This window comes from Stegodyphus dumicola, chromosome 8 (assembly GCF_044657685.1).
Source record: "Stegodyphus dumicola isolate Sdum_Otavi_A_Nest chromosome 8, ASM4465768v1".
In the NCBI taxonomy this organism is placed as follows: Eukaryota; Metazoa; Arthropoda; class Arachnida; order Araneae; family Eresidae; genus Stegodyphus; species Stegodyphus dumicola.
The window spans coordinates 14,882,897-15,010,266 of NC_140775.1; the positions used below are offsets into that span (position 1 = coordinate 14,882,897).

The 127,370-nt window shown below is 33.3% G+C and overlaps 2 protein-coding genes across 6 annotated transcripts; both read left to right on the top strand.

The window, feature by feature from the left end:
• Nucleotides 1-33,188: 33,188 nt before the first annotated feature.
• Nucleotides 33,189-71,398, top strand: Gasp (Chitin binding Peritrophin-A domain-containing protein Gasp). Its single transcript, XM_085821595.1, has 5 exons — nucleotides 33,189-33,349; nucleotides 63,852-64,058; nucleotides 64,170-64,358; nucleotides 69,207-69,405; nucleotides 70,607-71,398. Exons 1-5 carry the CDS (start codon nucleotides 33,310-33,312, stop codon nucleotides 70,659-70,661), a joined length of 690 nt encoding a protein of 229 aa, XP_085677721.1. The 5' UTR covers nucleotides 33,189-33,309; the 3' UTR covers nucleotides 70,662-71,398.
• A 6,093-nt stretch (nucleotides 71,399-77,491) lies between these two features.
• On the top strand, nucleotides 77,492-119,973 carry LOC118193873 (dual specificity protein phosphatase MPK-4-like). Of its 5 annotated transcripts, none has more exons than XM_035365036.2 (8): nucleotides 77,493-77,880; nucleotides 83,136-83,249; nucleotides 89,312-89,433; nucleotides 96,604-96,691; nucleotides 98,413-98,587; nucleotides 99,650-99,812; nucleotides 111,436-111,484; nucleotides 119,787-119,973. In XM_035365036.2, exons 1-8 carry the CDS (start codon nucleotides 77,585-77,587, stop codon nucleotides 119,827-119,829), a joined length of 1,050 nt encoding a protein of 349 aa, XP_035220927.2. In that variant the 5' UTR covers nucleotides 77,493-77,584; the 3' UTR covers nucleotides 119,830-119,973. The 5 variants fall into 5 exon arrangements, with proteins under 5 accessions (XP_035220930.2, XP_035220927.2, XP_035220928.2 ...); XM_035365037.2 differs by having other exon boundaries at nucleotides 99,653-99,812; XM_085821596.1 differs by lacking the exon at nucleotides 99,650-99,812 and adding an exon at nucleotides 103,832-103,904.
• Nucleotides 119,974-127,370: the final 7,397 nt, after the last annotated feature.

Here is a 127,370-nt window from a genome sequence, read left to right on the forward strand (position 1 = left end):
ATATGATACCAAGAATTCTAAAACAATAAGGACTGAATCTGTAGGCATTTCTATATTGGCACCCAAGGAAGCAAAACTAAGTAAACAATTATAAGTACGTATGTTAGCAAAAAGTATTTTGAGAGAATTGGTGGTTCCTTTTCATTAAATTACGCCATTCTTCTTGACATCTTACAGTTTCTATAATTTTCCCATTGTAACAGCAGCGCACGTATCTTCCGTGTTCCTTTCTCCTGGAAAGAGTCCATTGCAGACATCGCAGCACAGCTTCCATTGAATCTACACTATATTGCTCAACGTAAACTTCGAATCCACATATTCCTGTATTATGAAAAGTGCTACGTGAATTTCCTGCTTTCTTCATATCGGACTTGTCTGTTATGTGAAGCGTCTTGCGTTCGTCGTTTAGTGACATCCTGTTCTAACTCTTCTACTCTAATTTAATGATGATGATGACTACTGATCTGCTTCAGTGTTTTTAGCATGAAACATTTCTTGAGTTTCTTCTTGTCTGCTGATTCGACTATTGGTTTCTTCATCAGTTTCTTGAGTGCGTAAGGTTTTTTTTTTTTTTTTTTTTTCGATGTGCTTGCTTGCTGAGTCTCCTAGCCGTTTCTTCTTCGAATTATTGAAGGATTTTTTTAAATAACTGCTCCTCTACCTTCTATTACCGGCTACACCAATCAGAAATTCTCGGTTTAAAATACATACTGAGCACGCGCGAACATGCTCCGAAATTCACGCTCCTCCAGAAAGCCAAAATCGGTTTGGATACCACAATTGGCGTGCTTATTAATCTCGTAAAAAGCGCCAAATAAGTAGCCGCTGCATCTGAACCGTTGCTAGCTGTGACCAAAGCAAAATTTATAAGTTCTATATACACCTGAAAACAAAACGCAGAAAAGCATTTTCAGTATGAATGAAACCAGTTTCTTCTTTCCAAGCAACAACCAATTCTTAAATAATTTTTTGTTGCCAAACCAGAGAACAAAAGCATTTCAGATCGTGATGATTTAAATATAATGGGATATAATAAAATATCAATTAATATCAATAAAAGAATTAAGATGGCAATAACATACCGTGTCAGAAAAGCATTTTCAGTATGAATGAAACCAGTTTCTTCTTTCCAAGCAACAACCAATTCTTAAATAATTTTTTTTGCTGCCAAACCAGAGAACAAAAGAATTTCAGATCGTGATAATTTAAATATAATGGGATATAATAAAATATCAATTAATATCAATAAAGGAATTAAGATGTAAAGGAATTAATCATTGTTATAACATAACATGTCAATTATCATAACCTGAAGCAAAAACGTTGCCCACAGTAGCTGTTTATTTAAAATACATTTCGGTAGATAATGACGTCACACGCAGACGCGTGCTCTCTTCAACGTCAGAATATAACCTTATATGATAATAATATACACTCTTTAGCAAAAGCAAATCGAAGCAGCATGAAGGAAGTGGTCGTTTTTGATGAAATTGAATGTGTGTATAGCTCATAGACAGATAATAAAATTATTAAAAAATCAAGGTCATAGTACCTTGAGGTACGTGCGAGTAACACGTGCCTACAGAAGAATTGATAACATTACTTAGCAAAATAGCAATCGTAATTGGGATAGGCATATAGAATTAATAATGAGATTTAATCAGGAAAAGTAACATACTCGTATTTAGATGTATTATCATGGCTTAAGATAGGGCACAGTCCCAACACAGACACGGATGCCGAAGTTTACATATTCCGGTGAAACACAAGACTGAAGTCGTTGCACAGACTGCCGGGGGAAAACTCGTCTCTTCCTGTCGGCCCGTAGGGTTACCTTTGTTTACTGTTTCGTCAGTTGGCAGTTTTCTCTAGAGTTTTTGGCTCACCAGCGGCCGAGCGGTAAAGACGCTGAACACTGGTAGTTCGAATCCCGCGAACGGGCTGGCTGCATGGGCGTTTTCGTGGTTTTCCCCATATGTAACGTGTATACGAGCCAGTTTCCTTTGGAAAGTCCTCCACGAAGGCATCCCTCCCTTTAGGCAGATAGCCCTCGTCTGCTTTGCCATAACTGAATAATCCTAATCCTCTAGAGTTATTTGACTTTGTATCGCCTGTTCCGCGCTGCCGCTGCATACTCCCTCCGCAGTGTCTACGAAATGTGACATACCGATGCGGGGGTCGAATTAATCGTCCAGAACGGATGGTACAAATGTCCGAAGGTTTTTTTTTTTTTCACGCTCTGGGAAGCAACTTGAGAAGAAAGATTACATGTTTATGAAAGCGTGTTTCAGTCTATTCATGGAGATCGTTTGCTTAATCCCTTTTATTTCGAGATCAAACGTTTTATCTCGTCTTTCTAACACTTTAACTCCTCAGGGACTCATTTTTGTGATTACGGGTGGGGCAATCCCGAGGTACCCTAGTTCTTCAAGGGATCACTTTCTAGGTGAGACGGGTGTCACGATCCTGTAGCCCTTAGTGGTATTTCCTCTCTTCCTTTTCATCTCTCCTTCTCTTTACAATTTTCATTTCTTCTGCTCATGTGGTTTTCCTTTTTGGAAGTTCGGGCTCAATGTGTGATTCTGTCACATCCCTTTGTTTGAGTTTCTCACGGAGAGAAAACCACCTGCGCGTCTGCCGTGCGTTGTGACCCGTAGGGCTGGAAAAAAGGGCTCTGGTAGTTGAGAGGCGAGGTACTGTCCCTAACACAGTGCTTTGGCCTCTGCTTCAGATTGAAACGGGAGGTACTTAGCTGTCCCCTCTAGTGTCAATCGGCTGGTCACTTGTCTTTAAAGACAGTGGCTTGGGGATAGGCTTTCGGGAGTTCTTGCTTTCGGGAGAGCTGACTGTGGGGGCTTCAGATTTCGTATACACCCGTATAACCCTGGCACGGATTTCTGCGTCCCCTTGTTGGGCTCCTTGGTGGGTGGGGCTGCCGGGTCCGAATCATTTCTCTCTTCAATATGGCTAATTCCAAAATATATTTGATTAAAGACTTTGAAGTCAGTCCCGTCGCTCAAAGCTTTAGTTCTGAAAAATCTGCTAAAAATTACGTACAGATGCAAATGCAAAAAATCCTAACAATAGTCCCCGCTTCCTTGTTGTCTCTAATCCTTCTGGCGAGCTGCAAAAGATGTCTCCTTTTGTAATAAATAAATACACTCATTCTTGTATTGGTGAACCGAGAAATATAAAGCGTCTCCGCTCTGGAGACTTATTAATACAATAAATAAGCAGAAGGAAGGTAACAGAACTAAATGTTCCAATTAATAAAAAATTATTCGTGTTTTTTAAATAGTAAGCAATTAAAAGTGCAATAATTATGAATTGCAGTATTTACTAATAATGCTGATGTTTTTAACACCATTTCTTTCGATCATATGTTAATGTACTTACTTACTTTTAGCTTCTACATTTTAAAATAGTTGTAGATTACAGCAGTCATATTAAGTACTACCAGTCCAATAATTTCTTTCTATTTTGAAACTCATAAACATACCATAACAGCTTGAACTGTTGTGCTTCTGCATGGATTGCATTTTCAGCAAAATCAGAAAATGCCTTAACGTTGTATATTGTTTTTGGCTTTATATGAATTAATTATGAGCACCAACACAAGATTCCATTAATATTAATGATATACGATATAGCACTTACGACGTTATAACCGAATCGCTAACCCGTGCATCCAAATATTGCACCGTTGGGGTCACTGAAGATTGGAAAAAACCACCATATAATTTTAATCACTGGTAACACATAAAACACCAAATTAGAACACTATTTCACTATATATGGACGATTTTATCATTTCAGTTGAGTAAAAACAGATCATTTAAAATTCTGGATAAGCAAATGAAGAAAGGTTGCTTACCTTTATGATCCGCGTTCTTCGATTCTGGTCCGCCGCTTTGGTAGACTATCCGATTTGGTTTCAAAAACTCATCTAAAATTGACACTATTTGCTCGAAATTTCAAACAAAAGAGGAACAATATCTAAATCATTACAACATAAAAAACACTTCTAACTGCTTAGCGTCATTGTTCTACATATCTAAAAGCGTCACTATTCTCAAAGCGTGCACTCATCGTTGCCAGTTCTCAAAAAACAAACTTTCTTTTTCGATTCTCGTCGGTCTGGAGGCTCAATCCATTCCCCAAGAGCGGAGCGTGTATCGTTCGTACCCCCCCCCACCACGATGTGACCAAGTTCGAAACTCAACCACAGTCTGGTTGAAATCCGCGAAGATTAATCGTTCAGAGGTTCGAATCACTTGTCCACATCTAGTTGTTTTGAGAGGATTCTGATTGAGTTCATCTGACTGATCTTTGTCAGTGGCACGAAAATCTGCAGATCAATAGAAGTTGTAGGCGTATCACAAATATTTTGATCAGAATGCTACTTTCTCAAACATTCTCCTATATTATCCGTTTGTAAATGGACTTCCAACGGATAAATTCGTTATTCGGCTGGAAGGATTTCGCCACTTTTGGTGCGTAATTTTACTAAACGAACTATACCATCATTTCCTGCGATGAGTGCTATAATTTTTCCTAGAGGCCACTTGATTCTTTTCTCAGGTGTTTCTATTAACACAATGTCTCCAACCGATAGTTTAACATGTTTCTTTGTTTTTAAAATATGGGTTTTCATTTGTCCTAAATATTCAGTTCTGAACCGTTTTCTTAGATCTTCTCTGACCTTCATCTGATATGCATACCTTTTTTTGTAAGTATTTCGCATCAATAATGCCTAGATCTGGAACGCCACTTTGTTTTAGATCACGAAAAACATTGCAGGTGTCAAGGGTTCTATTTCCAAGTCCTCGGAAGTATAAGTTAATGGTCTGTAATTTAAGATATTTTCGCAATCACACAGAATCGTAGAGAGTTCTTCATATTTCAGTGAGGCATTACCTAAAACTTTTCTGAGAATGTTTTCCATCAGGCCAATCTTTCTTTCCCAAAATCCACCCCACCAGGAAGAAGCTGGTGGGATAAATTTCCATTTAATTCGGTTGGCAACAATATTCTGAATAATTTTATCCCAGTCAATCATTTTAAAGAGCGAATTTGTACCAACAAAATTACTACCGTTATCAGCGTAGACAATTTCAAGTCTTCCTTGGCTAGCTATAAAACGCCGGAAAGCCAATAAAAAGGTATCTATTGACAAAGACGTTAAAAGTTCAAGATGAATTGCCCTGTGTACGGCACATGTAAATAAAACGATCCACGTTTTCGACCCATTTTTTAAAAACATAGGGCCAGCTAAGTCGATACCTGTCACTTTAAAAACAGAAGAATCTTTAGCACGGTCTTTTGGCAAAGGTGCGGATTGTACCGTGGTAGGCCTTGAATCAAATGTTTTACATTTAGTGCAGTTTTCAACACTTTACGAATAGTTTTACGACTTTTCAAAATCCAGAAATTTTCACGTAGTATTGTCTTTAAAGTCTAAGTTCCGCAATGCATTTGTTGTTTGTATTTTTCCATTATCAGTTTAGAGGCAACTGGATGCTCAGAAGGTAGGATTACAGGTGTTCTAAAATTTTCTAAATCTTGTCTCATTAATATTCTTGACTTTACTCTTAAAAGACCAGATGAAACAACAAATGGTTTTAAATATCGTAAGCGTTTATCTTTTTCTGTTTTAAAGGAAACCCTTTGCACAATTTTCCAAACAAGAACTTCAGCTGTATTCAATTCTTCGATTTCTAAGTTCTTTGACGTTGTTCTATTTTTATCTCTGCAGTTGTCAATATACCTTTTTATCCAGACTATAATTATTTTCTCAAAAGAAGAAATTCGTGAGAAATGCGAGAATTCTTCATCTACATTTGTTAACGAGGATACAACTGTTTTTCTTCTTTCTCGATCAATCATATCTTTGTCAGGAGAAATATCACAAGTAGGCCAACAGTCTGGATTCAACTTCAACCATGCTGGACCTTCATGCCATCTTTGGGCTTTAATAGTTTCAACAGAACATCCTCTTGACGAAATATCCGCAGGATTCAAGTTTCCAGGAACATAATTCCATGTATCAGGATTAGTAAGAGCTCGAATTTCTTCTACTCTATTCATAATAAATACATCTCAATTTTCTTCATTCTTAATCCAGTGTAATGTGTTCCTTGAATCTGTCCAATAAAAACGTAGGTATATTTTCTTCATTCAAATCTTGTTTTATAGATTTCATTAATCTTGCACCAATAACACAAGCTAATAATTCTAGTCTGCAAATTGACGTGGGTTTTAGAAGAGCAACTCTACATCGTGCTTGAACTAAATGACAAGAAACTTCAGTTTCATTTTCATTTCTTAAATAAACGCAGGTTGCATATGCCATTCGGGATGTATCACAAAATATATGAAAGCATAATTTCAATTCAGAATCAATACTAAGCATCATCTGTCCGGGAATTTTTATTTGTGTTAAACGATTTGCATCATTTTTCCATTTCATGTATTTCCTTTGAATTTCTTCAGGAAGAGCTTTATCCCAAGTTACTTTTAATTCCCAGCAGTTTTGTAACAGAATTTTAGGAATTAAAATTATAGGGCAGGTGAATCCAATAGGGTCAGAAATTTTATGAATTTCACACAAAATTGTTCTTTTAGTAACAGGCTTATTTTTCGATTAATTTAATCCCTTAATATCACAATGCAATCCCAAAGAAATCATGCAAATCCCAAAGAAGTCCCAAAATGTTGACCGTTGTAGCTTCGCAAGGGTCATCTAAAAACTCATTCTCATTTAATTTATCAAGCTTCAACTGTTCTAAAATGGTTTGAACAACAAAGGCATCCCTTTCATTTCGAGGATAGTTATATGCCCACTCTTGTAATTCAAATTTAGCACTTGCCAAAATTTCAGTGGCATCATTTTTTAACTTCTTTAATTCTGATTCATCATTCACACTTGTAACTAAATTATCAACGCACCAGGATTCTACTAATTTATTAACACTCGCATGATAATTTTCTGGTACTTCATTCATTAATTTCGTTAGTGTTACATTGAAGAGAAATGGACTGCTAGTTATTCCAAAGACCACTCTTCTATGCCTGTATATTTTCAAACCCTCATAATTTTCGTATTTCCACCATAAAAATCTTAAATAATCTCTGTCTTTAGGACTAAGTGCTATCTGCAGAAAGACCTTCTTAATATCAGCGCTCACGCCAATTTTTCCCAGTCGAAATGTATTTATTATACCTGGAACACTGTCAGTCAAATTTGCACCCTTTTCCAAACAGTCATTGATGGAAGGTGATGCTTTAGTTCTTACGGATCCATCGAAAACCGTTCTTATTTTTGCCGTGGTGGAATTCTTTCAAATAACAGCACGGTGAGGTAAATAATGAGAGGGGTTATTAACTTCTTCATCAGGAACAATCTCTATTACTTTATCATCTTCCCAAGATTTAAAAATTGCATCATAATCTTCTAAAAATCCCTCCCTCCTTTAAATTCTTCACAGTGCTCTTGAATCTTTTTTCTGCTATTTCCCGATAGTTTGGAAGTGGGGAATGACTTTCAATCCAAGGTAAACAAACTTGAAACCTTCCTTCTTCATTTCTTTTCACATTAGAAAGAAAATGTGTCATTGTTTTTTTTTTTTCTAATTCCCTTTTAGTTTGACTTTCTGAAGGATCTAATATCCCAAGAGTATCAAGTTTCCATAAATCAGAAAGTTTATTATCTGATACTAACATAGAAAATGCATAAGAACAATCATATATATTTTCCATTTCTATAGGAATTTTCTCTATGATACTCCAGCCTAAATAAGTTTCAATGCAAACTAATCCACATTCTAACTTCTTTTATTTTCCCTGTAAGCAATTTTCCCGCTGTTTCCGCGCCTATGAGGATCTGAATTTCAGAAGGAGAATGCTCGAACAACAATTTTTTATGCCTACCTTCAACATCATTCAAAAATATGTTATGGGTTTTTAACTCATTTAAATAAGACTTGATGTTCAATTGTGGAATATCAGAACAAATTTTCGCTTGATCAAAAGCATTAGACTGATAATCGTTCTTAATACTATTTAAGCGTACAATGAACTGTTTATGAGTTTCAACCACTTCGGTTCCTCCGAACAGACTATGAATCACACTGCTTTCGTTAATACATTCGTACTGCATAGCATTAGCTAAAAATTTAGATAGATAGCTTCGTTGACTCCCATAATCAATTAAACACCGGCAGTATTTTTCTGGACCATTTCCACGCACTTTCACTATTAAAGTTTGTAATAAAACTTTCTCTAAACATGTTTTGTTCGTTAAATTGAGATCCTTACTTGATTTTTCTCATCTAAACCATTTCTGTCACAGATTAAACTATTGTGTTTCCAACCACATGAATCACACTTTATCTTCGAAAAGCAATTTTTCGCCAAATGGTTACCCCTTTTAAGGCATAAATAACATATTCCGAGTTTTCGAAGTGATGTCTTTCTGTCTGCTACAGAAACTTCGGGCAAACATCGGAAGTATGTTTTTCATTTTCTGAATCCTCGCAAAATAAGCAGCTGTTGATTGAAACCTTTAACACAGCAGCTATTGGAATAGAAATTTTATTTATTCTTTTTTCTTTAGGAAAGTGGCTCGAATTCTGATTGTTTATTTTATCTTGAATTTGTAACAGAGATTCGCGGCATTCAGTTTCCGTTTTTAAGAACTCTAATAATTCGCTTACATCGAAATTATCTTTAGATTCCCTTTTTCTTTAGAAATCGAGATCCAATTCATTCGGAATTAATTTTAATAAAGCTGGTATCAATTACGTGCCATATGTGCCAGAAGTTACATTAAGTGATTTCAAACATCTTATCTGTATTTTGATATCATCATGCAACTAACGTAATGCAAATATATTGTTAGCATTCCTAACAGGTTCTAAATTTTACAGTTTTCCCGTATGTGCATTTATAATTAAATCTGTTAGACCAAAGCGTGTTTTAAGTAACTCGATTGCGGCAAAATAATTTTCACTTGATAATGCAAAACCACTTACAGCATTACAAGCAGCACCTGATAAAAATGAAATCAAATAATTAAATTTGTCTGTATCTGTTAAATCAGTAAAAACAGATCATTTAAAATTCTGGATAAGCAAATGAAGAAAGGTTGCATACTTTTATGATCCGCGTTCTTCGATTTTGGTCCGCCGCTTTGGTAGACTATCTGATTTGGTTTCAAAAACTCATCTAAAATTGACTCTATTTTGCTCGAATTACTTTATTTGACATTTCACACAAAAGAGGAACAATATCTAAATCATTACAACATCAAAAACACTTCTAACTGCTTAGCGTCATTGTTCTACATATCTAAAAGCGTCACTATTCTCAAAGCGTACACTCATCGTTGCCAGTTCTCAAAAAACAAACTTTCTTTTTCGATTCTCGTCGGTCTGGAGGCTCAATCCATTCCCCAAGAGCGGAGCGTGTATCGTTCGCACCCCCCCCCCACGATGTGACCAAGTTGAAACTCAACCACAGTCTGGTTGAAATCCGCGAAAATTAATCGTTCAGAGGTTCGAATCACTCGTCCACATCTAGTTGTTTTGAGAGGATTCTGATTGAGTTCATCTGACTGATCTTTGTCAGTGGCACGAAAATCTGCAGATCAATAGAAGTTGTAGGCGTATCACAAATATTTGATCAGAATGCTTCTTTCTCAAACAGTCTCCTATATTATCGGTTTGTAAATGGACTTCCAACGGATAAATTCGTTATACGGGTGGACGGATTTCGCCACTTTTGGTGCGTAATTTTACTAAACGAACTATACCATCATTTCCTGGGATGAGTGTTATAATTTTTCCTAGAGGCCACTTGATTCTTTTCTCAGGCCGACCCCTGTCTTAGATGAAGTTCGTTCCTCCAATAAACGTAATGTTATAACTCAGTCGTATTTCAAAATACCATTCTTTCTTTTAAGTTTAATTACGCATTTATCAACAGAAATCCTAAGGGCATTTTCTTACCCCACATCTGATAAAATGTAAATATCAATCCAACTTTAAAGCGTAAAAACAAAATTTATTGAAACTGCCCTCTAATGAAGTCACAAGAGCGAATGACGGGACCTTATGCATCGCAAGCTCGAATTCTGAAAGCATTACATCATTTGTAATTGCGCATTATAATATAAATATATAAAAATATAGCTCATGCTCTTAATTAGGTAAGTTTAAATAGTTTATATGTAATAACTGTAACTTTTCCCCCGATAGTGTGCTTTTATTAGCATTAATTTTGTTTTTTATTTTAAAATAAATACTTGCATATATCATAAGAACAGTTCTTATTCCTTACCAACATATCAATAGTTAAAATCACAAATACGCAGGCAACAATGGGTGGAGCAAGGAGGTGGGGAACATTGCATTCCAGGACAACAATGGGAGATTCTGAAGCTCTTTGTAATCCTCAGTAGGATATTATCAGTAGATAATTTTTTTTATTGTTCTCAAAAATACTAGTTCAGACAGAGACAGAAATAAATATTTTGTTATGACGATTACAAACAAATCAAACGAGAATAATGCAGAGTTTGATAAAATGAACATAGTTCTGGTTTAAATTTTGAAGGTGTTTGACCATGCTATTATCTGAATTTTCATAGTGTGTAGACGTAATAAAAATATATAAAATTCGTGAATGAGTATGTATCTTCATGTGTTAAAGATGCATTATTCTTATTTTGTGCGAAAACAAATCATCAAATTAATAGCCAATTCGTACTTTTCTAAAAGTTAAACAGAACTTGGTCCTAAAACTTAAACAGCGCTAGTGAGATTAAAATATATATGTATATAATTTATATCTAAAAAGATCGTTTGATATATTCACATCATGTAAGAAATCATTTCTAAATTTTTCATCCAAAAATTGTTACAACAAGAATCGACTTACGGCAAGGTCTACATTTCATTTCTCTTTACCTGTTTCAAATAAATTATTATCAATGAATAAAGGGTTCACAGTTACTTTGTTCGACAATAAAAAATTCAGATATTTTGAAGATGACTGGTTTTCTTCACTGATTTGTTCAATTACTTAGGAAACTGATGACACATCTGGAGAGGAAATAATCTGAATTTGATGCATAATTCAGCAAAAAAATGTTTTCAACTTATTTCGTTAGGTCTTCCTTGTTAAGTTATATGCGTTTTAAAATCTATTATTTTTATGGACTTTTACTTAGCTAATAAATCATTTAGGACTAGAGGAAAACTTTCATTATTTTCCTTAGTTTATGAATATAATTTAGAAAAGGAAAAATGAAAATTTACAACAGTAGGAACAGGAACTAGAAGAGAAGACATTTCAAGATAGATATGTTTCACGTATCATAAATAATTAACCGCTTGGAAGACGTTAAGATATAATTTCCGTTTAGTACATGAACATGAAGTAAGCGATTCATAAAAGACTTGGAAATCACAATTTTAGAAAAATGCATGTTTTTTCCACTGGATCTAATTTGTATATTTTACCTAAACAATATCCGTTTATTAGAGAATATTATATAAATATTCCTTCGTCTGTAATCTCTGAGACTATGATAATCTGCCTGAATTCTAAAGGCTAATGCGTCTAATTTAAAATACATTCTGGCGTCTAAATGTAAAAACATATTCTCTGTTGACCCAATGTATTAAAGCGAAACGATAGTTTCGGAAAAAAGAAAACTGGTGAAATTAATGAAAACTGGTGCTGGGGATATAGATATATTCATTCACAAAAATAATATGCTTAAAAGTAATTTTAAAATGTATGCACAATTTCTGTATTCAAGTGATACATACTGAAAATAATTAAAGTTGAGAAGGTTGTAAGGGAAAATGAATAATTTTGAAAAAGGATTTGGAATGGACGCCTTTACAACTGATAGAGATCAGTAAGCTTTCCGTATTTAAAAGGACGACTGGCTAGAGTTACGAGACAGAATCGGTTGGCTCGCTGGATATCGAGGTAAGAAGTCATATTTATTACAGCTCCTGACGAGATCACGTGTTCGTGATATGTAATCACTGTCTTCGTTATTGGATTTGTATTTACTCACTATGGCTAGCAATACTATTTGTGATTTAATTTCAGATATAAATAAGATGCTTCTTACAGTGATTATGAAATGGATTTTGCTGGCATGGGCAATATTCTTCAAGACTTGCTGAAGGAGGATTAAATTCGATCAGGTTGATTTTATTAACGCGATCAACTTCATGAAACCTTCTATGAATTACAACGAGGAAATGCATAGTGCAACTGACCAATGCTTAAAGAAAAACCAAAACATGGTTAAAAACTTTTCCTGCATGATAGTGGAAAATCAAATTACCCAAATGGAAGCAAGGCTGAATAATCTTGAAGATAACTGCAAATTTTTTAAGGCACGTAACAAATCTATTGTTTATGTATGTTATAGAATTAAATCTAATATTAAAGGGTTTGGTAGTACTTCTAGTAAAGTTTTTTTTTTTTCGATGTTGCTAAAAAGGTGTAGATGATACTAATATGGATAACCCTAATAATTCTGCTGGATGTTAATTATGAAACGAAGACTAAAAAACGCATCCAGTGTAAAACCACGTGTTCTCGGTAAGGATTTACTTTCCCACGGGAGACTGCAAATTCAGATACATTGCTAATAGTACTAAAAGTTATTTAAAAGAAATCGATTATCTCTTTTCTCAGAAATTTAAACAAGTTCTTGATGTCATTAATAATTTCCATTTTCATGATCAGCATTGCAACTGGATTATTAATAACAACGATAAAAGTACTCGAGACGTTAAATCTACTTAAAATAGAACACATTCAATGTTGCGACTTCGAAAACCTGTACACCACTTTAAACCTTTAGAAGAAATTTATAATAGCCTTCTTACTCTCCCTAATTTCTTTGCACAGCTACTTACAATAGTTACTAAAGAAGAATGGAAACTTTTCCTCAACAGTATACTATTTAACAATTATCTGCAATTTTATAACAAAATCTTTAAACAAGTACAAGGAATACTCATGGGAGTAAACTGCTCGATTGCAATCTCGAAGAGTCCACTCTTCCTTTTCACTCAAGAATTTAAATTTATACGTTCACTTAATGAAGAAGAACACAAGTATTACCAGCACGTATATCGATATATAGATGACATTATAGCCTTGAAAACTTCAACATACTTGATCATGCAAATATTTATCCCACTTGCCTTAAGCTTACTACTACTAATGCACTACAAGATGATATAGTTTACCCGGATCTTCAAATTGTTAATTACAATCTTATTAAAATTTTTGACAAACGCAGAGATTTCAAATTTCATACACTCAAACTCACTAACTGGAATTCTAATGTTTCAAAAAAAGTCTTAATTAATACTATCAATTCACAACTTCTAAGAATTAAAAAAATATGTAATAACACAGACCTTCTACAAGAAGAAATACTTTACTTCATTAACATCCTACAAAACAATCTTATTTCAAATCCAATTATTAAAAATTCCTTAAAAAACTGGCAATTACCTCTTATTTTGGATTATTTGTTTTAGAGGTATGAAATTTTTTACTCAAATCCAAAGGGAAGGTAGATGATGGATGGCTAAATCAAGTAGTCTAATGTAAAAATGTAACATAGCTTCTTAATACTACTTCAACTTTTTCTCTTTTGAATTGGCACAGAAAATGAGTAAAAAGTTTTAAGTTATTATTTAATATCACTATTTTTTGGCCAACCCTATTCTTTAATTAATTTTAAGGGCCATTTTCATTTCGAAGTCGCTTATTAGCCCTTTAACGTGAAAAATTACTACTTTAACTAACAAACTTCTGTGTTTTTTCCATTTCACTTGTTCTGGGCCAGATTAGAAAATTCTCTGCATTTCGCCATTTTGTTTGCGTATTCACTTTTAGAAACAACTAGTCTTGAACAAGGCGCCATTTTGAAAGAGGTGATTCCTTCTTCATCCTTTCTTCCCATTTTTGCCCCTAAGTTTTTTCCCCACCACCAATAGATACCATTGGCTACTGTGATATTACGTTCAGTTTCTTCTACGTCATCTCACCCAATTCGAGAATTTTAGGCCGCTTTTTTGTTCCGATAGCACTCCTTTTGATTTCAACTTTTTCCGGCAACATTTTTTCAAATTTTAGCTAGCTTTTATCTTAGAAGGCAGTCGCATCGGACGCAAGTATATCAATCTTTTTCTTTTTCTGCAACAATTCTTTGCCTTTAGTCTTAGTAGGACCGCCCTCAGGGGCTCACTTTTGTGAGTACGGGTGTGGCATTCCCGAAGTACCCTAGCCCTTCTGGGTATCATCTTCTTGGTGAGACGGGTGTCACGATTCTGGGGCCCCAGTGATCTATCCTCTTTTCCGTCTCCTCTCCTCTGAGTTGAAACTTTTTTCTTTGCATTCTCCCTTGTGGTTTTCCTCTTCAGAGGTTGGAGCTCATCACGAAAAACTGGAACAGCCATTGTTTCTAGTTTTCGAGTGGCGAGAAAACTGCCCACGTGTTTGCCGTGCGTGGAGACCCGTGTCGCTGGAAAGGAGGGTCCTGGTAGTTGAGGGGCGAGGTACTGTCCCCAACACACTGTTTTGGCCTCTGCTTCAGCTAAACGGGAGGCACCTTAGTCGTCCTCACGGGTGTCAATCGGCTGGTCACTAGTCCTTGTGTCAGTGGCTTGGGGTCAAGCTCTCGGGAGTACCTGCTTTCGGGAGAGCCGACTGTGGGGCTTCAGTTTGCGTATAGGTCCGGCTAGCCCTAACACAGGAATCTGTGTTCCCTTGTTGGGCTCCGTGGTGGGCGGGGCCGTCGGACCCGAATTTTTTCTCTTTCAAATATGGCTTCCCTTTTCATTCTTAAAAAACCCGATTCAAATGACACCAAACAAAATATAGAAATCGTTGACAAATCAATTAACAAAAAGATCCGGACCGATGAAAATGCCAAAGATACTGAAACTATTGACAAATCCATTACCAAGAAGATCCGCACCGATGCAAATTCCAAAGAATCTACTGATTGTCCGCGCTTTGTTGTTGTTTCCAGTGCCTCTGGAGAATTGCAAAAGATGTCTCCTTTCCTGGTCAGCAAATACATTCATTCCTGCGTAGGTGAGCCAAAGAACATAAAGCGTCTCCGTTCTGGAGACTTGCTTATTGATACCCTTTCGGCCACCCAGTCTGCTTCACTTTTACGTCAAGCCAAACTTGGAAAAGTAGCTATAACTGTATCAGCACACAAAAGACTTAATACCTGTAGAGGTGTGATCTCGGAGATCGACTTTCTGTGTGTTTCAGAAGAAGAGTTCGTCTCCGAGTTAGCTGAACAAAATGTCTGTGGTGCTAGGCGGATCAAGATGCGAAAGGAAGGTCAGTTGATTGACACGTAACACGTGATCCTGACCTTCAAATCGCCTAATCTGCCGAAGAATATAAAGGCTGGGTATCTTAACTGTCCCGTAAGACCATATATTCCCAACCCAATGCGATGCTTCCAATGCCAGCGGTTTGATCACTCTAAGACATCCTGTCGTGTCACCCTTACGTGCTCCAGATGCTCATTAGTTGGCCACGATAGTGAGAATTGCACCGCTGCGCCATTGTGTGTTAACTGCAAGAGTGATCACCCAGCATTTTCTCGCTCTTGTCCAAAATGGAAATCTGAAAAGGAAGTGCAGGCGACAAAAGTAACTCGAAATGTGTCTTATGCTGAAGCCCGAAAACAGTACAAACTGACAAGTGCGCCCAAATTTATCTTTTGCCAATGCCGTTAAGTCCACAAGATCAATTGCCATCCAAACATCTTTCATTTCAACAAAAAGCCAAGAGCCTCAAACTAATAACAAAAACAAGAAAGACCCACTTCACACAACCCAGAAGAAAGAAATAGTAATTCCGAAAAATCCAAAAACAGCTAACAAAAATCGAAACCTGAGCAGTAGTTCAATTGACGATTTAATATCTGACACCCCGGACTCGGATAATATGAAAATAGAAGAAGGAATGGAAATCCCAAAACACCTGCTCCCTCGAAAGACAAAAACGGAGCACCGAAAAAATAAACAGGAGATATAATGGCCACCCTTATCTCTTGGAATTGTCGCGGTTTCCACCGAAATTTGCTTGACATCAAAGCTATAATCAATACCTATAATCCTGTATGCTTAGCAATACAAGAAACAAATCTCAAACAGGAACAACAAGCAAAACTTCGGAGGTTTTCTATTGTCAGGAAAAATAACCTTGCAGGTGAGCGTGCCAGTGGGGCTGTAGGCCTTCTCACCTCACTGGATTATTCATCAAATGTACTTCCTTTGACGACATCCCTCCAAGTTGTCGCAACTCAAGCCAAATTTCATACTTTTGTCTCAGTGGTTTCTCTGTATTTGCCTCCAAATGAGCACATTGATCAGCAAGATTTAAATGATCTCATAGAGCAGCTGCCTCACTCCTTTATCATAATAGGAGACTTTAACGGCCATAGTCCGCTCTGGGGTAGTAAAGACACAAACTGCCGAGGAAGACAAATTGAGCAGATGATCGAAGATCATAGCCTTTGTCTCCTGAATAATGAGCAGGATACTTACTTCCATGAGCCTTCAAGGACATTCCACGTTCTCGACCTTGCCATCTGTTCACCATCTCTGTTGCCATTTTGCACTTTTAGTGTGGGAAATGATATTTACAACAGCAATCACTATCCCATTTTTATATCTCTAGCACAAAGAGGAGCAAACCCCATGTCAAGATCCCCTCGATTCATACACTCGATAGGGCAGACTGGGAACTCTTCTCTTCCACCGCAGAGCTCACAGAGAACATGGTAGAAGATGCGCATATGGATGATGCTGTTGAAGCTGTTACTAATACTATTATTGCGGCAGCTATGCTTTCCATTCCTAGAACATCAGGAAAAATACGAAAATATACGAAACCATGGTGGAATCGCGACTGTTATGAGGCACTGGAAAAACAGAAAAAAGCATGGAGAATTTTTCGTAGATATCCTACACTGCGAAACCTCATAGCATTTAAAAGAGCCAAAGCGAATGCGCGAAAAGTAAGAAGGCAGGGCCAGAGGGATTCCTGGATTTCATATGTGTCATCAATAACATCCTCTACGCCTAGTAAACGGGTTTGGGAAAGAATTAAAAAAGCATGTGGGATATATAAAAACCACTCACTTTCCTTTCTGGAAAAAGATGTCCGAGTGATTAGCTCCATAGAAGAAATTGCGAATACTATTGGTGAGACATTTGCTGCCATTTCTTCCAGCAGAAATTACTCACCTGCATTTCTTTCTATCAAGCTGCGCTCTGAGAGAAATCCCATCGCTTTTAACACTTCCAACCTTGAGCCTTATAATAGAGACTTTACTGTGCTAGAGCTAAAGAGAGCTGTGCTATAGACTCATAGGTCTTGTCCGGGTCTGGATGGCGTGTATTATGAAATGCTGAAGCATCTGCCTATAAGTCACTGAATGCCCTTCTCAGTCTTTACAATAGGGTGTGGAAGGAGCGTTCCTTTCCCAGTGCATGGAGGAGAGCTGTTGTCATTCCTATTGTGAAGCCAGGGAAAGACCCGAGGAATCCCTCAAACTATCGGGCAATACATATAATTTTACATAGGTCACTATTGCAATATATAGCAGGCATTACTACTTTATACAACGATAAGACATTATTCCATTGGGTGCGGAGTGCTTTACACAGATAAAAATGTCAGTAACATTATTTATGCACGTTGCTGGCTATTGGAAGCAAATGATTACATGAGGCTCGAAATTGAATGTGGCACTGACAGAATGTGTACGTACTGCGAATAGCTAATCGTTGAGTGCATTGTCTGCTGTACCATGCTATTGTGGCTGGCAAATATCTTGCCCTAGGGCGTTGATTTGCTGTACAACGGCGCAGATACTCCTTATAGCTGGCGGATGTTTGATTATGAAACGATAGTAAAGTGTTCTATCATTCGTTGGATGTGGTAGGTGGTGGTTTGTTGTTAGATCGTAGTCAATAGGTAGTGCTCGGGAGAACCTAGCATGCCACAGACGCAATTGTCAGATGTTGAGATGCCATGACGCATAAAGTAAGATAGAAATGGGCGATGACCGGTTATGTACTGTGGCAGTGGGGCTATTGATATAAGACGTTCCGTGTCTACTTTTGGTAGGAAGTTATACATCCTTCTCCCTGTGTCGCCACTATTACATTCTTCTGACCACTTTTCTTTACAGATATTACGCAGAGTTTTCTTGAGGTGAGGCAGTGTGGGTATGAGGTCTTGCACTGCTAGATACCCGGGCATGTAGGCATAAGAGGTAATGAGCTAGCAGACGCAAAAGCAAAGTCGGCTATCGATATGTACAGTTACGCTGCCCCTCCTAACGATATCAGGAAAGTCAACAAGAAGCAAATATTAGATAAATGGCAGAAACACTGGGATGGTCAAGTAGATAATAAGTTAAGAAGTGTGAAAACTAGAATTGAATACTGGGATACTACTAGGAACCGGAAAGAGGAAGTTCTGCTTACTCGACTTAGAATTGGTCACTCGCGAATTATCCACGACAATTTACTAAAAGCAGAGTGTGAACCAATTTGCTCCCACTGTAATGCAGTCATCTCAGTTCATCATCTTTTAGTTAAGTGTCTATATTTTAAAAGACTTCGGTTGAAACATTTTAACGAATATGATTTGCCTCTTGACCGTTTAATCGGGAAAGAGGTGAACACTAATTTATTATAATACCTGAAAGAGTCAGGTTTTTATTATTTAATTTGATTTTGTTTTGATGTTGTATCTTGTTATCTTAAGAATATCTATTTTAACATATTTAATGTTTTATGATTTTATACCTGTACAAATGACCTGCATTCTAAGAAAGTACATCTTAGCATCCATCATTTTTTAGCATCTTTGTATTTTATGTATTTCCATGGTTTTAATCTTGTCTATTCGTCTCTTTTCTCTAAGCTTCATTTGTATAAGGAAACAACTGACATGTATTCGGCGCAGATAGTTTTGATTTAGAGATAGATTTTAGAGTTTTGCGCTAGTAAAACTTACTACTACTACTTAGCAGGACCCTTTTAGTGTCATTTAATTTTCATTTATTTTCATTTAAACAAAGTATTTATTTTCATTTTTACAAAGTCTTTATTCTTCGATTTGATAGGGCCATCCCTTAAAATGATGTATATTTTTATGACTTGGCAGCTTTTACGCTGTTTTATTTAGTTGTACATTTGCCAGCACAGGCCATTTGTATAGGTTATTTTTACATCTGTTTTAAGATTAAAATATTTTTGTAAAGAAATTTTCCTTGATTTAATTTCAATTTTGTTCTTCAAGTGCTTTTTTGAATATAATTTCCAGGCACGTTGGGGAAAGGAGCGAATATATTGAGACTTAGCTAGAATAAGATAAATTAATTTAATAATTTTAATTATGAATTACCGCTTTCAGTCTCAATTGTTTTTTTCTACGAAATGCGCCTTTGTCATTAGCTAGACTGGATATTTCATGGCACTTTTTTCTTGATAAGTCTGTCTGAAACTTCGAATTGAGCTAATTGACCTTTCTTTACAATTTTTTGTAATTTCTTTGTTTTTAAATGTCTTTGATTTTTAAGCAAACCAAATGTGATGCAGTTGTTTAGGTCTTAATTTTTTTTAATTTACTATTTGATTTTTGTAGTTTATTTTTAGTTATTCCAGTAGATTGTTTCGCGTATAATTTTACTTTTTTAAATTATTATAATTGTTTTTACTAGGTGTTACAAATAAGTTTTGGAATTGCAAAATCAAATGTGCTTTAAAGCTTTAGCACAGCTTGACTATACTCTTCTTTGCGACCTATATATACAAATGGAGAATTTTATATTTGCTTTATACGAATAGAGAATATTTGTTAAATTCAAATTTCATTCCTTGCAGCAATGGCGCGGGAGAATTATTTAAACTTGCTTTACTATTTTCTTGTATACAATATATAGTATATTATTCCATTGGAAGACACTAATGCGCTTGGCAGTATTTAAATAACCTAACCTGTTCTATTACCTAAAGAAATAATCTAACTGCTATGAGGGGAAAAAACTTTTATTTAAAATTTTGTGGAATATTCAAATTCGGAAACATCCACTCTCTTTCACTTTCATAAGCGCTGTATATTCATAAATTTGATTTCAGGAAAATCGTTAAGTAATTATCAAATGCTTATTTCAATTTGCAATTTCTGTACCTTCTGTACAAAGAAATTTAATAGAAATTAGAAAAGAAGCTTTAAGTCTTAATTAGTAATGAATTATTATTATTTTTAAGTAATAATAACTAATTTTTCTGCGGAAACAAATTACGTTGGGAATTGAAAGCGATTATTACTACAGAAATTAATATGTTCTTCTGTAAAATGTATAAAATAATTAATTAAACTATTTGCTTTTATAAATGTCCCAAATAGGAACTATGAGAGATAAGTAGTAAAAGTCCACAAAAAAAAACTGATTTTTGATTAATCGTCTATCCTGATTTTTCTCTCATCGATTATTTCTAAAACAGAAAAATAATTTACTCTAATGATAAATGGAAAGAAAGTCCTCCAGTTTTGTGAAGGTTAGAGAAGTCAATGACACACTGCCAACACTGGCTGACGAAATTTCACTCACCAGCTGAGAAACTAGAGCTGAAAGCGGTAAGTTTACGGAACAGCTGTAAGGAGCTTAACTCGAGCAAGACAATTGCGCAATAAAATAGATTTGCCTAATCAATCAAAAAGCATTATTTTCAGCCATGGATGGCTTTTGAGGTATATTTGCATAAATAATATCGTAGATGAAAATGATAATATAAACTAGAATATGTTAACAAGTTTAATTTGCACAATCCAAATTAAGACATTACGCAACTAAATACACAAGATAAAAACCAAAAGGATCAATCGTGATGCATGTTAAAAATTAGACATGCAAAGCTCGTTTGCGAAGTTTAAGAGACTGAAATGTTTCAACAAATAGAGCAAAGTTGCCTTATAACTGTTCCTGTCTGCTTGTTATCTTTAAAATATAGTTTGCTTACGAGAATAAATGAAAATAAAAATGTCGGTTCTATGCTGTCTTCGTACAGTAATTGCCACCGTGTGCACAAACAAGCGTACCTGATTCGGGACCGGTGTATATGTGTGTGTGACCTTGTATATGTGTATGTCTTCTTATGACAAAAATCATTAATCTGTTGGTTGTGCATTAGCACTGAAGGCGTAATGAGTACGTTTCCTCAAGCACAGTTTTCATTAAAGAATCATAAGTCAAAAAATTAACTACGAAATCTTTATTTAATAAAATAGGATAATTTTGCTTATCTTAAGCATAACAAAAAGTAATAATCTTCACAGACATTAAAACTTGAAGTATTGAAAACAATAATTTACATAGAATTCTCATCAGTCCTAAATATCATCAGTCTTACCTATTTAGGCAATTGAAAAAAAGAAAAGAGAAACAGGAACATACGTTGACATAGTACCTGAAAAGAGAAAGTACACTACACGTAGCTAAGGTGAAAAGTCGAATGCTTTGCATTGCACACGAACTTTACTTTCTCTCGCCAATATATATCTTGGCGCACGTTCGTTTCGTATGCCTTTCGAGTTTCATTATGCAAAATACCTAAATTTATGCTAACATAATCACTATTAAGTTGCGAGGTTTATCTATTTATTTTTAACTAATAGTTAATTTCTAGTACTTTCCTATCACTCTCTTTTCACCCACGCTTTACATGCCAGAATGTAAACGAGATAACGACCGTTTATTCAGATTGAGGTTGAAAGAAGTGCTAATTAAGCAAGAGTTTCGGAAGTTAATTTTAAAGCGTGTTTGCCTATTCGAGAGCACGTTGTGTCGGGATTATTAGCGATTGAATACTGTGGCATTGAGTGCTTCTAGCCATCCGGCTTTCTCTCGTCCGTTTTCTACAAACCAGAGCCTTTTCTCCAAGTTAAATTATTCTGTGACCCATTAGGTTAAACTACCATATTTGAAATTGTTCAACGTTAAGTATTTCTGTTAAGCCAGAAGTGCTTGGCTTCTGTAAACCCAAGTTCGGTAATTGTTAATTTTGTGTCCGAATAAAAGGGTCTCATACGCCCTTCTTCTGACTTTGTTTTGTTTCACAAGGCTAGAAGATAATTCTTCAATAGTTCTTTTAAAGTCTACAGTAATGATGTTGTATCATATGACACTGTGATCTATTGCATTTAACTCTACCAACGCCGAGCCATATAATAGCGAATTTACACTTACTGAGCTAAGAACAGCTTTGATGCAGACACATAGTACCAGTGTCCGGGTTTAGACGGTGTGAGGTATGAAATGCTGAAGCATCTTCCTTGCAAGTCATTGACTGCCCTTCTCACCCTTTATAACAGACTTTGGAAGAAGCATAATTTTCCCAATGCACGGAAGAGAATTTTTGTCATTCCCATCGCCAAGCCAGGGAAAAACCCGAAGAATCCCTTGAACTATCGGCCCATTGCTCTAACAAGTTCTATTTGCAAACTATTTGAAAAAATGGTCAACCGCCGCCTAGTCTATTAAAAAAGCAACATAATCTTCCCTTATCAGAGCGGTTTCAGGAAAGGAAGGATGACGATAGATAATATGCTCCTGTTGGAGACATCTATTCGTCCTACCAATTTTCATCCAGAACTTCTTGAAAGCAAGAACTTTCCAAGTAAGGATTAGTTACATTTATTGAATTATTTTAATTATGGCAAAGCACACGAGGGCTATCTGCCTAAAGGGAGGGATGCCTTCTTGGAGGACTTTCTAAGGGAAACTGGCTCGTTACACATGGGGAAAACCACGAAAACTCCCATGCAGCCAGCCCGTTCGCGGGATTCGAACCTCGGACCGAACTACCAGTGTTCAGCGACTTTACCGCTCGGCCGCTGGTGTGCTTTCAAGTAAGGATTGGCTCTGTTTTGTCAAATAACTTTGAACAAGAAGAGGGTGTCCCTCAAGGCTGCATTTTAAGTGTGATTTTGTTTAGTTTAAAAATAAATTCTGTTTTAAAGGAACTTCCTCCTACAGTTTCAGGATCACTGTACGTTGATGATCTCCAGATAAATTGCTATGGTGCAGATATGAGATATGTTGAAAGACAGTTGCAGATTGCGGAAACAGAATCCGGAAATGGTCTGAAAAACAAGGATTTGTGTTTTCAAAAGAGAAGACTGTTTGTATGCACTTTTGTAAAGAGGGATCTCTTCATCCTGATCCTGAGTTGCATCTTTATGGATCAGATTCCAGTTGCATCAGAAGTAAAGTTTCTAGGAGTGTTATTCGACTGAAAGCTCACCTTCCTCCCTCGCGTCCAATATTTGCGGAAGAAGTGTTTTAAATCTCTAAATCTATTAAAAATCTTGGCAAATACCTCCTAGGGAGCGGAGCGTTGCTCTTTACTTCGTATTCATAGAGCACTTCTTCGCTCTAGACTAGACTATGGATCAGTTGTTTATGGATCCGCATGGGTTTCAACTCTATTAAAACTATATCCTATTCATCATCAGGCTATGAGAATTTGTTCTGGAGCTTACGGGACACCTCCTATCCAGAGCCTGTATGTTGATTTTTACGAACCAGCTCCTGAGTTAAGGCGTGAACAATTGTCTCTTCATCAGTATTTCATTATTAATTCACAAGCTAATCATCCTCTTCAAATCTGTAAGCTTGTTGACACTTATAAATTTCTATTTTCTTCACGGCCTCATAATGTTCTCCCATTTTTTGAAAGATGCGAATCACTGTTGGAAAATTACTGCCTGTCAGATGTGAATGTCCAGCCAATAAAGCATTTAGAAATCCCACCGTGGGATCATCCACAAATTAAGCTCCAGGACGTATTTCAACACCTTGAAAAGAGAGACACTAATGAGAAAATATACAGCCAACGTTTTTGGAACAGCTTTACAAAGCTTCTGCTGCTGTATATACAAACGGATCAAAATCAGCTAATCATTTAGAAGTATCGTTCGTAGTAAAAAACCATATTGACGGCAAAGGATTACATGTTGCCTGTTCTATATTTAGCGCTGAATTGACTGCTGTGTATTTTGCACTTATTTTTATTTCAAAGCAATCCCAGAAAGATTTCATAATTTATTCCTACTCATTAAGTGCTTTAAAATCTTACTGGCAACCGAAATCCTGTACTGGTGGACATTTTAAGTTTGCATCGAAAATTAAAAAAGGTATGGATACAAGATCCGTTACTGTTGGGTTCCTGGCCATGTGGGCATAAAAGGGAACGAGCTGGCAGATGCAGTAGCAAAGTCTGCAACTGTTTTATCGAACCAGCTAGTCCCTTACAGTGATATCAAAACCGTCATCAAACAGAAAATGTTAAACAAATGGCAATTATTTTGAGATGGTCAGTTGTTAAATAAATTGAGGAGTGTAAAAAGTAAAGTAGAAAACTCAGAGACGAATAGGAACCGAAAGGAGGAAGTCTTGTTAACACGCCTAAGGACTGGTCACACTCGAGTCACACACAGTTATCTTTTAAAGGCCGAGAGTGAACCTCTTTGTCAAAATTGTAATTGTGTCCTGTCCGTGCGTCATTTTCTAATTGAATGTCTGCATTTTAACCAACTTCGTTTCAAGTATTTTAAAGATCGTGACGTGCCTCTTGATCGTATTATCGGGAAAGAGGTAAATAATAATTTGTTTCGGTACCTGAAAGAGACAGGTTTTTATTATTTGATTTGATTTTGTTATATGATGTTTTAATATTTTAATACTATGCATCTTATTGTAAAACATGTTTTACCTTTGGTCTTGACTTTTGATTTTAGCCCTGTTTCTTGTTTGATACCATGTGGTTTTATATGTGCGAATGTCTCATCTGTCATTTGATGCAAATTACTGTGTTTCTCATCATATATTTTAATTGCTTTTAGTTTGTGCTTGTGACGTACTTGTTTTTAATCTTTAAAAAAAAAAATTTCGGCGCTAATAACCTTTAAGGTTTTTGTGCCATGAAACCACTGACACTTTGAGGGTTTGGTACCGAAAGTTCAAAAACAAGGATTATGACATTCAAGAAGCACAGCGCTCTGGCCGGCCAACTGATGTTGATAAAGCCCGCCTGCGAAAATTTTTGGAAGAAGATTAGTATGCAACCACTCGAGTGTTTACGAAGATGTTAGGCGTTAGTACCATGTTAGGCATTAGTCGCGCTATGCTTCGCGTAAACCTGATGTACAAGTTCAGTCCCTGGGTACCGCATGACTTGACTCATACAGTATTCGAGCCTGCACTAATATGCTCGAATATCAAGGCAAGGAGAAAATTCTGGACCGGATCGTCACTTGTCATGAAAAATGGATCAACACAGGCCGAAAAAAGAGTTGGTCTGCGCCCAGTAAGCCCGACGGCAGTGTCTCAATGATCAATTTGACTAACAAAAAGATCATGCTTTGTATTTGGTGGGATTGCTTTGTATTTGGTATTTTCCGCAAAGAGTATCTGGAAAAACGTAAAACCCTCGACAGTAAGGTGCACAGCGAGTTGCTAGTCTGTGTTGACGCTGCTATGAATGGGAAACGTCGAGCTGAGTTCCATTGGCGGAAAACTTTTGTTACAACCAGACACATGGCAATAACTTCATAGAAATAAAAAAAAATTCGTTTTTATTACACTTTTGCTTAGAAACTGGCTGTTTAATACTTATTAGAAATGATACATTTCACAATAATACAATACGTTTTTGCTATATAATCAATCCATCTTCATACATATGAAGGAAAATTTCATCTTAATTACTGACGACATTTCTCCACGGTCTTAGCAGTTATGAGCTATTCGCAAAAATAACAAAAACAATTTTGGTAACTTAAGACCCGATGAAGAAAGGAGTATATAGAAAGTATTTTGGCTCAGTGTTCTATTTTTAGAATTGGGAAAAGAAAAGCCAGCATATTCTATCAAGTGGCATTCTTCTCCTTCATTTGTTAAAATGTCATCAATAATTCGGTTAGTTTTTCTTTCATTCTTGGTTTAATGTACGCCAGTTTTAAACCTCTAAAATAGCTTTTGGTTAGCATAATTTCACAAGGTGCTGGATGAAAGCCGGCCTTCTGGACGAATACAGCCTTTCTGATTGCTTGATCTGGTTCATTATGAAATCCCGTATAAAGACATTTTCAACTCTTTCCTACCCGATTGTGTATGCAAACTACTGAAATCAGCATCAAAAGTGAACATCTGTTTGATAGTGTATATGCACATGCATACGCGTGACTCTACCATGATCAGTCTAAGCTGAGAACACTAGATACGCTAGAAAGCATGTGCATCCGCCGAAAAATATAGTCCTATCATTTCTAGCAACTTTAATTTAGAAATTAAGTAATGAAATATGAGTATTGTTGAAATATAAAGACTGATCGGGAAAGGGAGCTTAGGCTAAAAGCATTTTACTCTAAATTTTTATTTGAAAATGAAACAGTATATATCTCTATCTTTTGATGACCACTAGGAACAGCTTTCATTTTTTGAGTACTTGTAATCCTTTTTTTTTTTTTTTTAATGTATTTGTATTTTTAAAAATTTCTACTGGTTGCGCGATGAGTGGTGTTACCCCTCATCGCATTCAGCAAACAATAGGGGTGCTACAACATTTTGTCCCGCTGCTAAAGGTATTTGCTCACCCCTAGCGTAGAACATTGCTATGTGATTTTTACTTTTTATACATCCAAGTATTTCTAATACTTTAAAAGACTTTCCTATCATATTGGCCTACCAGCGGCCGAGCGGTAAAGTCGCTGAATACTCATCGGTCCGAGGTCCGAATCCAGCGAACGAGCTGGCTTCAGGGGCGTTTTCGTGGTTTTCCATGTGTGTTATACGAGCCAGTTTCCCTTAGAAAGTTCTCCACGAACGAATCCCTCCTCTTAGGCAGATAGCCCTCTAGGCTTTGCCATACTCACATAAACCAAACCAAACCCAGAATACTGAGCAAGCATGACGAGCAAAGAACACGAAATAAGTTAATATTAGTTCAGTTTTTCACCAACGTAAGAAAACGTCTTGTCTTAGTTTCATTTAATAATTAATTTTGTACAAAATAATATATGAGATAATCCATAATTTGAGACATTTCTTCCTAAAATATGTCAATCTCTAGTTTTCTCTTTCAGTTCAATGAAGATAACAAATATTGAAAGTTATCTTCTTCTTTTAAGCGCTGTTCTTCATGATTGCATGAAAACTGACCTAAAAAAAAGCGCAACCCAGTTTTTCTACATCTAGTCGTATTCTTTTAAATCCAGTTTTACGGTAAGATTAAATTATAGGCAGTTACCTGTGAAATTTGATTTACTGCAATTAGTAATATGTGTCGCTAATTGTCGTTTTCAGTTTTGATTTGAATAAACATTTATGCACATGATTCTAGAATATAAATCAGCAGAATACTCAATAAATCCTTTATTAGAATACTCAGTAAATTCTTTATCAGAATAATCAATAACTTCTCGTAATTGATCCGCAATAGTAAATGAAATCTAAGACTTACGAAATCACGGAGAATTTGTAACTCCTTTCTTTTTATCTTCTTCTTTCAGCTGTATACACTGGTTACACGTTGTTGTAGGGAACAGTTTAAATTTATTCTGCCTTTTCCTCAACTTTTGAAACATTATTAGCCGAAAAGGGACTTTAGTCTAGAACGGGATATTAGTCTCGAAACGGTATTTTGCGCTGAATCATTATAAACGGCGTATCAATTTTCAAATTGTTGCCACCAAATATTATCGCCCTGTATTTTATTTAAAGAAATTAAATAATGAAGAATCTGCATGAATGTCTCTCGCAAAGTGAAAAAACAACGGCACCTTGAACCATCAAATTTTGAATAACATACTTTTCCACAAGAACAGGAGCACATGAAAGAGCGAATTTTGAATTTCGAATATTTTTTATTATCTATTTCATATTTTGTAGAACTTTAATGAATTTTTGATTAACAAACTCAACGGATTCAAAGCGAGCAGTGGCAACAATGTACGGGAAAAAAAAAAAAAAAATCTGAAATGTTTCAGATTTTAAATTACGTCCAAAGGGGCGTTTTTTAACATTTTGTGTGTTACCTTTCTTTATTAAATATCATGTTCCTCGCACTTAAACCATAAGATCCAGTGCAACAGCAATATCGCAAAATAGTTTTAAAACGAGCATATCTTTAGAATTTCCGATACAGAGACTCACGCGCTGGAGATAAAAATGTTTTTTCTGCACAACGTTGCCATTGCTTGTTTTGAAATCCTTGAGTTTGTTAATCAAAAATTCGTCAAAGTTTTAAAAAATAGGAAATCGATCATAAAACAAATTTCAAATTTCAAATTTGGTCTTCCACATGCTCATATTCGTTGGAGGATTACGTTATTCAAAATTCGATGACTCTATGTACCGTTATTTTATGACAATGTGAGAAATATACATACATTTACGCAGATTTTCATTATTTAATTTCTTCAAATATAATGCAGGACTCTAACATTTTATGGCAACAGTTTGAAAAGTGAACCGACATTTATCCGTCCGACGCAAAATGCCAAAACGAAACTAATAGTCCTTCGGGATTCAAATCCCTTTGGACTAAAAAAAAAACATTTTTTATCTCCAGTGCGCGAGACTATCAGAAATTTTAAAAATATGCTGTTATTAGATATTTTGTGATTTTGCTGTTAAATTGGATTGTATGTGGCTTAAACGCCAAGAACGTGATATTTAATAAGGAAACACACAAAATGTTAATAATCAAAAGACAAAAAAAAAAAAAAAAAAAAAAATGTTTGTAAAGCCATCTTAGTAAGAAAACTGACCATTTATATTATGAACTGAAAAAAGGCTGAAAAAAAAAAAAAAAATGAAAGAAAGAAAGAAAGACAAGTATCTGCAAACACTTAACGCTGCATCGGGAATTTTAAACGTATAGTTCTCTGCTGCTTTTAAAATTTGTGTAATCTTGCTGTTGAATTGTATATGGCGTAAGTTCGAAGAAATTGATACTTAATAATAAAGCTAAAAAGACAAAAAAAAGGGGTTAGTAAGAGTAAATGTAACCGCAGACTTGTAGATGGGCTCAATGAGAGCATGAAAAGAAACCTCAACAAACCCTTTTGAGCGATCGTTAAAATCTGAAACCTTTCAGAATGTTTTTTAATTCTGATTTGCAACTTTATTCCTTTCTAATCGTGACAGACTGATAATATTAACCATTTATCAGTGAAAAAATTCATGTGTTCATAATTCACTAGACTTATAAACATAGCAGATGTTTTTTAATCAGAGAATGCTACTAAATGTTGTGCTTTGAACTAATAAGGAAATGCAAACATCATTATGTATTTCATAATTACATTAATTATCTGCATTACTCAAATTGTAACATATAAGTATATCGCATTGCAATACTGAAAATAAGTATTGTAAAACATTTCAGTTCTATCAGCGTGATGCTTTTTACAAACCGATAATAATGTTAACAGATGATACGATTAATCTATATATAGAAATAGTATTGAGAAAAATGCATAAAACTGAATGTATATTGAGGCTCTTGGAAATTTCACAAAGTATGTGAAATCACATATTGCGATTTCGATATACACTCTTTTGCGAAAAAACTTGAAGCACCAAGAAAGACTTTTGCGATCGAGACGAAATTTGGTATGCAAAAACATCTTGATCGAACATGCAAATGATCAAAGTTTCAAGGCAAATGAACAGGAATTGCGATAATAGCGCGCATTTATAGTGCGCAATTCGCAAAGTATAAAACCAGTAGCAGAGGTCGAAAATTTATCTTTTTTTGTTGCTGCCATTGTAATTCCGTAAAAAAACAACTAAAGATGTCACTAAGACGATATCGAAGACCTTACAGACAACTAAGCGACTTCGAACGTGGTCGCATTTGAGGGTTACGTGAAGCTGGGTGGTCATACCGAACAATAGGCCGCCACCTGCAGCGTACAGACACTGCTGTGCAAAGATGTTGGCAGTAATGGTTGCTACAAGGAAATTGCCGACGAAATAAAGTCTCTGGAAGGCCAAGGAGCACAAATGCGAGGCAAGATAGGATGATTGTTCGCCAGGCCCGAACCGCCCCAACGGTATCATTGTCGAATAGTCAACGCTTTACAGCCACTTCTATACCACCCGTGGTACCGTCCACCATCTCACAGCGCTTGTCTGAGGCGGGGTTACGCTCACAGAGGTCTTTAAGACGTTTTCATTTGATCCCACAACATCGGCGGAGTCGTCTGGAGTGGTGTCGCAGCCGATCATCATGGCTGGCGTCAGACTGGCATCGTATAGTGTTCAGTGATGAATCCCGCTTCACTCTTGAAGCAGATGACTACCGTGTTCGTGTCTGGAGAGGACGGGGCGACCAGCGGTCCCAATCAGCCTTTGTTTTACAAAGGCATACAGCCATAACCCCTGGTGTGATGGTGTGGGGCGCTATTTCTTATGACAGCAGGTGATCTTTAGTCATCCTCCGTACATCTTTAACAGCTCAATGATATGTTGATACCATCGTGCAGCCGGTTGCGTAACCCTTCATGCACGTCATCCTGGGTCCATCTTCCAACAAGATAATTCCAGGCCACATACCGTTGGCATATCTCTGGACTGTCTCCGTGCGGTTGATACTATTCCTTGGCCAGAAAGGTCACCAGATCTTTCACCAATCGAAATTGTCTGGGACATGGTAGGCCGCTAGATTCGGGCACCATAAAATATTGCAGATCTGGAGCCTGACAGAATGTGTCTCAGGATGACATTAGGAACCTCTACCACTCCTTGCCTCGACGAATTCAAGCATGCATTGCCGCCAGGGGCGGTTCGACCAACTACTAATTTGAACACTCAATGGGTGATTATGAGCCGTGAACAGGTACTATGACCTTGATTTTTTAATCATTTTATGATCTGTGTATGAGCTATACACATATTCAGTTTCATCAAAAACAACCATTTCCTTCATGGTGCTTCGATTTTTTTGCAAAAGAGAATTATTAAGAAATCATGAAAGAGAATATTTAGAATTGAAAGACCGTGAGAATTTTTAAAGCAGAATATTGAAACAGTAAAATGACTTTCTGAGAACATCAGAATTTATGAAAAAGGATGGATTATTAGGATTAGGATTGTTCAATTATGGCAAAACACACGAGGGCTATCTGCCTAAATTGAGGGATGCCTTCGTGGATGACTTTCTAAGGGGAACTGGCTCGTATACACTTTACACATGGGGAAAACCAGAAAAACACCCATGCAACCAGCCCGTTCGCGGAATTCGAACCTCGGACTGAACTACCAGTGTTCAGCGTCTTTACAGCTCGGCCGCTGGTGGGCCCAAATTATCTAAACAAATTATTCATGTAGCATGTGAGTTCATAATTCACGATGTTGAATTCATGGAATACTTAGAATTCATGAAACGTGATACTGAGACATCATAAAACAGAATATTGAAAACTAATGAATATCAAGAATGAAACAGAACTGAGAGTTTATGGCACACAATATTCAGAATTCGTGGAAAAATTAGAATCAATGAAACACAGTAGTTATGATTTAAAGAAAATTATAATACTAATTTGTTTCTTTGTTTGTTTAATTAATTACCCCTGAGCACACAAGGGTTATCTACCTGAAAGGAGAAATGCTTTCGTTGAAAACATTCTAAGAGAAAGGCGTGTTAACATTACACACGAGATAAAACAAACAAATATCCGTGAATCTAACCTCGCAGGCATTGAAACTGTATCCATTAGGGAATTTTTCCCTCTCGATCACTGAGAATTCTTCAAGTAGAATGTCAATAATTTCGTCAAATGTGAGAAATCATAAAACAAAACATACAAAATTCGTAAGATAAAATTTTTGAATTCATGAAATATTGAAAATTTTTAATAAAATTCATGAATATTTTGAATCTGTAAAATGGTCAGAATGCATAAAATAAAATTGAAAAAATATACGGGATATTAAGATATGGTGAAATAATAAAGTCTACACATATACTAAGAAATCATAGAACTCAATGGCTAAGGATATATGATATAAAATGAACCAAAGAGGCAAATGGCGGCATTTTAAGATTCCCTAAACTACAATACTGAGATTTCGTAGAACATAAGAATTCACATAACAGAATGTTGAGTATTAAGGGAATTTTGAAAGTTCGTGAAATGTAAAAATTGATGAAAAAGCGTACAGAGAGTTCATGAAAGAAAATACTGAGAATTTTAATGAGCGTAGGTAATCCATGGAACATCATATGTAAGAGTTAATAAAATGTTAAAAAATTATCAAAACTGAACATTGGGAATTATAGAGTGCCGATTGTAAATCACAATATTGTGAATTTGTAAAACAAAATATTGAAAATTTACAAAAAGTTCAGATCTCATGAAACGTAATATTAATGCAAAGAGTAGAATCCTGTGAATTCATGAAACAAAATATTAAGATTTCATGGAATCGAGAATCTTTCAGAACTCATGAATTGTGAGAATATATAAAATAAGCAATGAATTAGGGAAAGCTAAAAGGAAATCCAATTTTTTTTTTTTTTTTTTTTTTTTTTCCATTTCACAGTAGCATAGCGATATAAAGTATCAGAAATTACTGTCGCATTAACGTAGACAAAAATAATATTCTTTAATGCATAACTTTGAAAAATACTTTTTCTGTAGACTTTTTCTTACTTCCTTTAATTTCTATTCATGCGTTTAGAATCAAAAACAGGTATCCCATTATAAAAAGGAAGAAATTTAAATCGAGAGAAATTACTTTTTCCTTGTTGAGATGAAATGATATGATAAGTCTCAAAATTCGGTATTTCTTCTATGGAATAAAAACTATAAAATATATTCATGAATAAATACGAATATTCATTCTCATGAACCCGTGCAATAGAAAAATCTTAATAATTCAAAGTTTGAAAAGAGGCTGGCAATCCTGCCAAAAGCGCCAAACTACATTTCTCGCACGCGTTTTCGGCGCGCTGGTGCGAGGCTAGGTCACGGTCGCAGTGAACGGTTGAAGCAGAGCCGCTACAAAAACTGTCTGCTCCAAGTTACCATCCACCTTTTTCCTATCGAACGTTGTCGGAGGTAGACAGACGTTCGTGATCTCTTCGCTTGGAGCACTCGCTTCTCTTCATATCGGGGGAAATTTATCGCTTATTTTATAAGAAAATGAACGCTTTACTAATGCTGTTTGCTATGGCTGCCTTTGGTAAGTGGAAATTCCTGACAATTTACAGAAGAAAAATTTTACTTACGATATTATAAAAATATTTCGGGGTCGTAATTAAAACAAACTCCTTAATAAATATAAATGCAGAATACCTAACTAATCTATTTTAAAAGATGAAGCAATCAGTAATGATTAAAATATTTTAATACTAAATGTATCTAATGTTAATAATTAATACGTTGTTTAATGCATTTTAAGACTCATATTTATTTTTTAAATAAATGGAATAATAATTGATTAATTTTAACACTTTATAGACTATTCATATTCTATATGTTGATTGATATATTTATATGAAAACATACGACGTAACTTTCTTTTTACTTTGAACTATTACAAAATCATTTTCAAAAGAAAAGAAATTTTTATGTATCTTCAAAACTCTAGCAGCTAATTCATAAACATCGGATCTTGACATCTCTTCGTATGTCCAAAAATTTTCCTTCATAGAACCCCACTATATGGATGTTCTTTCATTTAGTTGTTAAATTTTTTTTTCTAACATGCTGTTAAAAAAGTGCTTTTAAAATGAATCTTCACATCAAGGAAAGGAAGAAATTCCGAGAGTGAAAATCTGACGTCTAAGGAGATCTTTGTTATAAATTTGCTCCGATAATTATTTTTCTGCAAAGAAAATTTGTTTTTTGTTGTTCAGTCATTCTTTGAAGTTACGCCAGCAGATATCGGCTAAATAAAATCAAAGAAAAAATTTCTCCATTTAAATATCTTTCTTTGCGGAAATAGTATTTTAAAGAAAATATGTTGAGAGCAGTTAGAAAATCGTCGTTTTGCATGTTATCGTTTGTTAGCTTCTCCGGCAGTGGCTGAAGAAATTCATCCCTAAAACTTTGTAGACACCTTTTATATATTCTAAACCTGTTTTATGACTTATTGCAGTGGTGTGAAACTGAAATAGCCAGCAGGCCGAATGCTGTGCTGTATCTGAAAAAAGCTGACAAGCCAGAAATTTTTTTTAACGAAATAAAAAGTGTGTTAAATAGATTTTAAGTTTCGTTTACTAAATATTTAACAAAACTTCCATTAACAATATCGCAAACGGAAAAAAAAATCTCATTTATGTTTATTTTCAATCTGAAGTTTCATATTTGTATGACATTTTTGTTAGTTACACTTTTGTAAGTAAAATATATCGATAGCCGAATATTAAATTCTGAGACTGGCGTTTATTTCACGTAACTCTAACGCGTTTAGTTAATCATTAAGCATTTTAATTTAAACTAAAACTAAATAAATTAAGAAAACTTTATAAGTTTTCAAAGAAACTTTACAAGTGTAACAAACTTTGAGAATAAATAGAGACAATCTCTTTTTTTAATTAATTTTTCCTACACATAAATAAAAATGCGTCTGCTTGTTTGGAAATAATTATAAACTTATTTTCTCTGACTGCAGCTTAACACTTGATGGCATTTCGACTTCGATAAAAGTTGTAACATATGAGAGAAATTACTGGAAATTACCTTTATCACAAATTATACATGTTCATGGGTCAATCGAGTTCGTTTCTTATTAATTGTCAGCTGTTAAAATACGCTATTCACATATAAATCTATTTATATGTGAATAGCATTACGCTATTATCATATAAATCAATTCCCAGTGCTTAGTGCGAGAATTCGTAACCTATTTAGTCTTTGAAAGTGCGAATAAAAGTTAATCACACAAGTTAATATCACATTGGTAAATTAGTTAACTCCATTTATAGATCTTCTGGTGGAATATTCATGCTCTTTTGTAATGGCGATGAAAATAATGTAAATTGAACCTTCAAATAACTACAATCTTGAAATCTTTGCAGCAACATATTTGCACCAATTACATAACTGAAAAGAATTCGCGGGCCGCATTGAATCGCCAGCTTGACACCACTGACTTAATGTATTAAATATTAGTTTTCGAATTAATCTTCTATCTTTAGCCGAAGCGAATTTTAGGAAATTTTTCTATTTTATAAAAATAGGTTTAAATGTTTGTTTAGATTTTGTAATTTTAAGTGGAAAAGATTTAGTGGAAATCCTGCTAATATCACTTATAATTTAAGCAGAATTTTTCTGCAAACAAAAATTAGAACTAGCTGATAACATTCTTATAAATTATAAAAGTAACAGTATAACAAACAGTTATTAAAATTTAAAAATATGTATTTATTTTCTTTTGCTTTTATTCTAAGATATAAGCCCACTAGCGGCCGAGCGGTAAAGCCGCTGAACACTGGCGGTTTGGTCCGAGGTTCGAATCCCGCGAACGGGCTGGCTGCATGGGCGTTTTCGTGGTTTTACCCATGTGTAACGTGTATACGAGCCAGTTCCCCTTAGAAAGTCATCCCTTCCCTTAGGCAGATAACCCTAGTGTGCTTTACCGTAATGTCAAGAAACCAAACCAAATCAAACCGTGTTCTAAGATATAAAATAAATAGAATTTAACGTTCTAATTCCTTTGGAAATATTCCACTTCCAGCCAAGAATGTCCAACCAGTGACGCGAGTGATTAAAGACCGCTCAATACTGCATGTTCGGCACCAGCTGGAATACACAAGCAAACAGCTTTCCTGTGTGGTTGGTTTTCAGAGTTTTCCTCATATGTAGCGGGCCCACCAGCGGCCGAGCGGTAAAGTCGCTGAACACTGGTAGTTCGGTCCGAGGTTCGAATCCCGCGAACGGGCTGGCTGCATGGGCGTTTTCGTGGTTTTCCCCATGTGTAACGTGTATACGAGCCAGTTTCCCTTAGAAAGTCCTCCACGAAGGGATCCCTCCCCTTAGGCAGATAGCCCTAGTGTGCTTTGCCATAATTAAATACACCACCACACCACACCTCATATGTAGCATAATTTCCAGTTGAAAGTCCTCCAGGAAGGAATCCCCCCCTTCTGCGGAGAACTCTCGTGTCCTTTGCCGTATACAAGTAACCTAAACGAACCTCAGTCTAATAATTCACTTCCCGAATGTCGTCATTTTAATTCATTCCCAAACATTTCTTGCTTGGAATTAAAAATAGCGAGTTTTTCAAATTCGAAATTGTAATGTGTGTAACATATTACCTTTTTGTAAAAAAAAACTATTTTATATTACTTTTTGGTAAAAATCTTTTTTTCGGTCTTTGCTGAAAGCTTCGTCATTCAAATAAATGTTTCTGGTAAATGGTGCTGCCATCTGTAAAATAAAAAACGAAATAATTCATATCGTTGAAAAGCAAGCGATTTCAAAATTTACAGCAGAATAACATGATATTAGAAAAGAATTTTTAGAAACCAAAACCTAAATTATTATGTATTTTATTAAACGAAAGACATTTCAAAAGTTACCCTCCCCCCCAACTATTTTGCGACGCTTAAGATCCAGTATGTATTTTCACTAGCACAATAGGCAATATGCTGAGACTTTCTGGTAAAATATTTGTCTTTTTAGATATGATATTATTTTTTATGTTGTTTCATTGCAAAGAAATCTGAGACCAAATTAAAAGAATTAAGTCACTTAATAATACCTATTCTTTATTTTAAATTCAAGATTTTTGACAGCGAATTTAGGAATCAGCTAAAACAAGTAGAAGTTTTGAAATTTCATTTTTGAAATTAATGTATCAGAATAAAATAATATTCTTGACTAAATTTTGTAACTTTCTAATTTAATTTCGACGAAAATGTTTATTAAGCATGTCTCCGGAAGTTTTTCACTTAAAATATTTTATTAAATGCAATATTTACTTTGCTTGAACCGTACAAAAAATTAAGAATCAATTCTTAAACATTTAGAAGTTTAAAGAAGAGAATCGTCCAGACAACTGTACCGAGCCATTTTGCATGAAATTTTGGCATTTTATCATAAGAAAATTTAAGTATAATGCATAATTATCATTTAGGGAGTTTGGATTTAGGATAAGTGATATATTTCGAAGTATATGCTCAGAATTTATAATTAGGCAATTGTATTTGGAATTATATGTCTGGCATCAATATTTAGAGAATTGCGTCTAAAAATATATACCTAAAAATTAGTATTTAAGTAATTGTATTTAGAAGTACATATATGTCTATGATCGACATTTAAGAAACTGGGTTTGAAAATATACATCTAGGATCAATATTTAGAGAAATATTTGGAAAAAAGGATTAATATTTAATATTTCACCACATATATCTAGGATCTATATTTAAGGAATTATATCTGGCAGTATATGTCTAGGATCAATATTTAAGTCATATTTGAAAGTATATGGCCAGAATTAATATTTAGGAACCGTATTTTGGAAATATATATCTAAACTCAATGTTTAAGAATTACCGCCCAGCCGAGATGGGATAGTTGTTAGCGACGCTGATTGCCGTACCGAAGGACCCGAAGAAGGCATGGATGTTAGTAAGTGTATAGTATCCGTGCGGCATGAGGTCACTCTAAATAGGCAAAAATCATATGTCTCTCGAGAGGTTGATGGTACCGAAGGATGGAACGGGTGCTCTCCTTAAAAATTTAGGGCGGAAATGAGTAAAGTGGTGCTGTCACTTGTATGGTATGCAAGGCTCTTACCAACGACAGGCTCAATCTTGCCTCCTTACCACGATGAATTTCGTGGGCTTCCTCCGATATCTAACAAGCGAGATTAGTCACAACAACAACATATTTAAGGAATTTTTATCTTTAGAACTGTATCTGGAAATAATTCTAGAAATAATGTTTCAGGGACTTTATTTCGAAATATATGTTTACGATCAATATTTAAATAATTACATGTCTTATATAAATAATTATCATAGAACATATAAGTCTAGAATCAGTATAAAATTAAGTCTTTAGTCATATTCTATGAACATCTTGTGCGGGAAGAACCCTTGAAAATGCATTATGCGTGCAAAATTCAAATCAGTACCGACTAATCCTTCAAAAGCAACTAAGGATGTTGTCCACTGTCATGAATAATTTATCATCCTTAGATTGTGATTAGCTATTATTTTTATGTTACCACTTTCAAGAGCTGTAGTATTTCTCTTAATCGAAACAAGCATACTAAATATTAAAAAAAAAAAAAAAAAAAAAAACTGTTTTTAAAGACGTGAAAAACGGCAAAGGAGAGTGACAGTACAGCTATTTAGGTCACCAGACCTGTTCCGTGACTTCCAGTTTCATGTTAACCATTTGTGGTGTAGTAAAAGTTCGTAAAAATTTCGACGGCAGGCATACTTCTGACCTTGTAATATGAAGGCAATCTGCACTGAGGCATGCTTAGAGACTGCAGAATATAATTGTAGTTGAAGGGGAAAATACAAGCAAAACAAAAATATTTAATGAGCAATTTTTTTAAATATATATGTCACCTTTTTGTTTTCCCCAGCTTTCGGTAAAAGCTCTACTTTAGTCAAAATCTAGTTTTATATCCTAAATTCTTTTTTGTTTTTCCTTTCCACGAGCTTCTTGACCTATATTAAGTTTCCTTCTTTCATTGCTTCTGGGGATACAGCAGACGATAGTTTTTAAGCAATGATTTGTGTTTTTATTTATTTATTTTGCAATAACATGTATTATTTATTTTCACAATCGTCAGCTAATGGAAGATAAAATTCTAAATTATGTATACGCATGTGAATGAGGATAGTTTTTCACTTTCGAAGATCTGTAGTTTCAAGGTTGACTTCAGATCAGAATAAATGATCTAGGTTCATGCCACTACACATAAGACTACACTTAAAGACAATAATCACAGAAAAGAATTTTTCGAAGCAGATAACTGTGTCATAAAAAATAAACTATACAAGTGAGATCTAGTAATTGTTTTATCGTTAAAATCAGCAGTAATGCATTTAAAAAATACTGGTATTTCTAACGCTTCTCATTTTGTCGAAATAAAAATAATTACTCCAAATAGATAATTTGGACGTGTGTCAATGAAACTTTTAAATTTGTTATTCTGTAGCTTTAAAAAACGTGCAATTTAAAAAGCTTTAAACATCTTTAAAAAACGCACGCTTCAGGATTTCATCGTTACTGTCGGTACGATTAGAATAGTTGCCTGCACTATCAGTATTATTATCGCTGCTACTGGTATTGAAAGCGCAACTAAGGATATATATTAGATTTATGTATAGCATTGTTCTAACATAGATATTTTGACACAAAAAAGAGAAATTTTTCTGAAACAACATACCGATTTTTTTTCATATTTTGATTCCGTGACTCAAATTACGTCAAAATGCCAAATTTAAAAAAATCTCATCAATAGTGTTTAAAAAATTAGCTCTCAAAATTTTAGCTTCTTAATGTTAATTGAATTTTGTATATATTTATTAATATCTCTTTTTTTTTTCCCCTTAAACTGACTTGATTCTTTTCACAGTTCGAAATTTAAGTTCAATCCAAATAAAATTCGCAGATATTTTCGATTTATTTTTATAATTTGAATTTATAATAAATTTTAAAACATTTTTGAATAAATGTTTTCAAAAAATTTCTAAACGTTTTGCCACTATCTTAAAGAAGATGTACTTCTAAGCATACCTGCAAAATTTTAAAGTATTTTAATTCAAAATTTCTTAAGCTATGCGTGAATTTGCTTATTAGCGCGTTTTGAAATTTGGCATCTTTGTTTTAAGCAATAATAAAACCAAATGTGTTTAACGGATCTAAAAATAACAGCTATAATTGAAATATATAATATAAAGAAAATTATTTAAAAGAAGGAACGATGCACCTTTTTCCCGTCGTACTCAATAAAAGGGAAATAAAAATAGGTTACCATAAATTAAGGATTTCGCCAAGGACAAACTTGGCAAAATCCTTAATTTAATTAAGTTATTAAATCCTTATTTTAATTAAGTTTCGCAAGTTCTTTGTGCAAACTGAAAAAAAGTGTGCCAAGATAAATTTTGGAATTTATTGGCAAGTCTGTCACCAAATTTTACGAAATTTAATATTTAGCCATAATTTGAGTCATAGTATTGAAATATGGAAAAACGTCGGTAAGTCGTTTCAGAAAAAGTCCAATTTTGTGTCAAAATACCTATATTAGAAAAACGCTCTGTATAAATCTAATATATAGCGTCTCGCGCTTTCGAGACTTGAAAAATATAAATTATATTTCGTCAATCAACGTAGCAGAAAGGGAGATGTAAAACTGTTCCCCCTCCCCCCCCTCTTTTTTTTTTTTTTTTTTTTTTTTTTTTTTTTTTTTTTTTTGTTGTGTGTGTGTGTGTGTGTGTGTGTAGAGTGTAATTTCGAATCATAGGCGTGTAAAAGCCACACCTCTAATTACCATCTGTATTTTTGTGAAAAAAAGGTGTCGCTTATTACACGATAAAATGTGGTATATTTCGATTGGTTCTGCCTCCTCATTTAATTTTAAAAAAATCATGCATCTTCGAATTTTAATGCAATTATTTGTTTCACCATTCTAAGAACTGAACAAACATCTGTATGAACCTCAGGAAATAAGTGGCAACGACCTCTTTGTTAAACTTATCTGCATAAATGGGTATAAGATTAATCTTAATCTATTTTTAGATCGTTACTTTCACATCAGCCGAGATAGCTATTCGTTTGTGTATTAATTGCATTTATTTCGGGAAGAAAGAAAACCACTGAAACTGCTAGCATCCTTTAAACGCCTCATTGGGCATTTTTTTTATGACACACTTTTACTGTGCGGTGAATATGCTCCAATGGATAAAAGATCTTATGAATTTCATTTCTAAGGGCTGCCAACAAGTTTCTTAGTCGTTACCAGTGCAAATACACGCGAAGCTAAATCTAGGTTTCAATATTAAATCAACTGAACTGCATCGCTATAACCGTAACAGTAGGATGTGATACGCTACAGTTAACGGAGATATTGGCATTAAATGTGAAAAGAATGAATCAAAAAGAAATCAACAGCAAAACGAAACATACACCCTTGTAATGCTTACTCAAGCGATACCTGCTCATACGACAGCCATGGTTAACCTTGCATTGAAAATTGATATTTTTTACTAAGCGCTATATCATTTAAACGATTAGGTATACCTTCAGGCTAAACGGTCCTCTATTAATGGATGCATATACATCCATTGTTTGTGCAGGTGATTATAGGGTGGATTTAACGATTCTATTGCCTTTTTAAGGAAAATAATAGCTGCCACTGTTTTATAAATTAGGTAAGGTGTGTTTGATCAGAGATATTTTCAGGGGATTTTTCCCCGAAATTTGGCTCTTTTTTTTTTTCATTAGTCTGAGAATAACGAAAATATACATCAGCTGGCTTCGGATAATTGAGTTGTCATTACATATACCAGGAGCTTGCCTTGTTACTCCATTTGGTAATATTCAACAATGATTTTATTTAGCGCTTGTCTGAAATCAAAAAACATGGCTCGGGTGGCTTATTCTGCGCTTTGGAAGTCAAAAGGGTTTTCGAATTAATATCAACTAATAGTATCTTCTTGAATGCGCTTGCAAAAGTTAAATTTAGAGCCACTTTACAACCCAAAAGATTAACTGTTGTTGGCATTTTAATCAGAAAACTTCTGAAAAAAAGGAAATTAGGGCCCACTATTAAAGTAAACCTCTTCTTAACTATGAATGTAAACACCGTTTACATGGCAGAATGAGTGAAAATAAAACGTTATTAAGTATATATGCTGTCTTGAAGAAGAGTTCTGGCGTTCTGAAGTCCTCCAGAATTATTTTTTCAGACCATTAATAGGCCATTTTTTACTTTAGGCTGCACCCGTACGATCAAGTGTTATTCAGTATGTTTAATGATTGACTGCAAGCTTATCTGAACAGCACGATGAGGTGTATAGCCAGTACGTTTTGTTTCGTGAAGATCTGTGTCATTTAAAATGACTTTTTTGTTGAGTACACTGACAAGCTATTCCGTAGAATTCAAATGGTCGTGATACTTTTAAAAGATATCTTCATCTTCTGATGCCATCATTGCCCACCAGCGGCCGAGCGGTAAAGACGCTGAACACTGGTAGTTCGGTCTGAGGTTCGAATCCCGCGAACGGGCTGGCTGCATGGGCGTTTTCGTGGTTTTTCCCATGTGTAACGTGTATACGAGCCAGTTTCCCTTAGAAAGTCCTCCACGAAAGGCATCCCTCCCTTTAGGCAGATAGCCCTCGTGTGCTTTGCCATAACTGAATATTCCATTCCATTCCATTCCATTCCTGATGCCATCATTTAATACCTTTATCGCCTCTGAGGATTTACCGACTGCTGAGCAGAAATATTAAGAATGTATAAATGTGTTCCGTAATTTGAATGAAGTTTTTCAAGCATCCCACTGAGCTCAGACTATGATTCTTTTCACATCTGCAGATTACCAGTATTAACGCTGATTTGTTGTTTTTTCTGTCGTGCGATTTGCCGATTGCCGAATTCATTTACAATTAGATTTAGACAATATTTTTAAAATAATTTCTTTTCTGTTTATTATCTAAAAGGAAAATATAACTATTGTAAAGAAAGAAAAATCCTCCGTAATTCATTTGACATGTTCCATGTGGGAGAATCCACATCTTATTCGCAGCGTAATCTTACGCGTATGGATTCATTTGAATAGCACATTTATAAGTTTAATTTCTAAACTATTATCAAATGATTACCAAATCATCACTTTTTAAGTTTTTATTCAGTTATTTTAGTTTTGTGGTCTTTAAATCAAGAAATTTAAGAGGAGTCGAAACATTGTATTTTAAAAATCAGCTCTATTCATAACTGAATTGCTACGTAAAACTTAAATATTTTTTCCTTAATGAAAGTAAAGGAATTCATTAGTAGAGGAAACAAGAATAGTTACCATGAAATCTGGAACTGGGAGATAACATTCTTGCATGAGGCTAAACAAACACATCGTGAAAACAAAAGTCGAAAGAATATTACTCATCATTTTAAATAACATACATTTGTAAGTGAAAGACTGAATTTTTTTTTATTTTGCATATTTTAAATGTTAATTATTTTGTTATCCGAAGTATTTACACAATTATTAGTTGTTACTTTTATCCAACTTTAGAATATATAAACAATTAATGCAATATTGAATGCCATGATATAGACATAACGGGAACTTTAATGGGCGGTGCTGACAGCTGTTGACAGCATTTTGAGACAACACCTAATTCTGATTGGTATGATGCGTTCATACAAGTTTTTAAATTTCTCTTTGCTGATTCTACTTTATAATATTGCATTTTAAATTGAAGTTATATTAAAAGTGATGCAAACATTTAAGGTGGCTTAATCTTCCCTTCGATAGTAAAGTACTCATTAATAATACTCTTGAAAATAAATAGGAATCATTGTATAACCCTAAAATAACATTCTTGGGACACTAAATAATGAAACAATACATTGTTTCAAAACGTTCCTTTGCGTACCACAACTTTTCATGGGGAATAGTATACCTACCTACGTTTACGTACAATTGTATTTTTAAAAAATGCTTGCTTGCCGAAGCGAAACAAAAACCACCCCAAAGATATTCAAAACAAAAACAGCAACAAGCACTTTCTTTGTTCTGACAAACAATCATAGGAACAGTAACATACGTGACGAAACTTGTTGACAGCAATCCTTCAAATACTTCTGAAACAAAGCATCCATGCAAGCAGTCACAGGAATCGAATTGTATTCTTTGTGGGACACCTGGCTACATTTTCTGCGCCAGAATAGTCTTCTCTGCCGCCAACTCTGTCTCATAGTCCCAGTTACAGAACATTGACCGGATGGGTGCACTCTAAAGGCGCGGCACTGCTCACGCTCACTGGAGGAGACAAGCATTTGTAGGCAGCATGACCTCTTTTAAGCTCAAGGGTAGTATGAGAGACATTTCAGTCGAAACTGAAGTTTTTCTTTGAAATAAATAATTTGAATAATAGTGTTCGCAATTTAATGTCCATCCTCTAGGTCACGGGTTCCCAAACTTTTTCATCTCCACGCTCCTAAAATATTTCAATGTTTTCTCGCACCCTCTAAAGGAATCCCTCCCTCAAAAAAACATGTGTATTGAGATTCTTATAATAAATTAAAATGAAAACATAAAAATGGGAAAATATTATAAAAATTAACATTTGCATAAATCTTTAAAAACAAATTGATCACTTTTTTATTTCTGTTTATTCGATAAATGTTTACCTGTTTCTCAAATCGTGGCACTTTGTAGCTAACAGCAATATCCATATTTGCTTGTGCATCCAAGCAATTTTTAATTTTATTTTGATTGGCAAAATGACACTAAATCCAGACTCGCGTAAGTAGGTCGTCTCAAATGGAACGATGATAGTGCTTTTTCACCAAGTTTTGGAGACTTATTCAATACCGAAACCAATATCGTTCTAAAGTATAGCCTTCAAACTAGATTTCAAAAGTACGATTTTTGCTCAGTTTTTCATCACCCGATATATTATCCAAATTGAAAGAACATTGGTTTATAATCCATGCTTCCAAAGTTTTCAGTTTGCCGCCTAACCGGGATAGTGATTAGTGACTTTGGCTATCATATCAAAGGATTCGAATCACGGAAAAAGCATTGATGTTTGTAAATGTATAGCGTCTGTGAGGCATGCAGTGAGGTGAGCGCTCTAAATACGCGGCAAGCCGAAAGCCGAAAGTCCTCTTGATAGGTTGATGGTAGGGGAAAAGGGGTGGGAGATCCTCAGACCCGTCCCTCCCGTCTTCATCTGTCAGTTGAGGTTGGAACTAAAGTCGGGGTGTCACCTATCTCAATCGAGCTCAAGGCTCTTTCCAACTGCAGGCGCATTTAACTAATTTCTGCGATGAATGTCGTGGGCTTGTGCTAACCTTTCTCAGGCAATTGCAGTTCTCTTTCTTTAAGATACTAGATCTAGGTATTTTAAAGGAAGATATTCTAGGATCCCCTCTAGACAACTCCTAGAATTCAAGCGATGGGAGCACGCTTGTTAGAAACCTCCTTCTCTAGATGTTATTTTTATAGATCTTTTCTTTCATGTGAGACCGCATAAATTAAGTTGTATCTTATCATGTTAAAGCAGTGGAATAAAATTAATTATTTTATTCAAATTAAAAATCGTCTATATTTTTTCGATGCTTAACCATTAGAGCTGTAAACAGTTAAGCTTTGACGTAGGGGCCTGAATCACGTCTGCACGAATCTGCATTCTAACCTCTACGCTCCTACATGAAGTAAAGCATGTTTTTTACTTTGCCGCTACTGTCTTAATTTTCTAGCGCACTTTGAAAACAAAAAAAAAAATGAGTTTATGACAATCTGAGCATAGCTATATGAATTTATAATCGGAATTTGTATCATAGCTGATTAAAATTTACTTTTCGGATTTTGTGAATTTTGAACGATGTAATAGAAATTATCTGAAGTTAATTAATTACATATCTGACGCTTAAATTTCCATGTAAAACAATCAAGGGCATTAAGCATTTTAATTAAATTATGTGTGTGCAAATTATATTCGATTAAGTTATTTGCGATGCCAGAACGCATGCTGGTTCTATCAGCAAAAGAGAGTCCCTTTAACTGAGTACTTATTTGAGAAAACTCGGTTGGTTGTTTTATTTCACAACGAAATCAATTACATGGTTTTTCCTTTTTCAGTTTTATTTAAAATTAACAAGTGACAATAGTGAATATTACTAAAGCTTCAAAAGAGAAGAAAAAAAATTTTGTATGACGTCTACTGTTTCATATTAGCAAGGACGAGTTTTCATTCATAGAATTTAAAAGCTAAGCAATTTTTATTTAGTTTACAGATTGTGTGTATATACAAGTAAAATTTTATCGTTGTAATAAACTTTGATTAGAATTTTTTGACAAAACTTGGTTTATAAAATTCGAAACATTTTGAGTTGTTTTTTTTTTTTTTTTTTTGTTTTGTTTTGTTTTGTTTTGTTGCTTTCATCATGTGATACCTATAGACGTAAATATTTATCATTAAGGAATTAATTTAGATTATTTTTAAAGAATTCATTCATTTAATATCACAAGGATACCAGTTAATGATACAGTTTAGTCATAACTGGTATCCTTTTCTTCACATACATTAGGAAATGTGAAGCTTTATGTAGGTAGCCACGAACGAATTGGCTTTCCGTGGTTTTTCGCATGTGTAATGTGTACACGAGCCAGTTTCCCTTAGAAAGATCCTCCACGAAGGCATCCATCCCCTTCGGCTGATAACCCTTGAGTGCTTTGTTATAATCGAAAACCCAAACCAGACTTTATGTAGTTAGACAAATATGTTCTGTTGCCAGAGCGAATCGTTAAAAAATTGTAAACTACCGCCATAGTATAATCTGCAACAAATATTATCTGCCAGCGCCAGCCGCTGTCGATAAAAACTGCTCAGCAGCTGACTTGTCTGTCAGTCATCATCGATCATAATCACCGTATTTATTCTAAAAGATTACTTTTGTTTATTGCAATCTTCAGCCGTTCATTTCATCCCTTAGCAGCAACATGACTTAATGATTTACCCTTTACCTTACGATTTACTTTCAAAGAAACGTACATGTGTTAATAAATCGCAATTCTATGAGGTATCATCACAAAACAAAACTCAAATATTTCGGCCTTTATTAGAAGAAATGTATATGTTTTATCGGCCATCATCGAGAGTTTGTACAGAAAATCTATGCGGGAAAGACTCATCATTCACACTTAAAGGGGATAATAATAAATCAGAAGCACAAACTTCTACATTGCAATATAGTTAATAGAAGTTAAAATAGCCTTCTGAAGCGAAACCTACAATTAAGAACATATTTACGATTACATATATTGCTATCATTAACTGAATACAAATCTAAAAATTTAATTTTTAATGAAGATAACAGCAAACCGCAAAGCCCACTCGCACACACTGGCCTTCGGATTCCTCCCTAAGGCAGTGGGTTCAGCATAACAACCCTTTTAATTAAGCCATCTGCAATAGGCAAATTCTTATGGCTCGCCAGAAATATACCCGCACCAGAGAAGCCTCGGGGTGCTGGACCCTCCCTGTTTGATCGACATTGAGCAACCCTTTCCAAAGAGTAAAGCTCTCGTGACCGCTATGGTTCGACCTTTTCAATGAAGAGAATTTACATGGCCTTGTAAATCAAGGTTAACTCGTAGCCGTTCAAGTTAAATTCCTCGGATTTTAGCGGGCCCTTTAAAGGACAGAAAGGACATATCAACATGGGAAATTGTATGCAAAGTTCTTGGAATCGTGATTTTGCCCTAAGGCATTCATCCTGTTATTGAAGATATGATTGATACAGTTACTTGTCTAAAGAGGTATACTACATGGCAATTATTCACATAAAACTCGAAAAGTATCTTTGGTATGTTGATAGTTGCATTGGTTATTTACTATTTAAAACTGTAGAATAAAATGGTAATCTCATTATTCAAATCTTCCATAAACGACTAAACAGTATTAAAACTTACAGGTTCACAATCACTCTATTAAACAATTCAAATTTTAATACAAGAAATATTGAATATTTACTGGCGTATGCGTGTGATATGTAAATTAACACAACAAAAATAATTTAAAGGCTTTAAATTTTAAAACCGAATTTTACCAAATAGTATTTAAACATGCATAATATCAACCAAAGAGGAATTGAAAGATACCTATTTTTATGAACAGAATATAATGTCAACATTCTCTTTGCAAATAACTACGGTATAACGGCATTGAAAAGAGGGCACATAAACAGCAAACATCTTGTTAATTATTGCATTAAAAAATCAGAACGTTGTGAATATCTTTTTTATGAGCTCATTTTATATTTATGCACATAAGAAGCAAGTTGTGGTATGGAATGAAACCTAACGAAAGATCTTATTAGCTGGATTAGTAATAATTTCTTCCTGCATGTTTTGGAAAGACAAAATAGTAAGATTTGGCATATTTCTTTCAAGTGTTAATAAAAAGCTTATCTAAATTTCATTTGCTTCATAATTTGTAAAGTTTTATCCTGCGGATTGTCAAATTGTTGTTCTATCAACATGGATGACAGTAATCCTGAATATTAAACTCACTGAAATGTTCATTGCACTCAGCACTAATAATGGGTACTGCTTCGATTCTTGTACAACTCGAATCTCCATAATTAACAAATTAGGACTCATTAGCATTTCTTTTTAGTTTATTAATTACTTGCTCGACTGTCTACGAAATCTCTGATTTTTTCCAATGAAATAGTTGTTTCTTTTCTTAATACATGTGTGTGCTAGTGGACATGTAACCTATTTGACTCGTTGTCACAAATCCATTACTTCACAAACTGAAATAACAATATATCTCTTTCATTAGTTTGAGTTCACATTTCGTCTATTAATTCGTTTCGGGAAAGTTTGTTTCGTTTACCACAAAAAAAAAAAAAAAATTCCCTTGCACTGTATTTAATTCAATTATCTCAAATGTGTTTTGAATTTTCTTTTCTAAGCTTAATGATGAAATTACATGGTAATGTCTTATTTAAAATATGTAAAATATTTTAATGTCTTACTCTAATTTCCCTCAGCTTAATGATGTTTTATTTTTAGTTTTTTGAATGACTTAGCTCTCATATATTATTTTTGACATTGCAATAAATACCTATGTAAATCAGTTGCGGTTTCTAAATAAAAAAAAATCGCAGCTATATAATCATCATATAACTTTTATTAACACTAAGCAAACGTTTTTATACGTAAAGCTCTAAAATAAGTTTTTTACCCAGCGTGGCAAATCAATGCGCAAGGAAACCTATTTTACAGTGACTGCACTCACATTTGGTAAGTAAAGCCAAGATTTCAACGCTGTTAACGGCTTGTTGTTGAAAAATTATCTTGTTCGTATGAGTAATTCTGTATTCTTAATGATGAAAGCATTTGATAATTGTCTCAATACACTTCTGTGAATTATTTATGTAGATAATCTGCACCAAACACGGTGGCTTCAAGCTTTATGTGTTTAAATACCGATCCTTAACATGTAGTTTCTCAAAACTAGAATTAATAAAAATAGTGTCGGTATTAAGGTTAAAAGGTTGTGTGAATACAAAATTTAACTTTTTATATGGTCTCCATAGAGTTGAATATCCAGTTAGTAAAATGTTCATAACATTTCAAATTAAATACAAAATGTTTCCTGCATCTATGTGCAAAAATTTCACGAAGGTATTTTTAATTAATATTTTCATGGGGCTTATCTACTGTATCAACAGCAATTTCTATTCTGTGCAGTATGGAGCAATGCCGATGTGAACAATTTTTCCCTAGTTTCTTCTAAAATGTGAGCAAAAAAATTTTTTTTCAGATTTGCTTAGCGATATATGTTTCAAATTAATCATCCAATGAATTCGTTCTCATATATATCCGAGAAATTTTACGTTTGGCAATTTTTTCTATTTTATGTGTGAAAATATAATGAAAGTTTTATTAATTGGACTCTTTGCTATAAGAGACCGTGTAAAAAGCTACATTTTCCACTTAGGAAATTTACCACCAGTACTGAAATTGCTTTCTTAAAATTCTCTAACTTATTTTGAGCAGCTATATAATTGAAAATACATGTCTAAAATCCGTATATAAAGAAATAAAATCCTTATATTCGTTTTGAATACATAGTGTACAAATATAACACGGAAGAAAGTCGAAAACTTCAAAAGAAATGCTCTTAGCGAAGTCCATTTCATAGAGGTGATTTAATTCAGAATTCCTCTTTAATATTATTAAACTCAATTTAATCTTTGATGAAAAAACTACTACATTATTATTCTTTTCTCGTAGTAAAAGATTAAATGAAGTAACAAAATAATAATAATAAGATCAAACTCTTTAACTTCAGTGGAAACTACTTAACTTGCAGTTTCTAGAAGCGTATGAATGCAACACATACGAAACCGTAATTATGATTAATACATCAATGAGCGCTGCTTTCTTTGTCTTCTGAAATTTACCGTACAGTAAAATCTACAAGCGAAGAAATCCAAAAGTAATCATAACATAACACTTCAGAAGGACTCAGGCTGTTAGCATTATTTCGTAAATAAGCAACTTAAGTGTAAAACTGCAAAGCGTTTTCCCAGATGTGTCATTTACCTCATTACCTAGGCTTTTAAACTGACTTCTGATTCATTATACATACATTGTATTATAGTTAACCTCTTAAAACTGGTACCACTCAGACGCGACATTTAATTTATCGCGTACAGACTTTTAAACCGACGCCTTCTTCATTATGCAGAATTTGTAATATAGTTAAACCTATTGAAACTGGTACGGTTCAACCGCGACATAGATCAAACTATGCGTTACTTGCTGAAAGTCATTCGAGGACATAATTTCTACCACAACGCCCTTTCAAGCCGCAAATTCCGCCCACACGTCAAGAATCGTGAATACTCAGCGGGTGAAAGGCAGATTATGACTCTCTCTTTCACCTTCAAGAAAGGGCAAATCTTTGGGTGAACGAATCTTTCAACAACGGCATGTAAATAGTGGGGATTATTTGTGAAGAATGTGTGATTCAATATGCAAGCTTTTCTGCGGAAAAAGTAGGTTTCAGGGTGGGTTGAATACGAGTTTATAAAAAATAACTGAATTAGCTGGGTGTCATTGAATAAGCAGTAGCTGTGACAGAATTCTGGGCTGTTTCCTTTGCATGCAAGAAGTGTGTTTTCTATTGTTTTGGAGGGTGTTGTTCAAAGTTAGTGACATCATCAAACTATTAAAAAATACTCTGTATCAACTGGAAAATGACGTGACTGGTAAGCGCTAATTAATCTTTCTGTGATCAACTATCTGGAAATCGCTTCCGCGTAAATGACTAAATTGGAATCAAGAATGAAAATGGCTCCGCAATATTTAGAAAATGAGTGCTTAAAATTAACACATGTAATTAGAACAGTAGTTGTCGGAATAAAAAATAACATATTTCCAGTAACTTATGGAAACTATTTTCGGCAATTAAAAGTACAAATTTTAGCATGACATGCATAGAATTATTTGAAAAAGTGAGAAATCTTCTGAATATTTTTCTCGTTGCGCCTACAAATGAATATGCCAGACCAGCATTAGGTTAACTATATATTATCTATTATTCGTATTCAAACATTTTTCAAAGATGTTCATTAAAACAACGAAGGAATTCTTTTCTTTATTCTATTTCCTAATCTGTTATAAAATATTTCTCTTTTAAATTATATCGTATTTAAGTAAAATATTGTTTCGGAAATATTCTTTGAACGTGCCATTTCCGACTGTCTCACAGCTTCAAGTTACTCTGTGTTGTTATAATCAACCGTTTACCTTTCATTGGGAGTCAATTGTTTACCTTTGTTTCAACCTCCAGCCGTGTACATTTCTAGACCTTATACTAATTATTTTAAGTAATTAAATAATTAAAATCATAAACAAAAAACCCTGTTTTTTCCTTGTATTAATTTTTCTTATTACTATCATAAATACTGTTTACCAAAGTTTAATGTTTTCTATCATCAATTAAAATTGTGGTAAATTTGTCATATTCTGAAATTTTTCATCAGCCTTTGGAATCTTGAAATGGTTCATGCATTCATGTCGGATCAGATGAACAATGAGAAAATCAAAGGTTAGATTCAGGCTACCGACTTGACTCGACAAAACACCCGTCTTGTATAAATGAATGCTGTAACAACTTGGCTCGAACTATTCAATTTATAAAAATTTACCTAATCGCCTATTCTTACCACACAGAGTAAAGATGTTTAAAAAGTTATCATACTATCTTAAAAATAAGTTTAATATTATTTTAAAACCTGAATTTTTTTTTCAAAGTACTTTAAAAACTAATCAATAATAAAGCAGTTCTTCATTAACTTACAGAAAAATTTATTTTTATCAAAATCAATTTAAGAAACAAACGTGAAGTAATTCTTTTTAAGGAAACAAATGTGATTTCGTAATTGTTCGTTCACATACTGCCCAACATTTATCCAAAATTTTAATGGACTCTACAAACAACTCTAATTAACTTTAAATAGCAGCTGAACCTTTAAATACCTCTATCGTTATAATACAAAGAATGATGGAAGACCAGAGTTTAGCCCATTTTCAAACCATTCATATTTTACTAAAAATAAATTTTCAATTAGAATAAGTCACACATTTAAATAGCGTTAAAAGCAATTGGAACATGTGTAATTAATAAGCTGGTAAACCATTTTTATCTACTTAAATTAGTTGGGCCCACCAGCGGCCGAGCGGTAAAGTCGCTGAACAATGGTAGTTCGGTCTGAGGTTCGAACCCGCGAACGGGCTGGCTGCATGGGTATTTTCGTGGTTTTCCCCGTGTTTAACGTGTATATGAGCCAGTTTCCCGTAGAAAGTTCTCCACGAAGGCATCCCATCCCCTTAGGCTTTACATTTATTCGTCATTTACAATTTGTATATTGGAATACGAGAGAGGGAAAAAAAAAAACGCGAAATGGCCCAAACTGTACAGGAGTTCAAATATAAATGTAGTCGGAAAGCGGGGGGAGGGGTATTAGAATAGATTATGAGTCTTCTAACCAAACATTAACTGATGGATGTTTTTTCATTCTTTTGTAATGCGGTAAGCACGTTTTAAGTGGGCTACGGTTTGCTCTTTGTATTCTTTGTGCTTTATATCCGAAAATCAAATACACCAACAGATGACACTTGAAGAATTTTTTCTTTAGAAAAAATTAAAATTCATGCATGTTACAATCTTCTCTGTAAAAACTGTTATTTATACAAGATGAGCAATTAAAATAAAGATACGATAGTTCTAATTTATTAAATAGTGAACTTTTATGATTTAAAAAATGAAACATTTTAAATAAAAAGGTAAAATTAAATTGCTTAATAGCAGTGCAATAATCAGAATATAATAAAATAACAGCATTAAAGCTGCACAAGTAAAATTAGTGGATCACATTCTTAAAGTGGAATTTCTACTGCAGCTCTTTCTTATAGATACTTTGGGAGTGCGGGAGCTGTCCCTTAAAAGATATAGAAATCGTGTTGTACTGTGTATGTAAACCAGAATGTCATGTGTATTTTATATATAGATCTACAATGAGTACACATACATTATATTTTGTAAATAAACTTGATGCAAATATGTGTTTCTTATAATATTAACTTGGTAAATAAATTACTGCAAATTTCAGCTCGTTTAGTCTTTATATTTTTTGCAAAATAATCTTTTGATTGCGAATAGCTTTAAAGCTCGGGTCCTGAGCCTTTTTTTAAAATAGTCAAATTACAATACATTGAGTCTTTTTTTTTTTTTTTTTTTTTTTTTTTTAAGTATAGTTGATAGCAGTTTAGTGCGCATTTTCGAGACCACAACATTTGTAAAGAAATCTTTTTGTTGTATCACTGTCGAAGAATCATAATCATTAATGAAGAATCACCGTTTTGTTGCTTGTTGCGTTATTCATACGTTGAGTCATTTACATATGAGTTTAGATAACACACACGTAGTATCTGAAATCGCGGTACATCGAACAGCGTTATGACAGTGTATGCTTCTTCCATAAAATCCATTCCAAACTACTAATTAGTGAACGCAATTCTGAAGACTAAAACAATAAGCCATTCATCCGGTTTCACAATAAAAGCTGATTATATGACTCAACAATTAAAACGTAAAACAAAATCGAATACATTTCTCAATAACTTGTAACGTTTGCTAAGCCCTGAGTGAAAAGAAAGTGGAATAGCAACCAGTGTCTATACCACTGGCCTACATTTGGAAATAACCCAAAAGGCCAAAGTGCAGTTAACCTGTTCTAAAAACGCGTGCATTGAAACAGAAAACAAGCTTCAACTCCCGGAAGCAGTTTGCGAATCTGGTGAAGCGGGTGTACAGTTTATGCAGCATTTTGTGTCCTTCCTTGGAAGTTTCACCACACTGGTGTAGGTCCATTTTAAATCATGTCCTGTCCTTTATTTCATCATTTTCTTATACTTCGTATTTTGTGTCTTTTTTGTCGCTTTCAGAGAAATAATGGTTTAAGGCTGTCAAAATGAGCAGAAATTCTTTAAATCTGCTAGTTCCCTGAGGAAACTAGAAAGTTTTTAGTTTATTTTTCTTTGAAGAAGTGATGAATATACGTTACACTTTCATGAATTGGTTTATCTCGTATCGATTACCTAAATGATCTATTATCCGAAAGCTCTAAAAATTTATTGAGGCAGTTGTTCATAAGTATGGGGGAACATCATATATGCCGAAACTGTGTTGCTCAAAAATTTTCGAAATTTCTTTCTTGCTAATATTCATCAGTTTAATTCTTTATCTCTGTTTCTCTTAACGATAATTCCTGAATTTAATGTTCTATGATGATTTTATCTGCTTTTTATACCAACCTTTTATTTCTTTCGTTTACGTTTTGGATCTAAATAAAAACAAATATTCATGAATGTATTTTGCTACATATGAATCTAATCGGGGAAAAACCGAAGAACTATTTGCTTTTATTTAACAAAATACTAACATATGCAAATCATTTTTGAGGGTGAAACAGCCAAGAATGTTAGCTATGCGTTTCAGAAAATGAGTTCAATTGTTATGTTTATTACAATTTTATGTTCTTTTGGTTGAAGACCATTATTTAATGTATGCTTAATAAAATGTAAATTTCTTAATGCTTGAAAATAAGTTTTCATTTAGTTTAAGCGAATATTGCAGCGTTCGGAAATAAATTATTTCTTGTAATAATCATTTTTTAATTAAGAACATCGATTATCTGAACGAACTATCCTTCTTCCACTTACTTTTAATAATGAAGGTTATTATTCACTGTACTTCATTTTTTATTTCAGACTCTATACGAATAGCTGTTCTACCGATATAATAGATTGTAAATCAAATATAAACTCTAGCAAACAGATATTACGAATCGATAGATTAAACAGAGGATTAAATTTTGAATTCAAATTGTGACAACCGAATATGTAAAAAGGTGCAAAACCAGGTAAAGAAACAGAATAAAGAAATGGTGTTTTGAGAGAATGAAACGTGAATAAAATAAATAAATAAATACAGCTGTTAACATAAAAATTACAGCAGTAAAGCAACTGTAAATAAAATTTAAAAATTTGGAGGGATCCTGGCTGATTTATTTCATAAAGAATGCTTAATTTAGACTTACCAGAAAAAGGTCTACAATTTGATTTCTAGTGCATGATCTTTAATCACACTATAAAATTTATATTACTAATACTATAAAATTTAAGTTATAACAAGAAACTCAATATGATTGTTAAGAGTTACGTTATTGCCACCATATCAAAGGAATAGCATCGAATAAAGTCTATGTTAATGGATAAAATAAAATCTTAGAAACAAATAAATAAACAAAATTACTTACATTAGCTAATCTATTAGTAATAAGAAGAATAAAAAAATTTTAAATAAGCAAAGCAAATAAGCAAGGAGAATAAAAAAATTTTGAAGTAAACAACTTCATCTAAGTATCCATGAATAAAAGGGATATTTCTAACTTCAGGCGCAATTAAACTCATGTGATTTTATTATTTTTTAAGTAAAATTATGTGATGAAAAGAAGAGCAACCAAACCTCTATCGTTTCCTTTCTAAATTTCTAATACTTTCTAAATTTAATTTTATGTAAAATAAAAATTTAATGAAAAAATAGAAAGCTTTAAATTTTTAGTATATTTTTTAAATTTTGTATCATTAACCTTAAGATAGAGAACAGTTAAAATCTTCAATACAACGTATATATTTTATAATTATATACCAACTTGTATATAATTATTTTTCAAAATATTTTTTCTCGTATTATTTCAGAATACATCAAATTAAAATTGCTTATTAGATCCTTTTCTAACTTAAAGTAGTATACAAATATTTTGAGAATAATCATGTGTTATTCGTAAATTCATTTTCTCGTACTATTTCAGGATTAAAAAGTTTCGTAAACCACAAAAGTCAAATTTAAACTCTTAAATCTGTATTTTGCTTTTGTAATTAGTTCTTTCTTGATAACTGTAACAATAGAAAACGGATGGAAATATACAGACTGTAATATCGTTATCCAATCAGTCGTCAGCGTTAATGTAACAACCGTTTAAACAGATTGCGTTTTCGCCCATACACATTTCCTGGCTCAGAAACGATGTGCTTGTTTTTCCTGTTATTTTCTGTAACAAGTTTGACGAGTTGTCATTCTGAACAGAATACGTTGCCTAAAGTGGGACAAGAATTCGTTTGCTTACAAAAGTATAAGTAAACTGCTGGTCTTTATTTCAGAGGAATATTTATTACTCAGAATGTTATTGTATCTAACATTTCATGAACCTCTAATGAAAGAACTATTATTTGATCAACACAGATAATATTATAAAGAAAATATCGTAAGCAGCATTTCCTGACATAAACATCTTTAATTCTCTACTTATTGTAACCTAAGTTTTTTAAAATACTTCTTCGTAGAAATAGTCTGGCAACAACTTATGCGGAATAAAATTTCATTCTGAATATGTGTTTCTGAAATTTTATAACAGAGCTTAATAATTAATTAAGAACTATTTTGACATTCGTATACACATTTGTAATCTGTAATTATGTACATAGTTAATTAAATATTGCGTAATTTACATTTGCTGTTATTTATAGTTTTGTTACTTTGTGTTAAGTTATTTACGTAACGGCATGAATCCCCTTTTTTTATCCATACAGTTTTCCCTAAAATTCTCATAAAAATTCAGTTTTCCAAATTTTAGGTTTAAATGCTATTTATAGTGGATATGTTCTGTAAATTCTATATCGATATCGTAATTAGAAGACATGATAGAAATATTTTTGTGGGTGGCACTACCTACATTTAAAGCTTTGTTAAACTGAAAACTTTATACTCATTTTTCAATTCTGTAATTTTCATTGCTTTGTTCTGTTTTTATAACTGAGTAGATAACTAATAAAATACTTTAACATTTTTGGGGATTATTTCTAAAAATGTATATTAAAAAGTTTATTTAAGCGTTTTGATTAAATTACTAAAAGAGTTTTGCCATGAAATAGGGAAATTTTTAGGTATTAAAAATATGCAAAATGCGCTATCAATGAAATAAATAATTGAAACGAATTTCAGCTAACAAACGAAGTTAAATTGCTTCTAATTCGAACACTTTGTTTGGAATAAATGTGCAACTTACTGCAAAATCTTATAATTTAAGTTATAAATCCGAAATAACATTTTGTAAGGTATTTATTAATTCTTAAAATAAGTTATTTAATGAGGCTTTAATACAAGAAAGTAATGAGTTTCAAATTTATGTTCATTTTTAATATTACAAACGCTATTACTATAGCGGAATCCTCCCAATTTTAGGCTGCTGTGTTACGTTACGCTACCACGGCATTTATCAGCCCCATGACATGGCAAGTGATGCCATTTCGAGTGATATAAGATCATTAATTTAACTTCAACATGGTTTGATAAATAACTACGTAGTTCTCATTGTGTTGTGTTCAATGTGTTGTAAGATCTGTATTTTAGCTTTCAAATTATAATTGCCCTTGCTTAACAGATTGAAAGGTTTAAACACAGTAAATGCACATTTAATACTTTATTTTATACTTAATAACATATTTAAACGGTATAATTTAGAAAATATTTAATTGGCATAATTTAAAAAATATATATCTAACTAATAATTTTTACAACCATTTCAATCATCATTTTTATTAATAAAACGATTTTACAGCAACATATACTATCTGCGTGCTGAATAAAGCACTGAGTTTCTTTCGTAATTTATTTTAAACGGTGAGAAATTAGTAAACTGTTTTCTTTAATCCAACATTATTTTACCATTTTTTTCTTATATTCAGTACTGCAGTACATGCGAGTTTTCAGGTTATTGATTAATAATGTAATTGTTAATACAAATGCCTAACAATAGATAACATTCATCTTTTTTCTGATAAGAAGGCCAAAATCTGGGCATATTGCTTCAATGGTTCAACGCTATTCACTTAATGATTTTCTCAACTGCTTTTAAATTCAAAAGGTGCTCTTATCACTTCCATAACTCACGCTAAGTACAATTACCCGTAAGTTATAACGCTATTAGTAGAAGATTATGCTTTTGTGACTTTTTTTAGGCTATATCGATAAAGCCAACAAGTTCTACAGAAGAGGAAATATGACAGTTTATTTATATAGGCCTCTTCTAAACTTCGTATATATTGACCTTAATTAATCATTTTCCTCCCTGCACAGAAGGTTGAGCTGAAAATAGCTTTTTTTTTCCCCTCCTTTCGCTTTCTCCTTTCCCGCTAATCATGTATTGATGGATATTTTTAAATGGAAAGAAAGTGGATATTTAATAATACAATGGTTGCTCAGTATAAAATGAAAGTCGTTAGGCTGGTGCTATAAAGAATGCAGGAAAATTGACTTTTATTACCTGAAAGGTAGTAAAGTGCATTTATAAATACAAAAACTGTTTTTAAAATACTGCAATCTTTAGATGGCTGATTTATTTGACTTTCCACGAACTTCTTATTACCGAGTATTGTTTAAAAAACCAGATGTACCACATTTGGACGTTTATTGTTTTTACTTCTTTGTACGAAGTAAAGGAAATATTTCAATCGCGAAAATTTCGGGGTATCATATTTCAACGGAAATATCCATTTTGACCATTCCCAAATCCATTTGAACTTTTTTCAGGTGTGGGGATAGTTTGACGTCTGTTCATACAGACAGAATAAAGGATTCTTTTCTCCAAATGGATTTACTATGGATTTTTTTTTTTTTTTTTTTCGTGATGTCTCTATGTACGTATGTATCTCGCGTCACTGGAAAACGATTATCCGTAAAAAGTTCCAAGTTTTGTACATGGGACTTCATCTAATTGTGTGCCTCTCTTTTTTATTGCAATAGGCAGTACGATGTATATATTGCAAGGGGGTTGAATATATATATACTTAAACCCCTTACCTAGCCTTTAGGTGTATACTTCCAATTATGGAAGTGTTTCAAATAACGAAACTATTCATTTTTGGGCAAAGTCAAATTTAAAAAAAATAATAATTAATTTTCAACAAATAGGGAAACCTGCCTTTTAATACCGCCTCCCACTTCCTGTGCTTATATTTAGTTTTTTTACTGGTTATGAAAAAATAAAATTATAAGAAGTTTGACATCCATACAACAAAAATTGACCGAAATATTTAATTTCAAAATTTGCAATTTTTGATATCATTTTCAACGTGCCTTGAGGGATCGGTTAATTAAGTTAGAATAATTCATGGAAATGAATTTAAATGAAGTGCAGCAAAAAATGTACAGAAAATAATAGGAAGTCATGTACAAGGAAGTCGTGGTATTAGCATCAGATGTTTTTATTTAAAATTTCCATTCTACGTGGATTGTCTGTGTTTTTCGCTTTAAGATGAACTGTTCTTCTTTTTAAAAGTTAAAGGCCTAATGCTATTATCTTTCATTATACGTTCTGTCAATATAGGAAATGTTGCCAAAATACGTGCCGTAATATCTATAAATATAACTTTCAGCTGACCAATTAATTATTAACTACCGTGTACTAATTGCCAGCGCAAGTGTCATTATATTTATAAATAGGAAGTGTTAACCCACACAGCTAATCTTGAACTATTTTTAAGGTTTACATATTACGCATGGGTAGAAAAAGTTCCTTATTTCATCATGCGTTTCCTTCTACAAAAATAAATATTTATGTCCAATTTGAGGTACGTCAAATCTAAAAAACTGTACTGAATTTTTATTTTTCCTAAATTTTGTTTTGCGAGTTTTATAAAAACATTCAAGGCAATAATCTTCGACGAGTTGTATAGGAGCTCCGTAGGTATTTGTTTTGCTGGAAAGGAAATGAAAGCAATCCGCAACCTTTTATAATTTATAGTTTTTATTTCTTGCTTTAATTTTCAAACTTTTAATATTATCAAATATTAAATAGTACTGTTAGAGGTATTATTATTGATTATTTTTGTTAAAGGTTTTCAATACAACGCTTTTCAAAACAGGATTCGAATTCGTAGGGAAAATTAAAAATAAAGCAGAATTTTTTGTGATGTACCTACGCGAATCTTTCGCGTATCGAATCAGTTATAATTATAAAATAAGCTTTTTGAAAGGTTTCATTCTGACGTCACTGCTCAAGCTAATCAAAAAATAAATTAAACTGTACAAATATCAGATCTAAAGTCCAGTTTATTTATAGCTTTTATCTATTAGTTTGTAGCTTTTCCTGTAATTTTAGACGAGTGAAAAGTATAAACAATGATAAAGTTGTTGCGCGAAGTAAAAATCTAAAGATCAGAGCAGTTTCTTCATATATCCCATTTTATTCCAATCAATCCTGAATCTTTGCAGATGCATTGTCTATACGCAGTTTAATTCATCATAATCGTTAAACATTCAAGTACAAAGTAAATAAATGAACAATCCGTATGTAAACACTTTTTCGTTATTGTGCCCTTATTTTAAAATATAAATGAAGTGTTCAGTTACAGTGTTGAAAACAAGCTTCTGTTTATTTCTATACCTAGATTTAAAAAAAAATTGATGTCGACGCCGCATAACTTCCTTGTGCAGCCTATTAAATTATACACCTTTTCTGTTACCTTCATTTAAACTTATTTCCTCGAATTATTATAACTTAATTAACTGATTCTTCCAGACAATATGAAAATGACATCAAAAATTGCAAATTCTGAAATTACATGTCCCGGTCAGCTTTAGTTGTACGAGAGTCAAATTTTTTATAATTTTGTTTTTGCATAACTAGTATAAAACTTCTTCAAATATAAGCACAGGAGCCGGTAGACCGCATTAAAATTAGATTTCGCTATTTGTCGAAAATTACTTTTTTTTAAATTTGACATTGCCAACACAGAAATGTTTTCACTATTTTAAGAATTCCGTAACTGGAAGTATATAATGACGACCAAGGATTGCGAAAGTAAAGGCCGGGTAAGGACTTTTATGCCGGATAAGGGAGGGTGAATATATACTTAAGTTTGGTATTGCTAATTGCAATAAAAAAGGGAGGTGCACAGCTAGATGTTTTATCAGTCCCATATACAAAATTTCAACTTTCTGCGGCTAATCGTCTTTTCAGTTTTCTGAGATACGTGGGTACAAACGTATGTAAACACATTACAAAAAAAATCCCTTTTGAATATGTTTTAAATCCATTTTAAAAATCGGTTTTGGAAAAAGAGTCCTTTATTCTGTCAGTACGTAGAGACATCATGCGAAACAATTCGTCTAAATGGATACGGGAACGGTCAAAATGGATTAATTAAATAAAACTAGATAATTATCAAAATTATTAATGCACTATTAAAATCATGCATGTCATCTCAGGGACCAATGTCTTTCTACTACTACATTCCGATTCTAGAGACGAATAAAAATAGAAGGCCTTATTGTAAAAATGTTAACTATGACATGTTCAGCAAAATAAAAAATAATTATATGCTATTTCGAATGTTTGAATCCAAGCCATTGGTCTTCAGAAACATATCGAAATTCAGATATATTTCTACAAAATCTTGCAGACTGGTTATTGGTCCTTTTTCTGCTGATGTACATATTTATTTATCATGCATTTCGCTTTTACGTGAGAGATGTTAACCCATTATGTCCAAAGTACTTCACGAAGGAATTTATTTTTGCTGCATCCTTCTTAACCTTCTCGTGGGAATACCAAAATGACTGCCTTCAGGCAAAACTTTCAGATATTCAGAGCCGATATAGTTATCTTGACATGGATTTTATGCGGGTTGAAGTCCTTTTGTCTCGGAGGTGTTTTGATCCACTTCTCAAGTTCTATTTTTTCCTTTAAACTAGTTGCGATTTTTCTGATTCGAGGTTATGAGAGAGAATAAATTACATTCTTTTGCTTGATTTTGTACTGCAATACCTGAATAGGCATCCAAGCGTTCATGAATATTATTCTAAGCCAAACGAGTCTCGTTTTAAAATAAAGTGGGAAAATTGGAACATCTATGAGTAGGTGCTTATAATAATAAGCAATAAATAAAACATTTGATATGGATGATATAAAACAATGATTCTCAAATTATTTTTCCTTTCACCATTGCTAGAAGATCATCCACACTCCTTTTCAAAACCTGAAGAGTATACGTAGATTTATTTAGATTTAGATTATTGACAGCACAGCAGGAAACAGGAGGAATCAAGCTGACCGGATTGCCTACTGAAAATATTAAATTTGTTCCTGGCCTAATATAAAAATTGTAATAAACCTGCAGGTAAATTTTCGTATGGATACTAGCCTGCATTTAAGTATCCTATGAGTTATTTTTAGCTCAAATGGAAAGAAGTTAACAAATTTTAACCGTTATATTCTACGTCTACACCAGCTAAGTGTAATTACTTCAGACTTAATTTAAAAATTATAATGAAGCTGTAAAATGAAACGCTGAAATAAAATGTAACTTAATATTATTGCAAGAATTTAAGTAAAGTATTGCAGGCAAAAATAAGTGGAAATTGCAATTTAAATCTCTATGCACGTTAAAATCGATAAATAAAACTAATTAAGGTATTTTTAAACTGTACATATTTTCACTACTGATTGGCACTTTTATAAGCCGCATGTATTTTCATAGAATATATTTTTCCTTCTTCGAAGAGTAATTTCTCCTAGAGGTACCAGGAACACAACTCTAAATTTTAAATAACAATCTGTTTAAGTAGTGGCAATCTAAGAAGGAATATTCTCTAATATTAAAACTCAGATTACTGTACTTCTGCACCAGCTGTTATGATAATCAGTTAGCTTTACGATTTTTAAATTTTTAATCTAATTACATGTTAATTTTCATCAGAAATATCTTTTCATGTATATCCCACCCATCTGAATTTCATGCCCATCAGTGTACCAAAGCTCTTCTGAGAATCAAGATGAATAAATATCTTATGAATTAAATTGGTTAAATGATTTTAAAATAATTAGGTATATCATTCATTTATAATTATGCTCATGGGGTTAAAGCTAAATAGATTCAAATATAAGCGTAAATTATGTTTAATAGAATTTAAGATAGTAGTATAAGTAAACTTTTTATAGTTTCTGCATTTTTATATTACGTATGCCTTCATTTCTGGTGCTTTGCTCAAAACAATATTCTACTACGTTTCAAAAAGTACGTAATTAAACTCATTATTACTAACTAAATACTGCTATTAATTTATGAGAAATCTGAATAGTAATCTATTATTTATTCTTAAGATTCTTACAAATTCCTGGGTATAATAAAAAGTAAAGTTTCACCATAAATGGTTTTTGGCTATAGATTCATTCATATGTAAAAAAAAATTTAGGTAGTTTTCATATCTCTGAGGTGTTTTAATGTTTTAATCCTCTTTTTAAGGTTCAACTTTTTCTCAGAGTATAAATTCGTATCAAGAGTTTCTGATTACATTTTATAATCCCAAACTAATAATTTTTTTTTTTTTTTACATTAGTGGCGGGTCAAAGGGAGGACTTTGACTGTCCTGATAACTTCGGATTCTATCCTCACTACAGAAGCTGTGATAAATACTGGGCCTGCGAAAATGGTACAGCAACTCTAAAAGTATGCGGCAATGGTCTGGTGTTCGACGATGCCGATCCTCTGAGAGAAAACTGCGCCTACCCATTCAGCGTCAACTGCGGTGACAGGACAGATCTCGGTAAGTCCATTGTTCTAAAATCTTTTATATCCTTACTTGAAGATTAATTAATATGATCTGCAAACCTCTGTTTGCTGCTGCAACTGATACCTATAACTCCTTTTTTCCCAGAACCTCCAATAAGTACCGCCAATTGTCCTCGTCTTTATGGAATCTACTCTAACAAGGACAATTGCCGAATCTTCTATTCTTGTTGGAACGGTGAAGCTTCCAGATATGAGTGCCCACCAGGCCTTGCCTACGATGCTGAACAGAGGGTTTGCGTTTGGGCTGATTTGGTAGAGAGGTGCGGACAGTTAGGTAAGTAAAAAATCCTCATCCCATTTCTATATTGCATAAGAATTTTTGCTGCATAAAACAAATATTAATATAAATATTCTGTCTTATGTCCGCAACGCACATGTTTCTGATTAAATTCGCGAGTCACTTTATCTTTGAAACTGTTAATTCTCGATTTAATGGACTAAGACGGAAGACTATCAAGTCAAGCATATATTAAAATAAATAGGGTAATTCAGATCTCCCTGTATAGCATAAACTGACATTAAAAACTACCTAAACAAATTCTTTTTGTTTATGAATGTAGTCTGCAGAAAACCACCAGTTCTAAAGGGTGCCTTTAGTGCATAAATAAAAGCTAGAAAATGTGAGCTCTGTTGTACACTTTTATAGCAGTTGTATATTTACCTGATCAGTCTCATACTGTTGCCGATAAAGTGCATTAATATCTAGTAGTTCGTAGAATGTTAGTAATATTCTTCAAATTGCTAAAATAAAATTTAAAAAAAAAAAAAAAAACTGGGAAAGCTTTCAGATTTTATACTACGCCTAAAGGGGCGTTTTCTTTCACGGGGGATTCAAAATGGGATTTGAAAAGTGATACAGACATTCGACACAAAATACCGTTAGACATCGTAACGTCTCTGCGTTGCTACGCTACCAACGTAATACCACTAAGAAATGTAAAGAAACCTCGCGCATAAAGTATCCGTGCTTGAAGATGCAGCGATGTTAATGCTAATGGTACGCTTTGAAATCGTTGAGTTTGTTAATCAGAAATTCGTTAAAATTTTACGAAATAGGAAATAGATAATAAAACAAATTCCAAATTTCATATTCGAGTAGAGGACTACGTTATTCAAAATTTGATGTCTCTAGGTATCGTTATTTTTTCACATGCTTACATTCATGCAGATTCTTCGTTATTTAATTTCTTGAAATATAATGCCGGGCTCTAATATTTGGTGGCAACAATTTGAAAAGTGATTCAGACTTTTAAAGTGAACCAACACAAAATGCCAAAACGAAATTAATAGCCTTTCTGGGCAAATTGGCCCTTTGAGCTAAAAAATTAATTAATAAAATGTGAAACAAAACCTAGTACTAATAATTTCATTTAATTTTTATTGTTTTGGTGAATCACAACTTCCAGAATCACATCTTAGTGAAGCTGTCGGTTTCGTGAGTGAGTGAGTGAGTGCACCGCTATGATGGCTTCCGACGACGGACGTGAACCAAACGGAATTATATAACATCATGGCGGGGAAGACTCCAAAGTAACAAGGTTGAATATTACATACTAATAACAATTCCTACAGTTTGATAACTGCAGGCACTAGATTTATCCTGGTTATCTGCTTTAAGTTCTGAACATTTGAAACATAATATTCACGTTTGTTGAAAGTAATAATGGTCCATGTCGCCTTCCTCTCCTCATTCGCAGAAGTCTGAATATGTTATGTTGAGGTATACTGGGACTGGTCCATGACCTGTCAAGAATTGTGTTCGGCTAGCACAGTGGGTCTTTATTTCCATGTTAACTTTTGGTAGTAAGCGATATGTCCTTCGTCCTACCCTTTTGCCTCTTTCCATCTACTTTGCCAATTTTGTAGCAGACTTGTCAAAGTTGTTCGCTTAATGTGAGACCAAAGAAGTATAGTTGGTCTTTCTAATATATCCGTGCAGTTCGCTGCCTGCTAGCCAGTAGGTCAGCGGCTTCATTGCCTTCAATCCCTGTGTGAGCAGAAACCCATTTTAAAGTGGGTCTTTGTGAGATAGGCATTGCCAGAAGCTGTTTCTGAATTCAGTATACCAAAGGACTTCGACTATTTTGATCTGCGATAGCCGCCAGACTTGATGCCGAATCGCTGAGTGTGGAGAATCTCTGCTATTGGCATGTGTTCGCATATCTAATTACAGCCCTGATAGCTAGAAGCTCTGCTTGGTTCTCCGTTTTGGAGCCATATGTGAAAAGGTTATTACTGTTGCTTTGAATTGGTTGGTCGTTTACGCTGATACCGTCGGAGAGATTAAAAGCTGCTGGATGAAAGTTATTGCAGATGTTTTGCTCCTCGTATCTGAGTGGTGAAAACTATGACCCCAGATTGTTGAAGTTGGCCCAGCCTGGTAACCCGTACAATGGCTGCCTCCCTTTCATCTATCAAATCTAGGGGAGTAATTCCTGCCAGTTTGTCGGTTTCGTGAATAGAATTACGACATACTTTGTATTTGAAGACAAAACTTTTCTTATCTCTAAGAATTCTGAAAATTGATCGTTGTTTTTGGCTCTGTAATTATCGCATATCATGTACAGTAAACACACTACTTGCTAATTCAATTACCTTTTTTTTTCCTTTGTAGATGAAACATTTACATTTAAATTCATTACTCCTCAGGACCATGATAACGATAAATATTGTACATGTATAATTAAATAAAAATTATCATTGTCAATGTGAAGAATAAAAAAGCTGAACTGAAAACATTTCGTTGTCAGACTGAATTTCAAATACAGTACTGCAATCTAATGTATTAGAATTAATGCATTTCCAGAAATATAATTGAACGTAAGTAACTAACACCTTCTGTGTTATTACTTAACTATCCTTGAAGTTTGATATTTAACAGAATAGGAATTTTTTGTAAAAAAAAAAAAAAAAAATTTCAATCATCTACTACATATGAATCAATATGAAAATTTTGTAGAAGTTGTAAACGAAATTTTTGAACAGAAAAGAGTCTTTATGATTAAAATACAGTTTTCCTAGCATTAAGGGAGGGAATCTTAAATTGGCATGGCTTTTGAATAGAACTCCGAGTTTCGAAGACTTCAGACACAGGCATTAGCAAACGTTTTTTGCTTTTAAAGAAGGAGGATTTGTATTTGATGCCTTGATGATTAATAAAGGTTTATTCAAAATTTACGCCAATCTAAAATTGCTTCTTTTGCTGGATTTTAAATTCTATACTGGTATGTTTCTCTTCCAATTTGATATGCTCTTTTATTAAAAGAAAAAACTTATAAATATGATGTTTAAAAATATTGAACTTAAAACAAATAATATAGTATATAAAATAATAATAATAATAATAATAATATACATTAACAGAAAATAAAATAGAACAATATATTAAAATAAAAAAATGTAATGATAAAGAGATACAGAATTTGTAAAATACTGGATGCATGGCATTAAGTTTGACGCCACAGAATAATTTATAGTATTAGTTTTTAATATTATTTACACATTTATTTTCCTAAAAACAGCTGCAAATCTAATTAGTGTTTTGTGCCAAAGAGATCAAATATGAGCAGGATACTTGCTTACTTATTTATGCATACAGATGTTGAATGTCCTTCAGGCTTATATCTATCTATTTGTCTAATCTGAGAATTTCATTTTCAAAATTCTTGTTTAAAAGTGTAGTATTTATATTTCTTTTCTTGAAGGATACAATATAGCATTATAACTATATTATGATTCTTAATATCAACACTGATTTCTCAAACGGAAATGTGCTAAAATATTTATCGATTAATGGCGGCATAATTAAATGTCTTCGGTAATACTATGTTAAAAGATCATTATCATTGAAAACCTAGCCAACATTAAAATCCGACTGTTAATTAAATTCAAGAAGAATCAAAGTATAAATAGTCATCACTTATTATACAACGGGAATCATTTAATAACATAATATGAAAAATTATATTACATCCTAGCCAAAAAAAAGTATTTTACACCTCTCCTATATATAGTCCATCTCAGGGTGGTTTTATGTTCCCCTTTACAATTGTCGCAGTGAATGATTACCGGTACAAAGAGAAAGAAAAAGAAACCTTAAATATAGGCAGTTAAAAGTCATTTATCTTAAACACCAAACAAGCTCTTTCTTGGTGAATTTTTCTCTTATACATTTCTTTTTATGTTCATTTAGCATATAATAAATATTCTTTCATGTTTATTCATATTTAGAGATTTAACTTTCATGCTCTGTTTCACTTTCATTAATCGATGTATTGTATTTGCGTTTTACCTCTCGCGCATACGACTGTATACAAGAGCATTTTATACATATTTGCGTTGGGATGCCTCGAATAAAACAGCTCTCCTTTTCATGGGCCCACCAGCGGCCGAGCGGTGGTCGCTAAACACTGGTAGTTCGCTGAATCAAGTCGCTGAACACTGGTAGTTCGGTGCGAGGTTCGAATCTCGCGAACGGGCTGGCTGCATGGGTGTTTTCGTGGTTTTTCCCATGTGTAACGTGTATACGAGCCAGTTTTCCTTAGAAAGTCCTCCACGAAGGCATCCCTTCCCTTAGGCAGATAGCCCTCGAGGCTTCGCTGTAATTAAATTACCTAACCTAACCTTTTCATGGAGGTTGCTTTTTTCAAGTGATCTTCGTAAGAACTGCGGACACCTTTCTGTCGTGGTATCCTTATGAAGATTTCCTTCTTTTTGAACAGTAGCCGACTTGCGTAAAGATGCCGGCATCTTATGAAGCGTTCTTAGTCAATACTCATATAGTATCCGGAATTATGTGAATCAATGTGTACCTATAGTTGTTAAATATACTAATATGAATCTCGAATAATCCTGTCATTTAAACAAAGTATATTACATTATGAATTGTTCTTAGTCAACACTCATAATATCCAAAATCGTGTAAATCGAGGTGTATGAGTTGTATTGTTAAATATACTAGTACTAATTTTGCAGTATCCTTTAATTTGAACATAGTAAATTACATTTTAATGTATTTAACAATACAATTAAATATATTAACAGAAGAGAGTAGTGGATTATTGAACATGGTAAGAGTGGATTAATGTAATTCATACCTTTTTTCTCCTTTTGCCATTTGTAGAAGTTGCTGAAGGATTCGTTTGCCCCGACCCATCTGAGGTTGATCAAGCAGGTATCTACAGTCGCCATGCTCACCCCACTGATTGCAGAAAATTCTACGTATGCATCGAAGGAACAGCCAGACCCTATGGATGCAGTCTGGGAACTGTATTCAATGTCGACAGTCTCCAGTGTGACGAACCAGAAAATGTTCCAGGATGGTCAGTAGAATTTTTATTTTTTTTTTCATATTGATTACTTATCAAATCCATTCCATATTGATTACTTATCATTATCATTATCAATTCCATATTGATTACTTATCATTATCATTATGAGGAAAGATGAAATGAACGAGAGAAAATCGAAATATAACCTAATATGGCGATAAAAGAATTAAAGTCGCATAGAGATAGTTACACAGTAGCTGTTTGAGTTGTGTGCCGGGGTTTTGGAACTATAAAGTCAGCAAACAACTGCGGAGATAGCCTATCGCTTGAAAACATTCGGGTATTCCGTTTTCAGATATTCTTGATGTAAACCATAGAGCAGCCTTCGGAAGTTATAAGGAAAGCCTGTGTATCGCTCAGCAAGTTTATTGGGGTCTTTCAAAAAAGTTACTCCTGAAAGAAATGCCCACTAGCGGCCGAACGCTTAATCGCTGAACACTGCTAGTTCCGACATCGGTTCGATTCCAGGCAAACGCGCTGGCTGCATGGGCGTTTGGGGGTTTTTCTCATGTGTAAGCCCTTGTGTTTTTTGCCATAATCAACTAAACCAAATCAAACCTGCAAGAAGTAAATGTAATGCAGTAAGGTGCATCAGTGACTGCTCAATCAATCACGGGAGCTTTCGTCTTCTTGTCCTAGTTGCACTTAATGTGGTTGGAGTTAAGTTAAAAATAAAGAGATGTTTTGTCTCCAGTTTATGCATACCATACTAGTAAAGCAAATATAGTGGTTATTTTTTTTTTAAATCTCCCTCTTTGGGGAAATTTATTTAAAAATGAATTTGTATTTAATAATATGAGAAAAAAGTGAAATATATTTAACAAAAAATGAAAGAATCAAAATGTATGTGAAGTTTTTCGGTTTATTCTTAATATATTGTTTGTTCTAGTTTTAATTATTATTTGAATGATTTATAATTATGAAACTAATAAACTGTACTTATCAATTGTTTATAGTCTCTTAAATTATTTCGTTTTTAATTCCTTCTAGTTATATAATTCTGCCAGTTTGTTTTTTTAAAAATGCATTAACTAATTAATCTTTTTAATCAAACAAAAGTGGTGTATTTGAATGAAATTTTAGATTGCTACCATGATTAATTATTTTAAATATTTTTTTACTCCTTTGTCATTTTTTGTTTATGATGAAGTTAAGTAAAGAATTAAATTAATTGTTATTTATCTGATTTTAGCGAGAACTACTACGGAGATCTTGACGTGAAGGCACTGAAGAAAGCTCAAGGTTGAAAAGTCCTAATGCCAACCTAGGGCTTCAAGAAACCCGACTTGTGTTTTCCAGTCAAAGTTCTTCGGACCATCCATCTTCTGTACATTCCATCTAAGCAAAATACTTGCACCTTTCATCAGATTGTAAGACATTCCTAAATTGGAAATACTTAAATTCTACATGCATTTTATGAGATTTCCTCCTATTCCTTTACGCGAGCGAGTCGACTTCAATGCACCAGCTTGTGAAACAATATTATTTAAGTTATTATTATTTTTTTATAATGAAATATTATTCTATTATTATTATTATTATTATTATTATTATTATTAATTATATTTTATACCTGCGCAGCAAGTAGAGCTTGCAAGAAAGTTTTGTGATAGAAAACAAAATTTTTGAAGTTCATGTTTTAAAAGTTGTATTTCATTATCTAAAATTTCAAGCTTTGATGTGACTTTACACCCTGGTTTCATAACAATGCCACTGCGCAGTTTTTAAACGTGCCAATGCTAGCTTTTTTTTTCTATTATTATTATTATTATTCTCTATTCGTATTATATTATCTACTTCCAGTCAGTCTCGGCGACTGAGAGTGGATAAAAAAATTTAAATGTCTTAATTTACTAATGTGTGCTTTTTATGATACCTGAATCATTCAAAGTTTATTTCTTTTCTCGGGAAGTAAACTGTGATGAATTATGAATGTAAGTGGTTCACATTTTGTTTGATGTAAATAAAAATTTCTAAAAAAATACTTTGTTTCATTTCTTGAAAAATTTACTGATGCCTAAAAATCAATGAACTGTTAAAAAAATATTTTTGATATTCGGAAACGCACTCTTTTTAACTGAAAAAGTATCTTTTGTATTTGCGGCCTTGAATTTTTTACCCAATGGCAATGTAGCAGTAAGTGTATAATATCTAACATATTAAATCTAATTGCCCAACAACTACGATTCTTATTTAGCAATTTTTTTCTTGCTTTATATACAAAACAAATCAACATGGAAATATTAGCAACCAAATGACTTTAATGAAAACTACGATTTGTAGTCGATAAACCAAAATAACATAATAAAAATGCTTCTAACAATACAGGAAGTCTATAATGTATTTTCTCCCTCCTTCCAGCAATCCTTCGTAGTCTAACGGTGGCCCACTCGGCCCATATTGGAGAGGTCCAGGTTCGAATCTCGGCGAGGGCATTGCATATTTTTTCACGTCTCCCCCCCCAAAAAAAAGCCTAATGACTCTGCAAATAAACTCTTCGTTTACCTGGTACGACATCCACAGTTAACTTAAAATTATGAAAAAAATGCAATTAAAATGGCGCAGAAAAGAGAAATAACCTGTATAATAATGTTGCGTTCTACGGGTTCTCGTGGATTTGGAGTAATTGACGATAACACTCGATGAAGAATCAAAATACAAATTATTACACAGGAGAGTTCCAAAGAACACGTTTAAAATCTTCGAAAAACTACAATTAAACTGAAATTACTACAATTTACTGAAACAATCAGCAACTCAGGCTATCAGGCTATAACGGTGAAGACAGCTTCACGCAAAGCACTAAAGTACAGCTACCGACTCGGTCGATCGCTCTCAAGCTGAACGCGAGACACTATTATTGAACTCAACATACTGAAGATACTCTCTATTCCGCATACAGGCAGGGTATATATAGCTCTTGACCTGTCTTCCAGAATATTTACAAGAAAACCGCTGAGAATTCGTTCTAGAATGTTCTCGCTCCGTCCATGGCATATCGCCAAATGGGCGATTTCGCACCAAGTTTGGCAACCCTGCCTTTCTTTGCTACATTCTAGCAACCCTAACGCCGCTTTGCGGGGAAACTATCTTATTGCAGAAGGGCATTTCGCAACAATAATTAAGAAAAAAACACGATTAGCATTTACCTGCATATTCAAATAATTTAAGTTGAAGAAAAAGTTAATACTGTGGCGTGCGTACGGATATGTAATAGATTGAATGCACAAAGAACTGACAATAGCTTGATAAAATATATTTTACCAAAATAAACACTTTACAACTCTAAAACTTTCAAAAAAAAATACTCGCACAACTCTTCATAGTATCATAGAGCACAATCAGCAGTTATACTTCAAAGTAGTAAGAAAGTTATACAAAACGCGATGCAAAGCGCATCTAAAGAACGAATCTAACACGGAGATATTTCAATACTTCGAGCTCACACTGAACTAAACAGCAAGTACTCAGAACCTGATGCTTTCCCAGGTCTTATACAGGTTTCTTCCGACTGCCGACAGATTTCTAGTACCTTCTTGAAATTACTGGAAGGCATATGAGGGCCGGATACGGTTAGAGCTACATTTAGCATCAATTACAGTTGTTCAATTATAATACTCCTTACAGTCATAGAGGGCCAAATGTCGCCAATTTTGGCAACTTTTTCCGATCTCTCGCCGAATTTGGTGGCAAAAATTAGTCATGAAAACCATCTCCAGTTTGGCAGTATCTCGCCAAATTAGGGAGAAAGCTCAATGTTAAATGGATGTCCCCTGTATTCTTACTTTTCCGTCAAAGCTTCTCTTCTTTCGATTTTTCATGTTGCATTACATAAAAAAACACTACAATTTATCATATAATTTCACTACAATTGTTTACATATGTACAAAATTATTACTTAAATTAAATCGATATTCTCTCTCTGAGCACCTTTTCTTTCCTTTTCCTCTCGTTCTCTTTTTTATTTATTTTTAGAATTTTTCTTTGTTCACCTAAGTAGGAATTGACTTAAATTTTATTTAATTTTCAATCGTTAATAAAATACTTTTTATTCATCCACTCAAGTTCAAATATATTTTTTAAACTTGTAGTGGATGATACTTGATGTTAATACAGTTTTTTTCACATATTAAAATTTTTGTTAATTTTTATTTTATTTGTATTTTTTTTATTATTTATTTTAAAAAAAATTGTAGTTTTAAAATTTTTCTTTGTTGACCTAAGTAGGAATTGACATTAAAAATTATTTTTTATATTACTTGTTCCCTGTGCCCCTTCCTCACATCGCGATGCACATATGGTTTGTTTTTATTTACACTGCCCTTCTCTTTCTACAGAATCAATGTGAAACACAAAACTAATGACTATTCATTTGCTGTATTTTTAAGACTGAGTAATTTACTTGTAACAAATGATTTAACATCTTATTATATTGCAAATTACGTACAATTAATTTACATACCGCTACTGATTAAAATGGCTGCTACGTCCTTTAATATCGTCTGATATCACTCCTCTTAGGCTATCCATTTTTTCTTTCCTTTTCTACTTTCTCCTACTACTTCCTCTCCTTTCTACTACTTCAGGAGGGCTTTTCCGTAGTCAATTAACCAGCCAACCAACCATTTATTCTCAGAATCTAGAGGCACAAATTTTATAGTTTTTCTAATATCACCAACAGAGCTTAAATTGCGCAGGAGCTTTAAATAGTACGACTACGGCCCTTCTTTTACGTAACTGAACCACAATTTCGGAAAAAGAGTCTTTTGATCTCGAAAATTTTACTTTAATAAGAAGTAAACCTTAAAATCCGATTCTAACTTCTGAATACACGCGTATTCTTTCCCTGGGGGAATCACTGGACGAAGTTTGAGACATTTCAAAAAATAAAAGCCTCTCCCGTCATGTCAAGGAATCACCGGACGAAGTTTGAGACATTTCAAAAAATAAAAGCCTCTCCCGTCATGTCAAGGAATCACCGGACGAAGTTTGAGACATTTCAAAAAATAAAAGCCTCTCCCGTCATGTCAAGAGTTAATACTCCAGGAAATACAATGAATTTATGAGAGTGAATAAATTTTATGAGTAATCAATCCTTCCTGCAGACTTTTTGGAATGATGTAACCAAATACGGAGATGAAAGCGATCATTTATGCGGAATCTTACGTTTGTTCTTAGCTTACAGATGAACTATCGGATTTGGAGGAGTTTTTTCTTCTTACCACGTTCTCTTTGATAGCTAGAATTATATTCGTATGGGGAACCGTTGTAAGAAAATGTTGGTCTTTTTATCCCGTTATTTTCGAACCTATTTATCCTCCAATTAAACAATTAAATTTCTTCTATACTCTGACACTGTTCTCAATAGGGACGTCCTAACCGTTTTACCTTTTTTTGGAGGGAGGGGGATGTGCTGAACAGCAATTGTCTTTGTTATTATCATCCCATGAAATAATGCGTTGTATATTGTGTATTTAGGTTGTAAAATTAATCCTAAGCAAGATTGAGCTAATTTTTACATTTTGAATAAAATTATACTTCTAGCAGGAAACCTAAATAAGACGAGGCTGGGTATTTTATTTAATCATTTAATTGTTTATAATTAATATAATAAATTTAGTGTTTTTATCTCAATACATTTTATTCAATTTTAGTTTTAATTATCTAATTATTTCAACTGTCATTTAATTATTTTACTCATTAACTATTTTACCGTTTTATTACTTATTTTAGTTCTTTTTCCCTGGTGGCCTTCCATAAGGCTCCGTCATTTCTAATTTTAGAAATTAAGCTCTGACCACCAAAACCATAGCTATTTTAAAATTTTTAGTTTCGTTTTCTAACTGCTAACTGAGTGAATAGTTTCAAGTTCTTTTCACGAGAATGATTCTATATATTTTATTGCAATAACTTCAAAATCCAGGTTCATATTTATAAAAAAAGGGAAAAATCAGGAAAAGTGAAAGAGAGAGAAAAATCAGGAAATAAAATCTAGTTTGCCATCAAATGAGTCTATCAGTGATGGTCACACAATACTGATTACCATCCGAGAATGGTAGAGGTCCGGGTGCATGTGAGAGAAACGCTCGTCAGCTATAGCAAATGTGCTAATTAGTGCTTTAGTATGCTTGAAGACATGCTCATTGACATTTGTCACAACATCGAATTTTCCAGGCCAAACGAACCATTTGAGAATTTAATCAGTGGTAACTGATATTCTGAGGTGCGAAAGATAATGCAAATTTTAGAAAATTAGTTGCTTAAAAGATTTAAGAACGAAAGGACGGAGATGCTGGTTTGATTTATCATAAAACAAGTATGTGTTTTCCAGTGGAAAATAACGTTTTTCCAACTTCAGTGATGAATTTGAGTGAAGAAGTTGTTGCACTTCAGTATTGTGATATTGCTGGTCAGCAAATTTTTTACTATAAAGAGCAGGTGGGTGTGAGATAACATTGATCTCTATCCTACATAATGTATCAGCAATGAAACTTTTGCCATTTAGATGTCGAATATCCGTTGAAAATTGAGATGTATAATGTAGCTGACGTGGAGAATATCTATCAGGCTTTTATCTGAAAGCGTATACCAATGGTTTTTTATCCGTGCATTTTTATCTCCGAGCATGTGTTGAATTTCTTTATTGTAGCTGTCACATCGTGGCATGCTCACTTGGTGCTGCTTGGTCCTGTTGCCGTCTATTATCCCCAATGGGAAATGCAGCAGAAACTGGGTTTCGCGTGCCCTTCAAGATGCTAATGAGCTTGGGATTTTATCCCGACAGTTCTGTTATGTGGCAGTCAAATATCATACCGTTGTTGCAAAATAGCTCACGTGCGATTGATTCTGATATTCGAAATGCTTTGTAATGCGATCATTTTGATTAGTTCTCAAAATCCTTACACCAAGCAGTTTTTGATATGATATGAGGAGAAACGATTAGTAGCTGTTGGTTAAGCCCGCTTTGTGAGCATGGTTATGAGCTTAGTGCGTTCATGTAATTGATTGATGGGCTGCGGCTGCAGTGTGTAGGAGTGCTGAATTGGATCCGTTGATGTATGGGAAAGCATCGTTGACAGAACTTTGTTGGCATGTGTGTGTTGTGTCTGTTAGGTTGTGTAGGGGAGAGCATGCGAAGGAGTGTGTGAAGAAATCTCCTGGTCGCCAATGTTGTGGTCATGATGCAGATGAGGTGTAATGACATAAACGCTAATCCCTTTTTTATAAACGATATTTATTTGCTAAACAAAACATTTTTACACATGGCAAACTCTAGCAAGAGATGGCACAGGTGCGCCGGCGGCCCCCGTTTACTGACGTAGTGGGAGAGACGGAAAGGGTTAAAGAGTGACTGCAGCGCAGTTCTTTTGAATTAAAATGCGTTCACTACAAAATCATAGACCCTTGATCTCTTTCAAATGGCAACCAGAATTTCAAGCTAAGATCCCCAAGCATTTCTTCTATCATAACGGGATAATTTTCCTGAGAATGACGTGACAAAAAGAGTAAATCCCATGAAGCATGTTTTTGGTGTTGCTGTAGAAATGAAACAACCAATAAGGTGGGACGCTATTTTCCTATAGAAACTGCACACGTACTTTCGATTCTAAAAATTAATTATTAGAACTGCAGCAGAGTGGGGAAATGGTGCAGCAGTTCAGTTTTCTCAACTTCCACTTGTTTAAATTTCTAGTAAACGGTTAAAAGTTTTCAATAACTTTAAATGACTGCCTGATAAACACAAGCACACATATTTTTCATTTAAAACGGGACAAATTGGTATATTTATGAAACGGCGGGATGGCCAATGTGAAAAATACCTTACAGAATTGTACGTAGCCCTAGTTACAGGGAATAATATATATCAACTTCCGTCATTTAAAAAAGAATAATAACTGCAATATAAATTAAATATTGAAAACAATTGCTTAAAATAAGACTGTGCGTATTCCTGGAGGAGAGGGGAAGGGACTTCATTTTACATTTAAATATGTATGAAGACTCGGAAATTGTTTCAAAACATATGGGGAATAATTTTACCTAAGGCTGGGGGGAAAATCAATTGAGGAATCTGGCAACATCACCATTAAATTGACACTGACATATTACAGGCAGAGTTTGTCGGGTGATTCGTGCTGTGTGTTTTTAACGTTTTAAATTAGAAATTTTTATGTGTTCGTTTGAAATTTTCGAGAGATCGTCTATGGTAGAGTGCGATGAAATTGAATCGAGGTTATTCCTAGGAAATCTTGACGCAGCAGAAAGCGAAGAGACGTTAAAATGCTTCGGCATCACTCATGTTTTGACAGTGTATATGTTTCCTATCACCAAACCTGAGAACTTAGAAATCGAAACTTTGTTTATTGATTTGGAAGATTCCCCAGACTGTGACATTTTATCGTGTTTTGAAAGATCAAATGCGTTTATTAAAGAAGGACAAGACAAAGGCGGTTGCCTTGTGCACTGGTATAATGTTTTGCTTTTTAAATGAGTATCTTATGTAGTATTTTCTAATTTGTCTGCATGATATAAAGTTGCTGTTTTAAACGTATTAGCTTTTTGTAAAGGTAAGTGAATGGTGGTTTGGAACCAAAAACTTTAATATAGTTATTTTTTTGTAAACTATATAATGATTACAAATTAATGCGATTTTCGATATCACTTGTATTTCGCTTTACTTTAGCTGGAAATAAGTGAGCAGTTCTTTGAGGACTGTTGAACTGTTTTAAAATGTGGATTTCTATCGTATTACGCATTTATAATTGTATAATGAATAGAAATGTGAGAGATTTAGCATTTCAGTTTAACAATTTTTATTATTTCATTTTTATCATTTCAAATATGCATCACTTGCAGAATGTATGAACTAAATAGTAAAAGACTTAACAAAGAAGATGTTAACATATGGACTTTCCAACAGCTTAATATTATGTTTATTCCGAAGCAAATAAATTTTATGGTCATATTCAGAGAATGTCTTGAACTATTTTCTGAAGGGCGTCAACTTGCATATGGATCAAAATATAACACTTTTTTTAGTTTACAGTGCTTAATTTTAAATGAAATGAGATATTTGTTTTATGAAAATGAGTTGTTTTCTTTTCAAAATTGTTTATATTGCTGATTTTTTTTCTATTGTCACCAAAACAAAAATAACACTAGCACAGATACATCAGAATGCATACAATGTTCTAATTGCAGATGTTGCCAGAATTAAATTATCATTCAGTTTATTTTATTGTCTATCAGTAACATTAAGCTCAAATTATCATGAATAAATTTGTGCATGTTTATATATTCATGATTATGTATATACAGTCAAAAGTCTTTAATCCGGACTCGTCGGCACTTTCGGATTATCGATTTTTCCGGATTATAGATCATCAGTTTAAATCTGGTAAGGTGGCATGCAGAAATTATAAAATTAAAAATATGAAACCATAATTTATGAAATAAGGAGCAATTATGAATTAAAGGGTATCAGAATTTACAAAAAAAAAAAAAAAAAAAAAAAAAAAGCTTAATATTGATTTGTTTACTTTATTAAACATGCTAATCTTTGGATTATGGTAACTTGGCGATTTTTTGGCGACCAACCCTGCTACAGCAACCTGCTAGTTTTTGTTTGGACGCCATTTTGTTTTCACGACGTAAAGGCATGGTTTTTTTTTTTTTTTTTTTCTCTTTTCCCCCTTCAGCATTTTTTTTCCAACAATCTGCTAGCCGAATTACGCTTATGCTAGAACTTTTATGGAACAAAAGTACTTAATCATGACGAAGATTAGGTGCGAATTTGGGATAAAGTGCAGAATCTCGAACTGCTTGCCGCCTTTTTAAGAATTGCACATATACGGTATCCATGTACACGTCGACCTATTTTCACTTAAAAAAACATCCCAGAATTGCACAAAAATGGCATTGCGCACACATTTGACTTTATCCGTGTACACTGCTAAAGTCCTAGCTAGTAACCTTTATCGCCTTACCAAAATGTCATCAAACTACCTCTTACCATATTCTAAAGATTAGCCAAACATTTCTTTCAACGTGCACATGCGTAAAGCATACATTACGCATAGTCGAAATTAGAAAATTGTAACCAGAAAACTATTTGATGTGTACTCGTGATATTTATAATGACATGGAATTTGATTTAAATCATATCAAAGATGGAATACGTCGAGATGAAATACTACACTTAGTAAGGAATTATAAGCTGAATAAAATAAAAACATCTGCCCTGAAGAAAAGGATAATGCTGACAGATCAGCTTCCAGTTGATTGTGCGCCACGATGTCCCCCTGAAATTGATAAACAGATTTCGGATTTGTTAGAGAAACAAAGGATATGCCTTTACCAATTTTTTGCAGCAATTCCACTTTTTGTTTGATGGACATGAAACATACTTTTGCTTTGTAGATCCTTTACATATTAGTAAATATATATCGGAAATTCTATTTGACATAATCGAAAGTTCAAGCTTACTTTTATAAAATTGCTCTAACAGTCTGCAAAAAATAATAAGCCGCATCCAATTCAAAGATTAAGGAACAACGCAATCTGCAACATTAACTGAATTAGATAATTTTAGCTTAGCTTATACCGACCATTATACATTAGATGCGCATGCGTAAACGTATTATGCGCATGCGCACACACGTATTCACAGCCGTAGACACATGCGCAGAAAGTTTGTAGCTTTGAGGTCCGTATTATGGGTGTCCAAATTAACGACTTTTGACTGTATATGTGTACACCCATATGTATACATAATAATTTATTTTCTAAAAAATATTTATGAATTGATTATGCATCCATACACGCATTTCTGAATCCGGTCCCGATAACAGAAGAGTACCGTTTTGTATTCGCATCACTATGATTAACCAACCGGGGAAAGTGCAGAATCGCCCACTGCTTGATGTGTTTTTAAGAATTGCACATACTCGCTATCTATGTAAACGTCCACCTATTTTCACTTAAAAAAACATTCCAGAATTGTACAAAAATGGCATTGTGCCCTCCCTTTATCCATGTACACATCAACCTATTTTCACTTTAAAAGTCGAAGAAAATTGACAAAAATCCAATTCTACTTACTCTTGTAAAAAACACCAAACAAATAAGTGGGGGATGCTGCACTTTAGCCAACCAACCTAACAATTTAGAAAATCGGAAATGTTGTAAATAGAATTATCTAAATTAGTTTCATTTGAGATTTCAAATACGGTAAAAGCTCCACTATTGAAAATGCTGAAATCCTGAAATGTGGAAATTCCAGATAATTGAGCGTAAAAGTGCATTTCATGATAGAAAAGCTAAATAAATGAAGGGAGAAGTTTCATGTCTAAAGCTATAAAAAGAATAATTTTATTTGTTATCGAAATGAATATCAAATGCCTACATTTAAATTTTGTGAGATTTCAAGAGAAAAAGGGGCATTTCAGATTTAGAACTGACGGACTGTAGGTATAATTCAAAGGTGTAGAAATGTGTCAGCAATTTTTAATGAGCAGCTTTTAATAATGAAGTGAAGTACATATCCTTTTTCTTAATGACAACTGACTAATGCATAATGTAAATGTTGCCCTTAAGTGTATTGAAGTGATATGTTTGCCAGCAAATACCTCAGAAGATGATCAAGGGATTATTAGAACAACGAGAAAATGTTATTGCTATGAAATGAGCGATAAAAGTCTTTCATAACGTATATAATATGGATAAATGCAGATGAATCAAAAGGAAAATCTTTCTTGATGTGGTCTTGGAAAAGACAACGAACAGTTTTAAGCATGCCAGCCTTTTAATAAATGATGAAATAGAGGAAAATAATGAACTAAAAACAGCATTCCCCTCTAATATGAATTATGTAGAATTTAATACTTGCATGGATATTGATGAAAAACTCAAGTTGAGACTTCAGCGATAGAAGATATTTATCAGGTATTTGCTAAAAAAATTCAAGCATATCATGTGATAAACTTTCGGAAGATGATGAAATAGGTGAATTTCTTACAAATGCTGAAATGAAGGATGCTCTACGAGTATTAAGATTAGAGGTACAGCACCGGTCAAATAATTTTCAGAAACATAATAAATATAAACAGTTCATAAATTGCATAACAATTCCATACAGTTTCTGTAATCGAATTATTGTAGGGAACTACTCTTATATGCGCCCTCAGGTCACCAAAGAAACTCCACGCCGCCATATTACTACCTAAATTTTTTGGTCTACATTTTGAATTTTAAGCCTAAAATGTCTCCAAAAATGCGGTTTTCACAAATGCAAAAACCACGTTTTGAAGACACAATTTAAGCTAAAAATCCGAAACAAAAAATTTAGATAGCAAAACCGTAAAGTTTCTAACCAAAAATATTTGAAAAGAATCCATGTACACAGCAATACGTTTTAACTTCAAAAAACATCTACAAATTGCACATTCTAGGCAGCGAAAGAATCCATGAACTATGCGCACCTCGCTTCGATACATTAACGTAACAACAATGAATTTCAAAGAATACCATGTACACAGCATTCTGTTTAAACTTAAAAAAAATCTACAAATTGCACAATCTTGGCATTGCGCACAAATAAACTAAACTAAATTACAAACAATTCAAAAAACAACAATAACAACAGAAATTCGTAGTAAAAAAACAATGAACATAACATTCTGTAAAATAAAAGCAGTAAAATAAAATACACTTACCATAATAGTACATTCCTGAATAAAATTTCACCGGTCACACAACGTTTCTGAGCAAAAGTGCCAAGATTTTGCTATATCACATGTCTTTCTGATATCAAAGTTTCAAAAGGAACGATAAAAACTTCCTCCAAAGTTAACTTACTACACGAAAACCGCAGTCCAAATTTGGTGACAGCCATATACTTTACCAGCAACCATTTGACTGCAAATCCACACAAGAACTATAAAAAATGCCCTTCTGCGTCTGAATTCTCATAGCAGCTTCGCATTTTGGACTCTGTTTTAAAAGTCCCACAGAAATTCCAAAAATACGCGTCAGTGCTCATAAACACATCCATGAACAAAAGACTCGTTTACAACTCCAACGTCGTACCTTTTAATACTAAATTTACTTTCTACACAATCTAAAATACGCAACTGAAATCTTGCCACCACGTCTATCATTGCAACATAGGCCATTTCAAAACACACCCAACACAAACCAATAAGCAATTAAACCACTCCAGCAAAAGATTTTTCGACGTCAACGGGGTTGCCATACAACACGCAATCGTGCCAAAAACCAGCGCAGAACACATATTGCCACATTTGGTGATATTAGGGTGTATATAAGAATAGAGCCTATTGTGGATGTAATTATTTATATATTTCTAATTATATTAATATTAAAATAGTTAAATTGTATTGATATTTTAAATGATAGTTTTCTCATTATGTATTGTTCTCAAACAGTCATGGACAAATGTGATTACATTAAGTGGCACCTACTGTATATTGTACGCATATAATAAGGTTGGCAAATTAAGACCTGGATTACAAAAATTAATTATCTGTTTCAAGCCCCCAGCATTTTCCTCATTTTTGAAGAATCGTTGACTAACAGCAGTCATTCTAATTTTAAGCATATAGTAATGTTGTATCAGAAATTTTGATTGGAGAGAGGGAGATAAATTCAGTTTTATAGAATTCGTTATTCACTTTTAATGAAAGTGTTCAATTTTCTTGCAGTTATGGTGGAGTGTCTCGCAGTGCCACTCTTGTTGTTGCTTATCTCATGAAAAAATATTCAATAGGTGTTGATGAAGCTCTACAAAAGGTGAAAAACAAACGTTATTGTGCATGGTACGTTCTATTCATTTTATAATATGAAATGGTGCTATTCCGTTTTTTAAGGACTGATAAAAAATTTGCATCGAAAATGTATGCGCAAAAGTGCCAAATGTAGCAAACGTGCCCATTTAACAGCGTGCCAAACCTAGCATACACACTGATTTCAGATTATACAAGTTTATATAGTTCTATATTTTTTAAGACGCCATTGAAATACTAGTTTAATTTTTAAATCCTTTTTTTGATATACTATGGATTTAACAATTTGGGAATTGCCTGTTACGAAAAGTCTGCAATAGAATTTTGAGTAAAGTGCAGAATCACCCACTGCTTGATGCATTTTTAAGAATTACACATACTCGGTATCCATGTGCACATCGACCATGTTTTTACTTTTAAAAAAATCCAAGAATTACACAAAAATGGCACTGTGCATACCCTTGACTTTATATATGTACACATTCATCTATTTTCACTTAAAAAGTAAAAGAAATTTGACAAAAATTTCAATTGTTTTTACCCTTGTAAAAAGCAGCAAACAAATAAGTGGGCGATTCTGCACTTTAACCAAGAATTTTTTCATAAAAAAGGCATCATTCATTATATAAAATTATGTTTGAACAACCAACGAGATGAAACTATGCTCTAGCAATAACTTGGTAGCGAAATAGCGATGCAGGCATCCACTCAGTTATGTTTAGCAATTTTTATATAAATTATAATAATGATCTGAAATAGTTATTTACTCTTATGCTTCCATTCATTCATGTTTAGCCATTTATATAAATTATAATAATAAAAATGTATGATATGAAATTAACTTTTCATCTAAATTAAAACATTAATCTTGTATAGTTATTTACTATTATACTTCCTTTCTTGCATTAAGGTTGCCGCAATTATTTTGGCAGCACTGGCATCAACAATAGTTTGGCGATTTTTTTACGGCCTTCAAAACTGAATAGTACCTATGAAACTAATTACGGTAATTTCCGGAAGAAAGGCCGCATCAGCGTAAACGCCGCACTTGAGAAAAATGGCGGGAAAAAATTTAAAATTACACAGAAACGCCACAATAGATTAAATTGCGCGTGACATCGTCGTGGGCCGTATAGATGCAAAAACTCAACCTAAGTCCTGATATATGACATACCAGTTAAGAAAATGCATGAAATGAAACCATAACTCAAAAATAAATTAAAGGTAAGAAATGTATAGCTTCTGTGCCGTTTAGAGACATTTTCAAAAATTTTCCGCTCCCTAATTAAAAACTATCCAACAAGTACTTGTACCCAAACTGATGGGATCTGTATTTGGCAAAATGCCAAGAAAAATCCATTCATGCTGAAGGGGAAATACGTCAGAGTTCGTTATTGCGAGGCAGGTGGAGTCATGTCCGCCTTTGAAAAAAATTGCAGAAAAGGCAGGGGTGGGGAGAGGATGGGTCCTGGAAGATTCATGGAATGGCAGAGGAGAGAGACTATTCAAACTGATGAGAATGTTGATTTGAAAGGGGAAAGAATGTTATTATTCTGAGATCTCGTTTAGGGTGAATAAGGCATGTAGGTCCGTTCAAGGGAAAGAATGTAAACAAAATAACGTTCGCAAAAAGCAATTGAGTGGTCTTTTGTGTGGGAACAGCACCAGTCTATGCACAATGACAAGGCCATCCAAACAATGTACAATGACCATCATAGGAAATATTTTATTTTTAGTGCACCTAAACGCCGCACCCGCTGAAAATTTAAGTTTTAAACACGTAGATGCCGGTGGCGTTTCTTCCGGAAATTGGTAATGTTTTTATGTTATTTTTCTTAAAATGATAATCTGGTAATTTTATATATTACAGTCTTGGTCACCAAATGCCCCATTAGAAATGAGTTAGAAAAGTATGTGTGTGTGATTAACCAATAACAAGATGGGTTGTGATAAACAATAATTCATTCGATAGATTTATCATTTTCAGGGGCGAATACCTCCCTTTTTTAAATTGGTGACAATATGAAATAAAATAATTAGAAACTGAATACAGGAATTTTGCACTGTCATGCATGTCTTTCTATTTAAAATATCTTGTAACTTTTTTAAAATGTTAATTTTTCTAGTGTAGTTTCTATCTCGATCAGTATAGTAGTTATTACTGCTGGTTGCTATGTCATTTTCCCCGAGTTCAAATCCTGGAGAAGGCCTTAATATGTATGCACCATGGAAATATTAAAAATTATTATAGATGAATAATTGGATATTTATAAAATATTGAGGAGCAGAAGACCTTTAAAGAGATTTGATGGTAGGGAAAGAGGGGTTAAAGACCTTTGGATCTTCTCTCAAGATGTTTTCCATTGAAACTGAGACAAAATCTCTCCATTCCCATGGGTGTAATTTTGGTTGCTCCTTGTGCACCTTGGACAATGTTCTCTGTGATGAAATGATTGAATGACAGACAGGTGTTTGCCATTCCCGATGAATGCATTAAGTTGCTAGTATCTCGCCATTTGAAACAAAAACTAATATAATTCTGCTAGTTTATTAAATAAGCAACTGTTAACATTATGATTATGAAAATGTAATTGTATAAAAAAAGCTTGTTAATAGTAATAAATATACCAGGTTCTCTAAAAAGTTTGTATAACTCCATATAAAGCAAAGACCTATTAAAAGTCTAATAACATTTATTTAGTGTTATACATGCTCATCAATCACTCATTACCAATATTTTGGTAAAGCACCTATACCAGCAGGAAAAAAGTAGCCAGTCTTCGTCATCTAAAAAATGTTTGAACACATGCAGTGATTTCATCATCTGGCCAAAAGCTTCAATCACTGAATGCTTGTTCATAATTGAAAACATAGATACATGAGAATATTCCATGATTCTGTGAGAGCCAGGTGATACAGCAATTCGAATCCAGCATATGGATCGCTGCTTGGGCTGTGTTGCTTGTGTGAGCAGCTGTGCTATCAATTTGCTACTGTGTTTCTCCTTCAAGGATTGGCACAGACAGCAAATCATTTCAGCATAGTAAACATCATTCACAATCTGTCCTTTGGCTGGTAATCAGTCATGAAATAAGTCATCAGCACTTTGCCAGCAGACTTCTGTTGTTGGGAATGCTTGGATTCTTCTCACCATGTTTCTTCCAACCCTTGGCCTGGATCTTAGACAGCTGGTCATAATGATGAATTGGTGACTCCTCAGACATCAGCTGAATTGAGAAAAATTCAGCATTGGTGCTTTATGGTTGCCATGAACTCTCAACATTCCACTTGGGTAGTATGTTGAGCTTGTGCTAAAATTTTTGGGATGTACTGGATACAGACCTTTCTCATATAAAAGGTTCATGAAAGTTCTATTTAAAATATCTGAGATGGGTGCTACATGTCGCATGAAAATTGATCAGATCAACAGTAATGCACTTCAGTGGCAAATAAAATAAATTCAGGATTTCTGTTAATCGGTCAGCCTGATTGCAGTGCATCTTTTATGAAAGTTTCCTCTTGTTTGAAAATGTTGATCCACTTTGCAAACCATGCTGTAGGTAAGAGAATCTTAATCCATTACACCCACCAAATTAATTTATGATTTGCATGGCATTTCATTCAGCATAAAGAACTTAATTATTGAAACATATCATTTTGGTCAGTTTTCCTGAAAAGGAAATGTGCAAGTTTAACCGTCAGTAAGCAGGGGTCAAAAATAAAAATAAAAAATGTATGTACCTGTACAAAATTTTTGGACAGCCTAGTATCATTTTTAATTTATTTTAAGTTGATTAAGAAAAAATCATGTGCAAATGGAGATTTTTATAAACTTTGGTATTTGTGGTAATTTCAATATAAAGTGTCCAGGTAAAAAAGTATTCAGAATAATGAAGCAGATTAAAAATATTTTATAAAACCTTTATTGTATTCAGGATAAATAAAAAAAAAATTACCTCTGTAATAATTACAGCAAAAAATGTAATTGGCACATATTTTTCTGTGTTAAGTCAAATTAAATTTTATCTTATTTCTTTACCACACATATACCAGTGCTGTTCGTGAGAGTCTATGTGACAAAGTGTATATTCATTCCAGAAAAGCAAATTACAATGCATTTCCCACCTAGCTTCCAAATTTGCCTGATCTCAATCTTAGCACTTTTTTTTCCCTTTGTGGTGGTATTAAAGTTATTGTTTTTTGTGCTGCCATGCCATCTGACATCGATGAACTTAAAATCTGAATTATCTGTATACCCATACTAGTAATATCTAATAAGTTTTAATTGCGTTGATTGAGATAGGTTATAGAGTGGATATATGTCATCTAACGAAAAGGCTTCGCATAGAGCAGCTATAATGTCTGACAAAAAACTTAGATAGTCAATTTAAAAAGTTTAACTTTATATATTGTGGCAAAAGATGGGACAATTAAATTATTGGTATAATAATTAGTAACTGGATGAATCTTTTGACCGAGTTTGTTTGAAGTTTCTGCTATTTCAGAGAATGTATCAAAGATTTTTCTCATAGGCTGCATTCATATGCAAATTTGTATCATATATTAGTTAGCATTATTACCAGACCACATATAAGAATGATGTTTGATATTACAAGAAAATTTTTATGCCTGTTTTTGACTAGCTGATGAAATCTGATATACTATAAAAATGCAGTTTCGAAGGTGATCTCCAGTACAAAAGAACATATATGTTTAAGATAACAGTGGACCATAAAAAAATCCATTATCTAAAACATCTCTTCAAGATATGAAACCAATCTAGAAAGACTAAAGATCAAATTTAACCTCACTGTATTTTTTCATGATGGACGAGAAGCATAGTTCATCATATCATAAAATAAATGACCTTGTCATCTGAACAATTAATATACCTCTGATGCAAATTTTTCAGCATAATAGCTGTTACTAATATTATATCCACTACTGGAATTACAATTAGTATCATTTATTGGTATTAAGATACAGATTCATAGGCTTGAAGTTTTTAAGTTTTGCATTGTATCTGAATAAAAGTAAAAAAAAAAAAAAAAAAGACAGGGAGTTAGCTTTATAGCATTCATTGTGAATGGTCATTAGTTATAGCATAGCCATAAAATTTTCAAATAATATACAGTAGCTTTTAAAAATACATCTTGCAGCATAATACAATTTTGTTTATGGCTGAAAATTAAAACAGCCAAATCATAACGATATATATTTAAAATACAAACAAAGCAAAGTTTAAAAGGCACTAAAAGAAATTTCATTTTTAAATGTTACAGGTGGGAAAATCCAATTTTGTGCTATTTATGAAAGTTATTGTGATGATAAATGAGAACTTTAATACAACCTTGGATTACAGCTTGACATGTAGTTTCATGTGATTGTCTTCCCTTTCCCAAATGAAAAAGCATGCTGTTGCAATCCATTTACTATGAACAACATAAAATTTTGACCTTGTTTACTTTTAAAATTGTCCGAGCAGCTTGATGATACTGAACCATAAAAATACTTTTTAGAATTATTTTTTATTTTATATTTCTTATCTGGATTTTTCTGTTTAAAAATCAGGGAAATGATCATATTATTGTGTTAGTAATAGATATTAGTATTTCTTGGTTATCTGTACCTGTTGATACATCACCCAAAATATCAGTGCTGGCTGCAATTTTGTGCGAGTGTTCGAAAGTGTACATGTTTTAGATTCTTCTGCAATGATGAGATTTTTTTGTTGTTAAAGTTCTCTCTTTGTGTACCTCCTTCTCAAAAGAAGAGTAAAGATGACTTTTTTAAAAAAAATTATTATCATCATTATTTCTATGTAAGTTTGTATCTTGAGTGTCCATGTATAAACATTTGTCTTTGGAGACAGAGTCCAGTTTGCAAAAGATAACAATCTGTTTGATGACTTTCTGAGTATGAATGCCAGACAATACCCACTGAAAATCAGAAAACCAGATTTCATAGACAGAAATTGCCAATAGATTGTTTATGGTGCATTGGTGGTACCAGATAACCAACAAATACCAGATATCTTTATATATTTGGAATTGTGTATCTGTATGCTAAAAACTTTTTGCCTTTTCCCTTTCCAGTCCAAATGCAGGATTTTTATCTCAATTGAGGTTGTATGAGAATATGAAAAATACTTTAGATGAAGAAAACATTGACTATAAAATATTTTCCCTGTATCACCTAGGAAGGAAGGTGTCATCAGGTAAGTTGTTCTGTAATTTTTAAGAATTGATGTTTAGGGTTCATGTATAAGTATGCTTATTCTTGGATCATGAAATAATTTTCATGTTATGTGAACAGTTTCAGATTGTTGAAAAAAATTAAATTGTATGATTAAAAGTTGCTTAGTCATTTAAAAACAAATATCTTCATTTGTTCATCTGCTGTATTAATAATAACAAATATCAATAATGAGAGAAATTTGTTCGTTTTAACGTGCTGCTTACTTTGAGGGTAAATATTGTTATAAGAAATATCAAAAGGCACTAAATTAGCAACGGAATTAATCAATTATTTTGAAAATCGAGCAGATTGCTTCATCAGTAGTGAGAAATACAAGTAAAAAGAATGACAGTACATATTTTCTTGCCAGTAAGGATGGAGAAATACAAGAAATAAATGTCAGCACTATATGGAAAGATTGTTGTATTGCTTTATATCTGAAACAATAAACACTCTGACTTGAAGTAATTAATAGCTACATTTTCTTAAAAAGCTTTAGAAATGGAGAAAGTATGCAACTTCTTTGGGGGAAATAAGAATCTTGGATTGTAAGTTAAAAAAATCGAGAAGTTAAATATTTATATATCCCTTTTTCCGGGTATTCCACTTTTCATCTAGAATGGTTATTTGACTTTTCTTGCATTTTAATATTTACCTATCAAGTATTTCATATCAATAGCTGTTTTCGGGGAGGGGATGAGTTTTTTCCATCTACTAACGAGCAGCTCCTTTAAAGTTTTAGAACAGATGTATAATTCTTTTATTTATTTTATGTTTTTTACTTTTTATTTTCCCCTAAGGGGCTCACTTTTGTGAGTACGGGTGTGGCATCCTGAGGTACCCTAGCCCTTCAGGGGATCATCTTCTTGGTAAGACGAGTGTCAGGATCCTGGAGCCCTAGTGATCTATCCTCTTTTCTGTCTCCTCTCCTCTTGGCTGGAACTTTTTCACTTTCCTTCTCCCTTGTGGTTTCTCTCTTCAGAGTTTGGGGATCGTCACAAGAGACCGGAACAGCCATTGTCTCTAGTTTTTGAGTGGCGAGAAAACTGCTCATGTGTTTGCCGTGCATGGAGACCCATGTCGCTGGAAAGGAGGGTGCTGGTAGTTGAGGTTGAGGTACTGTCCCCAACACACTGCTTCAGCTAAACTGGAGGCACCTTAGTTGTCCTCACGGGTGTCAATCGTATGGTCACTAGTCCTTGTGTCAGTGGCTTGAGGATAAACTCTCGGGAGTTCCTGCTTTCAGGAATGCCGACTGTGGGGCTTCAGTTTGCATATAGGTCCGGCTAGCCCTAACACAGGAATCTGTGTTCCCTTGTTGGGCTCCGTGGTGGGCCGGGGCGTCGGACCCGAATATTTTCTCTTTCAATCATGGCTTTTCTTTTTATATTAGAAAAACCTGAGTCAAATAAAACCAACCAAGATGTTGAAGTCATTGACAAACCCATCAGTAACAAAATCCGTACCGGTGCAAATGCCAAAGAAACTACTGATTGTCTGTGCTTTGTTGTTGTTTCCAGTCCCTCTGGTGAACTACAAAAGATGTCTCCTTTCCTAGTAAGCAAATATATCCAATCATGTGTTGGTGAGCCAAGGAACATAAAGTGTCTCTGATCAGGAGACCTGCTTATTGACACTGCATCGGCCACCCAGTCTGCTTCCCTTTTGTCACAAACAGAACTTGCACATGTAGCTATAACTGTGTCAGCGCACAAAGCACTCAATTTCTGTAGAGGTGTGATCTCGGAAATCGACCTTCTGTTTGTTTCAGAAGAAGATATCGCTTCCAAGCTTGTGAATCAAAATGTTTGTGGAGCTAGGCAGATCAAGATGCGAAAGGAAGGTCAGTTGACTGACACTAAACATGGGATCCTGACCTTTACGTCGCCTGATCTGCCAAAGAATATAAAGGCTGGGTATGTGAACTGTCCCGTAAAACCATATATTCCCAAACCAATGCAAAAAAAAATATATATATATCCCTTTTTCCGGATTCCAATGCCAGCAGTTTGGTCATTCTAAGACATCCTGTCATGGCAACCTTATATGCGCCAGATGCTCGATGGGTGGTCACGATAGCGATAAATGCACCGCTGTGCCATTGTATGTCAATTGCAAGGGTGAACCCCCTCTCGCTCTTGTCCAGAATGGAAATATGAAAAGGAAGTTCAGGCAACGAAAATAACGAAGAACATATCGTATGCTGAAGCCAGAAGGTTAGTTGAAAATTCACAACCACGATTAAATAAATCTTTGGCTACTGCCGTAATGTCAACTAGATCTATTGCTATTCAAACATATCTCAGCATACCTAAAGTTCAACCATCAAACACTCAACAACCTTCCGAAAATAATAAAAACAACAAAACAGAGCCAACACATTCAACACGAAACTGTAGTTCGAAACAAACAAAAAACCACCTCCGCAAAATTAACCAACGATAAATGCATAAGCAATAGCTCAATTGATGATATTTCAGAATCTGTAGACTCAGACAATATGGAAGTGGAAGACGGATTGAAAAATTTGGAATATGCCATTTTGCGAGATCTTCACACTACTGGTTTGCACAGCAACCTTACGATTTTCATCCAGAATTTTCTAAAAACAAGTACGTTTCAAGTGAGGATTGGCTCTGTGTTGTCAAAAAGCTTTCAACAAGAGGGAGGGTGTACCTCAAGGTTGTATTTTAAGTGTTACCTTATTCACCATAAAAATGAACTCGGTTTTTCCTTCTAATAAACTCGGTTTTAAAAGAACTTCCTCCTTCGGTTTCAGGATCATTGTATGTTGATGACCTTCAGATCAGTTGTCAAGGTGCAGATTTGAGATACATAGAGAGACAACTGCAGATCTCTCTACACAGCATTCAGGAATGCGCAAATAGGAATGGTTTTCCATTCACTTAACGGAAGACTGTTTGCATGGAGTTTTTCAGAAGGCAAGGTATCCATCCTTCAAGTTGTATCTGTAAAATTTCTAGGGATGTTTTTCGATCGAAAGCTGACATTTCTTCCACATGTGTAGTACTTAAGGAAGAAGTATTTCAAGACATTAAATATATTAAAAGTCTTGGCTAACAGCTCTTGGGGTGCAGAACGTGGTTCTCTGCTCCATATCTACAGAGCACTTGTCTGCTCTAGGTTGGACTATAGTTCAGTTGTCTATGGATCAGCACGATCTTCGGTTTTATTGAAACTAGATCCTATTTACCATCAGGCTCTGTGGATATGTTCTGGAGCATTCAGGACATCCCCAGTTCAAAGCCTTTATGTTGACTGCTATGAACCATCACTCCAGGTGAGATGTGACCAGTTAGTTGTCTCTCCAATGTTATTTCAGCATAATATCCCAATTCCATCATCCATGTCAGAGTCTTTTGCTTAATGACATGTGTGACCGCTTATTTAGAGCGTGTCCATATTGTGTGCCTTCTTTCCATATTGTATGCTCTCTTATAGGAAAATATTGCTTAGACAAGGTGGATATCCAGCCAGTGAAATATTTTAAGATCCCTCCTTGGTAGGATGTTCAGATTTAGGTACTCCATGTATTCCAGCATCTTGGAAAATGTAACACTAACGAGATCATGTATAAGCAAACTTTTTTTGAGTACAGCAGTTATACACAAATGGATTAAAAGCAATAAATCATGTTGGAGCAGCCTTTGTGACTGGACACCATGCAGAGGGTAAGCGCTTACACAAGGCATGCTGTGTGCTTACTTTGAACTAACCGCTTTGTATTATGCGCTTTTTTTTTTTATATCTAGATAATGCCAGAAAAATGTTCATTATTTATACCGACTCATTTAGTGCACTAAAAGCTCTGGAAGCAATCTCAGAAGCTCGGAATACATTAATTAACAAAATTCAAAATATAAATCTGAAGTTGAGAAGTCGAGGGTATCAAATCCTCTACTGCTGGGTCCCTGCACATGTGGGCATACTAGGAAATGAGCTGGCAGATATCATTGCAAAGTGTGCTGAGGAATGGTCACGTCAGCTTCAAATCATACTGTTGGACGACCTGTGCATTTTAATTTTGATAGAGCAGAATGGGATCTCTTGTATCTGTTTGTAATCATCAAAAAATTAAATGTCTGCTATCCTGGTTATAATTCCTTCCCATGTACATTATGGCTTCCAAGATATTTTGTGTTTTTTTACTTCTGATCTTATAGAAAGAATATGTATGAAGTGTTGCTATAAAAATTATGAAGTTTATCAATAAGCAAAAACTTTAAATTGAAGAAAAATTTTCAATCAATTTATATTTTATAAGACACATGTCGACAAGCTACTAGGCAACTTGCAGCACCTTTTTGTATTCAAGTATACAGGATTCCCCATGTATAGCTATGAATAAAAAGATGAGCCGCAGAATCATCTACACCGATATTCTGGGTGATCTCCCAGTACAGTTGCTGTAAAAAATAAGACTTGTATACAGGGCACTATCACAACTCGAATGCTTCGACTCTCCAGATTACTAAGTGGAAATGAAGGTTAGTTTTTACTTTTTTTTTTTTTTTTTTTTTTAAGTTATTTTCTTGAATTTTATGGGAAAAAAGTAGGTAGGTTTTCTGGAATCTTTGAATGATTTACACTGAAAGGATTACATGGAATACGTTTTTAAGAAATGCTGAAATTGATGATATTTTAAATTTAAAATACCATATGTTCCCAAAGACCTATAACATAAGTGCATTATACCATGTGTTTGCGCGCTTTGCCATAATAAAATAAACCAAATCAAACCAAGCCATACTTTGAGTTATCCAAAAGCAAGAAAACAAAAGCATACTAAATTAAATTTGCCAGCAATATGAGTATCACTTTCTTCAGGTGCTGCAAAATAGGAATGGTTTGTAGAATTGCTGATTCATTTTATTTCATCCTAGTTTTCGTCTGCAGTGTAACAAAAAAAAAAAAAAATCATTCAGTCAAGATTAATAGTTAATTGTTGTGGTATGTTGTGAATAGGCTTATAAATTTCAATAGGTCTGCATTTTATCCCCTTTGAAAAATGACTTATTTCTCACGATTTTGAAAATTAAAATGTTACAGTGGGAAGCAGATACTGATTAGCATGTTTATTGCAATTTTTTTTGGTATAGTACCTTTTGGTTCAAGGTAACCTATAACAGGGTTCGTAGCGGTCCTTACAAGTGCTTATAAGTCCTTATATTTGAAAATAAAATATAAAGGCCCTTATAGGTGCTTACTTTTTCTTTAAAGCCCTTATTTTTTTGTTTTTAGTGCTTATTTTTTGCTTTTAGTGCTTTTTTTTAATCCTTTGTTTTTAATGAACGTGCATTTTTTCCCCGTACCAAAGCCGAAACTAAACAAACAACTTTTCTTCCTTATATGCAACGTCAGATGGTGAATCATACTCCCAGAAATTGCTTCCTCCCTCCCTTCCTCTGCATTAACGTAACCTATGGTGCGCGCGAGAGTACAGACAGGTGAACGTCGTTCTATTGGTCAAAGAATTGCGAAAACGGTAGAAAATTCCGGTACATTCGGTATTCATTTCCTCCCACCCAAATACTATACACGTTTGAATTTCTATCAAGATTTTAATAATTTGCATTCTTGTTCCATGTGGTCAGTTCATATTGGTATTTACTATGATCGTTATGCTTATATTATGAGTATATGTATGAATATTTATAATAATATAGTTGCAGTAACTGAAGTATAGATAAACTTCCAAAAACGGGTGTGTTTTTACACAGATTAGCTTTCTAAGGAATAATATTCGGAATGGCTTAAATAAAAGGAAAGTAATCGAATAGTCAAAATAATTTAATTTTTTTTGCCAATACATTGTACAGTACGGAGGTTGGGAGTTTTCCCGCAAAATCTCTAATATTGTAGCAGCGTACTTTTTTTTTTTTTTTTTGTCACTGCCCAATCTGGATTGAATAGGACTAAAAGTTTTTGCGGTCTACCCAACCTAAGCGAAGATTGATTCTCTTCCGGAAATTTAATACAGTCTGTTGAAAATTAGAATCAGAAACACCCCAGATTAGTAAGTCTCTTTCTGTTCCTTTATTTAGTTCTTTTTCTCCAAATACCGGCAGGTGTTGATTCCGATTGCATAATTTCACATATGGAAGAATTACGCGGCACATATTGCGCAATAACGTTTGCGGTATTTTGCCTTGATAATCAATTTTGATGTTCAGTCTGAGATTTGTTTATGAACACTTAAAAGAGTTTTACTGTGCTTTCTAAGCAGAATATTTCTCAGTTCCGTTGGTCTATTTTTATATGATGCACATATCAAAATGTCAAAATCCTTTATTTAGCCTAAATTTAAATCTAAAGAACGCCTACAATCTCCGCTACTCCTCTTTTTCCAGTTACTATCCAGAATATTCGGCAATTTTCGAGTATGCAGGTTAGTTAATTTTTTCTATTAAAGGATGACTGAATGAAGCAATTTCCTGTCTTCTGATTTCAGAAATGTGCCTCTTTTTTACTTGAATTACTTTGCTTGGAATATATGTTAAGGGAAAACTGTTATGCAATGAAAATTTAGAAAATGTTCAGAACTTTGATTTAAATTAAATTATTTAAATATTAATATGAGTGGAAAAATAAATTGTATTTATTATTAGGTGCCAAACGAATACAATTAATATGGCTTATTATTATTTATTTTCTATATTTTGAACTCAAATTTCATCATTAACTCTTCTAATATAGTTTAGTTCTGCATAGTTTTCTTTTCCTCTCATTGTAAACTAATTCTGTAAATTGAACTGTCATTTAAAATTTAAAAAAAAAAAAAGTTAATTGTTTTCCATGGTTGAGGTAATGCCCATTCTCTTAATAAATATTGCATTGCTCATATTTTAAATTACAAGTCTAATTTTTCTTGTAAGGTTATGCAGTTGTGTATAATGTAATTAGACAGGTGCTTATTTTTTCCTTAAAATGTGCTTAAAAAGTGCTTATATGTGCTTATTTTTTTTAACTAAAATGTGGCTACGAACCCCGTATAAGTAACCATTATATAAATCATTTTGGAATATTCAAAGCTAAGAGGGGGGGAAGTTTTGAATAAGAAAATTCTGTTTGTTTACAGACATATTTGTGGTATTTTAACATGTATTGTCTTCATGCATTTTTGTTTCAGGTGGTAATTTTAGTGCAGTACAAAACTATTTATCTAAATTTAGAGGGAAGATGTGTGATGGAGACAAATACAAATGCAGAAAGTGCAGGTATAGTGAAGTATTTTTAAGAGGTTATAAATTTTTTTATCTCTCTTATTAAGGCCTTTTGCTTTTCTAAAATAGAATTTTTATTATATAACTTAATATGATATTATATTATATTAATGTATATAGAATGGCAACTCTTGAATAGACTTTTATTTGGAGTTTACCATTTTGCATAGTTGTAAATGTTGTTCTTGTTCAGCGTTGACTTAATGTAAACAAGAATTAAAAATTTCAACCAAATTTAGATAGCATTTTTCTGGAATACCATATTTGCAAGCCCAATTTCTTGAAAATGAAAATACCTTTGTATATACATATTGTCCTCTATAATAATTTATTATGCATAGCAATGTATTATCTTTTATGCATGTAATTTAAATTTTATTTCCATTTATATTGGATAAATAATAGGCATCATTAATTATAAAATAATATTAAATTTTTGTTTTTGTTATTATTATCAGTTAAACCTGATAATAACTGAAAGTACTGAACTTAAAAGTTATTCTGGATAAACTGCAAGTAACTATCACAGTATTATTTCTCATAAAGAAATCCATATTCTAATAAGAATACATAGTAATATTAACATTACAATATTTAATAAGACATCTTCATTTCTACTTTCCTACAACTTGAATCTCTCCCATTCTTATTGTTGTCTCAGCTTCTCCTTAGACCTCAAATCATAATAATTAGGTAAGGTGAGTGTGCAGTTGCTACGAAATCATAAACTGAATGTCTGTTTATGTTTGCTTCACTGTGATTGGCTGTTTCTTGTATTAGGCTAGCATAAAAATTCAGCAGTTAGAAGGGAAGGGTTCACCTTGACCTTTGCAGGTCTTTGTTAGTAAGAGAAGAACAGTCACTACATAAACAAACCCATTTTAAAATTTAAGGAAGCTTGTTCTCTAAACACATTGAGAAAGGGGAAAATTATGCGAATGTTTTTTTAATTTTCAGAACCTGTCACTAAAAACTTAGCAGGCGGGAAAGGTGAAGAAATATGGTAGTACTGTTGCTTAAAAGTATGAATATTTACAAAAATGCAACTTTAAAATCTTTTTTTGAAATTGAGGGAAAAAAAGGGGGTAAGCTCACAGTATCGTAGAATAAAAGATTTTAAGTTTGCACTTTTGGTAATCTTTTTTCAGAATACTCTGAAGTTCTGTGGTAGGCTGCTTACAAATATTTTCTCATTTAATTAGTAGGGGAGGAATTTTTTTTTTATTGTTATTTATAGAAATCTTCGTGTTTCTGTTTTAGGTAATGTATTTACTTTAATTGAGCTTTTTAGGCCAAAACAAGTTGTAATTGAGATAATGTGTCAATGAAAGCAAATACATGAAAGTCATGTGAGACAGAATTTACCATTCCACTTTTTTTTACCAACCATGCACTGACATTAATGTCATAAAAAATGTTTTGCCTTTCAATAATAAAATAATAGAAAATGTTGACTGAAAAACTTAGAGGTGATTGTAACTGTAGATTAAAATCAAAACTTAATGGAAAGGTATTAACTCAAAAAAATGGAAGTTGGTGATTAAGAATACTGAGTGATAAAATGCAGCAATAAAAATTGAATCATAAATTCATTTGAAAAATGTTTTTGGATTTCTGATTTTGAGAGAAAATAAGTCTAATTGCAAACTAAAATAGTTTCCTTTATTTTGCTGTCATAATGCTCGTATTTTTATTTATTTTATTTTGTTTTTCAGGAAATGTCTCTTTTATCAAAGCAACATAATACCTCATATTAAAGGCCAAGATCTTTATTGGAATAACTTTGCACAGCAGCTGATTTCAGAACAATCACAAGTCATTTGTACAAATTCATTATTCATTGAGTTTTTACCTTGGATGTCTGAAGCATTCAAGACACTTTCTGGAAAGGTATGTCACTACTTCATGTAATTATTTATGTTTACATTTTACTTTATCTTAATACATTTTGATGACTTCAGTTTGGTAACTGTCTTATCCTTAATGTCATTCAAGACCTAGAATTACTGTACTTCATTGCCAAGATAGTAAAGCTTATACTTGTTATCAAAGTAATGCTATTTTTTAATGTACAGTAATTCATATTGTGAATTTTTAGTAAATCTCTGTTTAAAATTATTGACGGGAAGGAGAACGGAAAAGAGTAATGGAAAAAAAAAAAAATGAGTAGCATTTATTGGCATAAAAAGTTCTAGAAATAAATTACATATTTTTGCATGTAATATTTTTAACATTTCCTTGAAGTGATCTAATTTACAATTGTTCTCTGTGTTACTGTAATTTACTATCAGGCGAATATAAGTTTAATAATGCTTGTGAAATTCACAAATTAAATTGAATTATATGTGGGTAGTTGTGTTTTATCCATAACAATTGAATTAAATATTTTATCTCATTCACTTCACTACAATTATTAAATTCTAATAAATATAAAAAAATGTATTTTTCATAAACATGGGTTTTGCTCAAAATGTGTACACAAAATTTCTTTTAAAAATTCTATTGAACTGTTTGAATTTCTTGTGTATATGAAGTGTATCTAAACCATATAAAGTTTTATTACCTTTTAAATAAGTAATGCCATCATCAGGTTCAAATCTGCACCCTGCATAGATACTTTGGTGTAAAGTATTGATTAACATGTTCATTGTGCAAAAGTATCCTTATGTGTTATACAGTTGAACCTCAAGGTACAAGTACCTCTATACACGAGCAATTCCAGATATGAGGAAACTATGAGTGAAAAATTCATCTCTAACTACAAACATTGACTCAAGTAATGAGCAATGATTCAGGCCATTCGTAAGCATTGAGCATTTCCCAATCCGGCTCATCTCGGGGAATCCCCTCATCTGATCACTCAGTGTTCTTTGATATACATGTTTGTACGCTTGCTAGTTAATTGTTTTTTACATTTAACATTAAAATAATTATTTCATGATGCATCACAAGAAGATTGTTGCCTCAGCTAGGGCTGCGAAGAAAACGAAGGAAGCCATGACCATTGAAATTAAGAAAGAAATCATGGATAAACATACCCCTAAGGGGCTCACTTTTGCAAGTACGGGTGTGGCAATTCTGAGGTACCCTAGCCCTTCAGACGATCATCTTCTTGGTGAGTTTCATCTCTCCTTATCTGTGCTTATTTCTTTTCTTCTGCCCTTGTTGTTTTCCTTTTTGAAGGTTTGGCCTCAAAGTGAGATTCTAATGCATCTCTTTGTTTGTAGTTTCTCACAGAGAGAAAACCGCCTACACAAATACTATTAGTGAGACATTTAATACCTTTTCCTCCAGCAGAAATTACTCACCTGTATTTCTTTCTATCAAGCAGCTTTCTGAGAGAAATCCCATCCCTTTTAACTCTTCTAACTTTAAGCCTTATAATAGAGATTTTACTATGCTTGAATTAAGGAAAGCTTTGTTTAAGACACATGGGTCTTCTCCAGGTTGATGGCGTGAATTACGAAATGCTGAAGTATCTGTCCTATAAGTCACCGACTGCCCTTCTCACTCTTTACAATAGGGTGTGGAAGGAACGTATTTTTCCCAGTGCATGGAGGAGAGCTGTTATAATTCCTATTGCTAAGCCAGAGAAAGATCCAAGGAATCCCTCCAACTAATGGCCAATTGGCCTTATGAGTTGCATTATGCAAGCTGTTTGAAAAAATGGTAAACAGCCGCTTAGTCTACATCTTGGAAAAGAATAATATTATATTTTCTTATCAAAGCAGTTTTCAAAAGGGGAGGACAACAACATGCTCCTTTTTAAAGACATCCATTAGAAAAGCTTTTGTAAGAAGTCACCTTGTCTCAGTATTCTTTGAAAAAGCTTATGATAAGGCATGGAGATACAGTATAGTTCGAGATCTTCACGACAGTGGCTTGCGCCGCGACCTACCAATTTTCATTCAGAATTTTTTTAACATTAGAATTTTTCAAGTAAGAATTAGCTCTGTTTTGCCGGATGTTTTTGAACAGGAAGAGGGTGTGTCTCAAGGATGTGTGCTTGTGTAGCCCTGATCAGCTTAAAAATAAACTCTGTATTGAAAGAACTTCCTCCCACCATCTTGAGATCTCTATATGTTGATGATACGTATAGAGGCAATAGCACATGGCTCTGAATAAGATCCAAGAGTGGTCAGACAAACAGGAATTTACATTTTTGAGACAGAAAGCTTTGTGTGCACACTTTTTAGGAAGTGAGTTCTCCATCCTGAGCCTGAGTTATATCTGAATGGTATAATTATTCCAGTTGCACCTGAAGTAAAATTTTTAGGAGTGACATTCGACCAAAAATTGACTTTCCTTTCTCATTTTTTAAACCTGAGAAAAAAGTGTTTAAAAATAATATTTTAGAAGTCATGCCGAACACCTCCTGGGGTGCAGAGCATTGCTCTGTGCTTCGCATTTACAGAGCACATGTCCGCTCTAGACTGAACTATGCTTCAGTTCTTTATGGATTCTCTCGTTCATCAGTATTTTTAAAACTAGATCCTGTTCACCATCAAGCTCTGCGGATTTGTTTTAGAGCTTTCAGGACACCTCCTGTCCAGAGCCTGTATGTTGACTCTAACAAGCTATGACTTTATCTGAGGCTCGAGCAGTTGTTCCTTTTGCAATATTTTATCGCAACTTGAACATCCTAATAAGCTGTCCTTACTTGATAATGTGTGTACCACTTTATTTGAAACATGTCCATCCTGTATGCCTACCTTTTCTTTAAGAGTTTGCCCTATCATTGAGGAACTCTCCCTCTTTGATATGTACCCCCAAGCGCAGAATTTAGAAATCCCACCTTGGGAAAATGTATGGATCCAGCTTCTTAATGTTTTCAACCATCACGTGAAGGCAAGCACTAATAAGACCATTTACAGACAACTCTTTGCTGAGCACTGGCATAAATATAGCAGTTATCTTTCAGTATATACAGATGGATCCAAGTCAAATGATCATATCAGGATGGCATTTGTACTTCAAGATCACATGGAGGGCAGACGCTTGCACTATGCTTTCTCAGTCTGAACATCTGAACTAACTGCAATATATTATAGTCATTTTTGCATCTCAAAGCTCTGCCACAAAATGTTCATAGTTTATATAGACTCCTATAGTGCACTTAGATCATTAGAAGCTTTTCTCAACACTCAAAATCCAGTAATAGTGGATGTTCTCAAGATTCATATAAACTTAACGAGTCGTGGATATGAAATCCTGTAGTGCTGGGTCCCGAGAATGCAGGAATAAAGGGGATTGAGCTGGCAGGTATCACAGCGAAATGTGCTGTTGAACTGTCCAGTCACCTCATCCCTTTTAGAGACATCTATTGTATTGTCAAAGAGAAGATCAAAAAAAAAAAAAAAATGCAACAACTTTGGGACATTCAGCTTCATAACAAGTTGTGAAATGTAAAGCCTAGAATTAAGTATTTCGATGTAACTAGAAATCGTAAGGAATAAGTTCTTTGGACTCGCCTCAATATTGGTCACACTAGAGTGACACATAACTATGTTCTGAAAGCTGAAAATGAGCCTATTTGTTTAAACTGTAATGTTTGTCTGTCAGTCCGTCATTGACCCCACAGCTTTTAAGTCGATAATGCAATCTCAAAAAGTTAATATTTGTTGGACAAGCAAAAACATTCGTGAGTATATTCGAGTAATTCAATGCAAAAAGTGTTTCAAATGTGGCAAAAGGACACCTTAACAAAGGATGCAATTCTCCGTAAGAAAAATGTGTCAACTGCAAGAATGCTAACACGCATTATCATTTGAATTTGGATAACAATTATAGTAATGTAAGTAATAATTGTGCAAGTAAACGAAGAGAAATGGATCTGTTAATTAAAAAGATTAATTATAAATGTAATTAAAATAACACAGTTAAATTTACAGGACTCACGGAGTGCAAGTGCACAATTAAAATTTGACATTGAAAATATTCCAAATTTTAAAATAGCTTGCATACAAGAACCTTACCTCATTAAAAATGTTTTAAGTGGCTTTCCACAAAAATACAGGATCTATTCTCACCAAGCAAAAGCTGCCATAATTGTAAGACTCAATCATTCAGATTCTCAAATGGAGGAAATAACAGTAATCAAAGTAGAAGGATCGCCCTCTTTTATATAAATCTTGGTCTATTGTTCTCCAAGAACAGAAATTGAACCAATATTAATTACATTAGAGGAAATAATAAATGATTCAGATGATCTTCCCAATAGTCATCTGGGGCGACTTTAATTTAAAACATAGTATATGGGGTCCAGTACCAACAAATCCTCGTCGATCAAGAACACATGGGAACATTGGCAAAATCTAATTCTGCTCTTAACGTCATGAAGTCAGTTATGCAACTTATGCATGTAAATAACTCAGATTTTATTGCTTATCTTCAAGCCTACAATGTTTATGTCATTCTGATTGTTACTTTTTTCTTCCATTCACGTCAATGTAATGTTCAATTATTTAGTCACTATAGACATCTGTAATTATTTAGTCACTATAGACAATTATTTAGTAACTATAGACAAGTATTTACTTACATCTGTAAGAAACTACTACCTATCTGCTTACATGTTTATTTGAATTTTATACTCCTTTAATTAATTTTTCATTTATGTATATATTTCATTGTGTATAATTTCGTTGTATGTATTTTGTATGTATATAATTTTTCATTTGTATATATATTTTCATTTATGTTTGTATATTCATTTATATGTATGTGGTATCCGTAAGTGCCACACAACCACCAGAGAGCCTCACCTATGCGCCATCAGCGAGAGCGAGGTAAAAAAGGAGTATGGTATAGACAGACAGTCGTCTATCCCATGCGAAGGTGGTAAGATGTCTCCATGAGAAGGTGGTAAGTTGTAGGTCTGCATGTGAAGGTGTTAAATAATGAACTCTGTTTCCGTGTGAAGGTGGTAACTTGACTGCATATACGACAGCTAATGCGAGTAGGCGCTAAGCTGCTATTTAGATTCTAAAAGTGATTAAAGAACTGTGTTTATATCTAACAAGTGCGAGAAGGCACAACAGCACGTGTATTTAATTCAATCTGTACCTTTTCTGTTATTTTCATTAAATGTCGTCTGTGGTGTGGAAAACGTTGGAATTGTTTATTGAACCCTAGCAAAGCATCTTCAACTCCCCACCCACACAAAATCTGGGGGCTCTGTCCGGAATACTGGGATACTTCAAAGAAGGTACTGTGAAAACTTTGCTTTATTTCTTTCTTGAAGATAGCAATACTTTTGTTTTGTTTTTTAAATAAGTTTCTTAAATAATTTAAAGAAAAATGATTTAATAGTAATTGCGGAACAAATCGGAGAGAATGTTCCATAAAACGCTAAAAACGCTGACATTAAAAAAATTATCCAAAATTCTGATGCCTTCAAAACGAACATTTAATTTGTTCGTGGCCTCCTCAAATCGATTGTCAAGGATCGGATGCCTAAAACAAGTAATGAACATTATCTGTTAGAGATCGAACGTCTTAAATTAGCTGAAATTGAGAAGCAGATTGAGCTAGAAAATTTAAAATCACAATCATTATCATCTGATAGAAGAAACGTGCAGACTAGTGTTGAAGGTATCATTAAAAGCAGTAAAACACTAACTATAGCTGTACCTCAGAAAACCGGAAGCTCTGCATTTGTTTTTTCATTCACTTGAGAAAGCTTTTTCATTCACTACTAAAAGCATACCAGTGGAGTTAAAATCAGAAGTGTTGATTAATTTATTAGGTGATAAATGTAATAATGTTTTAACGTATGTTTCTGAACAAGAGATCGCGAATTATGATAAATTAAAAACTCTAATCTTGAAAGAATTTCAGCCGATACCGCGTGAATGTTAGCAATTTAAAAAATGCTCAGAGACATTCATCTGAATTGCATGTTCAGTTTGCATCGGTGCAACTTTCAATTATTATTGTAAGTTATTGACTTGTGTGATCTTATTGTATCTGATAAGTTGTATGAAACTCTGGATTCTAAAACAAAGGAACATATTAGTGTTTGGAATAGCCAAACTTGGTTCCAACCAAATCAGTTGGGGAGAGAATGTGATTTATATTATTCATCCAGGCGTAAATCTTTAGCTGATACCAGTAACATGCGAATCGAAACTCCAGAAAATAAAAAGCTTAATTTTTCCAGAAACAATCTTGGAAAAGCTCAGAGCAATTTCAAGGATTCAGGGAAGCTTGTAAATCATAATAGTAGTAAAACAGAACATATTTGCTATGTCTGTGGTAGTAAAGGAAAATTTCACTTTGCGACAAATTGTCCCAAACGGTTAGAAAAGGAGGAAAGTTTGTCTCAAAAAAAGGTATCTGGGTTAGAGATTGGATCGGATAATGCAGCTAGAAATAAGTTAGAATTTATTGAATTGTTGATTGATGATAAGAAAATAAAATGTTTAACAGATTCTAGAAGTGAATTGACAGTTGTAAAGAAATCTCTTTTTCTGAATAAAATATCATGTGGATGCATAGAACTCAAAAGTTTGTTTGGTTATGTGGTTAAAGCGGAAACGGCTAAGTTTATTTTTTCTTTATGCGAAAGCAAAAAACAAAAAGAGATAGAAGCAGCAATGGTTCATGGCCTAATTACAGAATGCGTTATGCTGCCTTCTTGTCTAGCTAACATCTGGTCTGAGGAAGTGATGATTACACAGTATGAAAATGATTCCATCTCTTCGGAAAGTAATTTTTTTGTCTTTTATTTATTTCTGCAGCCATTGAGGGAGACAGCGAAAGAGATGTATTGCACATTAAGGATAAAGAATTATGCAGTACTGTTCCCACTCTTATTAATGAGTATAAACCGTTAGAAAAGCTATGCAGTACAGACTTAAATGAAAGTAATATTAAAAGATGAAATTCCAGTTTCTCAGTGTTCGAGGAGAATTCCTTTTGTTGGCTAAAAAATTGTTAACGATCAAATAGATGAATGGTTAAAGGAGGGGATTATAAAGCCCATTGTGTTCAGAATATGCTTCGCCCAATGATTTCGTGTAGGAAAAAATGTGGCAAGACACGAGTTCGTGTTGACTTCAGGCAATTAAATAAAAAAAATAGTTAAGGATTCTTTTCCCATGGCATAAGTAGAAGAGGTTTTAGATCGTTTGGGTGAAGCAAAGGTTTTTTCGACATTAGACTTAAAAAAATGGTTTTTTTCATGTTCTGGTGGAGGAAAACTGCACTAAATATTTGGCATTTATTACTCATGCAGGCTTGTATGATTTCCTAAATGCACCTTTTGGTTTGTGCAGGTCCCCTAGTGTGTTCCAAATATTTATTTATAATGTGTTTAAGAGATTTAATTCGGGATGACACTGTTGTTGCTTACATGGACGATTTTATTATTCCAGCACGAAAGGAGAAAGAAGGTTTAGAAAAGTTAAAACGTGTTTTAGAAGTAGCCAAAGAATATATGGTTTGGAGATCAATTTTAAGAAATGCCAATTTTTGAAAAGAAAAATAGAATTTCTCGGGTATGTTATTGAGGATGGTACAATTCGCCCTTCTGCTGAAAAAGACCAGGGCTGTTCAAAATTTCCCGGAGCCCAAAAGCCTTAAGCAGATTCAGAATTTCTTCGGTCTTACTCTGTATTTTAAGAAATTTATTGCCAACTGTTAAAAAATAGCGAAACCACTAAGTGATCTTCTTCGTAACGGAACAGAATTCAAATTTTGGCCTGAACAAAAAGAAGCATTTAATAAATTGAAAGAACTTTTATCGACAAGTCTGATTCTTCATATTTTTAAACAAGGAGGACCATTAGAATTGCATACAGAGCGCAAGAAGTTATGGTTTCGGCGCTGTATTGCTACAAAAGTCAGATGATGGTCAGTTACACCCCATTTACTTCATGAGTAAAAAAACTAGTCTCCAACAAGAGAAGCTATCTAATTATGAGCTTGAAGTTTTAGCTATAGTAGTTGTAAAGAAATTCAGGAATTACCTTTTAGGATCTAACGTCAGAATAATTACGAATTGCGATGCTTTCCAGAAGACTATGTTTAAGAAAGATCTAACCCCTAAAGTGGTGAGACGGGAGTTACTTCTAGAAGAATTTGACTACAAAATTGTTCACAGATCTGGGCAGCAAATGAAGCATGTGGATTCATTAAGTAGAAACTCTACCATGATGGTTACTTGTTCTCAGGGAGAAGTTTTAGCCAAAATTGCAGCTACACAAAGAAGTGATGAGCATCTCCAGTTGCTAAAAGAAATATAGAGTTTAATTTAATATTAAATAGGACTAAAGAAAGATTTCCTAGTGAATAATGGTATATTATACAAGTTCGACAGTGGTCGCGAGCTACTTGTGGTACCCGAAGCATTAGAGCTAGAAATCATACGTAGTATCCACAACAAGGAACATTTCACAGTGTCTAAAACGGGAGATCTGCTGAAAATCGACTTTTATATTCCTAACCTTAGAAAACAAATTGAACAAGTCATTTCAAATTGTATAGAATGTATTTTGTGCGATAGAAAACGAGGTAAGGGCAAAGAGTTGCTGAATCCCATACTAAAAGATAGTATCCCTTTGAGCACTTATCATATCGATTTTATAGGACCATTACCTTCGACAAATAAGAACTACAATGATCTTAACCGTGTATGATGCATTCACAAAGTTTATGTGGCTCTATCCAGTGAAGTCTATATCAGCTCAAGAGGCATTGCAGAAGCTGAAACTACAACAATCAACTTTCGGTAATCCTTTGAGAATAATAAGTGACAAAGGTGTACCTCTAAAGATTTTGAAGATTACTGTAGTCAAGAGAAGATCCAGCACATATTTACAACTACAGGCGTTCCTAGAGGAAATGGACAAGTGGAAAGAATTCATCTCACTCTGATTCCAGTCCTATCCAGATTATCCATAGATGATCCAACCAAGTGGTACAAATATGTTGGGAGATGTACAGTGGATCTTTAACAGCACTAAGAGCAGAAGTACAAAGAGTTCTCCATTTGAGCTCCTCACTGATGTTAAAATGAGAAATTGAGAGGACTTAAAGATTATGGAAATTCTCAAAGAAGAAGAAAGAAATATTATGATGAAAGATCAAGAAGATATGAGAAAGGAAGCAAGGAAAAATATTCTAAAAATTCAGGAAGAGAATAGAAAAACGTACAAGAAGAGAAAAGAGGCACAGGTGTACAATGTGAATGACCTAGTTGCCATACAAAGAACGCAATATGGAGGTGGTCTAAAGTTAAGGTTCTTCGGTCCATATCGTGTAACAGCGGCGAAAGGCAAAGATCACTACCTGGTGGGAAAAGTAGGACACCATGAAGGTCCTGGATGTACCACTACAGTAGCTGATCACCTGAAGGCTTGGACTGCTACTGTCTAGGACTGTGTGTGATTCTTCCGCACTTCTTTCTTTCTTTCTTTTTTTTTTTTTTTTTTCTTCTTCTTCATCTTTTCTCTCTCTCTCTGTCTTCCTTCTTTTTTTTTTTCCCCTCCTTAAATTTATTTTTGGGTGCTGTCTTGATGTTCTAGTGTTGCTGATCCGTGTTTTCCAGGGCGAAAAAAGTAAGGATCGCCAAGTTGTGGTATTTGTAAGTGCAACACAACCACCGAGGGCCTCACCTATGCACGATCAGCAAGAGCGAGGTGAAAGAGGAGTATGATACAGACAGACAGTCGTCTATTTCACGCGAAGGTGATAAAAATGTCTCCACGAGAAGGTGGTTAGGCGCTAAGCTGCTATTTAGATTCTAAAAGTGATAAAGGACTGTGTTTATATCTAACAAGCGCAAGAAGGCAGAACAGCACTTGTATTCAATTCAATCTGTACCTTTTTTGTTATTTTCATTAAATGTCGTCTGTTGTGTGGAAAATATTGGAATTGTTTATTGAACCCTAGCAAAGCATCTTCAACTCCCCTTACACGTGTATATGTTCATTTATATGTATTTATGTGTATGTATGTTAATTTATATGTATATCCCTATAGTGCTTACTTACATCTGTAACAAATTGCATATCTGCTTATATGTTTATTATTCATTTATTTATGTCTGTTCATTTATTTAAAAAAAAAAAAAAAAAAAAAGCAAGCCGTCCCTTCACTTCCTGTTTCAGTCGTCATCACTCCCTCCCTTTTTGCTTTTAAGTTTGCAAAGCTTTCCATTTTCCTTTCGCCGTTTGGCCTTCCTTCTCAGTCCCCTTTTGTCGATAGGCTTTGCTTCATTTCGCCTATACATCTTTGAGTTTTTTATTTATTTATTTGTTTTTTGTCCCCCCACCCCTCGTTTTTAGCGCGAAGGCTCTCCTCTTCTTAGACCAGTTTTTAGCTTTTTGCTTCTTCCCTTTTTAGCTTAAAGGCACCCCTCTCCTCTTTTAGCCTTTTGGCTTTTCTTTGAGGCCCCTTTTCTCATCTGGCGTACTCTGCCTTGTTTTAGCCTATTGTCATTTATTGTTCATCCTTTTTTTTAGCCGTGAAGGCTTACCGCTTCTTATATCAGTTTATAGCTTTTTGCTTCTTCTCCTTTTTAGCCGAAAAGCACCTCCTCCTCTTTCAGTTGTTTGGCTTTTCTTTGAGGCCCCCTTTCTCGGCTGACGTGCTCTGCCTCGTTTTAGCCTATTGGCTTTTGCCCACCTTTGTAGTTAGCACCTGTCTCCTCCTGCTTAATATGGAGTGAGATAACGGAGTGTCTAGAAGGTGTGGATTCAAACCCACTTACTGGCAGCAATCATTACAAAACACCACAGTTGCTTTCAGTAACAGGATAAGAGTTTGCTGTTGTTGTTGTTTTCAGTCCATCTTATTTTAATTGAATGTCCATATTTTAATAGTCTTTGTCAGAAACATTTTAATAGCTGTGACTTACCTCTCGACCGTTTAATCAGAAGAGATGTCAGTTGTAATTTATTTTATTATTTAAAAGAGAGCTTTTATTACTTAATCTAATCTGTTTTGAAAGACTGTGTATTGTATTTTAATGTTTGCTTTTATGACTTCATGCTCTGGATTTGGTACATTTGTCCACCTTTTTTATTTACTAATTATTTTACTAATTACTTTATTTACTACTAAGAAATTGTTTTTTATTTCCTCAAATTAGATCATCCTACCTCATGTTTGGTGCATTATAATCATCTTTATTTTTGCACCAAAAAACTCACTCACTCATAGATAAACATAAGCATGGTGTAAGAGTGATGGAATAGGTGAAGACTTATGCCCGTTCGACATCGACGATTTGCACTATTCTGAAGAAGAGGGAAGAAATTAAGAAACTTGATGTGGCCTAAGGAGTTACCGTTTCTTCCAAGCACCATCCAAAACTCCTAGAAGATGTTGAGAAGCTGTTGTTGTGTGGATTAACGAGAAGCAGTTAAAAGGCATTTTGGTGTTGGAAGCTATCATTTGCACTAAGGCTAAGAATCTGTACTTGGACCTTCTCTAAAAAACACCAGGTATGTCAACTGAAGATGAAATGGCATTTAAGGCAAGCCGTGGATGGGTCGAAAAATTTCAAAAGAGAACCGGTGTGCTCACTGTTGTGCGACATGGAGGGGCTGCGAGCTGCTGCTTATAACTTTCACCCAGAGTTCCTACAGTATATTACTAGTGAGGGCTTTCTTCTCCAGCAAGCATTTAAATTGTGATGAAATACATCTTTGGGGGGGGAATGCCCAAGAGGACCTACATCGCGCAAGAGGAGAAATCTTTGCCTGGCTTGTAAAATCAAGCCGTCACTCATCTACCACTCAGAAAATCCAGGCATATTCAAGAGGGGAAAAGTTCAGAAAAACCATCTGAATGTGATGTGGCGGGCCAACAACAAAGCCTTGGTAACATGGCAATTTTTCATCGAGTGGGTCAGTTAAGTTTTTGGTCCCTCAGTGAAGAAATACCTTCACAAAAATAAGTTGACACTGAAGGCTTTGGTCATCCTTGATATTGCTCCTGCACATCCTCCAGGCATTGAAGATGATTTGCTGGAGGAATTTCAGTTCATAAAAGTTAAGTTTCTTCCTCCCAACACCACTCCACTTCTCCAATCTGTAGACCAGCAAGTTATTTCCAACTTTAAAAACCTAAAGGCTCTGTTTCAAAGGTGTTTTAAAGGGACTGCAAATACAAGCCTGACCCTCAGAGAATTTTGGAAGGATCACTTCAGCATCCTAATCATCCAAGTTTTCCAAGTTTCAGTGAGGACCCTGAATTCAGCATGGAAAAAACTGTGGCCTTAAGAGTATTCCTGACTTAAGTTTCGATAGGCGAACCATGAACTTACATAATGACAATGTAGTGTTTGTTGCATTTTAGAGGCATCTTAAAAAGGAGACAGAAGTAAGTGTTATTAGGTAAGGTTTTGGTAAAGCAATTGCAACTAAAAAAAAGTTAAGTGATTCTGACCCAGAGTCTGCTTCCAGCATTATTTATTAGAAAAATTTATTTTTATGTTGATATTTTTGGGGGTGTGGAGCAGATTAAATGGATTTCCATTATTTTCAATGAGTAAGTTGGTTTCTAGATACGAGAAATTTGCTATACAGTGCTGGAACAAATTAAATTTGTATCTAGAGGTTCCGCTGTATATGTAAAATCACATTAAAACAGTGACAGTCTGAAACTAAGCTAAAAGGTACAAAAATCAATCCAGGTGTTTATGTCTTTTATGTGAGATTCATTAGAGAACTTGTGATAAATTACTGTCTGTGCACATTTTTTCTAAAATTAGTTCTTTTCTTTCCTAGATTCTTTGCCCAGAATGCAGCTCAAAAATTGGAACATTCTGCTGGAAAGGTAAATATTATCTATTTTCTACTATATATTACTTTAAGTCCTATTTGTAATTGATACAAGGAAATGTGATATATGAGAAGGGAAAAAACTTTCTGTCTCTGAAAAATGAAAAGTGGTGTAGCTCCAAATTGCATGTACATTCCATATGCAAAATATTTTTATAATGAAGACAATTGTTGTTTGACTTCTGAATTTTTATAATGCTTTAACATTTGAAAAATGTATTCTAGAATTTATTGATTATTGAAATTTATTGTTTTTGTTCTATGTGTAGATAAATATTTAATATTAAATTAAACTCTATATTTCTTTTTCTCGAGGGGGATAGTGTTATGTATGGTCTTGTAGTACAGTAGCACAGCATTTCTCAGTCTGCAGTTCATGAACCACAAGTGGTTTTGAAACCTTCCCTTGTGGTCTCCCTAGACTTCTAAAAAGGGAATTATACCTGGAAATCTCAGAGTTTTTAAAGTGCACATGATAATTGTCTATCATTTTTTTTCCAAGACTGAAAATTTATGAAATTTATTACCAATTATGTACTTACAGACTTCCCCCTCTAATCCTGGCAACAAAACAGCGATTCAAAGTACTATGACTGTGGTGCTTTTTACATTTATAGATCCAAACATAAACTGATGTGGAAGCATCAACACACTCATCCTTCTCATTAATGGGAATGCCAACATTTTATTTAATTGTTAGCTATATACAAATTCTAATAAGCTTGGATCATTAAAAACAAATATAAATTTTCTTTCATTAACTTAATACTAGTACATAATTAAATGACTTTTAACTAATTGTCTTTTTAAAACATAAGTAAACTGATAGTAACACATGTTTAAAAAAATTGCTTTCAAGGAAAACAAGAGTTAGGTGGCCTGCAGTGAATATAATTCATAAAAGTGGTCTCCATTAAAAAAAAAAAAAAAAAAAAAAAAGAAAGAAAGAAATACTGCAGTTACAGATTGTTTTTTTGGGGGGGGTAATATGCTGCCAATTAATTGGTTTAATGGATAAATGGTGATCAGTCAAGCAACAGTTAAAAGTGCATAGGAAAGAGGGAATACTCCATATTATAATTCACAGAAAAGTATTATTAGCAATTTACCTGTACTTTTAAGCAGTTTAATATGATTAAGAAGTTATTTGGTTATGTAAATTAAATCAGCATTCAAAATGAAAATAGTATAGGTTTTTTTTTTTTTTTTTTTTTTTTCTTTTTCTAATTACTCATTTATTTCTATAGAGTCAATGAGAAGCAGAAGATTGATAATTGAGAACTTGTTTTATTATTATAACTGAGCAGTTTTTAATAGATGATTAGCAGTGTTTTTCCATTCCAGATTACATTAAATTATGAGATGTGTTTTTTAAGTAAGGGGTGTTTAAAATAAAAACCAAACAAAAGAAAATTTTCAAAAACCAAATTTATTTTTAGATTCTACATATGTTGCTCTATTTTTCAACATAGTTGCCAAATTTGTTTAAACACTTATCATATCTTAAAACTAGATTTTGAATACCCTGTTCATAGAAACTTGCTGCCTGCTCCGATAACCAAGAGGTCACGGCCGTTTTCACATCCTAGACTAGACACTTCAGGAAATTCATTTGACAGAGTCCTTATGGTGAAACACTTGTTCTCAAGAATTTTCGCTTCAACTGTAGCCACTATATCACTTGTGGTCACAGATGGGCGACCGTAGCAGGACTTATCATGAACGTTGTCACGACCAGCTTTGAAGTCTCTGGCTCACATAAGCATTTTGCCTTCACTCATGGCAGTAGCCCTGTAAACTTCACAAATCTGCCAAGTGACAGTCTGCAGTAGACAGATTTTTTGCTGACAAAAACATATCACTGACCTTACCTCACATGGGGCAGGTGATTCGATAATCTTGAACATTTTAAAGACACAGAACAGACCATACAGGTTACCTACACAGCTGCAACTGAGCACAGTTGTTTCCAAGGGATGTCGGGATATGACGCAAGCACTCGTTGCCGCCTGCGTGACAGATATTAGTGTATACAACAAAGTGGCCCTTAATTAAAAAACATGCTATGTGAGTACTCTTGTTGATAAACAATTCAAACAATGGTAGGAGGACTAATAAAACTTATACTAATGGAGGGAAAGGAATTGGTTTATATTTTAGGTGTTGATTGGCAGTGTACTGTTAAGATACCCACAAGTTAATATGTTGTAAATGCAAGTGAAGGATTTCCCCCCCCCCTGGTTCTTTATTATACAAGATTTTCAAAATATAAAAAAATGGAACTAAACAACTCCATAAAAACAAAATTTAATTATGATATGCTTAAAGCATTGTTTTATTAACAAAGGAGGCTCCTTTTTGCATGCTAGACAAAAATATCATGTTTTCCATCATCTCTTTTAGATGGTTCAAATATAACACACCTTTCTTTGTTGGTCACTTTTTTTGCTATAGGAGGTATGCTTTCCAAGTTTTGAGATTCAGTTTGTTTTGGATTGTTACAGCTTTTTTTGAATTTGTAAATTCAAGTTAGAGATGAGATCAGTAGTTCTCTAAATTTTAAAGATTTAATTATACTTTTTCTGCATTTCAGAAAAAGTAAATGTGCATTGTGTATGTCTGTTTTAATAATATGTTAAGCTATTTTTCAGCCACCTAATATTTTTTTCGAAGTGCTGTAGTAACTTGGTATTTAAACATCTGGCATTTCAATATCGTAATCCTTGATTATATTTAGTTTTGGAGTGAAATTTCCTGTTTCTGTTTCAGACTTCAACCAGCTCCACCTTTTGTATGCTCAAAACATTTTAAGAATATTGAGCTTATTTTTCCACTTTTTGACAACTATCAGTTCACTTCTGTGCATTGTCTTCTTCTCCCCCCCCCACTAATGTTTTTTAATTTCTTTTGATTATTGCACAGATGCCACAAATATCGCTTTTGTTTTCATGTATATTTTTTTGTAAGTGCAAATATTTATAAAAAAAAAAAAAAAACTTCTGTATATAACATATATCCCTTATTTAACAAATCCATCAACTGCAAGATTACTTGGGAAGCATGTTCATCACTGTAAACAACAGTTTTTGATTTGCCATTTAAGCCATTCCATTAGATTTGCTTATAACTCATGCAGTTTTATCTTATATTTCTTGCTCTTTATGATCAATAATCTTTCATGCCATAAAATTACAGATTCATCAATGCATAAGTTTCAGTCAGGTGTACAATTGTTTTTCATAATGTTATTGAAATAATTGGAAAATTGATTTATATAACATATCTTCTGTTGCTGGCAAATGCTAAATGCACAAGTCTTAATGATCCAGTATTGTTGAATTGGGCACCGTTTTTTTTTTTTTTTTTTTTTTTTTTTTTTTCTGATGAGGCTACTGTTTCCCAGAATTTTTCATCATCCCTGTAATTGCTTTAAAATTGTTAGTTTCTCTTGGTAGTTCTTAATCTAAATTGTTACTACTGTTGTTTCTTAGATATTCATCCATTTCAGCATATTGCTTCTGTGTCAGCTGCCTTTTTTGTGACATCGCCCTCCCAAAAGTGTCATCTAGTATCACTTAGCAGTTAAAAAAAATTTTAATAAATATAATTGAAGTCAAAATATAAAAATTTTAAATAAATAATAATAATAAATTTCTTTGGATTCAGTCACATGCGGGTACACTTAAAATTGATTATTTAATACCACAAATCATTTAACATAAAATAATTACATATTGCTGAAAAAGTTATTTTTGTGAGAATATTCCGTTCTGCAGAAACTTTTCTCTGTGCTCTTTATGCAAGTTTCTCAAAGAGCAATATGTGTAACTGCATATGAACCTTGACACTTCTCTTATAATAAAGCTTATTGAATTGGAGAGTATATTATGTACTGATTGGAAGTAGCTCTTTAATTTATATTTTCATCTGTAAAGAAGGTTAGCAAAATAAGGACTCTGTATTGAAACAGTATGGTGTTCATTGAATTTACAATAAATCTGAATCTCTTTTAAGCTGTTTTATCTGTGGGCCTTAGAAAATGCCTGATAACATCTTGCAGTGTTCAGTTCAAGGAATTAATTCCCTTGCTAAATAACTAAAATACTACCATCTTTATTTAAATCTGTTTTATCAGCCCAAATCTGATATGTAATGATGACTTTCTTTGGGGGGGAGGGAGGGTCAGCCAAAAGTTGCTGTCAAAGCCCCCCCTCTACCCTTTTTTCCAAATCTATTAGTTTTTGCTCTGGTTTCAGAGATTCAAAAAGTTTTGTTACTTTTTGTATGTTTTCGTCGATCCTACAGGAATCTTATTTTTAGGTCTACTATACAAATCATATACTGATGTTGATATTTCATCTCTTGCTGGACTAAATTAATTTGTCATACTTTTCTTTCATATTGATACAGTGACTTGGCTGTTTTTAAAGCATATCTTAAATTTGTGGCTGAGTGTCAATTATTTAAATCATGATTTTAATCAGCAGATGTTTTTTAAAAAATCATTGATTAAAATTAGACATTCTCCCATTTTTTAAGTGATGGGAAATATGTTAAAATCAAAGATTTAAGATTTTGATTAGTGAATACAGAAAACAGAAGTTTTTTACAGAAGTTTTTAAACAAGCCACACTAATACAATGCTAGGAAATGTGTCACTTCCATCTCCATCTAATCTTAAGCACAAGTTTGTTGAATAATGACTAATTCTAAGTACAGGGTTCGTGATCTCAATAAATATCTTGTAAAAACTCCATGTTCTCAAAAATCTAAAATATATCATCAGTTAAATGAACTTTTATGCTACAAATGCATAATTTTATATTGCAAAAAGCCCTTATCATACATTCATGAAGATGCTACATCTTGAACATAAATCTCCATCTAAAAGTGACTTGCATAGTAAATTATTAAATCATTTATATGAAAAAATGCAATAATGCTTTAGTTAATTAGACAGTATATGCGATGCTAAGTGCTTGGTCTAAGACCACATTCAAGTAAAATTTTACTTATCCTTGACACTGATGCTAATTAAAAAGTTGAAAGCAAATTAATTTAAATGTAAAATTTGTAGTACTACAACCAGTTATGCAGCAAATATGGCAAAAAATAAATGAATTAGTATTGCTGAAGCTGTTAAACTGGAAATATCTCTTGAAAACAGCATAAAAAATCTTTATAAAACATGTCTCAAAATTATTTAAAACATGATATGAAGAAGCACTCACTCATCAGCACATTGTAAGCATATATGTTATATTCAAAATATAAAGCTGAAGACCTAACTAGATGTTTTCTGTTTTTGAACTTGTGCACATCAATGAGATATGTTGAAAAGGTGGTAAAACCTCATACAAAGAATACTTATGTTTTACAAAACCAAAAGTCGGATCATTAGGAAAGCTAAGTGTCACCTGAATTTATGACCTGCCAATGTTCAGGAAGATTTCTGATAATATATTTCTATATAAAATTGAGCTGGTCAGTAAGGAATAAGAAGTTTGCTAGCTTTTCATTCAGCTCAGTTTTACACATGAAAGCATATCTTTCTGTTCAGCTAATAGAAAATGTAGCAGTCTATTAGTGCAAGACCTCGTATATGAAGCAGATAAGATGGAACTGCCAAACTTCTGGGTACTTGCTGAAGCCATATCACAACTTGGGTCTTCCTTGCAAGAATCAAAAGCATTGTGCTGCAGGCATGTCTCAACAAATTTATCAACAAGATGCTGTAGCTGCTAGCAGCACAGTTTGTGATGTCTGTGCGTAGTGAAAACAGATCTTGAAGAACTATGAATCCTGCCAACCATTATCATTTACATTAATTGATTTTTATTTCAACCAATGCTTTTTCCATTTCATTTTTGTGACATAAATGTTGTTGACATACAGAGGCTGTTCTCACATTTTTTAGGCGATTTTCATTGTAACTACAGAAATATTTTACCTAAAATTTTGATGTTCTAAATGTTGTATTTGATAACTATATTCTTCACTATCTTTATGTACCGTAATTTCAAGACAGTAATAAAGCCTTTCATAGTATTGGAAGAGGTTTTACATCCCATTGCTCTGAAACAGCTTTGCAAGGAGAGCTGTAGGTCAACATTTGGACAATCCGCTTTTAAAGTCCAAAAATACATTGGTGACAGATCAGAAGATTTAGTAGAGATATGAGTGAAAGGTTTATAGCCTTGATACCCATTTCTTGTTATTGCTATGTGCTTTGTCTTGATGCAGTTCTACTGATTCTGTAAAACTCTCTGTAAACAGAAGGTATTTCATATTTGAAAATTAGGTGTAAAATATATTTTTGATAATATGTAGAGTAGGTCTTAGCATTTTTCTCCACTGTCTTTATTTTTAATTTGCTGTTACTTAAAAACCAGCAATAATCATATAAATCCCTTAGGAAAACTTTCTTTAGCTTCCTGGAACCATGTTTCGAGATTTTTTTCTCCTCTTTGATGATAATAAATGGATCTATTTTTATTGGAATCATTTAAGTACATCCAAGATTCGTCTATTGTGACAACATTTTTCATGTTTGTCCAGATGAATGTTTCGTTTAAAAAGTTTTGCAGCACATCCTGCATATGTCATGGGAAAAGATGATGCACATTATGTTTTTTTCCCCACCTTTTTAAGATTCACATCAACATTAATCAATTTTTTTACAGTTGACGCTGAACATTTTAATGATTTTGCAACTGTCCTTTGATTTGATGGATTATCTTTTAATATTAAAGATCTTACTTTTCCAGCATTCGAAACATTCTGCTTTTTCCTTGAAAATTTCTTTCATGAAATTTATAAATTCATAGAATAGTAACCTCCTAAAATCATAAACTGTTCCCTAAGGTAAACATTGACATCAAAGTATTTGTCATTTTACTGATATTCTAGAGTTCATAACATTTTAGGTACACAAATAAAAGTAATCTATTTTGATATTTTAGGCTAGATGAGACTACTGTAGCCAGTATTTATGAGAGAGAAGCATGAATATATTGTCTTTTAACATTGTAAGGTTTCTGGAATGACTTACAGGAGATTGTAAAATGTAAGATCATCCAGTGGAAAAGTACTAAATCACATAATCAGCAAAATTAAGCACTATGGGGACTCAGAACATCATAATATTTCATTGGTCATGTGTGAGGAATACTGCTGATTGCACTGGAATGAGTGGGACTGTATTCAGTAAAAGTAGGAAAGTAGTTTCTGTTTGGCACTGGAGAGTATTGAAAGGTTAGAAAAAAAATATGCTTCAAATTAGATAAGAACAGAGAGTTATAATTAAATTCTTGCATGATGAGCAACTTGTGAGATGAAAACTCCCATGAAAAATTTAATGATTGTCTGTGAGAAATAATTGTTTTATTTCTTAATATAAAGTAATAAACTGTAAAAATTTTGTGCGATTTCAGTTTCTATTTCCAATTATTTTTGCTTTTATTATATAATTGTCTTTTTAAACTTGCTGCAAACTGCACACTGAAATTTTAAATGGCTTTATGGTTCATATATAAAACTGCATATAACACTAGGCAATAATAGTTTTATTAAGAAAGAACAAATCTGTAAGACAGTGCACATTCTTCAATGCTAAAAATTAGTGACAACCAATTGGCAACAGTTTTTAACAGTCTTGTGACTTCTTTTGTGTGTTACCCCACACAAAAGAATCACCCTAAGTGGAATCTGCTTCAAACTAGATGATCATTTGAAGATGGACATTTAGAAATGTTGTTATGACCAACACAAGAACAATAAGAAAGCAGTCCAGAAATACTGTGAAATGAATGCTTTGATAACTGTGGTGAATACTTCAGACTTAATTACTTATAACTACCAACTAACCATTTATATCACTTTTCTTTTTTTTCCCCACAGAAATAAAATTGTATCTATTTATTTATATAATTCAAGGCATTCATTCATTCATTCATATTCACAGAATTCATATAATTCAAAGCAGTCATTCATTTATAGCATCATATTTATTTTCAAAGCATTCATTTCACAGTCCAGAAATACTGTCAAATGAATGCTTTGATAATTCCAGTGAATACATCTGAACACAGTTTTTCAGACTTAATTACTTATATCTACCAACTAACCATTTGTATCACTTTTCTTTTATTCACAGAAATAAGATTGTATGTATTTATTCATATAGTTTCAAAATACTTTTTCATAGTTTTATTTTTATTAATATCAAGTTTTAGTTTTCAGTGAAACTAATTTTTGAAAATCATCCCAAATTTTTTTTAAATTGGTATATTTTTTAGGTCAACTATGCCCATGTGGTGCTACTATATCACCAAGTTTTAAAGTAGCTGAAAGCAAACTGGACAAAGAATACAAATATTCACCTGCTGTAAATAATGAGCTCAATATTGCTCAAATAACTTAATGTAAATTTGTGTTCTAAAAATGTGTCTGTTTTGTGCCTATAACAAAGTTTTTAACAATGTTTTTTTGTTTCTGAATATTTAAGAGATGCATACAGAAATACATTTTATTATAAAAATGTTCATAATAATATTTTTACACTTCTTAAAAAACAATGAATGATCATAAAATTGATCATATTACAAAAAGAAATGCACTATTTTGCTGAAACATTGAAAACATTTCACAAATTTTACAACTATGTACTGGCACTTCCAAGTCAATTAGGATGATTATTGCAGATAAGTTATGGTATAGTCCAGTTTCAGATATTTCTTAGACACTTTGAAGTAAATACAGATTTAAATGCATTCAAGTAAAAAAGGAATGAAATATCATCTTACATGAAAGTTATCTTTTAACATTATATAGTTATATTGCAAACAAAATAACAAACTGCTCCTTAAAATATCCGTAAGTTAAAATGCTTGTTTTGTTATTCTGAAATATGATCTGTCAAAATATTTAATTATTGTTTATTTATATAAGAACTATACACAAACAATAAACTAAGATTTCCTAGTAAGGTAAAGATGTATAGAAATGAAAATAGTATGTCAAAATTATTTAAAAAAATTAATGTTAAAAAAATACTTTATTTAATAAAGCATTGCAAAAAAAGAATATTTTAAATGCTTGTACTGAGGTTATTAATGGTGTTGATTATTCTTCGTTTTTCTTTAAACAACACATTTCTGAATTCCCTGGCAAATTAAAACAAACTAATAGCTATGATAATGTGCCAGGTTTTAATGCAGGATTAATTTACATATCTAGACTTGATATTCATAATCTTTCCCTGTTTGAAAGTCTTTCATATGAGAATTACTTGTTGTATAATAATCCCTGCATTTATAGAAATAAATTCTTTCAGTCAAACACAGAGGGTGTTCACACATTTTTGTAACAATTTTGATTTTCTTCGTTAATTTAAAATATTAATTTTAAAATACAATACGTGACTGGCATCAAATTAGAATAACATTCAATTATTGTCTGCAGCATTAAAAATATTCTTTTCTTTTAAAATATCCTTGAAAAATAAATAATGGATCAAAGGCTATATTTTTGCACTGTCCAAATAAAAATACTCTTATTCAATTATTAAAAAAAGATATGAAAAGTATGGTTTTAATATTTCTGTACATAAAATAAGTGAAATAATAAAAACATCAAAGTTTGCATCTGACTGAGAAAAATGCATACCCAACAAAGGTATGCACAGCTCTTATTAAATTTAAAGTCTCATCCCATGTTTTAAAGGAAAATTCAGCCTTGCAAAGAGCTATTGCAAAATCTTTAAATATCTCTGTAGAAACTAAGAAATTATAAAACCTGATTTAAAGCTAATTTTAAAAAAAGAGATGCCTAAACAATATTTCTCAGCATAAGACTTGTTAGTAGATTACTGTATGAAAATTATTTGGCAGGTGAAAAATGAAAATATATAGTTACAATTGATTGCGCTTATATACATTTACCTGATTGCAATAGAAAATATCGATTTACTTGAGAAAAAGGCTTAAATGTTGGTTCAGAAAAAACAAGGAAAAGTTTTTTCAATGATCTTGTGGTTATTACTGGATTCTGTTAAAACAGAAAATTTAAAATAAGGAAAGTAGAAAAAAAATGCCAAAATTAATTCGGATTACTATCAGAAATATATTTGAATACCTATTTTTAAAGAAGAAATTCCTTCTCTTTATCCAAACAATCTTCACTGTGTTAAGTTCCATCAGGATATGGTTCCAAGCCATACCTTTAAATCTACTACTCCATTTATTCAAAAAATGAGAAATGAAACTATTCTCTTTAAATGCATCCCACCCAACTCCCCTGATGTGCCCCGTTGTGCATTTGAGCTTCTAAAATAAGGTCTTTATAAGCAGCATCCTAAAACATTGGATCGACTCTGGAAGATTGTGAAGCAGAATTGGAATAAAATCAAAAAAAGCCTTTTTTTTAATCTTGGAAATCAAGAAGTAATATGGTAGTTCAACAAAAAGGCTATTAGACTGAACATATTAGACAAAAATTCTAAGGTTTGTTTATATATAAATCATCACAAAAATATGTGAACACAACTCTTTATCTTCTGTATTTACTTACCAGTAAAAAAACAACAGCAATAATTAAATGCCAAAAAAGTTTAAAAACATGTAAAACTGATATTATAATACCTTGATTTAAAAAAACTTATAAATGTTCTCATAAAGTTTAAAAACATGTAAAACTGATATTATAATACCTTGATTTAAAAAAACTCATAAATGTTCTTCAAAATAAATTAAGATTTAAATATATAATAATATTAAAAAGAATCGAAATAAAGCAAATCAACATAGAATTAAAATTGTTGAAACCACATCATAAAATATAAAGAAAATCTTAATAAAAATAACAAAATAAAACTTATTCAATGAATACCATCTCTAGAAACATTTTAGATGGTTTTTATGTTTGTGTTAATATATTATTGAGCACTAACTGCAATTATGTAATCCAAAATATCTGAAGCTTTGTATCATTATGTATTAAATATTTCCTATAAAACTGTTTGATACACCGATAGAAATATTTGAGGAAGTAACTATGCAATAAATAAGTAAAGTTTAACTTGATAATGAACAAAAATTTATTTGCATCAGCTTTATTGGAACTTAGTCCAGCGTTATTGTTAGGGTAGTGGAAAAGACTTCAAAGTGGGGGGGGGGTCGACTTATACACGGGGCCATAAAAAATTAAAAGAATCGGAAGTTCAAAAATTTCTTTATATAATGCAGTTGTTTTCTTCCCGCACTCATATTGGACGACTTGTCTAATAAGTCACTTATTTGAAGTAATTTCATGACTTAAATTATGTGACGAACTAATCACAGAGTTTCATACTTTAACTACAGTAAGTTTTGATTAAACCAAAGAATTTTTGGCCCCCGAATAACCGATCAATATCGAGCAATAAAAAAAATTCGCCAACACGCCAAGAAAAGAGAAATGCAGATAGTCTTTAGGTACGTATAAGTCTTTATAATAGTTATTGTTCATTCATGAATATTTTTGTTAACAGGCGTACACGTCAAAATTTAAAAAAATAGCACACGCAATAACTGAACAGTTTTGAATATTTCTTTTAACTTTTAAAAAGGGAAAATGCAGATAGATTTTACGTACGCGAATCTTTTCCGGAACAAATTCTAGAAGGTTACTATATACAATCACTTTTCCCCAATTATCTTGCATTTTAGATATGAATTTGGCCGGCAGAATGGTTTCATTGTCACTAGAACTGGCATACGTTTACGAGCAATGAAAAATACATTATCGATGTAAGAAAAAGGACTTCTTTTGAACTTTCCCAAATAGGGAATATGGACGAAACTCCCATGTGTTTCGATCTACCAGAAAATAAAACAATTGACTGCAAGGGGGAAAAAAGCATTTTGATAAAAACGACCGGGCATGAAAAAACCCATTTTACGGTCATTCTTTCGTGCTTGGCTGACGGCAGTAAACTTTGTCCGTTGATCATTTTTAAAAGAAAAACTTTACCGAAAAACGTTGTGTTTCCATCGGGTGTGCTGATTTGCACCCATGAAAAGGGATGAATGGATGCTAACGGAACAGTCAATTGGCTTAAAAATATGTGGGATAAAAGACCGGGAGCAGCTTTCAGAAAACCTTCTCTTTTAGTATACGATTCTTTTCTTGGACAATTTTCTGAAGAAGTGACGAAACACCTAAAAACGACTGTGGCTGTAATTCCGGGAGATGTCTAGATGTCTGCCTCAATAAGATGATCTCTTGATCATCCCTAGATCCCTAGATCTCTTGATCATCCCTAGATCTCTTCCCTAGATGTCTGCCTCAATAAGCCGTTCAAAGTAAATGTTAGAAAATATTGGACAGAGTGGATTAGTTCCGGTCGACCAACATTTACAAAGGGAGGCAACATTAAAAAGCCTGATATTACATTAATTGTTCAGTGTGTTAAAGATGCTTGGAACGAAATACCCTCTGAAATGATTATAAAATCATTTTTAAAATGTTGTATTAGCAACGAACTAGACGGCGCGGAATTGATGCTGTTTTTGAAAGTGAAAATGACGACGAAGGCTCTAGTAGTGATTGTAACAATACAGAGTTCGAGACTGAAAATATGTATGATGCCAATGACGACAGAAGAGTTCTACGAAATGTTTGGGGAATCTGACCATGAATCAGACGTTGAAGGATTTGGATTTTGTTTATTTACCAAGGTATTTTTTATCGTATATTTATTTTTTTCCTCAGATGATTTTGAATAAATGTAGTACTTTAAAAAAAATTTTCGAAGTTTCTCGATCGATTTCGGAAGTGGGGGGTCAACTTATACACAGTTTTCTTATTTTCTACGAATTTTTTATGTCGAAGTGGGGGGGTCGACTTATGCGCGGGTATATACGGTAACACTTTGATAATGATGGATAAAACTTCAACAAAACTGCAGTCAGTGAAAAATTTTTGCTTAGCCAATTATCACATTAAACTTCATTTATTTACTATGACAGAAACACATTCAAATTTTATAATTTAAAAAAAGGTGAAAACATACTACAATTAATTGTTCTAATGTATGTTCAGTGAAGGAGGGAATAGATATGAATTATTATATTTTTAAATGGATTAAGTAATTATTAGTAATTAATTTATTATCTTTTGGAGGAAATTTTTCTGAATGCATTAAGTTAGCTCATTTTTGCAATTTAAGTAAAATAATAAACATTTGCAAAATCATGTTCAAATATAAATCCCACAAATTAATACAGTCAAAAGTCTTTAATCCAGACTCATTGGGACTTCGGCGATTCCGGATTATAGATCATCAGTTTAAATCTGGTGAGATGGCATGCAGAAATTATAAAATTAAAAATATGAAAACATAATTTATGAAATAAAAAAACAATTATGACCTAAAGGGTATCAAAATTTACAAAAAAAAAAGCTTAATATTTATTTGTTTACTTTTATTAAACATTTCTTTCAACGCGTGCATGCGTAAAGCATACATTACGCATAGTCAAAATTAGAAAATTGCAACCAGAAAACTATTTGAAGTGTATTTGTGATATTTATAATGAATTTGATTTAAATCATATCAGAGTACATCGAGATGAAATACTACATTTAGTAATGAATTATAAGCCGAATAAAATAAAAAAACACCTGCCCTGAAGATAAGGATAGTGCTGACAGATCAACTTCATAAGCCGAATAAAATAAAAAAACACCTGCCCTGAAGATAAGGATAGTGCTGACAGATCAACTTCTAGTTCATTGCGTGCCAGGATGTTCCCCTCCCCTGTAGAGCAGTGTGAAATTGATAAGCAGATTTCGGAATGGTTAGAGAAACAAAGGATATGTCTTTATCCATTTTTTGCAGCAATTCCACTTTTTGTTTGATGGACATCGAAACATGCTTTCGCTTTCTAAATCCTTTGGCAGCTCCAGCATCAAAAATTCTATTTGACATAATTGAAAGTTCAAGCTGACTTTTATAAAATTGCTTTAACAGTCTGCAAAAAATAATAAGACGGATCCAATTAGAAGTTTAAGGAACAACGCAATCTGCAACATTAACTGAAATGGATAATTAGATTAATTTTAGCTTAGCTTATACCGTCCGTTATACATTAAGCGCGCATGCATAAAGGTATTACGCGCATGCGTTAACGCATTATGAGTTGACGCATGCACAGAAAGTTTGTAGCTTTGAAATCCGGATTAACGACTTTTGACTGTACATACCTTTGTAGATAGCAAATTATGCTATTTACTTAAAGGCATTCAGAAAGATAAAGAGAAAAATTTTTTATATATTTAATCAAGCAGGAACTAATGATTTTTCCACCGAGAGGGTTAAGGTGAATTTAACATTTGTATTTTTCTGTTCTCCCTTCTCTCTCTTTTTTATGGTGAAAATTACTCTAGTTTTCTTTAGTGCAATTACTGGCATATGATATCATTTTTAGACATTTGGATTATTGCATCGTTTTTAGACATTCTCTTTCAGAGAGCCATTAAAAGATTGGAAATTATTAAGATTCAAAATCTAGCTGCATGGACAATTAACATGGCAGCCTTGTGTATTTTTTTATATTTAAGACATACATAACTAAAACACATATTTGCTTTAATATGTTAACTAATTTATGATTTAATATTAGCATTACTAAATTATAAGAATATTTTTTTTAATGTGAATATAACCCTGTCTTAATACTACTCCTCTTATCATAATGTGTGTGAATATTGAAATCGTCATTAATTAAAACTACTCAGATTTCTAATTGTTTTTATAAATTTTTGTATAATTCCACAGCATATATACTTTGCGCCTTATCACATTCAAAAAACGTTTTTTAATAAAGTATTTCAAATACTGTTTTACTAATAATCTTAGAATTGGCAGAATAAAAATTTACAATTCAACACAATATCACTATTAAGACAGATAAAAATGAAAATTTATTGAATAAGATATAGGAAGATTTCTGCCTTTTTAATGTAGTCTCTATAAGACATGCTACATTCAATTTAAATACTATATGTAATCAGTATATTTATTTTTGGAAATATTTCTGTGATGCTATTGATCACTTGACATCATCACCAGATGACTTGTATCAAAAACTTGACAGTTATGCATGTTTTTTTTATAATTAGAAGGCTTAAACGCATACAATAATTTTGATTAATAAAATTTTAGTCTGAATTTTTTTTTTTCCACCTCAAATCATAAGATATTTACGTTTCATTATTTAGCAAAATCCTAGTAAATTATATGATGATGCTTCTGCACTTTCACTATATATGTTTCTAGATTTATTCTGGATAAACAGCCAAAGAATTTTAAATATATTTGACTAAATTAGAATTGATGTGCTTTAAGACATATAAACAGATTTTGTGAAACACCACTTATTTATATATCATATTAACTTGAATACCTGTTCACATTTGATGTTGATTTCCTGAAAAAATATTGTTCCTTTCCACTTATGTAATCAAAATCCTCATTATCATCAATATACAGTATTTCCATAAACATTCAATTAATTTGAACTTAATATTCGGATCTGGTGATTATATTCCATTTACACCTAAAGCTGGTGAGAGCAAAGTTTCTCAATTCATATTCAGATGTAATAATAATAATATATATTTTTCAGCTTATTCATTAAATAGCTCTAATAGCATAAATATTGCAAATTTTTAAAAATAACATAATTTGCAGCTAAGGCATATTAAATATTTATAACACAAATTAATTTGCAGAAACAAATATTCTAAAAAAATTAGCTTTTCTGAAAACAACCATTAACTATTTTTCCAACATTAAAATGTTTAAAATGCAACTTCTGTTCTTTTTTACGCCATCAAAG

Excerpts from the sequence above, each read along its gene's own strand:
- LOC118193873 (XM_035365036.2), top strand. The coding sequence starts at position 77,585 with ATGTGTTCGTTTGAAATTTTCGAGAGATCGTCTATGGTAGAGTGCGAT. Across the intron at positions 83,250-89,311 it reads AACAAACGTTATTGTGCATG|TCCAAATGCAGGATTTTTAT; the intron begins GTACGTTCTATT and ends TTCCCTTTCCAG. Across the intron at positions 98,588-99,649 it reads TCAAGACACTTTCTGGAAAG|AAGATTGTTGCCTCAGCTAG; the intron begins GTATGTCACTAC and ends ATGCATCACAAG.
- Gasp (XM_085821595.1), top strand. The coding sequence starts at position 33,310 with ATGAACGCTTTACTAATGCTGTTTGCTATGGCTGCCTTTG. Across the intron at positions 33,350-63,851 it reads GTTTGCTATGGCTGCCTTTG|TGGCGGGTCAAAGGGAGGAC; the intron begins GTAAGTGGAAAT and ends TTTTTACATTAG. Across the intron at positions 64,359-69,206 it reads AGAGAGGTGCGGACAGTTAG|AAGTTGCTGAAGGATTCGTT; the intron begins GTAAGTAAAAAA and ends TGCCATTTGTAG.